The 144,179-nt window shown below is 38.8% G+C and overlaps 2 long non-coding RNA genes across 2 annotated transcripts; one reads left to right on the plus strand and one right to left on the minus strand.

Moving 5' to 3' along the window:
* The first annotated feature begins 18,798 nt into the window (after window positions 1-18,798).
* On the plus strand, window positions 18,799-120,950 carry LOC141922296 (uncharacterized). Its single transcript, XR_012622944.1, has 4 exons — window positions 18,799-18,943; window positions 76,849-76,938; window positions 84,408-84,719; window positions 120,262-120,950. It is a non-coding gene; the product is annotated as an uncharacterized LOC141922296 (long non-coding RNA).
* Window positions 49,588-51,193, minus strand: LOC141922294 (uncharacterized). The gene is made up of 3 exons (XR_012622942.1): window positions 51,050-51,193; window positions 50,197-50,270; window positions 49,588-49,889 (listed from the first exon to the last, which is right to left on the minus strand). It is a non-coding gene; the product is annotated as an uncharacterized LOC141922294 (long non-coding RNA).
* Window positions 120,951-144,179: the final 23,229 nt, after the last annotated feature.

Raw genomic sequence — 144,179 nt, forward strand, 5'->3', positions numbered from 1 at the left:
CGCTGCAGACAAAAAAACAGGGCAAAAAAAGGATAAGGAAAAGGGCAAGACTGTTTGAAAGGAATTTTCCCATTACTTTTACTTGTAGTTGCCTTGAGGGTTATTTGTAACAGTAGTACATAGAACATTTTTAGGAGATGTTAAGTCATCAGCAATTTCTTTAAATTGCTGCATTTGATCACACAACTCTGTGTGGAAGCCCTGTTCATGTGTTGTACATGCTCGTAAACTGCAGACCATCTTGCTGCAAAATAGAGTGATATAGGTAAGACAACCAACACTTTAACAGAGTACCTCCAGTGAAGTCCAAAGCCCTTGCTGGGTACCGTTTTTCTTCCAGAGAAGTCTCACTCAATTTTTCTATTGGCTGAAATGGCCAGTAGGTTTTTACATCATCTTTTCTGTAAGAAAATTTCACAAAGGTGGAATCAGAGACATGACAGGACATCCCTTCTCTTCAGTATTTGAATTTAAAGAAGTCCTTTTGTCTCTACTCAAGACCACTTATTTGAAATACAGATTTTCAGAAGTCATTTGTTTCATCTGGCTCACAGTCACTGAGATCCTATTTCTACTTGGTTTAAATAGCCAAAATAATGAGCGAATGCTGTTTAGGGACAGGGAAAAGCAATGGAGGCACTGGGGGGACACTATCCAATTTCATCCTCAAATCTCCTGGTCTTGTATTTGACCTCTGTGAGGTTGGACCTTTCAGTCTGCTTCACTGTGCCATCTCTCACTCAAAATAAGCCAAAATAAGTTAAACCAAGTCAGCTTTCCTTTACTTGCAACACTAAAACCTAAAGGTGCATCAGCCTGGATATGTCAGAAAATATTCTTCTGCTTTATAAAACCTACCTCACAGCGAAGAGTATGATGAGGTGGCTCTGCAGTCCCTGCTCTTCTGCTTTTTATTTAGCAAAGAGCCACACACCCCACAATGTCTACTTTGGGTCAAATAGTAGGGGGATCAAGCTTGCAAGGTATGCAGCTAGGGCCTGTAAAATTATCTGGGTAAACACTAGCAATCTACTCCTGTAAAAGTAAGATAAAGATAATTAAATAGGCTGAACAGTGAATGCTTTCCACTCCACCAGCACCACCAAGTACTTAAATCAGTTGGGATCCTGATGTGCTGCTAAAGAGCTTAGTCTGCCCAGTTTATGCTTTTTATTCATAACTTGCACCTTTATGCAGAATTGATAATTTCCTAATAAATAGTGAATTAAACCACATTATACCTGTCAGACAGTTGCACATACCTAGAGATACTATTGCATGAAAATGATTGTGTATTCTCCATTTTGGGAAGAAAATGGTGTGTGCCAGATTAATGAGGTTATGAGCAAGTGAGCAGAATAAACCAGTAAAATGTAATTAAGCCATTTAGCACTCCATAAAAACAGTAACACAGAAAAAAGTAATGCAAACCACAGGGTGCAGTTAGTTACCAGCCCCAGTATGTCAGTAGGGCTTAAAGGGGCACTCTTCTTTTTTTCCACTTTCAAGACAAAAAAATGTTCAAATCACTCAGCTTTCAAAGTTGTCTGTCTGTGTCCCATCCCCATCGTGTGTTGTTATCCCCCCTCCGCCCCACAGTGTCAATGTCTTCAGCAGGAGGAGGATGTTTTCAAAGAAATCATTGAGGTTTTTTCACTCTTTCCAGCTTCAGACACTCCCCCTTCTTTAGCAATTGTTACTGTGTTCTCCATTATATAGAAGGGGATGTAAACTCAACAGGATGCAAACACACCAACCAAAATTGCTATTCTGGGACCTACTTTGTTATTTTTGCTTCTCCAAAAGTCACTTCATCAAGGATGCCTGGACAACTGAGCCCTGGGAAGCACAGTACTGCATCTAGAGACAGCAAGAGGGAGTCAATATGTGTTCATTTTAGGACTGAAATAGACTCTCAGAGATAACCCACAGCAGCTGCAGTGCAGCAAAGATATTTTTATTGCAGAGAACAGACATTTCAAATAAAGTTGTTGTCTATCAAAGGTTGTAAAAGTAGATTTTCACTATGCATAAAGCCATTCTAAATGCCACCATGTAAGAGGAAAGGGATCAAAGGGAGAGAGCATAACATGCTTGCAGGATGTGTTAGATTCCCTCTAGTGGCTGATCTTCCAGAATTTAATGAATTGCTATTGCCGGGAGTTAATACAAATAGTCCCTCATTTAGCTGAAGTGGTAGATGTCCAGACCATCCAGATGATACCTGTGGGGAATCACAGTAAGGCACAGGAAGGAAAGAGGTGGAAGGGGGGAACTAGTGCATTAGTAGAGAACTGCATCCAGGAAGGGAATTTCTGGGAGAGGCATAGGATGCCATGTGCCAGTGGTGGCTTGATGTGACAGATCAATAACTTGTGTCCTACAGAAGACTGGATGCAGTGATGGTCTGAGGATTTACATGCATCATGATAATAGCAGTGAACTTCAGTAAACCCAGAAAATTGTTTGGCAAGTTCTCATAGGGAGGAATTCTTACACAATGGAGATTTGGAAATCAATAACATGACATTCAAAAAAGACCAGTGCAAAGTGCTATATTTAGGACCGAGAATCCTGTACACAAATGGGAACTGGGGACTAACAGTTGCATGGCAGTAGTATGACCTGGATTTTGTGTCCTGCATTCTGGGGATTATACACTGAATGTGTCACCAGGGCAATACTGCTAGCTTCACGGAAAGTTTGTGCTTTCTGTGAGGCTAGCTGTTTTTAAAGTTTTATCTCTCGGTGTTGAAGAAATGTGCAGGTCAGTAGGAGTTGTGAGTCAACTGTGCAGAGAAAGAGGATAGCAAGGAGCATGGTTGTCCTTTAAAGTCTCAAATCTTTAGTTAAGAAGCAGGTATGTTCCAAATTCTAGACTATGCTGACTTTTTGAATACATGGTCTCCCTTGGCCTCAACTTCTTACTCATAACTTATTTTTAGACTGTGAGAATTGAAAAGACTAATTTTAATCAAATAGCTTAATGTCGTATGCAATACAGACCTTTCCTGAGTTAATTCTTGTCTTAGTTAACTAAAGAAACTCTAATTTTAGAGTAACCTCCAAGCCTGTTAGCATTTCCAAATTTGAGTCTAGCACAGATCTTTTTAAATTGTTTCAATGATTAGCAGAAATGTCGACTTCATTTCTACTCTGAGTGTTTCTGACTTTTACTTCGAATATTTATGTTATTATCAAAGTTTTCTTTCCTATCACTTAAAGACTCTGATCAAGTTATCCCTTAACCTTTTTCATGAACTAACTACCTGGCTGTCCTGGAGTTTAAAGGCTTGCTTTCCAATCCTGTAATGATTCTCACTGATTTTCTCTGGACTCTTCAATTTATCAATATCCCTGATGAATCATGGACACCATATATCAGCATAAACTTCCAAACATGAAGTGCCAGTAGCAAATCCAGACTTAATATAATTTTCTTCTGCTTGTCTACAGACCGGTTGCCTAGAGAATTTCTCCTGTTTATTCTTCCAGGGACTGTATTGTCTCTTTTGGATGCAGCATCACAATAGGCACTCATGAACTGTTGATTATCCAGTATGCTTTTTCGAGTCTCTGAAGTAAACTACCCCTGTCCTATAAGTGTGTCTTACACATCGTGTTCCTGGATGTATTCCTTTACATGTAGCTGTGTTATAGCACTTAGTGTTTGCTCATTTGTCTAACTAGCAGGTGACTTTTTTTTATCAGCTATTTTTCTGGTTTAGCCCTTCTCCATTCTTAGGCATCATCAGTAGCAAAAATTATGATTTTCTCTGGTGTTCCAGATCATTGATAAAACTGCTAAACACATAAGGGCCAAAACCTGATCACTTTGGGGCTCTGATAAAAACTCAGCCATTGATGATTCTTTGATTTGAATCCATTAAAAATATGCTGTGTTGTTTATCCATTGCTCTAAATTCTTGATCAAAATCCCACACAAGCCATCAAGTCATCCTGACTAGATGCTGTATCTTGTTTGTGGCTTACTGAGAGGGTAGATGCCAGTCTTCATATTACATAGCTGTGCGACTGAGTGAAGTGGTGCTAAGGACTTTGTAGTCAAAAGCAAAAATCATACTGTACATGAGAATTACTGTCTGTTCGGGTAGGGTTCAATAACTGCATTTTAGTGTTCCAGTCCAGTGTTATGTAGTTCATCTTTGACTAGTTTCTGTGAAGATCAATGTGAGATTTGAGTGAATTAATGCAGGTAAGTGTTTGCAACTCAATAGCTGTAAAATTATGATAGATAACAATATTTATATTGCCTTTCTAGAACATCCTGCAGAGGGGTTTTTTGGGGGAGGTTGGGGTTTTTTTAATCAATTTGCTTACATTGGCAACACAGTTCTGAGTCGGGGTATGAATTTGCCTTATGTATTTCTTGTACCTTTTTATCTGCTAGAACTTCAGGTGTTATCCTCAAGTAGCAAATGTATTTTTAAATGGTCATCAAAATCTCACTAATATTTATGTAGTTTTCTGAAGAAATATTGTATTGTTTTCCTGGATCTCTTTTTAGAACTTGAAAATTCAAATATTTAATTATACTGGATCGGTCTATGTGTCCTGATTTTTTATTATATGTATAAAATATCACCATACACACAGTTATTACTGATCTAACAGAACTCTGAAAAGGGAAGAATCTCTAATATTCCCACTTTGCAGACTGACCCATTTTTCACTGATGTTTGAGGAGTTAAGGGCCACTAAGTTAACAAATATTTACTACTTTGAGCGTCAAAATGTAGACAATTACATTTATATTTGACTTTTACATTAAGTTCTGAGTTTTGGGAAAGTGATGAGCATTTTCAGTTTCTTCTGAGTGCTTGCAAGTGCCTGCAGAAGTGCATGCTGTCATCTTAAGGCGCTGATAAGGACAGTAAGAAGAGCATCGGCAGCGTCCCATTTTTATTCTATCGTATATAAATGCTTGTCACACAAAATACAGCATAGTAAGGTAATGACTGCACTGAGTGAGCAAGCTGCAGAGAAGGAGGCAGTGCCCCGGCTGCTATGTGACTGAAGCAGTTATACTGTTTCTAGGACCTGAGCCAGCAGCTCTCCATCGCTCCGCTTGTGCTGTGCTGTGAGAAGCCAAACTGGGGGTCTCTAACCATCACCGCACTGTGCCGTGCAGTCAAAGCCACAGACAGCATTTGCAGATTATTCTTTGACTGCTCGTGCATTATTCTGTATCTCTGCTAAACCGTGGCCCCTTGAGGCCCCGGGCAGTATGAGGGTACCTTTATCAGGTGCCATACGAGCAGGGAGACAGGGGTTTGCTACCCCCCGCCTAGCAGCAGTCTGTGTGTTTCTCCGGCCAGGCGCAGGCACATAATGGCACAGCTCATGTTCCGGATGGAGGCGATGGAAGAGCATGCTGAGAAAAATAATTGAAAACGAAGCCGCATTTAAAAGTAATCAAATTACTCCTTGGGATTAAATTTTTAGAGCCAAATTTTAGCCCTCCTTATTCTACAGCGATGCCTTGCCAGGACCACATAGCTTGGCCCAGCTCCATGCCTGGGGAGAGTTTACTACTTTTCTTAATAAATAGAACATATGAAGCCAGATTCTCATTGCTTTTATGCCTAAGTAAATGCACTGCCTTTTCAATTGAGTCCTCCCTGATTTATACATATGTCCATGAAAGAAAACAGAAAGAGAATGGCTCCACAGCTGCTAAACCCTTGCTGTTGTCTCTAACTCTGCTCTCAAGAGTGCTTGGAAAAGGCACTGGCAATGAAAGATAAGACGGCATGATTACCTGGGGCCTGATTACTTCCTCAGGGATCCTGGACCTGCTCTGTCAGCTACAAAGGGGACAGTGACCATTAGGATGAAGAGCATAATTCCACTGTGGTCCCTAAGAAATTTAAAATTCCACTGTTCGGGGACTCCACCCTTAAGAGCGTTGGGGGATTTATCCTAAACGGATTGCCTTGCTGCCTTTTGCCATCTTACCAGTGAGAGCAGATACTGAAACACAAGATGAGGAGGAAGCTTTATAGCTCCTGTAAAGGAGAAGCATGAAGAGGATGTTCAGAGGGCATGGCATGTCTCTGATCTTCCGATCCACTGCAACTCCTAAGAGTCTAGTCATGGAGCTGTCAGCTTTTGGTGCTCAGAAAAATTAAATCTGCCACTGAGCTGCACTGCCTAGGAGAAAAATCCAAAAGGAGCAAAATGCTGCAGGTGCCAACCATGAATGTGATTTTTTGTGGCTTATGTCTCTAACAGGCACTTCACTGACCCTGGACTCTTTCCTCTCTTCCTGGGGTGTGCACACACATGTGTGCAACATGCACAGGTATGTAGGAGTGGGACCTTCCTCCTTTGAGTGAGGAGACCTGATTTCCAGCTAACATCCCTGACACCTGCATGAGGAAGCACTTTGCTTGTACTCAGTACACCATGCACGCCCAGGCTACAGTTTTTAGACAGGAGCTAATGACATGATATGGGCTATTGCAGTGAGGTCTCTTGGCACATGAGCTTGGGTGTCTTCCATTGTCTCAGGGGGATGCTCTTAAAGAAAACATGTGGGTTTTATATATATATATATATATGTATGTATGTATATTTCTGTGAATGTTTAAGCAGAGCACAAATTAATAGTTTGAGTTAACCAAAGAGAAAGAAAACTGCTTAGGACAGTAGGAAGATTCGTTATACTGACTGTGACAAATACACCAGCCTAAGCTCTGTTGCACTGAGGTGTTGCATTATAACATATGTATCTGTCTCACTCGTTTCTTACACTGAGGCCATCAGCATGTTATGTGAAGACTTCTGTGTCATATATCCTACACTGTGCTCTGACAGTATCTAGGCACTACAGAGTGAGTTAAGAATGGACTGACACTTCCAACAGTCCCTTGCTGTTAGTTTAGCACTGTTTCAAGTGAAAAATATCTTCAGAATGGCTGTTTCTTTCTCAGATAACAGACCTGCCTACCCTCACAAGTGACAGCTCCATCCCTTCCACTTCAGAAAACAGAAGGTATCATTAAAATGTTGACATTCACCAAACATTTGTTAAATTTATCAGAGTATTTCCTGTTTTCCATATAGGAATACCACAAAAAGAAAACAATCAAGGTAAATACTAAGGTCTGGTAAATGTCAAAATGGTAAATGGAACACACACTGTCGAAGATCTCAGAACCAACTATTTGCTCAAGAAAAAATGTCATCACTTCTTTGGTGTTCTGGTTCTTGAGAACTGGTAGACAGGTTTTTCTAAAATTAGATTTGTAGTACCCCAAGGTGAGAGTCACCACATCTGTGGTCTCATTAGAGGACTTTTCTTCCTCCACAAACGCATCTATCAAAAGTAGTAGGAATGAATTCAGGTAATGAAATTAGATGTGCAGGCTTCTTTGGGAACTTGGTTCAATATTCACTGAAATCAATGGAATTTTTTTAATCAGGTTCTTGTGCTCATTTTTGGTTTTGCAACCTGGGTTCATGAGTGACAAGGTTATAAACTCTTTTCTCAAGATGTTTCCAGGATGCAAAAGAACTTTTAAGTAATAATGTGTCACTTTCAGATTGCCCTAAATCCATGGGTGATTTATGACTAAAAATAAGCATTTAGGGGTATAAGAATATCAAAGTTGCCAAATCAGATCAGGCCCACTCAGTCTCGGAAAATGGCCACATGCATGACAAGACATTATAGGAAATCATGTACTAGAAGAGTGCAACCATAGAGTAATTTTCTTCCTGGCCTTCTGTCAGATAGAAAGAGCTCTTTGCTTGAAGTATACATGCTTATTTCCTCCCAGGTTTTGTTGCTCTTCTAGTAGAACCATGAAAGGTCTTATTGTCCACAAATGAATAAATTACCTGAGGCCAAATTCTGGCCTTCTCCCAAAAAACGGATACAAAGCAGATACCGGGCCCAGCCTCTGTCTCATTAGTCTGATGGCAAAATTCCCATTATTTGTTCTACCACTGGAAGAATTTTTTCTGTTGAGACTTAATTCACCAAAAATGTCACAGAGTCAACCAAAAGGATTTGTGAAGCCCTTGTTTAATTTCTAAAATTATACCAGGCAAAAATGGGGAAAACCTACAAAGGCATGGCAAATTAAAAACCCCATGGTTTTGGTTTTCTTTTTCAAAATTGTCTTGCTACATCTTCATCAATTTGTTTTTTACACTGTTAAAAATCATTAAAAAACTACTTCATTTTTAGTTAACTGAAATATGCTTATTAGAAAATAAATCTTTAACACTTTTTTTTTTGTTTTGCCTCTAGATAGTATTTTTGGTCAGTCCAAATTTTCCTTTATACCAGATCTTTTGGCTAATAAAGAAAAATTATCAACTGGTCAAGTATACCTTTTGTCTTTAGCTGTGAAGGACTGGGATTAAGACTGAAGCATCCAAAATGCTAAAAATGCTTTCTGTTGCTGGTCACTAATTAAGTAGCCCCTTATCAAAGGACATCCATTCACAGAGGAAAGGAAATCCCATCATTTAAAGGGCCAGTAGTCATTACATATAAATGAGAAGATAACTGTAAGGCTATGTTCTCTTAGCATGCATCATATCCCATGGGGATTTTTTTTACTTATAAAACATTAAACTGATTGCATACTGTTTTGCTCTGTATCACTCACAAGGACTGTTCCTGGCTAATGAAGTGTAATTAAGAGGAACCGTATATATCTCTTCATTCAAAGCCAGTGATTTCCTTTCCCATTAGTTACACTCTGGAAATACAGTGCTTTACAGAGGTAATCTTTACCATTGATTTAATTGATCCAGCTCTCTTCAGATGTCAGAACTGGATACCAGTGGCTAGATCATTTAGGTGTGCTTCTGCTTCTCTCGGAATTTAAACAAATATAAACATATAATATTCCTTACCAATCATCAGGATGGGTTATTAGGCCCAATGCTAAGCAGCCATTTCTTCCTTTGAATAACACAAGGTATGCCCTTTTTTCTTTTTTATTTCTTCCTGGGAAGTTTCTTTGCATTTGAATTTGCCAAACTGAGTGCAAATCAGGTAATTTTGTTTACGTTTTTTCTTTCTTGTATTCAACTACTGTGCTTTAGAAGCTAATGAACTATTGGCAGGACTTGGGGATATGCAATACCTAACTGCTGGCTTTCTGAGAAGTGAAAATCGGCAGTACCAGTCTGTGATGTTGAGGTGAAGAGCACAGAAGGTGAAGGAAGGTTGGTGCACCCTCAGAAATGCAACAACTTACATGGGTGTGTTATTCTTTAGGGCTGACTGCTGGCATCTCACTAAGGGTAATAAAGACATCCTTTACACCTTGCTGGAAATTCACAGTCCTTTACTGTGAAATTCTGAAGCCCAGTAATGATATACAGGTGAAACTCAATAGAGTATAACCTAAAATTTTTTAAAAGTGAGCTTGTGGAATTGAACATGCTCTGATTTTCATTTAGATTTGATAATCCTTTATCTTGGTCTTCTATTAAGGAAAACATCTTTGAGTGAAAGAGTTAATTCACCTACTCTCAGAAACTAATATGGGCAAAATAAGTGACTAACTGCCACTAAAATAACTCAATTACTGGACAGCATTGGCTCAGCTTCTTTCATTTTCTTTACCAACAGTTAATTGTAATGCATTGCATCAGCAATATTGATACCTGCCTACAAGGAAGCATGAAGGGAATCATGGAGGCTAAGGAAACTGATCTGAAGGAGAAGGTGCTCTGGTTTACAAGTGAGTGAAACCAAAGAGAGTTTGTTCATTATACAAGTGTTTGTTTAGACTGCAGCTGGCTTTTCACAATGGGATATTAAAGCAAACCATCTGCTTTCCTGTATGGATGGGATAGGTTCATGGGATGATTCATTCTTCATTCCTTCCAGAAAATGATCTAGACTGAAATCGCCGTGTCCTTGCTCCATCTCTGCTCTGATGAACAAAGTAAGGTCAGGTTAGTGATGGAGGAGAGTAGTCATTAAAGATGTAATCCTCCCAGAAGACACACTCTCAATCCACACACAAATGTCCGAAGAGAGGTTTCTTCCCATGGGAGGCTGTGTTTTTGCACTGCACCATGCTCCGGCTTCTGTGAAAGTGCCTTCTTTAGTGTCTGGAAGCAAGTCCTGATAGTGTCCTCTGGCTAGGGTAAATGGAGAAGGACCCCATGAAAACTGGGGTCCAAAGCCTTCACTAATTTCCATTCTGCCAAAACACAGTCTGAACAGAGTTTGGCTGGTGGTAGTGATAGCCCAAATGATTTTGAAAGGAAATAATTTATTTTTTAAAAATTTTGTTTTCTTCCAGTCTAACTCAAGGGTAAATCTGCCTTTTTACTTCTTTTAGCTGACTAGAATGATCCAAGACCACTGCAAACCTCACTTCAGACCTGTAGTTTTCTTTCAGCACTGCCACCACTGTGTTAATGGTCATCAAATGTCAAGAGTCACTTTCACCTTGAAAAATCTTGGAACAAGAGAATAATGACTAAGTAAAGCTTGAAGCTTAGGGATAAATATGAGATTTACATTACACAACAGAAGGAAGGTTACCTGTATAGCACTTCCTGAGTATGTGTATGCACACATAAGAGGAGAATCTGTTCTCCTTCAGTCACAGTGCACATTTGTATATGTTAAAGACAGGAAACAGATGACTGTTTAACATGGCAAAGAACTATAAAAATGTTAGTGGCTCTCCTTTCATTTTCAGTAATTTAAAAAGTGTTTTAATTAACTATTGCAAACTAGATTCTGAAAAGTCTTATGGTATTTTAAATAACTACCAAGGAAAGAGATTACATTTAAATACTGTATCTCAGAGCTCACAGGAGACTTCAGACAGTTTGTTATTCATTTCATCCTAATGCAAGCATTAACAAGCTTACTGGATAAGGCGTCTACTTTCTGAAATGTCTTGACTCTCTAATGCTCATTATTAATTGTTCTAATATGTATAATTCAATGGATTTATCACATATGTCTGAACATTCTTTAGGAAATCAGGATAATGGTATCTCTGGCCATTAAAAATGCCCTGGACAATGTATTTTATTACTTCTCTGTTATCTCCTGTTTTGAAAATATAAATTCAAGGAACTCGTAGAAGAGAGGGATCATTAAGAGGGCAAAAATGTCAGAGTAGCAAAACAATGACATTCTTTAACTGCTCATAGTCTCCGAACTGCTAGAAACGCTTCATGCAGTCTGCATTTCAGAAACCAAAACAGTGCTAATGATATTTTGTATCCTCGGGATCATCAGTGGTGTCATTAGTACAAACTGGCTTTTGCACTATCCCCCTGTGCAATGTGGGTGCTGTGTTGGGAGCAGCAAGCTGGACACCCCAGTGCAAGCACCGAGGGACAGAGCTCAGACCAGGTGTCACAGTCGAGATGAGCCTCACCCAGGTACGTGGCACTGCCTGCTTCATGGCACGCCAACCCCAGTGGCTGTAGGTGGGGATGAGCTGAAGTCAACAGTCCTGTAGTCTAAGTATGCCCACCATTTTACACTACAGGAGAGGAGGCTTGATAGCTGCAGGTGCTAGCAATGCTAGCCAGTTTTATTTGTTGCATTAGGTGAGAGCAGCAATGTCAGTTGTGTTGTTCCTCCATACCAGAGCCTTCTTGTGTCCTGTTCTGCCCTATTTGTTCATACAGTGTCACATCCTGAAGTTACACAAAGGCCTGGCTGGGTGAAGGAAATAGTTGTAATCATTAGGGTTGACTGGAAAGCAATGTTACATGTTACAAAGTCTGTGGAAGATAGGAACCATCCTATCTATGAAATGTCTTCCTAATTGTGACAAATCAGAAAAGCATGTGGTTTGTTAACCATGCTGCTTTCTTGTGTCCAGCAGGTCTGTTTTTTCCTTTGAACAGTTCTTAGTGCAGCGCAGTCGTGATTCAGCACTTGAGCTCTCACAAGCCACAGTGACAGAAATAGAAATAAATAATAAATATAGCAGTACTCGCATCTCCCAAAATATTGATGCCTGCTGATGTTGGAAGCCTCAGTAAAAACACTACATTCCAAGCACAATAAAACATGTCATTTTTTGTAAAACTTAAGATGTAAAACCCCTTGTCGACCTTTGTCCTTCTGGCACTACTGAATTTAGTAAGCCTAATCTTGAGGCATCTGGCTGACATAAACCTCTCCTGTTTCATTCTTCAAATGCCACTGATTTACATGATAGTTTGCCTTAGACAGGGCAGTCAGGCTTTGATATTTGGTTCCCATGGGAGTGTTGATTAATAAGGGCTGAGAGGAAAAGTTATAACTGCAGAAAATGAGAGTAAATGAGAGTCCTTTGTAATGAGAGTCTTGGGATCTGCAGTGATTTCAAATTACATTTTTGTGTACATGCGTGTGTGTGTGCGTGTAGTCAGTCCTTTAGCATGCCAACAGCTCTTAGTGCACTTTAGAAAAGATGCTCTGAACGTTAATAATCTGTAGAGCTAAGCTATCTTGGTTCAGATAATTGTATAAAAATAGCACCATCAGGATGTCACAAATGAAAAAAAAATCAACCTGCAAAAACATACTGTAAAAGCAGGAGAGTAAAGAAAACAAAAGTGCTAGGCTGAAGGCATAATAGGAAAGAATTTATTCCTTCACAAAGCAAGATCCAAATTTGGGGCATGAAGAAACATGAGAAGTAAGCTATAGGCTTGACATTGGGGCAACCACCTGACCTCATTGCTTTGGGCTGTTCCTGAGCAAACAGAAGTTTCTGCATTTCCTATATTCCATTTTTGAAAGGGTCACTGTGTGATCTAATAGCCCTGACTGCACAAAGCATCTCACACTTTTTCATATGACCACACATGACCTTTCTTAATGTGGAAAAGGCTATGAATCTACCCATTACTGCTAAAAAATAATGATCAGTTGTGTTACATGCATGTAACAAAACCTCCACTAAAATTTATCGATAAATATTTGTGACATATACAACCAAAATTAAAAAAAGTCTTTGGAAACTAGAATTGCAATAGTCTCAAATTTTGCTGGTGACCTTCACTGAACTGATTGTAAATTGGGAATACTGTGAAATCCATAGAGGCAACATTTTGCAGCCAGCCAAATGTTGAATGCTGGTTTTCAAGGCATATGATTAACTTAATATTTTTATTTTATTTTACCTCTGATTAGTTGTACATGGAATATTAAAGCTGGCATTTTGCAGTCAGTATAGCTAGGGGTATTTAAATCAGAACATAGATCTCTCTTCTACGTACAAATGAGAAGGGCAGACACTTAGTAGTTTTGAAACATATGGTTAATAGGCCTATATTTTTAATTTATAGCTGTATGATTATATTTTATTTTTCAGTTTGTAGATATTGGGAAATGAATCTTCAGATGGTCCTTAATTATTTTGAATTTAGCTAATGAGATATGTTGCTGCAGTCCAAACTCTAGGCTCATTATAAACAAAGGCTAAAAGAAGGAAATATACCCATTCTTGTTTTCTTGCTAAATGTTATTTAGAAAAAAAAGTTTAGATTTCCTAACTACTGAGCAGATTTTTAAAAATTATTGCTCTATATCTCCAAAATTTCATTGCTGCGCTCTGTACTCTGTGCTGGGTTTGTGAGAGACCTCAGCTCTCATTTCCACCAGAGCAATTGGTATGATTTGGAGGGGCAAAAAAAGGTGAAATAGCTCAGCTATTATGAAAAGGCTGACCAGAAGTGGCCAGCTGTCAGAGCTGGCAGGAGCCAAGCACTCACACAGCCCCTCTGACTGGCCACTCAGCATCTGTACAGTATTTCCCCTCGCTGTCCTGGAAGCCAGGGAAACAGGTCCACCTAATATTTCAGGTTAGGAGCTAAGGACGGGAAAGGATCAGAGTGACTCTGTGTTTCAGGTTGAGCACCCATCCTGGGTTACATGGTGGGAGCAGCCCCTTTTCCCATGAGATGAGGCTGGCCATGTGCTAGAGCTGCAGTGGTCCCGGGACAAGGTGGGATGGAGTGCTGGCTTGGCAGATGCTAGGAGGAAGATGCAATACATCACTGCAGCCAGCATCATCTCTAGTGCCACCTCTGTGACTGGAGAATAGGGTATGGGACCGCAAGAGGCAGGTGATTTGGAGGAGAACAGGGATGATGCCTTTATCAGTGTTCCACTCCTCCTGCTCCCAGGAAATGCCCACCTGGCAAATAAACTAAGTATCTTGCCCACACTGCAGGGGAAGGCTGACAGAAACATAAGGTGACACCTGCTTAAGGCTGCTATCCTGGCCATTGAGCCATACATCTTCTGTACTCACAATGCTGTACTGGGAATAACTTTCCTTTTCCAGTCATTTAATGAAGATGGGATCTTATGGACCATGCTTTCCACTTGTGCTTAACAAACGCTGCATCCTCTCACAGATGCAAGGCATCCATTGTGACGGCAATCTGAGTATGCCTCTAGCAAAAAGCTGTCATTCGGAGATTAAAATAGACATCTGTTTACATACTGTAATACTTTCTTTCTATGTATGTTTTAAAGGGTACAAGGAAAATATGGAACCCAGGCAGCTTTGCAGCTAACTCCATTTCACTATAGCAGGTTTGCTTGTGCTTTGGCCACTGGTTGGACTTCCCTGGACAGTTTTCCACTGCTGTGAGGGGTTCCTGGCCTTTCTTGTGTGTTACTTGTGCTAATCCTGGGGATTCTGTGGAAAAACAGGTTGAGGGAGAAAATAGGAAAAAAGAGGTTGTTTTTTTAATTCCCTTTCATTCATTGTTGGTAGTCTCCAAAGGAAAACCAGCAAGAAAGGAAGAAAGGTAACACAGGACTTGGCAGAAAGCCAACACACAGGAATGCTACATCAGGTTGAACACTTTAAATCTTTTGTCCATTTCAAATATGCCTGTTTTATTCTGAGCTATACAAGCTGTACAAGCCCTTATTCGCATGAGTAAGCCACTTATGCAAGATGTCCCAGCAAAATTTCATGTTTTCTGTTGTTCACACCAGTCCTGATGAGCTCTTCACTTCAGGATCTCATCTTCTTCTCATCCTGTTATCCTTGTCACTGGAATTGCTCAGTGTATGTCAAAGTAGTTTCAGGACAACTGCTCAGCCTCACAGAAGACACCAAATGCTTGATGTGATAGCCACTGCTCAGGTGTTACTGAACTACTTTATACTGTCAACAGTGGTCTGATCCCCAAAGTCATCATTCTGTGTCATTTGTCCCATGTTTGGTGGCATTGCTGCAGATCATCACTCTAACCTTCTGCCACCAGTCCTCCTTGTCCCTGAGCACCCTATTTCTGTGTGCATGTCCTCTTTCCTTAATGACCCACAGCCTTCTGGATCCTTCGGCAGACACAGGGCAGATGCACGATTTTTGTTTGCCCAAATGGCTACCTTCTACCAGAGTGAGAACTTCAAGTTTTTGTTAACGGGCTCATTTACTATAGCATCTGACTTTTAAAGGAGTTATTGCATTCCCTCTGGGTTGAATGCAAGAGTAGTTCTCATCCAGGCAGGTAATATAAGTAATTCCTGGTGCTGGGTCTATTCAGGCATTTTGGGTTGAGCTGTGTTCCCTTTTCAACTCCTAAATAATGGGAAAGAAGGGTAATATATTGTTATGTATAAATTATCTTAGAAAGACATATGTTTTGACCTTGATTTAAACAAGTTTAACTAATAATATAGGAACGGGGAGAATGGGGGTTGACATGATTTCCAGCAATGTATTTATAGAATTGTTTGAACAGACTTTACAATAATTAAAACATAGTATAGGTTATGTTAAAGTAAATGAAGTCAATTTAGTTCATTAACATTTTTACAGTGTTGCAAATTAACATAACAATGACAACTATAGTTGTCACCGACTTGAGCAGAAGCAGTTAATCATTGCAATTAATCATTATTAATACATAATTCATAATGATCAATCATGCTTGACTCTAGGATCATAGTGGGCTTATATTAAATACTATATAAATATAAAAGGGCATTAATAACTGTCCAAAAGCTAGGAAAATCACGCCCCCATATTCTATTTTGATGTACCATTATGAGCTATTGCTGCAATGTGTCTGAGTTGGTTAGGACTTGTTTAGTTTGAATTAATCTTGACAGGTGAGAAGTAAGATTGCAGCACATATATGCAAATTCCATAAATGTCCCATATTTGTCTAAAAGATAGTTATTGTATGCCTCAGAGATCTGTTAAGTCTGACAGGCTCTTTTGCTCAGAATTGAACTGATGCTTTGGCCTGGCAAACTCTCTCCCCATGCCTAATATTATAAAAAGTAACTTTGGTTTTCGAGAATAGCTCTTAGTTCTCCTCAGTCACTATGCTCAAAGTTTGTTGAGCAAAGGCTGCTTCTGAGGTGGACACTGAGCTGTGCTTTACACCTATTGCAATAGGAGCACAAGAACCTCTGAAAAGTAATTTTGCAGGCTGCCTATATGGCTTTACAGGCTGCAACTATTCTGTTGCCTGTATTCTAGAAATGCATGCTCTAGACCATGTTTTGGTTTGTTTTTTTTAACAGTTTCTCTCTTTATGTGCTCATGTGCTGGTTTTGGCTGAGATAGAGTTAATTTTCTTCATAGTAGCTAGTAACCAGGCTATGTTTGGATTTGTGCTGGAAACAGTGTTGATGATTCAGGATGTTTTAGTTCCTGCTGAGCAGTGCTCACACAGAGTCAAGGCCTTTTCTGCTCCTCACACCACCCCATCAGCAAGTAGGCTGGGGGTGCACAAGAAGTTGTGAGGGGACACAGCTGGGACAGCTGACCCCAGCTGACAAAGGGATGTCCCAGACCATATGACATCATGCTCAGTGTATAAAGTTGGGGGAAGAAGAAGGAAGGGGGGATGTTCGGAGCGATGGTGTTTGTCTCTCCAAGTCACCATTACACATGACAGAGCCCTGCTTTCCTGGAGATGGCTGAACATCTGCCTGCCAATGGGAAGTGGTGAATGAATCCCTTATTTTACTTTGCTTGTGTGTGCGGCTTTTGCTTTACCTATTAAACTGTCTTTATCTCAACCCATGAGTTTTCTCACTTTTACTCTTCTGATTCTGTCCCCCACCCCACTGAGAGGGAGTGAATGAGTGGCTCTGTGGTGCTTAGTTGCCGGCTGGGGTTAAACCAAGGCAGCTTATCTACTTCTCTGGGGAGCAAAAGAGCAATGACATAAATTAAGTACTTTTTCAGAAAGTTTTGGAGTACTACTTTTCAAGTTAAATCTGCCTAGACATTTTAATGAGTCTTCTTTGCATGGAAAATCAACCATGGTTCAGAAACATATTGCACCCCAAAACAAATCAATTTATTTTTAATGGAAGACCATCTTAGAGGGCTTTTTTCCTTGAAGAATGAAAAGCAAATACATATTTCAATTTCAATTAATTTTAAGTATTTTGGTTTGCTTTAAGGAAAACAAGAGAGAACACAGTGTGCATATCCGTAATAAACTGCAGTAATGCTTAGATCAAAATGACTGTTGTTTCACCATAAAGCAGTGCTTAGAGAAGCCTAAAAATTCAATACAAACAAAACATAGCATTAAAGTTTGATAGCCACATGATTTCTGGGCAGAGGGTAAGGACCCACTGGAGAAGCTGCTAAGTGTCCTGGTACAGCAAAGGATGTTTAAAAGCAAGTGCTTTTTTCTTAATCAAACAAAATATTTCAAAAGCAGAAAACCCCTTTTAAATACCTCCATGAAATGAAAGTCTCTTCAAGGGTAGTTTGGCAGAATTAAACTGTTAATTCATCAGATTTCAGCAACATCTGATCTCTGAATAGCATGCATACCATTTTATGCTTGAAGGACAAGAAGAGTCATGTGACTCCTGCAAGTGGGTGTAGATGTCCTCGGAGCAAGCATAGAGCAGCAGGTAAAATGTGCTGTATCTGCCTCAAAAATGGCCAGGCAACAGGGAGCCATCCACTGTCACGTACCAAATTCAAAATTAGTCCTCCTACCACAGGTATAATTTCAATCTTGTTTTCTACCCAGAAAAGTTCCCCCTCTTTTTTTTTTTTTTTCATCTTCATCTTGCCAATATTTTTTTTAAGGATCCCTCATGAAACTGTTATTTTTATCATGCTGCAGTACCTGTCCTCTGGGAAATCACTCCTCGCACTGCGAAGGACACAAGTTTGCTTTTCAGCTTCAGTCCAGTTCTTGGCCATGTGTATCGCCTATCCTGTCAATGACACTCTCACTACTGCAACTGCCATGTTTAGAGCAGATGCTACCAGAGCAAATTTTTTCTCCATGTACTGTAACCATGCACAAACTCTGAAATATGAGACTACCAGTAATGTATAAGAGCTGGGAGCAAAAATCAGATGTGCACCTTGTTTCTGAGCCCTGGCAGGGAGCTATTATTTGATTAAAATAGGACTGTGCTGCTTTTCTCCCCCTGCATGTTCTCATTGTTTAACTGTGATAAAATGATTTATTACCTAAATTAAATTAAGAATGGATTCCATCTTTGTCCTTCTATTTTTTGCTCAGAATGACACATGGAGCTGGAGGGAGGTGAGCAGAAAAGACTTGAAAAATAATGTTGCTATTAAAAAAATATTTTAAGTGTCTCACTTCCTAAAAACTAATCACTCCAAAAGTTTTCAGTGAAAAAGTAGGCTCAAAATGACCTGAGATAAAAGAAGGTCATATTAGGAAGAAGATATTCATGAAAGATCATATTAGGAATTAGGAGATTGCATCGATCAGGGGGGTTTGTTTTAAGAATTAAAAAAAAGCTTGACTTGACTGTCAAATTTTCAACATTTAAATTTTCAGATCCTGGCTCCCAAGAGAGAGTTATATGCTGAGTGCCTCGACTCCCCGAAGAAAGTGTGGGAGGAGTGGGTCAGCTTGGGGTTGGATCCAAACCAGCTGAACTGCAAACAGGGAGAGCTGCTAGGGAGAGAATGAAGAAAAACCACTTCAATGGTGGGTAAGTAAGTACTCCTTCTGTCAGTTCGTAGCTTTACCTGGGATTGCAGAGAGGCACCTTTGTCCATCTGAGGCCCACAGCCTGAAGGAAATCACCAAACCCTTTCTTTTTTCCTTCTTCTTCTTTTGGTAATGAGGTACTGAGCAGGATTCACTGCTCTGTTTGAGGAGAGCGGCAGAAGCAGATGTATGCACATGCGACCCTCAGTGTTCAGGGGACTCAAGGTTAAGGAAAGCATAGGTCTCTTCGGGTTGGACTGGTAGCTGGTGTCTGGTTTTGAATTGCAGTTTTGGACTGAGAGGCAAATGCTTTCTGTAACCCCTCCTTGCAATGCTAAATCTTTTATTGTGTCCAGCTCTTTATCACTCAGTTCTCATAGATTCAAGATGAAGAGGACAGAAACTTTCTAGGCACAATTTTTTCTGTCTTGTTTATTTATATTAGTCAGTCTTCTGTTGATGAACTGTTACCACCCAGATGCAGAGTGAAGGACTCATCAAGATTGATGTTTTCAGGAATACTGGATTGTAAATACTAATGTATGTATGTGTTTACCTTGTCTGAAGTGGTTCGTTAGAAAACGAATTGGTTTCTGAAATGCAATGAACCTATACATTTTTCAGGATGCTACTGTAAAAAAGCAGTAAGTGGAGCTTTAAAAAGTCAACCAAATTATCTTCTCCTAAAGAATTTCTCTTTGTGTGAAGTCCTGAATATAATTGATTTCCCTTCTGCTGTGTGTTCCATTGCAGCCCTCTGAGTCATATAAGTAGAACTGTGATTCTTTTAGTGGCAGATTGAAAATATATAGATAAAAATATTTTTATATGAACATAATAAAACTCTGTAACATATGGTGGGTGGGTGTCCTAAATATAAATATGATAAAAATAAGAAACATGTATACAAATTAAAATTTTAGATATATATGAATTTTCAACTCCAGAAAGTCAGTACTTAATTTAGGAATATGCAAACCAATTAATGTGTGAGTGACATTGTCACATTGACATTTTGTTGCAGGCATGAGGAATGTGTTATGATATATTCTTCTGTTCCTCACTCCAATTAGGAGTGCACACAAATTATTGCAAATCCCAGCAATGCTAAATTAATTTGCATATTACTTGCATACGAAGCTGCAGGCATTTGTGTAGGTAATATGGATATATCTATACACACAACAGAATATGAATAGTTCTTTTTCAATCTTTCTTAAAATTTTGGTAAAAATCTTAACTCTTCAAAAATGAGAGTTCTTGATAGCCAAAGTTACGAATGAGAACTCTGAAAGTCCTGTGAATATCTGTGTATTTCCTGTGTGTTCCCTGTGTGGGTTACTGAAAGACAATTCTTCCCCGATGCCAGCTTGCTGTGGGTTTTTTCATACCTTGGACTGCACAGGTACCCTGTGTAATCTATGGATTTCATTGATGTTACATGGAGATTGAATTATCTGAAAATGTCCAAGGTCTGGTCTTCAAAAATACAGGTGCTTATTACCTACAGCCACTTATCGGTCAATACTGATAAATTTTTACTTGATAATGTTCAGGTGCTTGGAGGGAAAACAGTGTGGAGAGTAATCAGCAGGAAAACATTGTGTTTCAGTATTCATGTTGTATGCAAACTACCTATATCCTGAGGACCTATCTCCCTTCTCTTACCCACAACTTTAATTCAGTTACAACCCTAATGACGTCTACTCTGACACACATCAGTTTCAGGCTCTTGGTGGGGTCTTTTAGGGAGATATGGCAGTAGCTAGTGATCTTCCTCTTGCATTGTCTTTATCATTCTTAGTCACATGTCCAGGCGCCTGACAGACGTTGAGTGAGAGTGACCGACAACATCTAAATAAGCAGTACAGCTTGATCTAAGAGTTTTTTATTAGTATTATTTGTGCAAACAGCCTTCCTTGTTGTTGAGTCCCTGCTTTGGCAATGCAAGCTGAAAAACAGATATAGAGAGGGAATGCTAGATTCTTCACGTTACTGCAATAACGGCGAGGGATGAAGGTAGCATCTTTATTATTGAACCAAGGAGTAAAAATAGTGGTTTTCTGTGCTTGTTATGTTCCTGTCAGGAACCAGCTGCTGGGTTATCCCAGTGTCAGTGTGAGTTTGCGTCTACAGCCTCTTGAGAAATGACACTGCTGGACCACGGTTCAGTGAGGGCCCTCAGGAAACAGGCACCAGAACTCCTCAAGAACTTCCCTACATACTCCTGCAGCCCCCTCTGTTAGATGCACAGCGACTGCTGCTGAGACTTTGTATTCAGAAGTATGAGCTCACTCATTTGTTCCCTACCAGTGCCCACAAAGAGGTCACCATCGCTGTGCCTGGAGCTCTTTTCACACCCAAGCCCAGTTTAAATTGCCATTTTATTAGATTATTTAAAGAGCAAGATACTATCACAGCTCAAGACCCTACAAGTAATTACACCTTGTACACCGAGGTAACCTCACTTATCAGTCACCTGGGTTGATGAGGGTTAGTGATGAATGATGATTTCTAAATACTCCTTTATTTCAAGGAGGCTGACTGATTTTTGTTTATAGATGAATAGTAATAATGAAGGGTTTTTTTGGCATCTGCCATTGCTGTGGCATATGTTTCCAAGAACTTCTAGCTATACATGTTGTGAACACAACTTGTTATGGCAAAATGTATTTCCTCCATTCAAATGTGATTTGAGGGTACTTTTTAACTTCATTGAATTCTTCTTGTTATAAGAAGTCAAACAACAGCATAGAATTTACCTTCCATACCACACTGCATTTAAATTCCCTTACAGGATACCAGTTTAGGAGTAATTTTTCCATTTAACTCTTGTAATGTAATAATCTACAAAAAAAGCCCCTCCATTCTTTTTACAGCTAGGAACAGGTTTAAAAACTAAAAGAACAGGTCCACATAATATCTGTGAATTAATTCAATGAAATTTTGAGCTAGATGTCAGTTTAAGGTTGGTTTATTTTATATGCCTAAATTTATGCACATTAATAGTCATATTTTGTCACATAATTTATCATTCTCCATTACCACATTTTGCTTTTAGCCTAATTTATTATCCCTACTTTTAACACTGTGTGTTACTTTGCAAAAGATTTTCTGAACCAAATCATCTAACCCTACTCTTCAGGTAGCATGACACCCAGAGGGAAAAGGTAGTTGGTAAGGGTCTGGGTGAGATTATTTTTATACAGTCTAGAGAGGTTAAAAACATTTTGCTCAATTTCTGCTCAAGTAGACTTCTACTTTTTAAAGAATTTCAGAGCTGGCAGAATGTGCTATACTGATGTGTCTGAGGCTGCAGTCATCATCTACACAAGCAAGACTGCAGACGACAGCAGAGCAAATTTCGGGTGAAGGTTTGTCAGCTCCTATTTCATCTGAATGTGTCATGCAGTCCCATTAAAAACTATAAATATGGGCCAGAATCTGCACCTTTTTTCACATTACCACAACTGTTCTTCCAAAGTTATAGTCTTTACTCTGGTAAATCCTTTCTACTTCCAATATATATGAAGTGCTGCCCAGCATGGGAAACAGTGGCAGAACTTAGTTGCCTCATGCAAAAGACCAGATTTCTTAGATGTATTTGTGTACCAAATTATTCAGACAGAAACAGCTTAGACCTAAGCACTTGGACACTCACCATATTTCTGAGTCCAGATACATCCAAAATACTGCACTAAGGCCCTTCCTAGACTCATCACTAGTCATGCTGAACTTCATGGCTACTCATCTAAGCATGTTACCCCCTACATCATTTTCTTAGGATAATCTGAGGTTGCTGGCACAGATCTTCAGTTCCCCTTCCTTTTCTAAAACTTTTCAGTGATAATGAAACCAGTGAAATAAATCACAAGGAAAATAATAACGCAAATTTTCTCTTCTTCTTCTTAAACACACTTATCATTGCATTTTCTCCTACATGATAAGATCTCCCAGAGTAACTATACTTAAACAAATTAAAACAGAAGTGTGTAAATATTCTTCATACTATAGTGAGTTTTTAAATGGGGAACTTTTGCTATTCGTGTCCTCATTCCAAACTTTCTTTCTTCTAATCTGTTATGTATGTTGCTATACCACAGAAAACATTTAAGTAAATTTATATAATAAAAAAACTAATATGGTCCGTTTATGGGTCAAATAGTGTTTTCAGATGTTCATTTAAGTTCTTTAGAGTTTTTTCTGAATCATGTTATGAAAAGACATAGAATATTTGTAGCAGAGAGTTGAGTAAGATAGACTAAAGGAACATTTTTTCCTCATAGATGATTTATATACATCTTCCTTGGCAAAACATGTACATCACAGCTCAATTTTTTTTTTTTTTTCTTGGAACCCAATCCCATACACGTGCCATAGCCAGACTTAAATGTTAATTAAAATTAGTATGAAGAGAGGGCCTTATTTTTAGATCCAAAACAACAAAATCCTGATAGCCATCATTTCTCATTGAGTGCAACTGTAAGACTCTCAAGTCTCAGAGGTACTAAACAACAACTTGATAGAGGTCCACTTCATGTTATAGATACTGAATCATTGCGAAAATCAAGCTCTTAAATTTCATCTTTCATTTACTTTCCTTGTTTTTTAGTTATAGGATTTTGTGATTTTTGTTTCTAAATTCTAATTCTGAGGTTAGATGCAGCTTATTTTGCATTTCATAGTTTGGAAGTTCTTATGGATTATTTGTTTCCATAAAGATTGATCTAGCAAGAGAAAATGCTACTTTCTTATTGAGATTTGTACCCTATACATGTGAACTGATTATATAGTTGAACTCTATGACCTATTTATCTTCCTGAAAGAAACAGAAATGATTTTGTCACAAGCTGCAGAATATACGCAGGACTGCACAATGCTCAGTCCCTACTGCATTCTGAACAGTGATATATTTTAGCATCTAATATTTATGTTCATTTCAGCTTGTATTCTCATTTTTCATCTGCAGTGCCCTTGGTGATGATAGAAATTAGTTTTATCATGGCTTCCTTTAAAGGACATCCAGGCTTGGAGGAAAAACAAGGAGGGGAAAAGTCATCCCGAGGCATGGGCTCCAAATTGATATGTCAGGAAAGTATATCCATGAATTTCCTGTTGAAGTATAGTGATCCATAATCCTCTCTTGTATTATACACTTATAAATTACATTCTTTTATTATGGTATGTCATTTAACTATACAGGCCTTTGTATCAAGTACTGTTTCAAGCCCAGGAACCGTCAGTGTTGTGGAGGTCACCCTGGAAAAACAAAATGGATAGCAGTCTCGACAAGCAAAGACTTTCTTTCCATCAGACACAGACACGGATGTGGCTGCTACAAATCCATGGAAAGTCCTCGTGGCAGCATTTGTTCCTGTGATATGGGACGAGGCTGACACTGCTATCTGTCACTCACTGCATTGCACAGGTTTCGTGTTTATGCTGCGTCTCACTTTTTTTTTCGCCGAGATGGCCTCCCTCTAGACTGCTGCAGTTTAAATCTTAGCAGTCAGGTGCTATTTTTCCTGTGTCTAGCCTGTCAGCCTGGATCTTTATAAAACCTCCAGCAGGCCCTTTTCTCCTCCCCGCTTCCAGAAGGGAGACATTTTAAGTAAGCCAAGGTGTGGTATGTGACAGGAAACAGATGAAATAATAAAGCATCCTTCCACACCATAGGAAGTTGTGGTAAAGTTGTAGTGAAGGAAAGGGTAATTACAGCGGAAAAAAAATGTTCTGCATTGCCTAATCTTCTTCCACATTCAACTTGCTAAAAAGTCACTGAAGTTACACTATGGCTGCAACATTTTTGTACGACTGGCCCTAATTATCTGACACTTACTTGGTCAAATTGACAAAATCTATTAAATATATATGAAAACATTTTGCAATATACAGATAATAACCTTGCCCTTTAGACCTCTGGTTGCAGAGATAATGATTTGGGGCTTGCTAAACATTTCACTCATGTTTCAAACTTCTGCAAGCTGTTTTCCTTCTGAGAAGGAGCTTGCGAGTTTCAGTAGTGTCTCTACATCTCATTACAGGGAAGGAAAACAGGCAGGCAGGCACAAAGTATATAATCGAAAGCTGTTTAAAGAGAAGGTAAATGAACGAGTGAGCTGAGTGACTGATAGAAATTCCAGAACTTCCAAATAAATTGACAGAAATGCAGGCTTTTGGTCTGAAGACAAATGTGTTATTCAGAGTGTTCTGGAGTTCAAAACTTAAACCTGACACCACTTCCCGCTGTGGCCTTCAACGACTTGGTTAATTTCCTCTTTTATCCTGTGTGCAGATGGGGAAACTAATACTTATTTACAGAAGTCATGCTACTCTCAAGTCATTTAAAAAAAGCCTGTCTGCACAGAATGCAGGTTTCAAGGATAATCTTTAACTAACAGAATAATTACACAATAGCTATCTGGAGATCACAGAGAATTTTCCAGAAGAGTTGCATGTCATAACCTCTCAAAAAAAGTGGGTGCTAGATGAACAAAGTCATTAAATTAAATTTTTGCACCAGTTTTCCTGTGGCCTTCTTTTTTCCTCCTGAGGGTTTTTGTAACCTGGATGATTTCAGGTCATGCCCCTACAAGTTGCATTAGTTCTGTGAGGAGGATGCAGTCTAGATGCAATGTAGATGCAGGAACAAGCTACAAAGGTGATAAAACCAAGAATTTTTTAAGCCAGCTTTCCTGCTAAAGGACACTTTACACTAGAAGCTGTACACTAAATCTCCAGAGCCTTGGTTCAATCTATGTTGCAGGTTATTTTCTCTCTTTTTCCCTCCAGCTATGCTGGATATATAAGGGTCATTTTGGAAGCAAAAATTATCAGTATGTATAATGTAGTTGTTTTATTTGGGGAAGACTGGCACAAAATTCTTGCATTTTTGTATATAAAAGTAAGTCTTTTACCCCTTCCAGCACTGATTAGTAGTGAAGTCCACAGCTGACCCTGCTGGGTTTCCAGGACCATATGGTTTATTGTTGGCTCCTTCAGCTCTGTCTCGGTTTTCTATATCAGAGAGAACTGATGCAGGGCCTGTCAGTGGTTCTTCTTACAAACTGACTATTTGCAAAAGCACCACAATAGACATTCAAAGACTAAAAAGTAGGTAAGAAACTAGAAAAATGCTATTAGTAGCAATTCCCTGTGAGGGGATAGGCGGGAGTAGCACTGGGGAGGAACCCACACGGTCAAGTGTTTGATACAGTACTTGAATAGGACACAATTTATATTAGAATTGACAGCATTTTATCTGTTGTAGAGAAAAGCTCAGACTTACCCTGTCAGGCTGTCTGGCAGAAGCTGTGTAAGGGCAAGGGGGCTCTTTGTGGAAGCAACATGGGTTTCAGGGTGCTGATGAGTTACTGAGGTATGGAGGGAAATTAGGAATGCTGCCAGAAGGCCAGAGAGAGTCCCAGGCAGTTGCTTTCAGTACAAGGCCGGACATGATTGACTGCAGGCTTATTTTTCCAACTTCACAGCACACAGTGAAATACTTCTTTGTGTACACCTCAGCTATCACTGCTTCTGAAAAGGCCAGGCAGAAAGGAGGGTTGCAGTGCTTTGTGAGTTCTGTTGCTTCGCAGCTGCTGCACTGAGGAGAAAAAGCTCTCCAGCACTGCCCTGCCCTGCAGGCAGAGGCTCTGAGGAGGGGTGAGTTCAGCCAGGTGCCAGTGCCAGGGTCAGGCCTTGAAATTTCTGCACATACTGGTAAAATCCTATCTGCAGCAGACTCTCCTTGTGCATTGCAAATGGCTCAGCTGGAAGGAGTGCCTCCCAAACCCATGGGGAAGACTTGAGTGAAAGTTGCTGTCTTCTGCGAAGGTGTACCAGAGTGTAAGCTGCAAGCCAGATTTGAAAATACAAAATACAGTATTTTAGGGCATACCCTTCAGCAAAATGGAAATGAGATGTTCAAGAGATTCAGAGCACTTGTCCCTTTAGTGAGAGCTGTGATACCATGCATTGCATCTCTGATGGAAAAAAATGGAAGTCCAGGTGACATACCTGACCATCTTCATCTTCACATCATTCCTAAGTTTTTTCAAATAGCCTTCAGATTGTATTTTATTTTTGCATAATAGGGCCAACTAATTGTATTCTCTAAATTCAGCAAAAAAAGTTCTCACTTGATATTAAATCCTGATGCTGGGGGACTTTAGGTTATGGTTGTTATGCATGTGTTTAAGGGACTGTATTCTGAAATAAATAATCTAAATTAAGTACAGGAAAACCTTATATAGGAAGGATTCAAATATGTGGAGTCAGCCATCAGCTCTGAAGTAACATTTTACATTTGCCTTTCCCTGTCAGGGAGATTTTTTCCTTCAATATGCCATCTTTTTGTCTCTGTCCCCTTCTGTTTGACATAACCAGGAAGTTTTACCTCTAAAGTGAAAACTCTGGGACTTGTTGCTGCTTCCTGTCTTTTGCATTATGGAAATAATTAAGCATCGATGAATATTGGTCTTACAACACTTCCTGAAGTGATAGCATATTTTCCAAATAAATCTAGCTGTCCACATATCTGCAGTGGCATTTGGCAGGAAGGTTAAACTCGATAAAGTTCTCCTGAAACTTTCGCAAGGAAGCCCACTTTGTGATCAAATAAGCAAAAAAAATTTGCATTGATTTACTATGAAATCTCAGTCAGCCTTCAGCAACAGAGTGATATTACATGCTTGTACTGGCTATTATGTGAAGCAGCCCCAGCAATGCCAAATGCAGTGTAACCTGTTAATCTTGTAGAAATGTATTTGGCTTTGCACCTGGATCTCAATCTGTATTCTATTAAAATGTCAATGTAAATTATTCTGCTTGGTAGGAAGGTCTAACAATGATTATTATTATTATTAATAATAATAATAATAATGAGTTACAATAGGTAATGAGTTAGAAAATGATCAGATGTTGAACAAATCAATAAGGAAAAGTCCTTTGGGGCAAAGAGAGCAAGAAGGAGAATGGAGACTGGGAATAGAAATAAAAAGGAAGACAAAACAGATAAAGGAGACACTAGAAGGTGGCAAGTGTCATACAACTTTAGAGAGACATACGGCAAGGTGGAAGCAGAAAAACAGGGATGTTGAAAGAATAAAGAACAGGAAAGGTACAAGAAAAACTGATAATGCTAGTATGTCATAGGAAGGAGATAAAATGTAGGAAGGAGATAAAATAAAGTCCTGACAGATTGGAAACTGTCCAATGTGACGCCCATCTATAAGAAGGGTCGGAAGGATGATCCAGGAAATTACAGGCCTGTCAGCTTGACTTCGGTGCCCGGAAAGCTGATGGAGCAGCTCATCCTGAGGACCATCATACAACACATGCGGGACAACCAGATGATCAGGCCCAGTCAGCATGGGTTTATGAAAGGCAGGTCCTGCTTGTCAAACCTGATCTCCTTCTGCAACAGGGTGACCTGCTTATTGGATGAGGGAAAGGCTGTGGATGTTGTCTATCTTGACTTTAGTAAGGCCTTTAACACTGTTTCCCACAGCATTCTCCTGGCAAAACTGGGTGCTTGAGGCTTGGATGATCGCACACTTTGCTGGGTAAAAAACTGGCTCAATGGCCAGGCCCAAAGAGTTGTGGTGAATGGAGTTAAATCCAGTTGGCAGCTGGTCATGAATGGTGTCCCCCAGGGCTCGGTTTTGGGGCCACTCCTGTTTAACATCTTTATTGATGATCTGGACGAGGGGATCGAGTGCACCCTCAGTGAGTTTGCAGATGACACCAAGTTGGGTGGGAGTGTTGATCTGCTCGAGGGTAGGGAGGCTCTGCAGAGAGACCTGGACAGGCTGGAGCGATGGGCTAAGGCCAACTGTAGGAGTTTCAATAAGGCCAAATGCCGGGTGCTGCACTTGGGCCACAACAACCCCCAGCAGCGCTACAGGCTTGGGGAGGAGTGGCTGGAGAGCTGCCAGTCAGAGAGGGACCTGGGGGTGTTGATTGACAGCCAGCTGAACATGAGCCAGCAGTGTGCCTAGGTGGCCAAGAAGGCCAATGGTATCCTGGCTTGTATCAGAAATAGCGTGGCCAGCAGGGACAGGGAAGTGATCTTACCCCTGTACTCGGCACTGGTGAGGCCGCACCTCGATGACTGTGTTCAGTTTTGGGCCCCTCACTACAAAAAGGACATTGAATTACTCGAGCGTGTCCAGAGAAGGGCAACGAAGCTGGTGAAGGGTCTGGAGCACATGTCATACGAGGAGCAGCTGAGGGAACTGGGGGTGTTTAGTCTGGAGAAGAGGAGGCTGAGGGGAGACCTCATCGCCCTCTACAGCTACCTGAAAGGAGGTTGCAGAGAGTTGGGGATGAGTCTCTTTAACCAAGTAATAAGCGATAGGACAAGAGGGAATGGCCTCAAGTTGCGCCAGGGAAGGTTTAGACTGGATATTAGGAAGTATTTCTTTACAGAACGGGTTGTTAGGCGTTGGGATGGGCTGCCCAGGGCAGTGGTGGAGTCCCCATGCCTGGAGGTGTTTATCCCCCCATCCCAGGTCGACATAGCGCTTAGGGATATGGTGTAGTTGGGAACTGTCAGTGTTAGGTTAATGGTTGGACTAGATGATCTTCCAAGGTCTTTTCGAACCTAGATGATTCTGTGATTCTGTAAACAAGTCTAATACAAAATAAGGCCTAGAAGAAAGCCAGATATCTATGTGTATCAAAGTGATAACAAAGAATCATAAGAGAAATGAAAGATCGAAGAGAGCTGTAGGAAGTATGAGAATAAAGAAAACACAGAAACAGTATGGGGGTTTGAAAGATTTTTTATGTCTTCCTATTTATTAAGTCTCATCATTAACAGGAATAGTGTTTTATTTTATTTACAACATCAATATACTGCTGCTGTAAAATCTTCTCCAATACTGTATCAGCAACAACTACATGTAAATTTGAAAGCTTCAGCAGAGTAGTGCAAGGTAAAGCCACAATCAGCCATTGCTTTCTCTCATTTCCAATGATGCGGATCCGTTGGACTTTGGCAGTTCAGTGCTCCTCTGCTGAGAGGCTTTTGAGCCTCTTCAACGCCTTCATTGGACAAACGTGCAGAGCAGGCAATCAGAATGACAAAGCCTGTTATAGTAGTGACTGATTAGGAGGAGGAGGAGGGGAAACCAGACAACTAGGGGACCCACATTTGTGCTTCAGTGCTGAAAATAATGGGATTGATACTATAAATTAAAAAATAATAATGAAAGAGGGCTATGGCTAATACAGGAAAGAGGAAATGATAGAATGGGGGGGTGGGAACACTTTGAATAATGGGAATAAGGTATGAATGCAGAAAATAGATACCATATGTAAATGAGCCTTTTGAAATAAGAACCAGGAGTAAGATAAATACTGCCATACACTGATGTCAGTTTTGACAGTAATAGTGATTAGTGTGAGTTGATAACTGATGACAAGGAGCTAGAGCAGAAACTGCCTGCATGAAAGTCCTGTGACACTATTACTTAACTCAATTAGTTCAAATTACAGAGATGTAGCTGAATAAGCAATATTATGAACTGTGACTCTCATAAGCATTTCACTCTAGGAAGGTAATTCAGAATCTACTAACTAGAAGCTAATGGCCAGCAGGAGCACATGCACAATTTATGACTTTCATTTGAAGGGGACTGCTTACCACAAAATAGCTACTTTAAAAATGAGAGTACTTAAGTCTGTTTTAACACCTTCCTGGACACTAAAAAGAAAAATCTGTGTTAAATCAATCATCTTTCCAAGGTGTGAAACTCACTATTAATTTTGACAGAAATAGATGCAGCATCATTGACACAGATACTTCCTTATATCGGAAAGTTGTCATTAGTTTTACTTCAGTGTTTGAGCTGAGCTGTGGTTCAAAAGAGATACTATCAGAACCATAAACAGTATTTCTGAGTGCATGTGGTTTCATTTAACCACTCACATTGACTACCAGGTTCAACTTTCCTACTACATTGATCCAGGAGGGATTTCTTCTGACTCTCACAGCTGCTACCTAGAGCAGAGTCAGGTCAATTGATTCTAATGGTGAAAACATCGATATGTCAGTTAGAGCTTTCTCTGAAAAGGTCTTCAAAACTTACTCCAGAAGAAAAAAGATTAGACTTATTACCCACTAACAAGCTCAGTGCTTACAATTGCCACATGTGTTCACAAGCTATACCAACCACCTTTCTTAAACAGAATTAATTTTTCTCATCACCACATCATCATGTATATCCAATCTGAGAAAGTCATCACTTCTATGGTCATCAAGGAATGATGACCACAGTCTTCCAATTTTCTCTTCAAATTCTTGTCTCTACATTGCCAGGGCTTGGGGGATCTTAGGTGGGACAGACAGACTGTTGTTGAATTGTGGGTTTTTTTGCCTTGAGCTCTTTTCTCATTGATTGTTTCCTAAGCTTTGTCTCACAGTGCTTTTGTGCATGCCATGTGTAAAAACATGGTTTTGGGTTTAATATTCTAGTAGACTGAGCCTTGAGCTTTCATAAACAGATCTGTTGAGTGTTACACATTGCTGAGGAGAATCAGATTGTCCTCAGAACATCTGCCAGGCATCCTTTCATGCCCGGAGCATACCATCATGTTGATCCCATTGATTGACAGTGCAGCCTGTTGTGCTTTGGTTAGTCCAGGTAGACGGCATTAGAGTACATAGGATTTTCTGCAGCCCACTTTCTCCTTGATTTGCACTCATTCTTGTGCTTAAAAGTGTAATTCCTGTTTTAAATACATACCTGAAATGATGACAGCATAAGCTTTTTGTTTTCAAGGATGAAAGATTAATTTTTAAAGAAAAAAAAAACCAACAACACAAAAACCTGATGTCACAGCTGTGCTTCTTCTCATTTAATAACTTCTTTCCAAGGTCTCTTTCTTATAGCAATTGCAGCTGATGTGGCATTATCTCATTTTGAAGTACCTGCTCAAAACCCATTCTCATATAGCCTTCCTGCCATTCTGTTAGCTTAGCAAGAAAGACCAGTTTAAAAATGCCTAAAAATCTTTTGTGGAACATAACACAAGATGTGGCTCAAATCAGAAAAATGTCCAGAGCTGGGCATTTAAAAATACGTAATGATTCAGGCCTAAACTACTAATAATTTCCATTGTCAAAAATGACAGTAAAACAATTAAAAAATGAATTTTGAGACCAACACCTCAATTGCTATCCTGAGGTTTCTTTGCTCAGTTGATATCTGGAATGTTTGGGGGTCTAAGGAGGGGCTCACTTCTGCACTTTACATCTCAGCAGTCCCAACCAGGCTCTGACTCCCAGCACCAAGTTGTGTGGGCAAGCGAGTTGGTTTCTAGACACTGGGCTTTACCTATGTTCCTGCGGAGCTCATTCCAGTAGGTAGGGCCCAAGTGCACCTCCTGGATTGGTTTAGTTGGGTTAGTAGCCCTCAGAGGCTTCTGAAATGAGACTGCAGCTAGGGATCACCAAATCAGGAAGATGGAGATCCTGGTCCAACATGTTCCCTACACAAGGATTTTAGACACCCATATGTGTCACCTGCCAGGATACTGACCTTGACATTAAAATGCTCTAAATGGGTGTCAGTAAGACTGATGGATAAACTATGCTGTTGTGTAAAGGATGCAGAAAGGATGCAGAATCTCTGCAGAGAAAGAGCTCTGCTCACAGCCTCCTGCCACTATCCTGGGAGGGAGGGAGGAGATCTGGGATATGCGCTGCTGTGATCCACTGCTCCAGTGGCTCAAAAAACTCAGAAGAGCGCATGCATTTTTCAGTGTTGACTACCCTTGTTTTGCAGGTGATGAATTACAGATCCTTTTGCAGCTATGACACTCTCTCTAATCATGTTTTCTCAAATTAGCTCAGAGCTCTGAGAAACTCTGGCATGCAGCGAGACAACCCAGTGGGAGTGTGGGATTTTCCTGCCCTTGCAATAGTGCATAAATAAAGGCTCTTTTCTACAATGTTTATGAACAGATAGCCAGTTCCTCACCTAAAGCTAATCAGAATAGATTGACTGACTTCAGTGAGACTATGTGTGTTTACATCAGCTGAAGATCTGGCCTGAAGTATTATTAAATTATGTATTTCAGTTTTATAAACAACCATGTCCTGCTGAGATGATGTGCCTGATTCACATGGCCTGTTTTGCCATGGAGGGCAGTTGATGGGCAAGATAACTAGTAGTCAAATCATTAAAATACAATTAGACAGAAGGAAGCCAGAAATTCACATGCAATTCTCCCTCTCCATTTTGTGCTTCACCATACGCTGGTGATTCCCATGGACAGCTGCACACACACAAGGACGTTACCTCCTAGCTGCCTTGCCATACCTTCTCTGAGGAGAGCAGCAGTCAAAAAGCAGATTGTCTTCCTGAAAATGGGGCACCCTGTCAGCAGGAAAAGCCAAACCAAACAAAAGGTCTGTTTGAAAATAATGTGGTCATATTGCAGCACAATGTATATTCAGACCAATTTTTCATTAATTTTTTTTAGATTACTGGTCCAGAAAAAAAGCAAGCAATAAGTTAACTAGCAGGGTAAATGTGGATATTTATGGATTTCTAAATGTAAACCAAGGCTTTTCTTGCAAGTACTGTGATTGCCATGTTCAGAGTAGAAGCACTAAAGCTGTATTTGTAAAGAAGTAAGTCAAAACAATACCTGAATCTGAAAAGTGTATCATATCTGTTAGGTCCTGGAAAAGAAAAAAAAAATAGAAAAAAAAGAAAGAAGAATAACAAGTCTTCATGTGCAAAAAAAGAGAGATTTTATTTTGGCATAATACCTGAGGTCACAGAACCCTGCCCTGTAGGACCACAGAAGGAGCTCAGGAACAATCCTTCCCCTCTCCTCTTTGCAATAATGAGGAAGCCCCCAAGTCTGGTGTTTTTAGGCACATCTTTATTCAGCTTTTCACTGAAGTTTCTCAGGTGCTCAGTAAAAGGAAAAAAAATGAGGATTTTGGAACAAAATATGTTTGTTATAATGTCAAATATAGGTGTTCCTAATTTTCGTATGTGTTAGCTTGTGAAAAAGCCTTGAGGTGCTGTAGTTAATGATCCACTTTCAGTAGGCTTCAGGGTCTGAACCAGAGTGACTGGTCATGTTTCTGCCACTTGCCCAAGTATGCTGTCTGCGCTTAGCACTGTATTGGGAACCACATTCACATCCAAGTGATTCCTGCCTGTGATTTATTCAGCAGGGCTAGGCAGAATAGGAAGCATGCTGCAAGTTGCCTTGGGGCTTACAGGAGTTACCTGCCCAGATGAGGAGCTGTGAGCACCAGCAATCCAGGCCGGTCCAGCCAGGTGGCTTTTGGGGAAGATACCCAGCAGTAACAGCTTTCTTTGCAGACTTGGAGGGGGCACAGCTGGGCAGGAGGGAGTCCCCCTGCTTCATCAGCTCCTCCCAGCCGTGGCCCCCTCCCCAAGGTACCCTGTGGGTCGTGGCAGCACCCAGCACCACTGTGACCCGGTGTCACCCACCCTGACCTGATGGAGCAGCCGCTGCACAGCAGAGTAGAGGCAGAAGGTGCAAAGCAGGGTGCCCCTGCAGCTCTTTGCTGCAGCCCCTCTCCACCCTGCTGAGGCAGGTCAGCGGGGAGAGGGGCCCAGGTGCATTCCCAACCTTCCATTTCTAGCAGCTTGCCCCTACCAGCCCCGCTTGTGGCAGCCCAAGCAGGGCAGCTCCTGCCTTGGGGGGCCCTGAGATGCCCCTGCAAGTGCTGATGGCAGTGCTGGTGTCCTTTGCCAGCAAGGAATGCTCCCAATGCCAATGGTGGATGGTTTGGGTCCTTTGTCCTCCCACTAGAGGATCCTCTGATATTCCTGACCTGTATACCTATATTCCCCTGCTACTTCAACCATCCCCATTCCCGCCAGGCAACTCTCTGTAGTATTTCCCCACTTTTCCGCAAAGTGAGGCAGTGCTGCCCACACCACCCTGGTGTCACTCTGGTGTCTGGGTCGGGCCGGACCAGGGCACGCAGGTGCTGCTGCACCATAAACCTCCGTCCCCCTGTTAAACATGCATAAGCAACTCAGCAAGACACATAAGCAGTGGCTTAGTCTAGGAGCTGTGAAAGGAGTCTACGCAGTGAGAGTCATGCAGGTAGTGGCCAATAACAACAGGTCAGAGAGGAGTATAAAAGAGGGCAAATGTGTAACTTGGGGATTCCCTGAGCAAGAAGTTAGTATCTTTCTGTCATATCTTTCAATTGATTTTTTTATTATTATTAAAACAGCTCTTTAAACAAATGTGAATATGTTGCTTTTTGTTCCTGTGACACTCCATGGAAATACATGCCACTGCTTGGTTATATGGCATGCGAAGCAGCACCTGCCGCTGTCTGCTTACCTGCTAAATTCATCTTGGTGCCACCAGTTGTTGTATTAAATTTATTCATGAATTTCTGATCCCCGTGTATACATGTCATGATTCTCAGTGTATTTTACACCTTTATCACAAGATTCAGAGTCGAACTTTTCTAGGCTGAGGGGTTCTGTTAGATCCTTATACAGGTCTCTTACCATCCTTATTGTTCCTTTGGTTTGGTTTATTTCCTCTATATGTTTTAGTGGAGAGGGTAGATTGCAGCAGTAGCAAAGTAATCCAAGTCGGGTGAGCTATGAGCTGGTATCCAAGCATGCAGTGCTCTCTGATTCTTTTTCCTGTTGTAACAGCTCATAACTTTATTTTTTTCCCCAAGTGGTATATCCTAGAACTATCGAATGACAAGATCTCTTTCCTAGACAGTTAACTGTCAGGTCCGACCCCATTTTTGTGTATATAGAGTTAAAATTGTTTTTTCTCATGTACAGTACTATACCTTTATCTACATTAAATGTCTCCAGCCTTTTCATCTGCCAGTCAGTGCCAGAGGTCTTTCTGCACCTTTACACAGCTGCTTTCCTTTTTTACTACCTTGGGCAAACGAGTATCATCAGCTGCCTTTGTCACCTCAGTGTTCATGCTGTTTTCCAAATCGCCTATGAGTTATCCAGCATAACTTGCTTTTCTTCAGTAGAGTTATGCTAAAAAAGAATTTGATGCACTGGGTGAAACCCTTCTGCTCTGCTGTCAGTAGAGTTTTGTTACTGACTTAAATGGGGTTAGGGCTGGACACATCAGGCTTAGGTTTTTCCAGCACTTCCTTTATTTGATTTTTAAAAAGATAGAAATGAATGTAAATTTTAATTCTTTCTCCTCTTTCTTCTTTTTTCTCTTTCCCATGGCTAAAAAGACTTAAACAAGCATGAATTATTTTTAAGAGAATGTAACACACTAGGGGCCTTCATCCTGATTAATGGATATTAATTTTTTCTTGGGCTATTCTGCCTTGCACTATGTTATTATCAGTAGTTTGCAAAATATCATTATCTTTTTGCCTTTAAGATATCTAAGGTTTCATTTGTTGCAGTTAGATGGTGGCAAACACTAGTAAAAGTACTGGAGAATTATTTAGCAAAAATGTAAAGTCATTTCAACTATGTAAACTGAACTTACCAAGGTTTGAAAATTCCTCTTTGTAGTAATACTTAGCATTTATACAGTGTCTTACATCTTCAATGCAGAGTGCAAACATTCACTAATTAATCTCGACACCCTATAGGTAACCTGGAGTTGCTATTCTTATTTTACATGTGAGATCATAGAATCACAGAATGGTTTGGGTTGGAAGGCACCTGAAAGATGATCTATGTCCCATGGCAGGGACACCTTCCACTAGACCAGGTTGCTCAAAGCCCCGTCCAACCTGGCCTTGAACACTTCCAGGGAGGGGGCAGCCACAGCTTCTCTGGGCAACCTGTTCCAGTGCCTCACCACCCTCACAGTAAAGAATTCCTTCCCAATATCTAATCTAAACCTACCCTCTTTCGGTTTAAAACTCTTACCCCTCGTCCTATCCCTACACTCCCTGATGAAGAGTCCCTCCCCATCTTTCCTACAGGCCCCCTTGAAGGCCACTATAAGGTCTCCCTGCAGCCTTCCCTTCTCCAGGCTGAACAACCCCAACTCTCTCAGCCTGTCCTCACAGGGGAGGTGCTCCAGCCCCCTGATCATCTTCATGGCTCTCTTCTGGACTCAAGAAGGTCTATGTGTTTCTTACAGTGGAGGCCCTAGATGCTGATTTAATATCCTATCTCTGATCAGCTACAGGCTCTTTGCAGTTCTCTGAGAGAAAAGCTGAAGACTCTGAACTTTCTTTTTTTTTTTTTTTTCACACTACCGGTTTTCAAAATTGTCGAAGTCTAAATTCTGTTACTCCTTCTCACTTCATCACAAGCTGTAAATAAACACTTTACAAGTTTGGTCACTTTTGGAAACTTTAGTTTCTTTCTATTTCTTTTGACAAAATAGGAAGCATGAAACTGCATATGTAATTCAGAGAAGCTGCAGGAGCTTCAGCTATACAGCGTGTAACATTCTGTGAAAATGTTACTTTTTTTAAAAAATTCAGTAAGTGCATAATGACCCATTTTGAAATACAGCTGCATGTAGCTGATCACTTGATCCTTCCTTTATGCATTTTTTGGCGAGAACCATAATTTCCCAAATCTGCCTTTCCTTTCTAATAAGTAATAACTTTGATTAAAATGAGTTTCAAAGCTTTTCCAGATAAAGTTTCCCAATCTTGCTAACACTTAATCTAATATTAACTGTTTTTATATAACTTTCCTGCTCGTTTATGATTTAAAGTGCCCAAAGTCCACAAGTAGCTCTTCAGTATGCTGGAAGCCCTCTTAATATGAATCAATGTTGTATATGTTTTAAAGCTGCAATTTTAATGCTCCTTTAGACTTTCTAGATTCATGCTTTCTGGTGATGAGATGACATGTATTAGTGTGATGAAGAGGAAGACAAAGTAGGAATAATTAATAATTATTGCCGATGGACTCTGAATGTGGGGAGAAGGGTGTTGAGGAAAAAAATTTAACAGGGATGGTCATTTGTAATGTAATCTCTTTCTTTTCCAAATGGAAGAAGATCAGTGTCTTAAGTGCCGCACTATATATCATTTGAGGGTGAACAAGATTATTTTGCCAGGAGCAATAAACAGCTTACATGCTACCTGACTCACAAAATGTGCACTTGGGTTCAGATTTCCAGAAGTGATTTCTCAATCGGGGAGGCTGCTCAGAGGGTGCATAACCTTAGTCTTCAGGATCAGTTAGTGGACTCTGTCGATGCAAGCTGCTTTCATTATCATGCACTGCTTCAGACACCTGATTTATGAAGGGCAAGGATAGGTGTCCAAATAACCTCACTGCTCCATCTGTCCTGTCTGTTCTGCATCTTACCTAAGAACTTGCTTCTCATTTCTCCACAAAACTGAAGCATGTAGTTGTCAAAATTGTCATTTCCCTGTTACGCAAAATACGTCATGTGTTAGGATCTGATACTCAATTTTGCTTATACATGTGTTTCAAGCTGGTTTTTCTCTGTTTTATTTCTTGACATCCATTAGACCGTGATGGTTACAAATAGCTGCATATTCCTCATGGTGCTGCTACTGAGGTGGCCTGATGTGTTGCTCTTCATCCTTCTCATCGCAACAGGTAGCAAGGTTGTCTCCCATTCCGTGGCTGGTATTTGCCTTGTGGTGTTCAGCATTTGCACTTCAACCTTTATAAGAGCCAATGAGGTCTTCTCAGGTACCCAGCTTCTGATGAAAGCAGTGTGTTTGTGATGAGTGGCAGTGGCATGTAAAATTGTCCTCTTTGTCCTATGAGTGCTTCACAGACCCAGATATTTGCCTCTTAATAGGCACTGCTGGGTTGTTGCTGTTGTATGATGCAGGAGCTGTCAGGAGGAATTCCAGGCAGACATTTCTAACCAATCAATCAATTTGAAAATTTCACATTCGTTTTATTCATCAGTTTGTGTTGTCTTGGTCACACATACACACACACACACGCTCTCTCAAGGTATTTACTGTTACTGTCATCTTAAACTGCTCCTTGCCAAAGGCAGTATAAAAATATATATGCTTCAAATTTTGTATGGTAGGTGGTCTTGGTGTCCTGAACACTTGAAACATTTCAAAGGAATCTCATTTTAAGAATTGTAATTTAAATTTGCTACTTTTTATAGAGAGGAGACACCCCAATTTAAGGAGGTTTGTCCACAACGTTTTCCATATGGCTTTTATACTGTTGACTGTTGTAGCACTGACATGATTGTGAGAGTAGGATGTCACTCAAGATTATGCAATTTTTTAGGAACTGTTGCAATTCCAGACAAGCCAAGTCACCGCTCAGTGCTGTTGGACTGCTGCAGGTTGAGGACTCTTTAAAGCTCAGGCCAGATGTGCAGCTTAGGTAAAACAAAGTGGCTTTAGCTGCAGTTGAAGGGACCTGAAACCAACTTGCTAGTAGAAGGCTGGGCTATGATTTGAGACCTGCTAATGCAGTTCCACTGAGAAGATACTCATGATGTAAATGAAGTGATACTCAGACATGTAAATGAGATTGAGATTATTTGTAAGTAAGAAACTACATATCATGGGGAGTCTGAGACTAAACACATGCTCTGGGTGATGGACTCTGGTATTTGGGCATCTTCCTTCAAAGAAACAAACCTGGTGCATGTGCTCTGTAAACAGCATCTTATTACATACACCTAAATATATAGAAGTCAAATGTCCTTGAGTGTCTGATTCCTGCCAAACATAAAGCCAGGACTGACGGGATGTGTGGAAAGGGAAAACATTGTGATGGGAACTAAAAGATGATAAAGCTGCTGCTGGAAACTTAGGTTCTTCCTGAGAGCTTTTTAGAATTTGCGAGTCACAGAGAAGGAGCTAATTTTAGGTGTCTCTAAAGTTTCTTGAAAGTCACATAAGTCCTTTTACAGTACAGCTATTCTATCTTTAGGGCCAGGGATATAATGCTTCCTACTCTCCCTTGCACGTGTATTAAGCACCAAGATGGAAGGCATGTTTTGTAAAAGGTTGTCTATCCTTCATCTTTCATATACCTTGACTGGATTCTTGGTTGAGCCTGTGTGCATGTATATCTTTCTAAATTGTTGCTCAAAAACATACACAACCTTATGGAAAGTGGACTGAAAAGGACAAAAGAAAAAAACTTTTTTTTTCCCCCCATCGGCCTCTGCTTAAAAAGCCTTAAACGAATGCAGTACAGACTTTTTAGTGTCTGACAAGAAATCATCTGTGAATTCATTTCGGTAAAGTTTTAGTGATGAATTGCACTATTGGATAAAGCAATATTTAAAATCAGAAAACCATGTGTGCATTATTTGAATGTGAGAACTACTTTTGCTGTGCAAGCTACTGCCATCTGGAACTTCTGCACAATTTTTTAAAGTCAGATACACGAATAAAATGGCTAAATATCTTTAAAGTCTGGTCTCATACTTAGGAATCGAATATGAGTTCAGAATTGTCTTCCAATAATTTAGATTTGATAATGCATAATATAGAGTTGTAGATGTTCAAAAGACAGTTTTTAACGTGTCTTGTTTGCATGAAGAGAGAAACACTTTTTCTTCCTAGTCTTCTGAAATCTCTTCTACATTTCTAAAACAAACTGTTGTGCTTTTTATTCCTGAAGCATCCACAGACACTACAAATTCAACAATGTCTTTTCTGGCAAGACAGGAGCACATTAGTGAGAACAAGAGTTTAAAACCTTCAACCTATAGCTTTCAACCTGCAACCTGACAGCTCTCTTTTGCTGCAAAACCAGGGTATTTGATTCCCTCCCACTGACCATAAGAGCTGAAAGCTTGGTCCTGCTTCCTTTGTGTGACTTCAGATCCATGTCAGACTTCAAATCAAGCTTCACAGCCGGTACAGCCAAAGGAGGCTTTTCATCACAACACTGGAGAAAAAAATAGAGCTCTGATGAGATCAAAACTTTAAAAAGCCTCCCTGTGTGGTCTGGGCAGAGTAGCCAAGCAATCCTGACCAGATCTCTAGCATTACAGTCCATTATTCTCAGCAAATGTTTTCCTGCTGACAAGATGACCCTTTGCTTCTCTGTGTGTGGTAAACAATTGCTAGTTAATATAGAGATTAATTACCTCTTCATATTCGGAGACCCACGGGACTAAAAGAACTACTGCATACTTGCAGAAGATATTCTTGTTAGTGTCACCTTAGTCTTATTGATCATTCTGCCATCAGTCTTCTGTAACCTTTGATCCAACCTGTCTGGGCTATAACAGGTTGATAAACCTAAATTGAAAGCACCACCAGCACACAGTCTTATTTTTCCACATAAGCTTCTCATAGACTTGAGAGTGAAGAGTTCTTCATCCTCCCTAGCCTCCTACGAGATTGAGTCCCAAAAGACTTGCTTGACATTCACAAATGCAGTAGATTCACATATTCAAACATAATTTGAGCATTGCTAAAGATGGCTAAGTATTGGAAATAATTAAAAATCTCTAATGCAGTAGTGGCATCATTACCTTTTATTTCCATGGAAACTTTTTAATGGATAGGAATCCAGATTGACTGGCTGACAGTGGCAGCAGTCTGTTACTGTAATACATCAGCAGTCTCACTCTTGGCACTTGCACACATTATTTGGCTATTTACAATAGAATTATTTTAGCAAAACTGTAATCTGAGTCTGAAGAGTATAGCAGCTATGGGTGGCTGTAGACTAAATTTTTTTCCAAGGTTAACTGTGCTGTGCTCATAGGGCACCCGATTACTTTTCGCTTATTCAGCATGGACTTTGTTTTAAAAAAAAAATTAAAAATCAGGTAAATCAGTGGCCAGTCCCTGTTTGTTTGCAGAGAGGTAGAATGCAAGGAAAAGGAAATAATGGCCCATAAAAACTGCAGGTACATTACATGTACCACACGCATTCCCTGGCTTACATATTCTGTGAAAACTCAACAGCTGATATTGGCACTATGGATATAGAGGCAGTCTAAGTTTCATTTCTCTGAAAACTTTCATATCCAAAATTTGGACTTGTGTCCTATAATTTAGACTACACTGTTGTGTTTATTAGTAAGTCTTGAAAACATACACAGGGAGTGTTCACACTTTATGCATTGGCTCAACATTTATCATACCTTTATTCTCCTGATGTAATGTTCTGTATTTTTCTAAGAAAACTAGATTTATTTTTTTTTTTAAATTGTTTCCCATACATTATTTCTTTGACTCCCCTTTGTTCTTTTTCTTTACTAATGCACGGTTGCCATTTTCCAGAAGTCATCTCACTATCCTCTGAATGCTAAACTAAAATGATGGGCAGTGAAGGAGTTTGTGATAAAATTGAAATCTCATCCATGGTCTTTAAACTGGCACTCCACTGAGTTTAGTCAGATATATACGAGACTGGCTAAAAACCTGTGATACCAGCAGACATCATTTTTTTAGCTGGTTCAAGCAAGGAAAAGTTTTTTTATGACTGGGAGATTATACCCTTCCTCCACTCCTGCCACACAGTGGACACACAAGATGCAGGTCAAGCCCTAGGTTGGGTTTTTAACATCTGTGACACTTAAAAACTACATTTGTGAAACCATGTTCCTCTTCTGATGCGGACTAGCAGTGTGTTTGGTGGAAGTCATGAGGAGGAATTAAAGCAGGAGAGAGCTTTTGTTTGTGGAGCTTGAGGGGAAGGGTCTATGCCAGGTTTTCATCTGCAGCGTGGTGGCACAGTCTCCATGACGTCAATATGAGTGTGGCCTTTGATGACACTGTGTCCCCTGTGTTCCTACGGGGAGTATCACTTGTGGGGTGGCTGAGACATTGAACAGCACCTGGGAGGGGGGAGGAGGAGGGTTTGATTACATCCAGCATCCAATTTAAGATATTAATGCATTTTCCAATACAAAAGTAATTTTGTTATTTTACTTTAAATATGAGATTAAAAACCCTTTCCCATCAGTGGTTTGTGTGGCATGTACTTGACAGAGGTTAGACTACTCTGGGGAGCTGTTTCACCAGCACTCTGCATATTACAAGAGCTATCAGCCTTTGGATTATGCACTATGAACTATTATGTGTGCAGTATTATACTTGTATCATTTATATTGATTTTCACTATTCCTATCTGACAATCTTACTCGCTTTCCTTTATATACAAGTTTATATGTGTATATGTAGATACAAAAAGACATTGCCTTGACTTGATAGTTTAGGAATAGTTAATTCTCAGGCACAGAGATGCATTTAAAAAAAAAAAGATACCTACAGCAAGCACTGCTTGTTTTGCTCAAACACTGCAAGAGCTTGTTTAAAAGTAGATGTTTTTCTAAAATGTGAGATGGGGTATCTGAAGTTTAGATAAATAAGACTGTGCTAACATCAATAATCATTACCTAGTATCTGTTATAAAATGTATAAAATGTTGTAATCTGTATATTGCTTATAATCCATAATATGTTTTATGATCTTGTAAACATTTCTTTAAAAGTCAAAGAACAAACTACCTATTGGACGCTTCTTTCGTCTGACTGATGAGGTTTCTAGCATATAGAAGAGATTCTTCTACAGCCCCTTTGTAAGGACTGGATTTAGGATTATTCTGCCCTGGACATGTGCTGGTGCTTCCAGAGAGCGTCCATGTCCTGTCCTTGGGCTGCGTGAGACTCCCAGCAGGAGCAAGGCTCTTCGCTGTAGGGACTGCTCCTTTCTTTATTGGCATCTGACTTCATGGCCAGCAGGGGTTTTTGTGGAATATTCAATTCAAGGAAAATGCCTTTTAAAAAGGCAGATAAATCACAGGCTGGATAATTTTTACCCTGGGTTCCTCAGAACTCCGAAGTGCTGGATATCCCTGCTCTACTTTTGATCTGCTCCTCTGCCTTCCCAATGAGATGACTCTGCCTCCTCAGAAGCAGATCCCCAGCTGTATACTACTATACCCAATATGTCACAACATAAACCAATTGGAGAATTCCCCAATATCTCCTCAATGCCTCAATATCTCCTTCTTCCTGCGTAGCTGTTGGGGAATCATCATGCCCCAGGTAGCTATGCAAGCATTACAGATGGGTTCTAGTTATAGAACTAATTAACAATTATATATATGTATGTATTTACATTTTATAACCAATGCCATTTGGATGATTGCCTGTTTGTGTATCATTGCAGTAAGGAGGAAAAACAAATGGAAGGGGAAAGGGAACAAGGGACTCGAGGGTCCTGTATATCAAATATTGCACTAATTACTAGCAAAATAACATCACTAAGTGGTGAGTTCTCTAGCAGGCCCTCAGTATCCAGTACAGCAGAGATTTCACTGTTAGTAAGTTATTAATTTCTTAGCATTTTTTAAACTTGTAAATTCTTGTTGGTGACTTTTAATTTAAAGTACACCTACAGTCAGAATACTAGATGTTGTGGTTTTATTTAATCCTTTTTTTTCTACATAGAGTTTATCTACTTGAAGCATGTTTTTATATTTTTCTAGCTTCAGAATCAATATAAGGATGGCAGAGCAAGCTGTATTCCTTTGTCTAATGCATAATAGAGCTGGCTGGAGGACAGCAGTCCCTTTTCACAACAGACTTTGAGATTTTAAAACTCGTTTTCCTAACTAAAATTACTTTTGAAGTTTTGGAGAAAAAATGAATTGCTTTAAAGGTCAGTTTGTATGCTTTCCTAATAGTTATGAAAGTTATATGAGAAAAAAAGAAAATAAGTCAGCCCACGATTGATTTACTTCTGCAATACTTTACCAGTGGTAAGCAACTCTCCTCAGATCACAGGCTGTGGTTCATCCAATATATTTTATAACTCAAAGGTCTGTAAGGACCCAAATGGATTTAATCTGTAAACCTATTCTACAACATGCCATATTATTTCCTCCAATGAATTGCAACTCATTTCTCACAAAATAATCAAAAGAAACTCATGGTTTTCAGTACTGATAAGTGATCCAGTCAAACTGTGCATTGTTTTCAAAAGATACAAGTTTTTTAAAAAAAGGAAAAAACAACCTGTCTGGGAGGCATAATGGACTAACATTTGAGTAGGAAGATATTTTAACCTTTTAATTTCACCTTTTTCCCTTTCGTTTGATTTGGTTTGCTTCACAATAGCATATTCTCAAATATGGCAAGTGGTCCTCTTGAAGACAAAAGGGGTTTGGCTATTTAAAAATTTGGTTACAGACCTTCAAATAGACTTTTAGTGGGGGAGAAAATAGTAACTGTATCCTATGACCTCTCACCTGAGCCATTCAGACCCTTGGCAATAGTGATTTTTGGGTAAGAATTTGCAGAGCAGCATGTTGACTGGTTTTATCTCCAGCTACCTGCACTCATCTTTTGTTGTTGCATTGGCCCTCATGCTTGCTGTTGCAACACCAGGAAGGAAAGCTTACTGTGCTACATGCAGGCAACACCTTTGCAGCCATCACTACTGACATGTAATATGTGAGCTCCCAGCATGCAACTGAGATCTGTGGCTCTGGCACAGCAGCACAGCCCTGAATTCTGTACATCCATGCAGCTATTCCAAGGAGTCCAGAAATTGCAATATGTTGATGTACTTTTAATACTGTTATGTGTGAATTTAGAAGGTTAACACATCTGCTGTTTCTTCACATCCTTTGCAAAGGAAGAAAGTAAGAGAATTGTTGGTTCCTGGGAGAGGAGGAGGAGGGCTGATGGCTGACTGTACAGGTCTGTGCAGCCAGAGTGAATTATCCTTAGCTTTTTTAGCAGATTATTGAAATGTCTTATTCAGAAATCATTGTCAGTGATTGCTGATGGACTTTTTTGACGAGTCATGAATATATTCTAAATTCAATGCCATGCTGAGATCTTCTTGGTGCAAAACCATGAAAATTGTTCCCTTGGCTCTTCACAAGGGATGTATTTGCAATAGCTGCACAGTAACAGTAGTACTGCCTCTTTCTGAACAAAAGAAAAGCCTCCATTGAGCTCCCACTTCTCCTTGCCTTCTCACCTCTGCAAAGCAGAGACATTTGCATGAGTAAATCCATCAGCATATATTATCTGAGGGAATGAAGGACCCAGGCCTTGTATGTTTAATATTTAAAAAAAGGGCCTATTTGGTTTCTACCTCAGCCTACAGGCTGTAGGTACAAGCCTTTAAGAGCTGTATGTTTTTAATCCCCTGAGCCTCCATCAGTCTGGTGCTGTAGAATGCAGAGAGGAAATATAGATTTCTTTTTTTAAATTATGTACTTAATGCTTGATTGGAAGAGCACAGTATAAAGAAACATGGCTAAACACCTTGTTATAGGATGTTTTGTCTCTTCTCGGAGGAAGAGTGTGGGCAGTGGAGTGTCTTACAGGAAGGTTTAAGGACTTTTAATACTTTGTGGGGGATATATGTATGCAATGTTATTATATATTGATTGTAGATAAAGATCAAGATATAATGATTCACAGTTTTATAGCCTGCCATAAGCAGAAGACAAGCTTGATGTGCTTGAAGTAGTTTGTGTTGCTAAGGATATATTGTATGGTTGTAGTCCAACTGAGTGATGATCAAGGAATGAATAACTGAAGCCATGTTATTATTCATCAGATAGGAGTCCCTTGCCAACTGGAGATAGAAATCATAATTCACAAAGGTTGCCATGTGAGAATTTAGATTCACGAATCTAAATAGGCATAAACTGAATTAATAAGCGGTTGGTATTCACTGTCTATGAAGAGACACCTTAAATCCAAATTCTTTGAAATATTTTCTTATGCCCAGCAATAAGATTTTTCTCTTATCTGGGGTCAATTTTATCTGCTGTCCATTGCCCACCTTTCAGCTCAGTTGTGATGATTATGGAGTTGAAGCTTTGTAGTGAAAAATAATAGAAACTTGAGGTCTACAGCAAAAGCTAAGATTAAACCTGTCAAATGAAAAACTAATTTGAACTTTAGAAGGTTTAATATGGCTGACTTTCATCCTTCTTGCCATTAGACACCAAACTGGTTGCCTAAGGCCTTGATGCCCTCTGATCCCTTCATAGTTAGGAGAGAGGGGTAAGGTAGTTGCCTCCACAAAGTAACTGAGAGCTTGGGTAAGGCAAATTGCCACAAAGGTCTCTCTGTCTTACTCTCTGCCTCTCCCAGCTTGGATGCCTCAGGTAGCGAGGAGGGCGGAAGGACTGTGGTTACCCATGTGACCGAGTCCTGTGTGTCACCAATGGCTAAGGAAGCAAGCTACTGCCACACTACTACATATTACTATTTCTTAACAAAATGACATGTTCTGCTCTCAGGTTTAATAGATTATTTCTTACTTTCTTCTATAATATTATCTGGGGACTTAGGATAAGCAGAGGGATGTGCTATTAGCTGCAGGGATGTTGTGTGCCAAGGGCAAAAAAGTATTTGCAGAGGAGCTCCTGGAGTGGAAGGGCCAAAGGTTGAGGGAAGTGGAGTGGGCACAACTCAAAATATCCAGGAAAAGAAAAGGATAGAACAGGCATATTTTAGAATTTTCCTCTTCTAACAAGCATGCTTATCTGTGTAGACTAAAAAAGGTTGGACTGGTGAGATCGCTTGGTGCTTTACAGAAGCTTATCACGATAAACCAGGGTCAAGTTTAGCTCATTCTGTGGTTTTAATTTGGTTACCTGAATGCCAATAAGGAAAAAAAGATCCAAGCATTGTAAGTAAGTCTGACCTGCACCTCTGTAGTTGCATGTCTTTGCAGCAGTCTAGTGCTAGTCTACTGAAGCAGATCTGCATCTTCGGCTGCCAGCCTTGTGCTGGGGATGGCATGAACAGGTGTAAGCCCAGGGATGTGGCCTGCTCCCCTCAATCTGTTGTACTGGTTCCTACACCAGTTCAACCATCCAGTGCTGCTGGGTCTGATTCTCCATTGCTGTGTATCTTTTGCAGTCACTTACTGCTGTGCAGTAACTGTGAATGCTAACCTTTTTGTTTATTATGTGGGTGTAAGAGACTTTTAAATAAGCAAGCATAATTTCTTTTACTCTTTCCCCAAGTATAGTTTCTCCTGTTCTCTTGTACTTTACCTTCTGTTGACCAAGAGTAAGAAGAGGCATAGGGGTGGGGGGTTGTTGCAAGCCTACATCTCACTTGCTGTCTTGCTGTAACCAAGCACTCATAGCATCTCAGGGACAAGTTGTGCTTTGCATTTATACTTTCTGTGACTTTACTGAATCTAAAGTGTAAGTGGCATTGAAAATAAGCTGCTTCTGGTTAGTTTAGCAATTGCCTTTCAAAGTGAAAACAGATTGTGGAGTTTTATTCTCCAGACCGTACCGAAGACTGTTTTTTTCTCTCTTTTTGCCACTGCTGCCAATCAGACAATGATAACTTGCAGGAGAGTTAAGGAAGATCTCGATTTTAGACTATGGGATTTTGCTATTCACCTGAATTAATCTGCCAAAGATGGATAGGCCTGATCCTCTTTTACTTGTGTGTGTCTATGCTTTGAAATAAGCTGACTTCCATCGAGGATGAGTTCAGTCCTGCTGGTTTCCTTCCCTGTGTGAATGTTCATGTGTGAGAGAATATATATTTATAATTATGCTCATGTCTGTAATAAAAACACTTATTTAAATAAGAGAAAGGGGAATGAGTGACAGTAGGTGTTAAGCCCGTAGAGTGAGTGACTAGACAAAGGCAAGCAGTTCAGAAGCCCTGCTGAGCCTGCGCCTGCAGAGTGCATGCTGCCAAGCAGTGCCGTCTGCGGCTGCTTGCTGTGGACCACTGATCCATTGGATGAACAAGGCTCGAATCAAAGAATGGGAGACAAGCCATGACCTTTCCCTTTCCACCCCTTTGCTACCCATTACCCCCCCAGCTCTCCTCTAACATACATGCAGACAGACACACACACATGATCATCTGTTCTTCTCACTGTATTCCATTTCCAACAAGACTGACGAGGGAAAGAAACCTCTTCCCAGATGTTCACTGCTAATGTATCAGATGTTCGTATAGAAACAAAACAAAAATAAAATAACTGTATACATTTCAGGAATTAAATTTTTCTGTAATAGGTGGTCTTTCATGTCTTGAAACACAGTAACAAAGAAATATCCAGGTACTTTAGCTACAATGCTAACTGTGAGTGACTTTCAGTGCAAGAACATTTTGGAACTTGAATTGGTAATTGCTGTTTCAGAGGCAGGTAAGTCTGATGGATTATGGCGTAACAGAGCTATGCAACACTTTGAACACAAGTGAGCAAAGACACGTATATTGGTCTGTATTTGCTCAATGATAAAGAAAATATACTGCTCATAGTTAATGTACTTTTCAACCATACATCTGAAAGTGTTAACAAAGAAAACCATTGTGTAAATGGCCTAATAGCATCTCTGTTTAGGTTTTTGAGCTGTGTGGTGCTGCTGGTGGTGAATGTTATCCTTAGTGCTGTGCACGAGGTAGAATGCCTAGATCCAATGCAGCTCAGTGTTTTCACAGAGTTTCAGAGGTGTTTTAACCTGGAAGTGTCCCTTAAAATCAATTTTAAATGTTACTAGATTTTTTTCTGATCAATATTATCAGGATTATGACTAAACACAGGAGTGAGGTTAAGTAACTTGATTTTTCTATCATCATGTCAATTAGAGCGGACTGTTCTACAGTGGTGCTACTTATGCCTATTTCAAAAAAAAAAAAAAAAAAAAAAAACCAAATGCTGTTTTTAAAAATTTTACTTGTAGGACAGAAATTCAGCACATCTAACGGCAGGGTGAGATTGCACTTGCTGTTTACATTGAAATCCTGTGAAGGAGGACAATGAAAACTAAGACAGGCAAGCAGTTAAGGTTAAAGATTATTCAGAATATGTTATGTTGTTTATTGTTGTTCTTGGACTTCATGTGGCATGAGTCCTGTGAAGGTTAGGTTTCAGGGTCATGTTTCTCCAAAGAGTTTTGTCATACTTCAGACTGTGACTCAAAGCCAGGCTCCTCTTGCCACAGACCTGATTTAGAAAGCCCTGGGAGCATGTGCAAGGGGTTGCATCTGTGCTTCTGTCCTGTGGTGCTCAACTTTTCATACTGAAATGGAGAAAAAGGGGGGGAAAAAAACCTTAAGTGTTCCTTATCAGCAGAAAAACAAGTACTGTGTAACATATGGTTCTGTGGGAGACAGTCCCTTAATAACAATCCACATTTCAAAATTGATATTTCCTTCTGGCAAGAAGTACAAAAACTGCACTCTAGTGTCTCCAAATTACTTGTAATAATGGTTTTGGACATGACTTTCAAGGGCTTTGAAGGACTTTCTAACACGTGTCAGCATCCCAAAAAGGAACAAAAAATAATTTAATTAGTTTATAATCTTCAAACTAAGCCACTTCCTTACATTCAAAGATTTCCTTCAGCTTGGAAGAGTGTGATCATGGGGAAGTTGCTATCTTTAAGTTTCTCAGGGATTTCCTGCCGAGTGAGAGAGAGAGAGAGAGAGATCATTGCCTTCCATGCTAAAGTGCTTTGAGGTAGTTGAGCAAAAGTAGTTATATCATAGGGAACTTATTATTTTGATAAACATTTACAATTTTTAGAAAATTTGAATCAGTGACTAAATTGATAGCACTACGTATCTTAAGAGAAATGCAAATTATATTCACTTGTAATATGATGCCTAATTACACGGCTTATCTTCCTTGAAACATTTCACAGTACTGTACGTATAAAATGCAGTGTCCACTAGAAAGGAAGATTGATCCAGGGAATACTAATGATATCCAGTTTAATCAACTATTAAATACTACTGAAACATGTCACATTAAGGAGCCACTTGCTCAGTGTGCCCCATCCCAGCACAGGCTGCTCCTGATTAACTGGCATGACCTTGCGAGCACCACAAATGGTCTGTCAGCTCACATCCCCTACATCGTTAAGAACACAAAGGTAATTGTACGTTGCTGTGCAAAGTGTTTGTGGCCACCTCTAGCGGCACAACTGGGGAGGAATAGATCACTTCAGGCTGGTTTCCAAAGTTGCACTTGAGTGACAGCATGCATTTTCATTTTTAGGACATTGTTACTTAAGTATTATTTAGATAACAAATTGACTTAACTCAATTACCTTTAATGAGTTCCAGTGCATGTAAGTCATACTTGCATGGAAAAAAAAAAATGCAATAGTTCTCTATTTGTGAGACCTGAGGAGGGATTGATTTCTTTGTCCTATTCAGTGACCTTCTGGCCTCTTACCTTTGCCTTTCTCGATAACACTTCTTGACTGGGGCAACGGTGATGGAGAGGCCTGTGTGAGATAGCCCAGGGGTGAAAGAGCACCATCCTTCTCTCTGAGGCTCAGCACCTGGTTAGTTGATGACTCTGGACAAATCATGTCACCTCTTGGAGCCCCACAATTTCTCCCTGCAAATTAAAGGCAATAATACTTTTCTACACTGACTGGTAGACAACAAATCATTAGCAAGGAGCACTTAATGGCTTGCTTCATGCAATAAGCAAGGACCATCTGTATACAATGGAGTGTATTCTCCCCTCAACATCCATCCGTGGCTGCTCCTCATGGTACAGAAGAAAATACATATGAAATGTCTGGATGAAATAGAGGCTAAACCTAATGTGTTTATAGAGAAGTGTTAGAAGAAAGGAGGCTGCCTCATTTTTTTCCCAGCACTGTGCAGACTATTTGATAATGGTTTAGACTGAGAAAAATAAAGTTTGCAGTAACTGTATTATTCAGTTAAATGTACATCCTGTATCTCCCTCGGAGAAGAGAGGCACTCCTTTATGTCATTCATGTCTCTTTAACATGCATACAAATTATACTGTAGGTTTTTCTTTTTCATTTCATCCTTGTACTTCAGCAGTGAGTTGGAAGTACTTTTCTTCTTTGAGAAAAATGTAAGCTCATTTCACTAGAAGGCCCTGTACATTATTGACAGGTGTCAAAAGTGCAATTCACCCACCAAATAGGCTTCTGCATATATCTAGTGAAGACTTTTTACAGTTGTCTGACTCAGAAGCGATTCTGGTTTGTATCCTTTTGTCCACTACACTGGGACAAAGTTGACAACAGATTTAGTGTGTAAAGCATTGGTTTTCCACCTCTGAGATTATGGCTTACATCCAACTTGACCCTCTTAAGTGCAATCACTGAAACAGATGGAGATGAGGTTTGGGTGGACATAAATCTGAACAGTTATAGGATGGCTTGTAGCAGTTTCAGCTCACTAGACATAGAAGACAAAATATACAAAAGTAATGGGAACCATGTTGACCACATTTTTCTGGGGAACACCAGTATGTGCACAGGAAAGAGGAAGGAGTAAAAAGGTCTTCAGAAAACTCACAAATAAGGCTGGCACATGTTTTCAGAGGAACATGAAGTGATGGGTAGGTAACAGGGCTTCCTGTCCTGCATTACAACATCCAAAATCAAAAGGGATTGTACTGAGCCTACGTGCCTTGCTGTGTGTCACTTCTGATGATGACAGTGCAGAATTCTGATTAATAAAACTTAAAGGTACTTTAAAAAGAGAAAAAGGATTTCAGAACTGAGATACTGAGTGTAGGGAGCAAAAAAAGACATCTTTGATATATTTGGGGCTCTTGGGGCAGCTGCTGTTTTTCTCCCTGAAAATTTCTGGGGAATGTTCAAAGTCTGAACACTAATGGCTTTGATAAAGAGTTATCCTTGGATATGTAGAATTATTGCTATTTACTCCACAACTCATCTACCAGTTCCTTATGATGTTTCATGGGTTTTAGTCAAAAGTAAAGCAGTCCAATCTGTGTAGTTAATTTTTTTTTTCCTAGTATATTTATTTAGGTCCAGTAGAGAGACTTCTGCAAGTCATCTTTAAAACTGCAAGATCATGTTCTGTGAGCTTTAAGAAGTGCAGCTGAGCTTATAAAGGGAGGGGAGAGGGTTTAATTTTGTTTGTTTTAAATACCTTCAAATACCTGCTACCTGCCCCAGATAGCATTTTAGGTTTTGTTTAGTTTTTCTGCTTTTTTTTTTTATTTGCCACAGAAAGCTTTTTTATTTCCTACACCCCTCCCCCCACCCCCCACCCCCCACCCCCAGCTCAAAACTACCTCAACTGACTTACTCAGTTTTCAGACTTTAATTGCTGGTGTTAGCAATTCACTTTGTTTTGGATCCCATATCTGTGCTTTTCTCTTAATTTTTAAATTGTGTTTTGAATCGGGGCATAATTAGATCAATAGATACCAGGTGAGATAAGTTGAAACAACCATTCAGTCAAGCTGAAAAATAACTAGCTTGGAGGGTTATGTGTGTGTGTTGGGTTTTTTCTTTTTTTTTTTTTTTCTTTTCCTTCCAGATATTTTTCAGATGTACCCTAAGGATAGTGTTTTGCTTTTTAATGGTAGCTCCTGAGCCTTCTCATGCAGCTGCGGAGCTGGCAGTCTGGCAAAGGTCTCTCGTGTGAGGATGTGGTTGAATTCTTGGACTGGCCAACCCAGACAGCTGTGCAGGATGATGCAGATCTATAGGCACAGTTATATGCCCTTACTAGCAGCTTGCCGTTGGTGATGAGAAGGCGCTTTGGAAACAGATGGGGAACAAGGACTGGGGATATCACTGATGGAAAAGAAAAAACAAAAAAAAAGCCTTCTTTTTGAAGCACTGTGACAGCTATTAGTCCACAAATTGTGGGTTTTTTGAGTTATAAAATATATGTGAGAACAAGTTATTAGACATTAACCTTCAAGACAGTAACTATCAAGTAAGATAAACAGAAAAAAAAATACATGAATGAACTTTAAATTAATTTTTTTAACATAAGATAGTAACCTTACTTAGAGCAGAATTTTGAGACAACTAATTCACCAAAGCATATAAAGACTCAAATTTCAGAAGAGCCTGATGCAGTCAGGTACTTAAAAAATAATTTAATTGACTTAAAAGAATCCCTTAAGTGCCTTTTGTTAACCCCAGTTTAAAATGTGTTGTCACCTATTTGAAACTGTCAGTTTTCCTTAATTCTTATACATAAATTAAAAACACCCATCTAAACAGCTGAAAATTCCAAAATTGGAATAGATTTTGGTAGATCTATAGAAAAAAATTGTTTATTCTATTTATTTGTGTACAGCCAGATTTTCCTATCTGTTGGTTTATATGGCTTTACATCTGTAGGGCCACTTTGAGAAATTCATGAGCACTATCCCAAAGAGCACTAGTATGATCATTAAAATTAATAGCCTACAATTTAAAATCTTTTAAGACACATTTTGTTTCCCTCTGACCCCACTTGTATCTGAAGGGAAGGAAAGTTTTCTGAAAGTCGTTCAAATCTTTCTTAGTTAAGAGAAAACAAACAAACAAATGAGCACACTGCAGGCAATCTGGTGCAATTAATATGAGAGCTGTCAGGGGGGTATATTATAATAAGATGAACTGACAGTGCTGTTCAAGGGCTAAACCTAAAGTTTTCACTCCAAGGAGGAAAATGACATTTGCGCTGATTATAACTTCCTTTTCAATGACAGCCATCTTTTATGAAAGATGAATTTATTTTGTTTTGTGGGTAGTTGAGGAAAAAAACCTGTTCTTCTCCTTGAAGGAGCCAGCTTAGGACTTTAAATTACAGTGGCTGAAACATTAGGGAAAAATAGAGAGCTCACAACAAACACCAACCAGCTGCTTCTGCTGTATATTTAATATGTACAGCTCTATTAGATTGGTTTATTAATACATCTGCAGGTATCCTGCAACAGGGGCCAGATGGCTCAGGAGATGGATAATGGCATAAAAAGGTTTGCAAGTAGCAATCTATTGGAGGTCAGAAATAGCTAAATGATGTTGCCTTCTGAGTCAATTCAGTAACCAGCATGAATGACTCTGGAGGAAGGGTCTCACTCCAGTGCCTGGTCCTGTACCACCAAAACACCCACAAGTATTTCTCCCATATGGGCAGAAAAAATAAAACATGTAGAAGTGGTGACAGGTAATTAGGCAAGTGCTGTCTACACGTTAGCGATGATGCTCCTTTGTACGATGCTGCAGGACATTTGTTTTATTTTGGGGAGTAACAAGAGAGAAAGCCAAGCAGGTGACTCTGTAGGTGGGAGTGGACCCATGTCCACAGCTGGCTCCTGGATTCTGAAACATGCACTTACGGAGGGTTTCCAAAAGCTGGCATCACGGGCTATGCTGGAAACCTGCCAAGGGACTGCAGCCTACACTAATTCGTACACAGAGTAATATAGTAGGCTACGTTTTTAAACTTGCATGACTGACTCCATGGTCCTGAATTGTAAATTGAAGTGCATTTTTAAGGAAACCCTTTTATCTGGGTTTTCTGAAAACCTAGGCAACAAATATTAGGAAAAAATAAGTGCCAAGCTTTGTGCTTGTTTCTCTACTTTTATCTTCTAAAAGTTTAAAAGTAGTTTGTTGTTCTGAATTTATGAGCGATGGAAACTGGTATTATTAGGTGACAGCAGGCAAAAAATTGAGAAGTTATGGTACTGCAGTCTTAATAAAGCTGGTATAAAATGAGTTATTCAGATGCAATACAAACATGATCCTGCTTTCTCTGTTTGATGGGGCCATAAAGAATCACGGTGAGATTCATCATATGACCAAAAGTGCAAAAACTCAGTTTAATGGCCAGATCATGCTGTAGGTATATTGTCCAGAAACCCCACCCATGTGTGGATATTATCTTGTCACTCAGGGCAACATGACATAGTCGTAATACAATATATGCCTTGTGTCAGATGCCTCGCATCACTTCTGGTTTCAAGCATCAAAAGCAAAATTAATGGGTCCTGCCTCTCAGGCCCCAGGAAGGCAATCCTTTGCCTTTAATCCTTTGAACTGCTTTTGAAATTAAAGGAGTGATACTACCTGTATTGTAGGGTTGCACTTGAAGACCTTTTCTGATGTTAGCTAGCCCAGGTGTACCACATAACTCAGGGGACAAATGATGCATCTGTGTGTGTGTGTGCAAAGGGTATTAACTGCAATATGAATACAGACTATGCACGACTTCACACCCAGACAAAGGGGAATGTCGCTGCCCAACACTGCCCCATTGTAAGTCTGGGAGTGTGCTTGAAAAGCTGTTGAGGGTGGTCTAGCAAGGTATCCGTGACACCAAGATAAGTGTTTCTCTAGTATCTCTCTCTCTTGTAACACTCTAAGGTTATTTGTACCTTGCAGCTCAGTTTGTAATAAATCACTCCAATGGCCATTTAGTACAACACTGGCCTGTTGCTGTACTTCAAATTCAAATAATCCCTTAGTCTCCCTGCTTTTCAGGGCATCTGTTGAAAGTTAAACTCCTCATTCCCAAATGGTAATGGATATGGCTGTCAAAATAAACACAGAGTCCCTTTCAATTAACTATTGTTTTGGGATTTGTGCACATGCTGGTTCTTGGTGTATTTTTTAATTATTATCTGTTTGTTTGTTAAGCTCTTCCTCATGCTTTGTTGTTGCTAGTCCTGTAGATTATACCGAAGATAGAAAATCCTGAGATTTCAAATGGGAGCAGAGACAGGGTTGGATTCTGCGTAAATTCAAAATCCAAAGGAAAAAAAAGGAACAGCCACAGCTACATGTGTGTAATTCTTGAGAATGATTCTGTAAAAGCACATCAGCCTTACACTGTAAAAGCATAGGAAGCATTTGTTTTTGTGTTTGTGTGTCAGCTGATGTACACTTGTGAAGTCAGTTATGGTGAAACACAGAAATAAGTAGATGCACCAGACCCATAGCTTCCTTGGACCCATAGCAGTTTACATTTGTTGAGGATTTGATTCAATATAAGAAGTCCAAATATCTATAAAAATAAAACATGTAGAAACAGTAAATAAAAATGAAGACCCAGTTACATAATGAATTTAAAATCCTCATTATGCCATGGAATAAAATAATTTGATGTGAAAATACAACTTTATTACTATAGATGAAAAGGGTGGTTATTAAACTTATTGTTAATATGATCAGACAGTAAGAACAATTCAGTAAAACATGAGCTGAAGGACTTGGGGAAGTAAAAGCAGTTATTTCAAGTCTAAAATTACATCCTGTAAGAATTCAGGTGGAAGAATCAGATTTGCAGTGTTAAATCTGAATCCAATAAGGACTTGTTTCTACTATCCAGTGACTTCTAACGTGATCTGCTCAAGTAGCTAAGTAATTATCATATCTAAAAATAAATAACGATTTTATTTATTTAGCATGCTTTCAGGCTGTCAGAAGTGTTAGCTAGATGTGAAACAACATCTGCCATAGATAAAATAAGAGAAAGTAGAGCAAGAAGGTCCTTGGCTAAAATTGAGTATATTTGCCTTCACAAGGTAAGGATCTAATCAAATGCTTTACTAGTGGAAGAATATATATAGCTTTATAAATCAATCATAAATTCATTTTATAATTGCTACAGCTATCCTTCATTCATGCTAGGTTTCATCCTACCTATAGAGAGTTCTGTGGGTGCCTGTTTAATGTCCCCTGGCTGCTTGTAGATGGTAATTTTTTTCTCATCTGTTAGCTCCTTTGGTCATGTACTTCAGTTTCCTTTGACTGTTTTTAAGGAAATTCTATTATGTCCTTTAACTTTCCACCTCTCTCTTCTCTCTTGGCATCACTTATCTTCATCACAGATCTCTTTTAATCTGCCCCAAAATTCACTTTTGCTTTTTGCTATGTATCTCCTCAATGTTAACACATGGTAATGCTTCTTTCTTCCACTTATGTTACTCAGTCACTTTTAATGCATGGGAGGAAAAAAAGCTTTTCGCACTGCCCACTGTCAAGTGCATTTAAGGGACTGTATTCATGGCAGAGGGTAAAAACTATGTCTGGGGACAATTAAAGGCACTAGTGAAGCAGAGGAGTTTCCTGACTGCAGGGTCCACATGACCATAATCCTTCCAAGAGCTGAGAAATTCTCACCCTTTGCTGGAGCCACGGGGAGCTAAAAGGCTCTGAACGCTTTGCAGGAGCACATCATAAAATTTATGGAGAAGCCAAAGAATATTTCATAAGGATGACTTTATGAAACATTACTCTTGCCTTGTAGGGGTCTGCAGGTTTTATGGTGCTGCCTCGTTCAATGCAACACCATTGCCAACATAGGAAGAGCCTCGGCAAAGCATTAATTAAGAGATAAAAATAGAAAACATTCTAGTGAGACCTAGATTTTGCTGATTTCTCTGATGCCATGCTACAGCAATGGCACTGCTCTATTCTTCAGTCATGAATAACCAAACCAAACAACACATAAACATGGCAGTAGGAGTGCTATAAATGTAGACAGATGTGCTAATAATCTTGCCCCTTCTTTTGGTACATGAATTGAGGTGATTAGTTGTTATGCAAATAGCTGGAATCACATCTCAAAGTGTGATTTTGTAGTCTGAATTTGTTAATAAGCTAATTGGTGTGCATATTAAAGAGGATTCTTCAGGTATTTACACATGTAAAATAGATGATTTTCAATCTTTTATCAACTTGACTACAGTAAACAAAATCAATTAAATGAAATAAAATGCTATGTACTAGGGATTAGTGCTTGCAGAGATTTCATTGCAAAAAAAAATTTCTAAGAAAAGCCTAAACTGATAGATTTAGGGGATTTTTTTTTTTGTCTTAACTAACTGGCTTACATATTTTCACATGTGTTTCAGTTAATTTAAATGTTCCACTGGTGTGTTCCTCTCCCCATCTACTACTATGTTCACCATGCAAGAAATTCATGTGCTAACCCAGAACAAGATTGTAATCCTTTAAATTACATAGAAATCTTGAAAATGTAGAGGCAAATATAAGAGAGGTTTCAAAGATATGCAGCATACTTCTAGTGAATGTGCATCAAGTGCAGTAGAATTGGTTAAAAATCAGCTAGCTCCAAACCAGCAAAATCCTGCTCTGCCTTCCTTCCAAAAACTTGCTTAGGTTATTCCACATGAATGAAAAGAAGCTGAAACACCACCTTCATCAAAAAATAACCCCATTCTGCTTTCTTCATCCCTCTCTCCCTCAATAATCTCGCTGACTAACAGTGGACAAATATAGTGTCCAGTGTATTTCTGTGCTCAGAATGTTAAATCTCATGATACATTCAACAGTATTAATGGTGCTCGTTGTTCCCATCTGAGGAGATAGGAGTTGGAGGAGCCCAAAGGTGCTGTGCCATTGTATTTTTTCTGGTGGTCAGAAAAAGAGTTTCTTAGCATAGTCCCTCTATTCCCACTCATTTGGCCATCCACACCAAACAGAAAGATATCCTGTATTGGTATCCTTTGTACATGCAGGGAAGGTTCACACCTAACGTGCACAGACACAGATTTCAGAGCTGTCTTCTCATTTTAGCACCAAGTTTGACCTACAACTGCAAAAAATGTTGAAACAAGATGGTCCTCAAAGATACTTCAGAAGACTGCAAAATTTGTGCTGAATGGGCACGTAGCTGATACTTAAAAATAAATATTTGGTAATTAAATTTGCTTATAGATGTTCCCAGATGACCTTACATACTGATTTAGTTCTCCAGTTGAGCCTCACTGAAATTTATAGCAGTATTTCTGTTTCTTGCAACAGGTTTTTTGTTAAAAGTGTGAGTGTATGGACCTGCATGGCCACCTTCAGTGAATGTCCATTAAACGTTTTTTTTCTTTAGTGAAATGGTGCAGGTGCCTGAAGGAACATGTAGGTGCAGGTCCAAGCTGGAGCAGCCTACTAATATTTTCCTCTTGGTAAGTTTGGGTCAACAGTTTTGAGAGTGGTTTAAGATGCTCTGTTGATTTAGCGTGCAAAATCTTGTCTATGTTAAAATATTCAACCAAGGTAAGCTAAGAACAATATTAAACTCTCAAAAGAGTCAGCATTCTTTTAAAATGACATGAGGACATAAGAGCTAATCTCCACTGGAGGCAGTAGGAGTTCTACTACTGATTTCTCTGGATTTTGGATTAAAAGACATATATGTTATTGTATTATATTAAATTATAGTAAAACACATTATATATATACATTCAGTAGCCACAGAATGAGGCTGGATTAACCATCCTAGCCAACCAAACAGTTGCAGTTCTAAGACATTATTCCATGCCTGATGGATTCCTATTCATTACAGTTTATATGTATAATATTTAGATTAGAATTATACTGGAGAAAAGAATAGTGAAACATCATGACTATATTGAGGTTGAACAATTATAATACAACTAACTACACTATTTAAATATTCATTTTTATGAAAGACGTTCATTATGCTCTTCATCTGGTAAGTTAGTCTCACTTAAGACTCATTCCAGTGTTCAATCTCTGATAGAACACTGGAAAAAATCATAAAATATTTAAATGCTCTCATTATGTTTTGGACAGCTTGTATTGACAGTGTATCCCACGCTTCATTTACAACAAAGCTTACAATTTTTGCCACTTAGAGATAGCTGCAGCTCCTCTGAGGCAGAAAGTATTTGCTACTAAGAGTTAAAATGAGAATTATTGGGAGAACACAGATTGAAAACTAAAAGGCCCTTGTCTAGCCTAACATTTTTGAAACTATTAAGTTATAGGGTAGATAACATTTAGACACACTGCATGGAATCCAGCATAACATACAACACCATCCAGCATAATATGTAACACCAGCATAAAAATGGCATGAAATGGGATCCTTGTACATTAAGACTTTTAAAACTCTTAGCCTGTGTTTTGTTCTATCTCATTCAGTGCAGCTTCTTACAGGCTTGGGGAGGAGTGGCTGGAGAGCTGCCAGTCAGAGAGGGACCTGGGAGTGTTGATTGACAGCCGGCTGAACATGAGCCAGCAGTGTGCCCAGGTGGCCAAGAAGGCCAATGGTATCCTGGCTTGTATCAGCAATAGTGTGGCCAGCAGGGACAGGGAAGTGATCTTACCCCTGTACTTGGCACTGGTGAGGCCGCACCTCGATGACTGTGTTCAGTTTTAGGCCCCTCACTACAAAAAGGACATTGAATTACTCGAGCGTGTCCAGAGAAGGGCAACGAAGCTGGTGAAGGGTCTGGAGCGCATGTCATACGAGGAGCGGCTGAGGGAACTGGGGTTGTTTAGTCTGGAGAAGAGGAGGCTGAGGGGAGACCTCATCGCCCTCTACAACTACCTGAAAGGAGGTTGCAGAGAGCTGGGGATGAGTCTCTTTAACCAAGTAACAAGCGATAGGACAAGAGGTAATGGCCTCAAGTTGCGCCAGGGAAGGTTTAGACTGGATATTAGGAAGCATTTCTTTACAGAACGGGTTGTTAGGTGTTGGAATGGGCTGCCCAGGGAGGTGGTGGAGTCCCCATCCCTGGAGGTGTTATAGAGTAGAGTCGACATAGCGCTGAGGGATATGGTGTAGTTGGGAACTGTCAGTGTTAGGTCAATGGTTGGACTGGATGATCTTCAAGGTCTTTTCCAACCTTGATGATTCTGTGATTCTGTGAATCTGTGATTCTGCCAATTACTGTACAAACTTAACAGGTACATCTGTAATTTCATGCACTTGCTAAACTATCTATTGTTAAATGTGTGACCACATCTTAGACTGAATTGCAGTGCTAGCATTATTTTTGCTATGTACCTTAGATATCCTCCTCCCTTTCAGAAGGGAGAGTATCAGACTGTGATATGTGGATCACTTTTGTCTTTGTGCTGAAATCCTTTCTGTAAGAACAACACGTTATCTGAAGACAAACTGGAAAAAATATATTATTGGGCAGAGGCTAGCCACAGGAGCTCTGAGGCTTCCTTTTGGATAAATTCTTCAAATCTGAATTCTTATCTGAATATTTTGAGGAAGGCTGAGCTTTTTGTGGTGGTTTAGCCCCTGCCGGGGTCTGAGACCACGCGGCCGCTGCCCCTCCCCCACAAAGGGAGTGAAATACAAAGCCCCAAGACTGAAATAAGGAAAGGTTTAATACAACAATGCAATAGCAACACAACAAACAACAACAATAACAATAACAGTAATAGTGATAGCAATGAACAGAGCAAAATAGCTACCAAATACAGCAGTGAGAAGCACGATGTACAAAACCACGAGTGCACCGCGAAAAATGTGACCTCCAGGATGTGATGTCCGCATGGTATCTGAATAACCCGGCTAGAGCTCCCCCGCTCTGCTGGGGAAACTTAACGCTATCCTGGTTAAACCAGGACATTTTCCAGGCCACATCTGCCTCCATATTGTCTATAAAGTCTGCCAGGAATATTCTGAATGCAGAGGACAACTGCAATCACCAGCCACACTTCGTAGCTGCTGGAGACATTGGTCTTGACTAAAACCCTCCAGCACAGCCTTTAAGATGGTATTGTTTTGGACATGATGCCAAGAGCTAGCAGGCCTGCAGCAACTGGAGAGGGGCCTGTGGCTTGGCCCCCACCACCCTGCAGTGCCCAAGGCTGCAAGCAGTGCTGGCTCCCCATCAAGCCCTATGCTGCAGGAGGGCCCTTTGGCTTCCACCTGACACAAGCTCCCTCCTCCAAGCATCTCATACACACAGCTCCTGACCATTCATGCCTCTCACAGCTCCTCCAGCCTGCAATGTCTCTGCAGTTCTCACTGCAATCTCATCTTCCGGATGCATCCTCAGGCCCTGTCTAATATCTTAAGGCACAGATGGGGAGTTTCAACACTTTTTCTGTGGATTTATAATGAGCAGAAAAGTTGTGAGTATAAGATGTATAATAAATTTGACTTCAGCCTTCTCTGCCCTCCTTCTGCATGTCACATGTCCTAGGATATAGGCTTTTCAGGGTGGGCATTGGATTTTTGCCAGTGTTTGCATAGATCTTTGGCCAACAGTGCCTTACTGATCTGAAGGTCTAGGTTTGGCTGTAATGCAATATAAATAATAACATAGGCATCTGAGAAGGTAAGAAGTTGTTTGCTCCTTTCTAAGGTGAAGAGAGCAAGAAATGGTCACAGCTGCTTTAGCTGCATGAACTATTTATGCACAGTGTCAGATAAATAGAGATGAAGAGCTACTCAGCTTTTGGTGGCCATGGGGATTTTAGTGATAGGAAAAACTTCTTTGTTGACCAAAGCTTTCTACTCAGAAATTCTCAATGATGCTTTAGGAGCCATTTTAACATATGTGAACTTAAAATCTTCTCTGTCACTAACCAAATGACAGACAGGTGCTCATTCTGTAGTGGTGGAAATGCTCAAGGGATATTCGTGGAGTACCAAATGCAACATGATGTTGGATCCTTTCTGGGTCTTGAAAGAACTATGGCCATACAAATAACAGGAATACTATGCTGAACTTCATTGTGTGAGGTGATATTGACTGATAATTTCCCAGAAAGAGCTGTTGCAGATAACTTCACAGCGTGGAAGTTAAGCAGAGTAAAGTATAATGGGACTCAACTACCTGACATACCTATAGCAGGGTGAGGGAACAGAGTGGGACCAAGCGCTGGAGGGACTCCTGCATTTTGGGATCATGCTGTCCACTGAAACTAAAACATGGCAGGATTTTCTGAAAGGGAGGAAGGATCAGCACAGTGGTGAGGGAATATTTGATTATTGGATGCTTGCACTGGAGTGTGATGAACAAATGTATCTCATTAGTTTGTTCTGAAACAAAGGGTTGCTTTTTTTTCTTTCAGAGATGTATTGTCAAGTGTTTTTACCAAGCTGCCCTGGTCAATTTTTTCCCCTCCACTAAGGTTTTTTTCTTTATACACATTACTCATAAACAGGAGAGTATTGATTATTAAAGAGTACTTTAAAAGCTAACTAGTGAACCCCCCAAATTCTAGATCGATGCACATGGTATCATTTTAATAGGGAGTCTTAGTTGTTTTTACCCAGCCTTTGTGCCAACAACTACATCTGACAGAATGGTTATAATAATAATGCATTCCCTGCTTGATGCTTTTGCAACACTGACTTATTCAGTAGTAATCATGAAGGAATATTCAGAGCACAGACCATTGGGCAGGATGAAGAACAATGCCTTCACAAATGCAGGGTAATCAATGATTTCTATTTTCTGAGCAAGAATACTTTCAATTGTACTGCAGACAGAATTCCCTCTGGTTGAATAAGTTGCTGAAGTGGAAAATTTTACTTAGCAGCATTTGGTAAGAGTCTTGCAAGTCCCCGCTGAGCCATTAGGCGTGGTACAAAAAGTCCGCTTTAGCTGAGAGTTAAATTCTGGCTCCTTCCTGGGTGAATATTGTTGTGAGAGGTGGCAGTAACCCCGCAGGTATTCTCTAACACCCTTCCTCCCTATCCACACAGAGCAGCCACATGAGCACTTGGTCAAGGACTTCTGAGGAAAATTTCCCAGGTTCCTAAAATTCCCCCCCAGCTGTAGCTCCAAACTAAACAACCAGAATGCTTAAATATGACAGAACTTGTTTTTATTCTGTTACATCAGTGTTTACCAGAAGCCCCTAGACTTACTTCACTGATTATCAGCAAAATCAAATTTATGCCTTAAACATAGTTTGATAAGGGCCAGGTTGACCAGAGATCCAGGAAGCTACAGAGGGCTAATGTCAATTTTACCTATACTTCATTTATTTCTCCAGTACCATGAATCTTATACATGTATATCAAGAGCAAAAGGTTGCTGGATGATATTCTATCATGTTTCCTATAGCTTCACTGAGGTACTTCCTAACATGCTAATTATTGTCAGAAAATGACAACTGATCAGTGTGCCCCAAATTTGACCTCATCCAACCCAAACAGGTGCACAGGACAAGTATTTCCTTGGGAAATGGGAAACCAATTTTAAATTATCTTACTACTTGATTGAGCTTAAGCTTTCAAGGCCATCCTCCTGTCTGAATGCTCTCTGTGAAGGGGACAGGTTTCTACTTATGGGGATGTTCTGCCCTGTATAAAATAGCTTTTATTTATCTGCCTTGGTGCAAATGTGCTGATCCAAACCACTGGCCCATACTGAAGTTACTAGTTGCTAGCCAGTCTGTCCTTCTCTCCGATTCTTCTTTCACTTACATTTGTGGGGGGGGGGCGGGGGGCGGAGTGGGAAGAGAAAGATATTACTGTGAAATGTTTTTATCTGTGACTAACCTGTTGCTAACATTTTATAACATTTCTGGAGATACAGTATCATTGGAAAGATGAGTAAATACATCTAATGACTTTTACATCAACCCAACTGTATGGCCCCTTTCTGGAATCCAGCTGGAGTCTGGCACAGTGAGAGCAGCAAGACAACTCTGCCCTTTCTTCTCTTCCCTCAATGTCACACTCTGCATTAGCTGACACAGGTTGGGTCCACAGCCCCCAGCCCGCTCTCCCTTGAGACAGCACTGCACTTGCGCTAGCCCGCAGGGCCAGAAGACAAACAACAGACAGCACCTCAGGAGGAACCTGACTGAGTAATAGCGGTGCCAGATGGAAAGGTTAAAGGCCACCCACCATTTGTACTGCAGTAGGTTAGCATCACTGGCCTCCCTCAGAACACAGCCACCAAAAAAAAAAAAGCAAACACTGCCACTTTTAGCCTATTATTTGGAGTTACCAGAATGATTTAACTGAAGCAGAGCAAGCAAAGTCAATTCAAAATTTTATTAACTGTTTGTCTGCATGGGGGACATCTGGACAGCACACTATCCTCTTGTGAAGGGATACCCATGCTAGCTCTCTCTGAGCTAGTTCAAGTACTGCAAGTAATATAACCAGACTAGCGTGGCACTCTGCCCAGACTAATTTATCTGTCTTTTCAAAGGCAGAATGTCTGACAGGTCTGCTTTATTCAGTGCCTCAGTTGTCACTAATGAGTGCTGTGTAACTAGAGCCTCTGAACAGCACAATAATCAATTTAAAACAGCTCTTGCAAGAACTCCTTGAAGTTGAGTTCTCAGCCCTGTTAATGATACAAGATGAGAGTCCATCTATGTAGACTGGCTGTCTAGAGTAAGCTTGCATGAAAATTACAGAAGCACAACACGAGGTAGAAAACACATGTCCGTGACTGGAAACATACACCCCAGCTTCAGCTTCTGAGAGTCGTTTCAGAAATACCAGGGTTGGCCCACCAGTGCACCTACTAAAAGTCAAAGCTAAGACATCAAGGACTGAGGACAGTGCTCAACTTGTGCTTAAAAAGTCCTACCTGCAGTCTGTAATGACCCTGTTTCAGCTATTACTGCATTTTAAATTCTTCAGCGTGCTGTTAAGTCAGGCCATCAGTGAGAGGGCAGTAGAGATGTTAAGCCTCACTGTCTGGTCCTGGCTCTTTGCTTTGACATTTTTATCAGTTTTTCACTTCTTTTGTGTGTTTAATCTATTTCATTTTCCAAAGCCATCAGCTGTCTACTAAAGTTATTTTCTTTCCAGGCGTTATTACTTTTTTTTTTATTTTAAGATGTTATTGACAGGTATGATGGGGGCACACTGATACCTAATGCAATAATAAATTAGATACAGCTGAATCCCAGTTTCCCGATATAATCATATTAGAAGAAAGTATTCTGTTATACACATGAGACCCTAATGAAGTCAACACAGCTGCTCATGTGTAAAAACAGCAGAATTTGATCCACTGAGTTCAGCTGGATCTGGCAGCTTTCCAGATTTTCTGAACTGAACTATTCTTGTTTCAGACATCACGGTCGCCAGTAGGAGCCAGTAACATTCAACATCAGAGAGGCATTTCCCAGAGATAGTCCTCTCCAGAGCTGATTAAAATAACATAACCTCCAGAAATATAATATCAACAACTGTATTTACATTCATTGCTTGAGGGGATATTAGTTTACTGTGCATTATATTGTAACATTCAAAATAATAATATTTATCATAGCCTGAACCAACTCTTTGCTCAGAGCCATTTGTAAAAGTCAATGAAAATGCGAATTAATCTAGCAACTCTATTCTAATGGTTTAGAGACCTGTACTTCTGTTCTTGAGATGTCTTTCCTCTAAACTGCAATTTTAGTTTGTCCCTCTGACCCCACTTTTTTCTAGTTTTCATCTTAAACTCAGAAAGAACAAACTAGAATATCTAATCTTTTTCTTCAAGCTCTGCTATGCCCTTTCCAGAAGATGGTGACTGATACCTCCCTCCTGCCTCCCATGCTCTTTTCCACTCTGGCATCTCCATGCACAGCATCCAGGCTATGTCTGCTTCAGAGAAGGGTTTAGGATTTTTTTGTCCCTAAACCATGATAGCACCTCAAAGATACAATCTTTTTTGCTTCTCTAAATGTCTAATGGAATCATCTGCTCTGATCACTTCACATCTCAAGTGCTACAGCATTCTTTTCACAGGTTTTGATAAAGAATGTCTTACTTGGGCAGCATCTTCCTGAAAATAAAAATAACATCTCTCTTACCTAAGGCTACTCATTAACTTCTTTTACATCTAACCTCAGATGTGAAAATATACACTTATTTTTCCATGATGCTACAAAATTGTGTAGTCTGTGGCATGATTCTTGTCATCATTTTGGCCATGCATTCTTTGCAAGTTCCTACCAGTTTATATTATCTGTACGTTGTATCTTGAAATTTATTTTGACTCAATTCAATAGGATAGAGTGTTTTCGTGATGCACTCATACAGTCCCTAGCCTGAAGGGTTTCTAATAACAAGGATTTATAAGCACTGCACAAGTATAAATTACAATGTCAACAGTATCTTTAATTTATTTGGAAGGAATAGCAACTATAATTTCAGTGGGTTTTTTTACTGCATATATATTCTCATGCTTGCCACTGCTAAAATAGATATCTAGAACATGGAGCTTCTGAATACTGTAAGATGCTGGAAATGCAGGATAATGAAATAAACTGTAGAAATTATTTTTTTTTTAAAACAAACAAAAACAAAACAAAGAATAATCAATATACTATGACTTAAGCAAAACCAAATTGCTAGTGATGTGAGAAACTTCCACTATTTTATTCCACATTTTCATAGTGCTTGGCAGCCAAAAAGGATGAAACCAATGATAAATTCCACTAACTTTAGATACTTTGTCCTGTGACAGATAAGGGAATGGGAGGAAGTGGTTTTGTCCAAGGTATGCATTGAGTCTGAATTATACAGTAAATTCAACACTAGTATAAGGTGGGAAAATGTATCACCACTACTACTATTTGCTGAAACACACATGGATTCAGTACTTCAAAACATGTATCTCATCCCCACTACCTCTAAAAGACATGCCATCAGATAACTGCTTTGGAACTAGTACTTTGGCCTTAGAGGAGACCATATTAAAACATTATTTTGTAGGTCTTTCTCAGAATCCTTTTCCTGCCAATATGTAAATAAGATGCTAATCAAGAGGTGTGCAGGGGAAACATATTCTGACACGTTGGCGCATAGCATTTTCAAGCAATACACAGCACATTTATCATTATGTTAATGTGAGATCCCAAAGGCAGCATTGCCTTTAAGGCATATTTGAGCATGCCAAAGTTTTCCCTTCCGTAGGAGGCAAAGCAGAAGATAGATTTGTCATTCATGAAAATGTGAAGATTCCCTGAGTTATGCACAGCAGTCAGAAACCCTAAAATAAAATAATATTTTGCTTTTGTGCAGTGATATTTTTTTATTTGCAAACCATGACCAGTTTATTATCCACATTATTTTCCCCCTTTTACAGATGGCATTACTGAGGCACAGGGTTTAATGCAGCATTTTTAAATAACGCTAGTGGGGGTCCCATGCAGTTGGGCTGCTAATGGTGTTAAACACCAATGGTTTCCTTTTCCCTTCCTTTCCTAACATATACCTGAAAAGAAGATTGTCTAGATAAACAAGCAAACAAACAACAGTCAAAGAACACAAGATCAGAGAGAGCTCCTAAAGTGTTTGCCCGAGCCACTTGCTCAAGGTCACACAGCAAGCCAGTGCAAGGGCTGGGAGAAGATTTGTGACTCCTATTTTTCAGCTCATTCCAACACTCATGTCAGATAATACTCCAAAAGCGTAAAAGATATTCCAAATGTCATATGAATCTTCTTTGAAAGAGATGCAAATCTCAAGGATATGGCTTATGGTAAGGTTCTGAGAATAGCTTTTTCCTGGGAGCTTTAGGTGCTGAGATTTAGCTATATTCCTGTATCAGTAAATGTCCCCAAACTTTCAGGTATCCCAAGTTTAATTTGAAGATGTAATTGATAATGATTTAGCCTGTAGCTCCTTATGTTTCTCCTTCTACTTCCTGTCAAAAAGCAACGCACAGAAAACAATGAAAATATACAAAATTTAAGGGAAAGGAAACATTCCAATACAGAACTCAGTGATTTAGTGGTTGAATCCAGGTCCCTACTGCACAATTAAATATATGTAGCATGCATAAATGCATCAAGAATCATTTTAACATTGGTTAGATGTCTTAGATTTCTTCTCTCTTTACTAGAAGGCTGCTCCAGAAAATTAGTTGTCACTCATAAAACCTAGATCCCAGACATTTGCAAACTATTAGCTATCCTCAAACCACTCAGCAAAAGGCAAACAAATTCTGTCAAAGAACAAACATTTTGTTCCCTCACCTCCAGGGAGAAATTGCACATGACGAGTTCAGAGGACATACTGGACAAAAGTGCGTGTTCTGTTTCTCTTTTAAGCAAAGCACCCCGTACTTCTTCGGTGTCAGGTTGTAGTTTGCTACTGTTATGAACCACTGCTCTGCCTTCTATTATTTGCAATGGGTTTGAGTATCAGGAAGATGTTCTGGATGATCATGGATGATTACGTACCCATCTGGGCCTACTTATGCATTTATGTGATTTTGCTGAGAACATACATGGTGGCAAAAACATGCCCATTAAGGGTTTCCGATGCCCTAAAAGACAATCAAATTCAAAGTCAGTAAAAACATAAAAAACGTAAGAGCAGCCATATCTTTGTGGCTGTTCATACCTTTAATACCTTAATCATGATGCAAATGTTTAAGGTAGGCTTAATCATGGATCATTTAAGTGCACAGGGTTTGAGTAGGCAGTTTTTCCCACAGTGCAGTAAAACTGCACAAACCCAAATACTTGTGGTCATCAGTGCTAAAATCTGGAAATGTTGCTAGTTTTCATATGGGCAGGAAAGCATTTTTGCTTCATCTTATGTTACTTTACTTTGTTTTAATCTTTCCTATTTGTGCATTAAGGTAGACAGTGATGGTTTAGAAGGGCAAACTCATCACAGTTAACCAAGCAAGCAAAATCTGCATCTGAAGAATGCAACATTGATCAAGGACTTTGTCTTGGGTTTCTCTGTGTTGCCAGGAACCTTCAATAAAATGAGATGTATTTATGAAACAGAGGAAAAAGTGTAATTGACATTCAACCCTGTTAAATCCAAACAGAAAAGGGCACTCTGTTTTAAGAGGTTTATGAGGAATAATATAAGCATTGAGCAGTGGGAGACCTTAAAAGAGTACAAATAGCCTGGCTAAGGAAGACAGGAATATCTACGAAAAAAAAGAAAACCGCAAGTTAACAAGATAATTGAAAGCAGAAAATAAATGAAGAATTGTTAGCTGGATAGAAGGCTCACTAACGAAAACAACACAGTAACTGTGAATAACTTTTATTACTTGTGCTCTTTACTAAAATGAGGTAATTTATATCAGCACTGCTGCCCCAGAGCTGGTTTTGAGCCTTCACTTGCTATTGGCATTAATGGGCATAAGCTGAAAACTCAGAATCTGTATTTCAGGTGCTTCATAGTCTGTGTGTTCAGTTCATTTCCCTTCATGGCAATCACGTGAAGTAAACAATTATTTTCCCATTATCCATAATCCTCTTATTTAGCAGCCTTTAAGCCAGTGAATTTTTATAAAATTAATCAAAATATAATATAATAAATCAAAGTAAGGTTCTTGGGAAGGCAAAACATTAGGAATAGTTTTCCTAGACAGTGCTTTATTTGGAAGCATTGCAGCAGCCATTTTAAAGGACTGGATGAGGCTTTGCCATGCACATCAGTAAACAGAGGCGGCTGAACATCTGCTCCTCTCTCTGACAGTGCTCAAGTTGCTGTTGTGACAACAAAGAAACCTCTCCTTACTGTCCCTAGACCTTGCCACCACATTCAAACTAAACTTGAGGAGAGTACATGTTGTCCTTCACAAACATTTAGTTGCAGTTCCCTTAAATGCCTGCTTCCCAAGTTGTAAAACTAACAAGCAAAGGCTTTTAATGAATTATTGAACAATGTACCTCTCCTTATCTAACTGCATGGGTAACTGCCCAACTTCGCCAGCACTAGCTGGAAGCCCAGTCTGATGGAGCAAAGATTAACTGAGCTTCAGGTGTCAGTGAACAATTCATGCTTCTTTCTTGATTGCATTGTATTGTAAGATGTTCCCATATTTACGGATGTATAACTAAATGTAAATAATTCAGGAGATTAAAGCATAGTTCAGAAAAGGGTGTCATGAGTTCTCCCTTCATATTACATTACCAGCTGCAGGTCCTGACAAGGAAGGAAGCAAGTACAGTAGTATAGTACAGTGGCATACCTGCCGGTACAGCAACATGAGCAAACCCACTGTCTAAATGGGAAAGGCGGACACAGGTGGGAAAAGCAGGGGCAGTTCCGGGAGCTGAACTGCCTGGCTGAAAGGTTGTGCTGCAGGTTAACAACAGAGCCAGCATCCTGAGCCCTGACCACCACGATGTCCAGACTCAGGCACCACCTCCAAAGTCCTTGGCAGAAGTAGCTTTAGGGCTGGTGGTGATGTCTCTGTGTCACCCACTGTGAGGCTCTGTCTCAGGGCACAGGGGTTAATTGCAGGGAATGTCAGATGAGGAGGGCTAATGATGAGCTCAAAGAAATTTCAGCATTGCTACCAAACCAACTTGGGTAACACTGTGAGAGAAAAACACTCTAATTCAATCATCATCTCTTCCAGGGGGTTAATTGTTTTATATATATTTATATTTATATATTTTTATGTACAAAAACATGCACACAGATACATTTTCTTATTATAGCAAAGCTGGGACATGAAATAAGAAGCCTACTACTTTTCGTCAGTGCTAACCTGCCAAGATGCCACATCAACAGCACTAGGAGAAGTGAAGGGACCCCTGAATGTTAGTGCTAACTCAATACTCATCTCCCTTCCTATTATCCAAAGTTATATACATTTATAACATGGCTGATACTTCTAGGTCATGTATGACTAGACATTTCCTGAATTTTTAGCACTTTTAAGGATTACTTTATGACATGTTCTTATAACTAATATTTTTTCTTACAACTGCAGCTCTGGTGCCTCCTCTTCATCTGCAACTGTTATCTGACTGCTAATGAGATAACTGGGTGTACCAACAATTGCAAGTATTCCTACAGAAATTTTTGAGCGAGTAGTGATTCAGTCTTTCAACATTATTGCTTTAAATATGACTAAAGAAATAAAACATTTTTCAAGGAAACATCAGCTTTAACTTATTGCCATGTAATTGCCTAATATTTAAAAATAGAATGGCATTCAGTCCCAGAACGTATTACAGAGGAGTCTTAGCCAGCAGGAGATATCTATTTAATCACTACTTTGAATTGTTACAGCTACAGCAGGAGAACTATAGAAAGATTTGCTTTAAAAATTAAACCGTGGAGAATGTTAAGACTGCCAAAGATTGGCTCTCTAAAGAAAAAAGAAAATTCTGACACTCACAAATAAATCTGTGAATCTGTTCTGTATGTTTGTAATGGTAATGCTTTCCCACGATCATACAGAGAAAATTTAGGGATTTCATTAAACCCATGACAGCCTGATCATGGAGACTCAGATAATTTGCTAGTGACTTAAGACAGATGTTCAACTTACCTACAGTGCACTCAGGATGCAGCACAGTGTTGCAATGCCCTGAACACATACTGTCCTTACGGTCATGATCCACCTTACACCGCTCTGTAACAGAGACTGGAAAACATTGGAAATGGCTACACCAGTAAAGTCTTCTCCTGCAGCAAAAGTGAATCCCTTTGTAGTCAATGTGGCATTCCTAGTCCAACAGCAGTTCTAAATGTATGACCAAAGAACAGGTTCACATTATAAAAACACCTGTATTTTAAAACAAAACAGTATTATTGTGGAAGGTGTCCCTGCCCATGGTGGGGGAGTTGGAGCTAGATGATCTTTAAGGTCCCTTCTAACTCAAACCATTCTATGATTCTATATGACTATTCAGTAACCTGTGGTGGCTACCCTCTATCTTAAGTAATACATATTCCTAAAGCTGCTCAGATGCTCTAAGCATCTACTCAAGAGGTCCCAATGACTGAAAAAGCCGCAAATAATGTGCTTGCTGCCAGACTTCATTTTTCAGTTAATTCTGAAAACGTTTTGTATCTGAAGGTCTTTAGGTACAGCAAAGAATCTTTTTCTTCTGTATTATACCCCTGTCAGGACTGTGATAACTATTGGCTTCCTTATCAGAGAAAGAGACCACCTGAAAACCTATATAAGCTTGTCAGGATTTACCAGGGGCGCTTTGCATAGTTTCTCAAAGATCCAGCAGAACACGCAGCATAAAGCTCATTCCCCTGGGAAATCTTTGCACTGCATGCTGATTTTGTCTTTTTCTTTGTTAAAGTGGCATTAATTTCATTACTAGAAAGTCACCAAGTAGCACAGTTATTATTTACACTGTTTATTAGCACATGGGTGTTATCCCTGGGAGAACTTGTGTGTGGTTACTATCTCAAAACTTCATAGTCCAGGATCAAGTAGAGCAGGCAGCAGAGCTATCAACATAAAGCAGCAGCCCTGCTTGCACACTACCAGAACCAGAAGTGATTATTCCCAATAACAAAATTGAAGATACATGATCCATGATGTTGTACTGGGGCTTTTGCTTAGAAGAGACTACATCAACCTTTACACCCTCATTGATCACCAGGGAATTGTACTTTTGTCTATGCAATGGGTATCCCTGCACAGCACAGTGAAGGATAGACATGTTAAAACAGAGACATGGTGAAGCTACCCCGTTGCAGTAAGAACTTGTATACTGTTTGAAGTGTATGAGTTAGTTCACTCATAATATAAGTTAATAAACTATTCTTAATAATAATGAAATCTGAAGTATTTCTGCATGCCATTATGTTACCCTGTCTAGCCAAGAATGCAAAATATTGCTACAATTGAACCAGAATGCTGTAAAGATGGGTGAAAAGCCATCTGCACCTCCCAATCTGCATAAAGATGATGATCTGATGTTGTATTAGCATTTAATTCTCTTGTGAAAATCATGCATCATTTTTTTCATACATGAAAACAGTACTTTTTTTGATTTAGTCCTAAAGCTGGCATTGCCTTCCCCGCCCCCCCACACTATCCCCTTCACTAGCACCAGTTCTGGCCAACCCTGAACATACATTATTGCCTCTGGCATGAAATCAGAGAATATAGCTGTATGCACAACCACATATGTATAATCTAACAGAAAGCTGCAAACAAAAAGGTCCTGTGGTTTATAGTTAATGATCTTTTGCTGTGACAGCATCTATTTAAACAAAGGTTTTCTTGCTTTAGCTGTAATTCCACTGGTTAATTGGAGGACTTGCCCTTTCTTTTCTTTAAGCATTCACCTATTCCTTTGCAGTGGCTGGAAACTTTTTGTTGGAACAATTTCTGTGAGAAATGCCATTGGACTAAAGCCATTTTCTTAAATAGATAATACCATTTTTTATACCATTGTTTTAGGAAAAAAAAAAAAAAAGTATTTGCAATATTTCCAGACATTCATTTGTTCAGCTCTTTTGGAGTATGTATTTTAAACATTTAGGAGTAGGGCGCCAGTATGTAGATTGTAAGGGTACAATAAAAGAAAAATGTTTACTAGAAATTTTCCCACTGTCAGTAGATGGATTGTGGCAGTTATACCTTATTTCAGAAGTTCTTGCCTTTATGAGGAAATATAAATCTATGTGCTCTCTTTGTTTTTAGGAAATACGATTAATGGATTTCTTATAATAGAGGTGAAAAGGTATGCAATGATGCACAGATCTAATTCCTATCTACTTGTATTCAGGAGAATTTTCTGCAGCATTTGTTGCTTCTTAGAAATCTCCTGTAGCATATCCGTGCATTCAAGCCACCGAAGGCTTGGCTTGGATCTCGTTTTTGCTATAAAATCCCAATTGTACACCATGACTTTTAAGTCTTTGAGACTGTGCCTGCAAAACAGCTGGGCAGTCTTAAGGAGGTTTAAGGGCTTTAGATTTAATACTGGACTATATGCCCCGGTGGATTTGGGAATGACAAATGCTGAGCCCAGGCAGTCCCATGGAGCCTTCTGCTGGCACTTGCTCTGAAGCCCCACACTCCAGGCTTTCTCTTATCACCCACGCTATGGCCAGTAAGGTACATGAGAAACGGAATTTTTGGCATTGGAAAGAACTTGGAAATATCATTTTACCTCCTGACACCTTCTGAAAAAAAGGATTTCTTTCCTAAATTTGACACAAAGCCAAAGCCTTAGCCTTCTTGATGCTGTCAGTGAGTGGAGAGGCAAGGAAAAAGCTTGTATTGATTACAGAAGGTTAACCCCAAAGGGACTGTGAAAATGTGTTTTTTCACACAGCTTTAAGAAATATTGTGTGGGCTTCAGAGATGCTAAAATGTTGGTTTGAAGTTTTAAGCCGTGTCTAACGGCTTTAGTAACATTGCTATGTAAAGTCGGAGCTGCAGAAGTTATCCAATGTGTATGAACTTGGTGTACATAGGAAAGTATATTCTGTGTGTATAAAGTGTGCCCTACACTATTCAAAAGACTACCTGCTTTTTTCAGTTGGTTAGATACAAGTAATCAAAAAAAAACAAACCCTCTTATAAAAATGTGGACAGTCTCCTTGTGAAAACAAAGTGGTATGATATACTGCTTTTGTTCACACACACACTTTTTATCTACAATATGTTTGCAGTATGTATTTTGCCACTCAGAGTGTGCACACACAGCTTTTTATCTAATAGTGTCTGGAAAAGTTACATTAAAAGTACCTCAAGTTTCTGAAGTTCTATTCAATGTTTTCCAATATCATGTGTAAAAAATGTTCTTGTCTGATACTGGAAGTGATCCCTATCAGTTCTACTTCATAAAACTCCTAGAGCTTTCATTTTCACGCACCTTCACATTCTTCACAACCAGTGGTATTGATATGCCATATAACAGCCTACCTTTAGGATGACTGCAGTAAATAAGTACTACTAAAAATATCACAAAGATTGATCCCTTTTTTCCTGCCCAGTTATCTATGCTCAAATGATTAGATAGTTCCCCTGGGCATAAACACAAATAGGGAAAAAATGCCTTTGAGAAGCAACGTAGAATGTTCTGGATGAGCACCAAATTTGGGGGAGAGTTGGGCAAACTTTGACCCAAATTTCTACCCATTAAATCACTCTCTCCTATGTGAAAAGAGTGCAAGATCAGAACATCTATGGTCATCTAGTCTACCCAGAGTTTTCCCTGGCCGATTTGCAACAAACTCGGTTTATCGCTACATGAGCAGGCAAGCAGTGGATTCTGACACAGACTCCACTGGCACTGCTACGGATGTGTTTGCAAGATTACCCTTCAATATAATGCAGTTTCATTATGCTTCAGATGAGCTGGTCTAATCTGTAATAACAGATCAATAGGCCTATGTGCAGTAGCCTTGATGTGGCAGTTTACATGAGCTGCTGTACCTGTGCACTCCGTGTGGCTCTGACACCCTCTTCTCACTGCCCACACATGGAAATAATTCCCAGAAGCATCCAGGACTTTTAAAAAGGCTAGTTACAAGCCCCCAGTGCCTAGTAAGCTATGAAGAATAACTTCTGCAGTAATACCATTACTCCTGTTGAGTATAACCTGCTGTGTGAAAAAGACATTCAGTCTTGGTGTATAGATTTCAAGTGACTGCATGAATGGTATGGATGTGATAGCATTTACCAGGTATGCATATTTACAATATACGTATATATAAACATCACCAAGAAAAAATACATGCACCCCTTGTGAAGACTTCTACAAGTTTGTGACTGAACTAAGAGAATTATGAGCATTTCTGTTTCATTCTCTTGATGGATCTTTTCAGATGTGCAGATAAGTGGCTACCCCAGTTGAACATCCCTGTGTCTGAAAGATGGCGGAGGAGAAAAGAGTGAGCCTGGAGAGGTGCTCAGAGGTGAGTTACTTCCAACAGTCCTTCAGCAACATTGAACACTGCCTTGTTTCTCACAGCAGTTTTACTTATTTACATGCACCAACAACAGATACCACCCCCTGAAAAAGCAAAAGGATCACACTGAGTACCTGACTACTACCCCCCAAGAAAAATACTTGCTCTTTCCATTCAACCAAGTGCCCCCAAACCCAAGGCAACCTAATGCCTTTTTCCTTTTTACCATAGGTCTTAGTAGCAGAGGCAACAGACATCTTACCGTGCAACTTCTTCAAGAAGAGAAGAAACTTCCATTACAAACTTGAGGTGGAGGAACACGGGGTCTAGAGGATCAGGGTGCCAGAGGTGGCAGGGACAGAGGGGTGAGTGGCTTCCCAGGGAGCAGTGTAGGGCTTCTGGGTTTTTTTCTCTGAAGAAGGCAAAACCAGCAGCAATGCTTTGAGGAAAGAAGAGCATAGAATCAGTGGGTTTAGGGCAAACCAACAGAAGCAAAACTTGTAGAGATGGACCTTTGCTTAAAATATTGGCAGCGTCTTGCTTTGGCTTCACTCCCTTTATTAAGTATTGGCTTTCAGAAAGGAGATGCAGCAGTTTGATAACTTTGGTTTGGTAATAGATCATACAGCACCAATAAAAGGAAGTGGTGGGGGGGAAACCCATTCCTCCCAAAGCTAAAGCATTCCCAGCTAATGAAAACTGTGACAGAGTCATTAGCACCACAGGGGTTCTGATTACATCTGTTGATACAAGATTGATTTTTCTTGGCCCACACTCAACTGCCATCTCTGCAAACAGTTCACAGCAATACAGCCCGTGGGGGGCTATTTCAGAGCCGCTGACCTAGGCGGCACTGTTTGGTTTACTGTTTTCTCGTGAATGCTCCCAGACATTTTGGTGCCTGCGTAAGTACAGGGCTCGCCAACAGCAGCCAATGCAGGTCATAAAACACTGTAATAGAGGATTTCCATTTCAGCTGTGACTCTGTCCTGAATTCAGGGCGGCTGCCTCTGAAGCACTATACGTAAGAGTGTCTAAGAAGAGATTTCCAGCCCATACAGTAGTTGCAGCTTTTATCTCTTTGGCTTTGATCTCTGTATTCTCTTAAATATAATTAAACCCATCACATCATTTCCCCTCTTCTCTCTTTCTCTCTGAAACAAACATTTATGCACAAATTAGAAACTTTAAACAAAGACAGTTCCAAGGAGTAATAAAATAAATTTGGGACATTTCGGCTCCACCTCGTATATCACTTCCCTGCAAACATGGTGCATTCCATCCTGGCTAACTTCTGAACCAGAACTTTTCATTTCATTTTTCCTAGCACAGTATATTTTACTTTAATTTCTCTTAATGTCTGCCACTGTTAACCTAGAATTGGAAGTGTGAACGTTAATATCCTTCTTATAACAGAGCATTAAATGAATTTGACAATGCTGGCATCCAACCAAAGCACAAGTCTCACTGAAAAACTGCACAAACTCCATCTTGTGGTTTGACCCATTGATTGAACTCATGAAAAAAATTTGTAAGGAAACTTTACATTCATTGAAAATTTCAACAAAGCTGTGCTTTCCTCAAAGTTTTAACACAGGCTGAGGAGAGTAGAGCTGAGCTTGCCCTCTTAAACAACTTCACCCAAGCTCAGTGTCTAAAGAGACATGAAGTGCACAATATCGCTGTGACCCATTCATTTTATTCCTTGTTCTGTGTGCAGTTTTGCAGAGCACAAAGAAACAAAAAACAAGCTACTTTTCAAAGCTGTTTTGCATTGTCCTGTTAAAATCTGAATTCATACCTCAGAACTTTTGTATCTCCAGCAAGGATTCTCCATTTGTTATTACTAAGATCTTTCCTAGCATCTCTAACTGCAATATCCCATTACGTTCCAAGTACTTATGGGTTTATCCTCACAATGCTCCCTCCCATCCCGTAGCAGCAAAAGTATTACCATCTAACAGATGAATACCCGAGGCACAAAATGATTGCATGATTTGCTCACTGTTGCAACAGAATTTTGAAGTGCAGAGAAATTTTACCCCACACTGAAGGACTGCTTTTACACTGATACTAGAATCCTATGCAATAAGAAGAAAAATTAAAAATAACATGTTAGGAGAGACACCTGGTATGATAAGCTCAACTGAACCTAATGGATTACATGAAAGACTAATGCATTACATGAAGGACTGATGAAACTACTGAATGTACTGTGCTGAGTTTCATTAAAAGTGTGCTTGCTTTATAGTAAGTGACGGCTCACTCAGAAAGAGAGAAGCTAGGCTGCTTGTGGTGAACACCATAACAGATGAATCACAAAATGGGATACTTGTTGGGCTGTACTTGATGTTGCCAGATCACGTGAAGAGTTTCTCTAAAATCTACCTGCCCAAGTGACCTGAGCCAGGTGAGGGCAGCCAGGATGTGTTAGACTTGCTGTGCCTGTGCAGTTTGGGTGTGATTGCATTAGTTCTTGTTCTTCCTGGGACCACTGAGGCAATTGCACACACGCAAGAGATTTGCAGTGATTCTGAATGAAGCTATTGCTTAACATCGGTTAAGTGACAAGTCTAGAAATCAGAGATCCTTGATTTAATTAGTTTGTCCATGAGAATATTACAGATTGATCTAGTCAGCTTTACAAATACTTATGAGGGAAAAAAATAGGACACCAGACACTTCTTAAAGCTAATAAAAGAATATATTGCAAAGATATTGCCAGTGGATGGGAACAGAAGCTACATAAATTTCAGTGATTTTAATTGACATTATTTTTTTTCACCTTTAATGCAAGTCTCATGATTTAGGGATTTTTCATAAAGCCTCCAACTGCTGTAATTACTTCATTCCTAGCATCTCTGTTTCCACTAAAAAAAAATAAAATTGATTTCTATGCCTCAATGGCTGCACACAAAGCACATTTAAACTATAAACACTGAAGTCTTAAGTACCAGAAGAAGAACGAAAAGATGCCCACACCTTTTTTATGTGTGACGTTGGCAATGGGGAAATTAAGCTGGGAATGAAATGCCTAACAGTTTTAAGTGAACATGGGAGATACACAGATTGTATGGATGGGTTGCCCTATATTTTGGAGACTTTAACTTGCATTAATATCTGGAAAAGTTAACTCAAACTTTTGGACATGCAAATATTAAAGGTGCTTTGGTCTGTGTTGTGCAAAAAGTGGAATTAAGTACCTGTCATGGTTCTTCCTCGGCTTTAAAAAAACCCCACAGAATATGAGTGCCAGCCTCGAGTCCCACTTGCAGTGCATCCTGGAAGAGATACTCTGTCAGCCTGATGCTGCAAATACCCCACAATACCCATCTGGTACATTCTCAGAGGATTTGTCATCTTTCAGCCACAGATTTTTGATACTGCTACTTAATAAAGGCTTTAAAAAGAAGAAAGAAAATGAAACAAAACTAAATGCTCAGAATGAAAGGATAAATAAACAAAACCAAAGCCCAGCATCCTTGAGAATATGTGACTACTGAGTCAGTGTTTTATAGATAAATGAATGTTAGATAAGTGAGCACACATCCGTCTTAAAGATAGAACATTCTCTTTTTGGGAAAAAAAAAAAAAAAAAAGAAAAAAGGCACATAATCCAGTCCTGTTAGCATGTTGTGTAAGGTGTTTTTTCGGTCATATCAGACATTATCTGATGTAACAAGTTTTGTCAGCAGCTTGATGTGACAGCACAACACAGCTCAACAGAACCTCAAAGGAAGTGACTGTTTCAGGTGTGTTTTGTTTAGAAACACAATCTTTTCCTGGGTCCCAGCCTTTGAAATAGTGCCAGACTGGAGCAGACTCACATTGCTGGAAGACGCAGATATTTTTGCTGTGCTGACAAGAAGATGTTCCTTCTAGACACGCTCTGTAAAGCATGTGGGACTGTCACATGTGTCTCATTAAATGAACTGACATGCTGAGGTAGCAGCATAGGTTATTATTTATAGAACCCTACTATTTCAGGTGTATACATAAGGTAGTGCCAGATGCTATGCAGGACTATCCATACTTTTCACAACTGTAAATTTGGGCAATGAATATATTAATTCCAGGGAGAGAACTGAAAAGGTGAAGCACAATGAATGGAGTAAAAAGGAGGTGAACTACTTGTGAATGCCACCTTAAGGCTCTTTTTTGCAGACCACTGACCATCCATCACATCAATAAATTGTCCTATTTATCCCATCTGAACTGAAGTTTTCTTGCCCAATGTCCTTGTACTACACTTGGCCCATTGCTGCCATCTTGCTCTAGACCAGCAAAACTGATCCAGTAATTAACAATGACTCATTTGAAGAGAAGAAGCAAAAGCCATGCATAGTTCCTCATTCCACAGAAAAGCTTTCAGGCCATGCCGCAGAAATAGTGGATAAGGTAAAAAGGATAAAGAGAAATGTTATTACTTATTACCTGTGATTTATTTGGGTAAAAGATAATGCCAATTCTTCAGCTGTCCAAAGTGGGCCAATGTATGTCTCATTGTTGTACAAAACAAGGGAGATATCACATAGGACCTAGGTGGGAGGATATGACTGTCAGTGTCAAATGATACAGTTCTGGGAGATTTACTATCATTTATTAGGGCAGAAAGAATTAGAATAATTGAGATTTATCCCTTCAATCAAATAAGGTGTAGCCCTTTTTCTTCACTACCTCAGTATGACTTAGGAGACAAAAAGTCCCCTGCAGTGACTGAGGTATGATGTAGACCTATACGTTGACAGAAATACCAGTTAAGTTTCACAACCTAGTTCTGTTCACACAAAAAATGAGATGAAATTCTATCTTTACAGAAATATGTTCAAAAGCTGTATAGCTTGACCGTTTCCTAGTGACTTATAGATACAAAACACCTTCAAAAGATTGTGAGCAACTGAGAATATGATATGAAAAATCAGATTGAGAGCCATGTTATACCTGCGGTAAGGGAAAGAAGAAAATGGAACAAAAATTGCAAAATTGAACATATAATATAAATTGAATAATGGTGGCAGTCAATAATATCTGCAACTGTGGCATTACCTAATAGCTGTGCAGACTTGAATGACATAATGAATTGAGAAAAAAAAAAAGAAGAAGAAAACCTACAATTAGGAGAGCTATAGCAACCAAATTTTGTCTGAAAACTCCCATCTCCATTTACGACCTCTAAAGGTGGCTGAAGAACTTTGGCTATTTTTATAGCTGCCCAAAAGCTGCCCAAAATTTGGTAGGAAAATTTCACTCATTTTACTTCAATATTTTTATCTTCACAGCCTTTGAACAGTTTTGGGGACTTATCCACTTCTTATGAATCAGTGCAGTTGGGATAACAGTCAGTGTGTGACGCTGAAGCGTAACAATAAAGCAGCATAAAAATGGGTGTGACGGAAAGGGTCTTAGAAAGCCACTGGTATGTGTACAATATGGAGTGTTCAAAAATAGGTAAGAGAGAAGGCCAAGGACCTAAAACAATACATAACACTATATGCTTCAGCTCAGTTCTTCCATCTTTGTATGTTTGCCTCTTGACTCTGGTATGGTTTATTCTATGATGTCCTTATTTCTAAATAAAGAAATATCTAAATCAAATTAATCTTTTGTTTCCTATTGACCTCTGAAGTCCTCAGCATCCTCAACACTCACTGGAGCTAAGAAGCCTTTCAAGAGCCACTCTGTGTACAGTAACAGTTATTGACATAACTTGAGTTGATAATACAGAGAAAGTCTTCTTTGTGCAGCCAGCACTGTACCACACACAGTATAAAGGCAGCCATGCCAGATCCTTAATTACATTTGGTGGCTTTTTCTCAAAGGCCTTGAGAAACAACTGTACGTCTTATTTGTCAAGAGAGCTCCAGTTGTTAGCAAGTCAAATGCATAATTTTTTTATGAGCTTGATGTGTTGTTTCTGCTTTTACTGATTAATGAGATAGTGCCCCTTACAGTAGGTCACAAATTGGATTCTGTAAAAGAGGACATTACAGGTTTACAGCTTTTGGGAGAAAAGAAAGAAAAAGCAAAAGCAAGCAAGTGAAGCCACAGTAGGTATTGACCAGCTCTTCCTTTGGGACTCTATCACTATAGCACCAGGGAACAAATTATCATTTCTCAGAGACTACTGATCTACAAGGCAGACACATTCAGGGTATTTTCATCAGGGAGCATTTATCCTCACTGAATCCTGCATGTAAACCTAGTAAGTTCTTGGTATGTGTCCCACTATATGTAGTGTCCTTGGGAACCATAAAGAGCTTCCCAGCAGCAGGCTGGCTTTAGGTGCCTCTTCATCACTTCTGAGAAAGGATCACTTCAGTGCACTAGTAGCAGCATAACAAGATAAAGAACCTCTTGAAACCACCTCCATTACACAGTATACCACAGCTACTGACAAGGCATATTACCTATGTGATATCCAGCTGATCTTTCACTACAGTGATTGCACTTTTGTGAGCTGTTAGGGTAGGAATTGCTCTTTTGATCTGCCATAGTCCAGCAATTCTACAGAAACATTTGGTCTTAATTGTATGATATGATAGTCAAATATGCTTTCTTTTTAATCACTGTTTGGATGATTTATTTTGTGTACATTCAATCTAATGGGCAAGTACTTTCAGAAGTAAACAGATTAACCAGCTCTTGAAAAACATATACAAAACATGATTCTAAATCTGCTTGTGGTGCATTAATCAAGTGGCAGAGTAAGCAAATATTGATATGTAATTTAATCTTACAAATTGTCCACAAATAAAGACATATGGTTTCAGACAGAGGGTTTCTGTATCTGGCCTTGGTCCATGATCAAGTATAAAACCCACTGCCTTGTAAGGCAGGGAAACATGAGTTTAAGTGTGTGCTGCTTAATCATCTGAACTACAGAGTTGAAAAAATACATCAATAATGGTTGTAATTAAAGGTGGCATAACAGAGGATGGAGCAGTGCTTTGGGGTAAAGTGACTCAAGAGGTAAAGTGACACAAAAAAAGGAAGTGGAAAAAAAGCAGATGCTAACTCCAAAAGCAGCCTCCTAAGCAGTGCACTGGGTTTGTGCATCCCAGCTGAACACATTTTTAGACAGACAGGTAATGCTTGCAGTGGGCTTTAGGGCAAGACTGTTAATGTTAGGGTGTTCAACATAACCCCACAAGCTGATCTGAAAACAGCTCAACAATGTTAGAAAAATTAACTGCAATAAGAAACTGCAAAGAATGTGCTGTAGGCAGAGAAACATCAACCTGTACTGTGGCAGGAATAAAATGCTTAAAATATCCTATTCCTGCCTAAAGGGAGCCAGTGCTTTAATGATACACCTTGTCTCTGAGTGACCCTGAAATACATCTGTTCTTTCTGCATCTGAGCTCCCGCTGCTCTGCTGTGCCAACCCCTGCACAGGTACAGTGACTCCTTCCAAATGGCTTGTGTGAAAGCCTGTTTAGAAGTGCAACTCCCAACAACATAAATCTCTGTTGCAGAGACTCCCCTGCAGCCCCTTCAGAGACCACACTGGAGCAGATAGCCACGCTGCTGCCCAAGGAGGACCCATGCTGCAGCAGGTGGATATTCCCTGAATAAAGAGCCCACACTGGAGCAGGTTTATCCTGAAGGTCTGCTGCCCATGGAGGACCCACACCAGAGCAGGGGAGCAGTGTGAGGAGAAAGGAGCAGCAAAGAGGAGCTAACATGGACTGTCTGCAACTGCCCATTCCCCATCCCCCCTGCACTGTTGGGCAGGGGGTGGTGGAAGAGTGGGGATGAAGGAGTGAAGTTGAGCCTGGGAAAAAGCGGTAAGGGGATAAGGTGTTATTTTAATTTTATCTTTATTTCTCACTATGCAAGTCTATTTCAATTAGCAATAAATTAAATTCATTTTCTGTAAGTCAAGTCTGTTTTGCCCATGATGGTAACTGATAACTGTCTTTTTCATCACATTTTGAGGAGGGGGAGTAACAGAACAGCTGGGTGGGTGTCTGGCTGCTGGCCAAGGTTAACTCACCATACATGCATATCAAAATCACTGTATCGAAGAAAGAACAAGGCTTAAGTTAGCACCTAGAAATCCAGCTGATGCTACCAGCAGCTCCAAGTGCACTAGGACTGTTAAGTTTCTCAATAAACCTTAAGACAGTTACACAGTTGGGAAAGCAGTTCTGACTGGGATTTTGGGTAAAGAGATTACAGTCAAACTAGTCATATCTCCCTTTTGCCTCCCAAGAAATGTAACTGTAAACTGAGTTGAAACTTATTTCCTGAAAGAAACAATGATTTTTGGAGAAGCCTAGTTTTTGCTTTGGCTAAACACACCCCTTGAACTGTAACACATAGGACAGGCACGCTCTTCTCCTGTCTGGTCAGGGCACTCGTCTGATATTCACTAGATGAACCACTCATGTAGGATATGATCTGTTACTTTATTGCAGGCTTAAACACAATTTACAACCCTCTGAATTCCTGTTTTATCTGACTCCCAATCGATAAAGGGCACACAGTGACTTCCGATATTTACGTAAAATAATTTTATTTAAATACCTGTTAAACTATTGTGAAGGTCAAGACCAAGGTGCATAAATCTCCTAGGGACAGCAAGGGCATGTGCAAAACACTAAGAAGCAATGGAGCTATAGGAAATAAATTCACAATGCAACAATGAGAGATTATGCAGTTGAGACCAGTGTGATTGATGAGCTTTATCATAGAAAAATTGCAAAAGCTCTCTGATTTCTTTTAGAAAGGATTATGGGTATCAAAACCTCAGAATTCATTATTCTGATAGATATCATATGGGAGGTATTTCAAGCATCTTTTAGCATGAAGAGACTTCATATTAGGATGCTATGCATTCTAAAGAGTCAATATGCATTTGGTTTCCTTCATTAGAAGAAAGCTGGATATACACAAATATAAAATATTGGAACAGCAGTACTGGATGTGAGTACAAATTAAAGACACTCTCCCTTTTCATATGCCACATCCAGGTGAGGACAAAAATCCTTCACTCAGACTAATTTTGATATTTCTATACTATGAAGTCCCAAATCCAAGAATGATTTTTCATAGAACCCTTAGTTTCTGCAGGAAATACTATATATGGTTGTCTTGCTAAATAATGCATTTTCTGTCAAGTGTATCCACCAGGCCATAAAAGGAATTGTCTCTATAGTCTACACCAGAAGGATGGTGTTCTCTACCAGGCTCCTCTGCAAACTAAAACTTTCCCGTGTCTTACTTCAGAGCTGTTGCATTCCCTCATTGCTGTGATTGCTGCTGGCACACACTCTGTCCTACCACACTCTGTAGTGCTGCTTACCAGTGCTGCTTTGGCAATTGTGTGCATGTGCAAGGCCAAAGAGTCACCTTCTACATACTAAGCTTTTAATCATTTCAGGAACTGTGGGTTCCCAAGCATATAGAAGGGGTGCAAGAAGGCAAAGCTGGCTGCACAAACTCTTGAATAAATTAGAAAAGCCTTAGGGCTCCTAGAGGCAGTTCAAGCACCAGGAGCTACCTACACTCTGCCCCTTGCACTGGTACCCCGTAAAAGTCAGAACTCAGAATGTCATACTATCTGGAGTGCAAAGTCTTACAATGTCACTGCCCACAACACAAGACACACGTTTCAAAACTGTTCCCTAATTGCACCGTGTCTGGCTCCTGCCTGCTTTTCTTACACTTCTCAGACAAACAGTGGTTTACTTTGAAAAAGCATGCAAAAGGCATGCCTCATTAGAGGCTGAATTCGGCAGCGTGCTCAGGGTCTCCGTGCCTCAGAGCGGGTGCTCAGCCGCCTGCAGAACGACGCTCTGTGATGCTATGCGCTAGTCAAAGATGTTAGTGTCATTATGCTCTGTACAAAGTGTGTTTGTTGTAATCAAATATGAACCAAAGTTCTGTGCTGCAAATTGGCAATTTTTTCACCTGCAAACTGTAAACAGAGCTTGTACAATTTGTGAGCCATGGATGAAGGCTTCCTGAAGTCCTTGGAAAAAACCCCACTTGTTCCAAAAATAACACAAGATGCAAAACAGCTCTGGCAGAAACAAGGAGAGTGAAAATGAAAAATCAGGTTCCTGAGAATGTCAAGACATCTTCCCCATCGGTGGTGAATTTGTGTATTTTACAGTGTTGAAATTCACTGTGAATAGCTGAATTTCCTGATTCTCCTTCATGATTTATTTCTAACCATGCATTCTTGTAAGGATTTCTGATCATCAATTTACGCTGTCGGTTTTGTTTGAAGTTAATAAGGTATGTTGTGTGGGAACTGTACCTATCCAATCTACTATGCTTCTTTATCCTGTAAAATACAATACACTGGATTATTACCCATTAAAAGGGATCACCATGCAGTGACAGAGAAAATGGCAAAGCAGCAGAAATCAAGAAAGGATTTAAAGTAGGTAGATCTGAAGGGTGAAAGGTTGCACCTGCTCTCCAGTATTTCCAGACTGTTCTTTTAAAATGTGTGTAGCTTGTTCATAATTGGAAGTGTGAGATGTCAGTTTTGATTCTGGCTTGTTTTGATGATTTCCAACTATACCAAATATGTTTTTTAAATGGAAAACAAAAGCGAGTGATCATTAGTGGCTCTTTCCCTGGTGCTGGATGTCATTAAATTATTAGCATTTTCCAGTCTGCAGAGTGCAGCATTGACATCTCTGTTACTCTAGGTACGGTAAGAGAATCTCAGCAATGTGTGGTTTGTATAATATGTAACGAGTTTGTAGCAAAGCCTTTTCTAGCTCCACTCTACTGGTAACATGCACCTTAGATAATACAACTGCATCATGCTACACTGCAAAATAGCATCAGTTCTTTAACTGGCAGTACCTTCCAAACACTTGAATCTTGTTCTACAGGTTGGTTGGTCCTCTGTAACAGAGAGTTATAAGCTAGAGTGAAATAAAAATTGAGCTAAATTTTTGCCCCAGATCTGAATTGGTATTTTTCTTTTTTTTAATGACAGAACATAATGAATTTTCTAATTTTGTTTTTCTGATATTATTTATTATTCTGTGATCTTTACATTATTTAAGGATGATATAATAATATATTAATAATTTGGGCCTCTATTTTCCATGTATTTTTATCTACAGTGAGTCTAATCTGATTCCTAAAGAACTATGTTGTTATTTTCACTGTATTAGAAATGAAACTGAAATTTCTAAAAGCAACGGATGTTATTTGGTTTCTGCATGCTACAGATGTTAATTGGGATCCAGCCTATGTTGGGTTTTTTGTTTGTTTGTTGGGTTTGGGGGATTTTTTTCCCCAGCATCTAGGACTTTATGGCAAGACTGTTAACTGCCTTTAATTAGTAAATTGACTTTACATTCACTGACATTTTCTTCACCTGTTTGTTTCACACTTAATTAAATGGAAATTACTTTGCAAGTGATAGAAGATAAGGTGTCATTTTCCGGTTGCATCTGATTGTGACTCTTCTCTTTTTAAAGAAGGAAATATTAACTGCCTGTCTCTATACATGCATCTCTTATCTTGACCAAATCAGAAGGACCAGATCTGCCATTGCCTTTCTCCACAGCTGCCTGGTCACCTCCGCACGCAGCTTCGTGGGAAGGGAACGCTCCCCTTCCCGTCTTGTGCAAGGAAGCCCACAGCAGTTCTCACCGGCTGCAGTAGGCTGACAAACAGCGCAAGCATTAATTGCTGTCTACATCCATTTGTGTGCTAAATCTGGCTGTTTTCTGTCTTTGGAGAAAATTGCATACGAAATCAATAAGCTCAGGGAAAATGGCTATAAAAATACAATTCTTTAAGTGGAAGGGAAGTAAATTGCCCATGCTGCTCAGGTAGTTTTGGATTTGTTGCCTGTTTCCATATGAGAGATTTCCTTCCCAATAACTTAAGTGTCAGAAATTATTGTTAGTCGGTGTAAGCCTAAAAGTCTGATGCATTAATCTTTATATATGTTCCCTTCTACTGCCTCTTGCTTTATTTATGGAAATCATTTTGCTGGAGTAATACCATAAGCTATACAACTTGTTTTCATGAGAAACTGAAGTTTTAAAAAATAACTCAAAATAAAACTAGACATGAAATATCATTTGAAAAGCACCACATAACAATTACAAATATTTACTACTTTCAGTAAATATTGCCCTGGTTTCTATGTAGGTGAAGCTTTTTAATACCGGTACAAGCCACTATTTATACCTCTTCTTTATCATTCAGGAGTTTAAAACCTCTCAAGTGCCACCTCCTTACTTTGAGGATTCACAGGCCACCTGTATCTTTTAACACATCCCCAACCTAAACAATAGATTTACATCTCTGAAAATAAACTCAGACTACATGTGAGAGCTTTGCCCATAGCATAGCTAGCAGCATTGGTTTTGGATAGAACAGAAAAATCTCAAGTTTGTTTGTTGCAAAAGTAAAGTAACTAAATCTCACCTGAAAGACAGCAAAATATAATATGAAAGGTCATTATTTACCTACAGTACTTCATCAGTGATTCTCAAACTGGTTTGATTCTTTAAGACTCACAGTGTGCTCCAAGCTCATGTACCAGGGAGACAGAGATTCAGCTTGGAAGAAAACTATCAGAGGAATAAGTACTGTAGACGTCATAGTGTTTACAGAGCCTGGTCCATGAACTAAATAAGGAAGATTATGAAATATGTGCAAATAAACTGATCTTGATTTGCATTTGTATCTCTGGAGCTGGGTATGCAAATAGCCATCTTTATGCACTAATGTTGCACCTGCAGGTATAATCAGAAGCACTGTTTCAGGTGTGTAATACCTTTGCCTTTGTATGAATGTGTCATTTTAAATTTTAAAAAAACCTTCTAAAATCTATGAAGAGCTTGTTGGTGGGGTACTGGGAAGAAGGGGAGATAGTTAAACTGTGATTTAGTTGTCATCTGGAAACCTCCCTCTAAACTTTTCTCATTATCTGTCATCCTGTGAAGCATCTCCAAGCGTATTATTCTGTTCTTATCCATGTTGCTAACAATCACACCAGGTAACTATTACAGTAACAGTGCAAGATGGACACCATTTCTACCTCTAAGTGGTGTTGTATGCTCATGATGTATGAAGTCAAAAATGTACCAGGATATTCTGCAGATATTTCAGGATTGTAATACTTTAATAGTAAGATAATATTTTGATCCATTGGATTTATAGATGCTGAAGGATTTGTGCACCTGCTTGACTTAGGCACACAGACACGACCATCATCAATCTTTTATGCTCACACTCAGCACCATATGTAAATCCTTGAAAGATCTGTGGTGTAAACGATATTCCCTTATCCCTCACCCCTGCCTATCTACACTAAAAGGGCAGATGCTATTCCCAGAATCAGTTCACTAGACTGCTAATTAAAATATCAATTCCATTAGTGAAACACTGCAAAACCTGCATTTTCTGATTTTGTTTTGAAAATAATGCAAAAAAGTGAGAAATGAATAAAGCACATAAGTTGTTGTAAAAGTGACTTAAATCTGATCCATACCCAGTGTTTATGATTAGGTTTATAAACAACCTCAATTCATATTTTTCACAAACAAGTTTAAGCTTTGCTGTGATTGATCAGAAACATGTTTCACTGGCTCCAATCCCTATCCAAACATGCTCATTTCAGTGTTAGCAACATCAACAGCCAAATTAGTTGGCAAAACACCTGGTAAACAGCTCAGAATACTTTTAAACCTCTTTGCAAATTGGTTTATAATTTCAGTACCAATAAAATAATAAGGCTTTTTACTCTTCAGTAACCTTGCCAAATATTTTATAATAGCTTGTTTGTTCTTCAGTTAGAAGTTTAGCAATTATTGTCCTGTGTATTACATGAGCCTACTAGTCCCAGTTTATATCATGAAATGGTAGCTAAATACCAGACAGGTCCCCCAGAGAAGATGTGGAAGGTCCATTTTTGCAGGATTTTAAGAACAGGTTAGACAGCACCAGGCAGGGATGGCTAACATGCTGCCTTTGCAAAAGCTGAACAGCTGAACTCAGTATTGCTGCTCCCCTGTTAGCCTGCTAGCTCCCCCTTACCCTGCTAATGTCCTGTGATCATTAGAAGCTGTTTATAAAATAGTCAGAAGAATAAAAAGACACAACCAATCGAATAAACGATTCCTACTTCCAAAAGCAGCAAATACTTTAAACAGAGGAAAATGAAAGTAAGAAATGTATGCTCCCAGGCCAGTTAGCATTCCAGATGAGCTTGTAGAAGCTCTCCAGATGAAACTGTGAGTTTAAACTGAGGTTAAACCAGCAGTTCCCATAACCCTATATGAGAACTAGGAGCATTAAGCACACCAGTCCAGCTAATATGAACAAATATCTTTCAACGGCCAATGCTGGAATATACATCAGATTTGTAGGGGTAGGAGTTCACATTTTAGAAAGCTGGAGAAAGAAAGAGTGCTAAATATTTCCCAACGCAGTGGCTGCTCGCACATGCTCACCTTGCCAGAGGCACCTGAAAAAAACTCAATGAACAAACCACCTGGGCTGGACAAATGCACATTTTCTAATGTGAGGCATTTAAATGTAAATCTCCGAACAACAAATGCAATTCTGCAGTTGGGTTAATCCTCTTCTGTACCTTGTTTGCTACCCACCATGACTCCCCCAAAACCGGACACATTCCCTCTCCTGACCCATCACCTCTGCTCCCTTTCTCTGTGCTCAGTATCCAGCAGACCCTGTCTACCACTTCAGTGTCCAAGGAAGGAAACCAGCCGGTTTTCTCCAAGTGCTCTGTGCACATGTCCGGGAATATAATATACGACAGTTGCAAGCTACCTAACAAAGGGTATGCATGTCTTCATGCGATTCTGAACAGGTGGCATTTTACCATGATCTCATATAAATACAAACAGAGGCTTTGATGTTTAAAATTTTTTACTGAATACTTGTTTTGTTCGTTATTCAGTATTGCCTGCTATCAAATTTGAAACAATTCTGGTTTGGTTTGTAGAGCTCCTTGCATGATAGGGCTCTGTTGTATGATGAGGATCAACTCCTACATACTACAGTCATGTAAACAGTAATTAATTACTCAAACAGTTTGTGCTCATCTTTGCAGTGCATTTGGGCTGTACAAACATTTTTACAAATGCTGGCAGCTGGCAAAATACTGGTAAACAATGAATAATACAACTTAGTTAATAACAGAAAACCAAACACATTGGTTTTATTACAAATCAGCTGTTGGTACTTGCAGAAAGCAGTATCTTTCCCCATATTGCTAATTACTTCAAAACATAAAAGGCTTTGAGCACTCTAAATTTCATAGCTTAATTACTCAAATGGAGAGAGATTTGCATTTCAGGTAGACAGACCCACTGGAATTGTTAGATTCCTGTTATCACTTTATTTTTTGACACCTAATTACAAATAAGTACTTTAGGCCAGATGACTGGTTGCATCCAAGATCTGCTGACACAGCAAACAGGCAGTAAAATAAGGGCAAAGTCAGCTTAAAGCCATCTTTGAAAGCTTGCACATCTTGGCATAGTTTAGAGTTTTAGATACACCTGTAATAATCTTCAGGAAGCAATTATTCTAAACAAAGATTTGGGCATTTCAGCAGCACCCAAGCCACTCCATCTTCTCACCATGTATTTCTACACTCTCTGAATCAGGGCTTGTCCCACTGCCACACTGCCCTGCCCAGCTGCAGGCATGTACGAGAGCTCTGCAAGCACAGGGTTCTGCTTGATAATAAGGAAACAAGTATGGGGCAAGAAATGTGTTTCTGGGACATTTTGATCAGGAAATCACAGGTCAACAGCGAGCTGTGTTAAAGTATCTATCCACCTTATGTTTTCTGTTTTTAACATGGGGAGTTGGCATAGTCTCCTAGCTAAGGAAAAAAAAAAGGTGGTTCCAAATTACAGCCAAACTGCATTTAAAAATTGAGCCCACCCACTGCGTTTAGAGGCACTGCCTTTTAAGGATTAGGTACAATTTCATTTGCATGCTGCAAATCGACAGCCGGCATCCACAGCATGCAAAGTTGCTTCATCTTCCTCTTTAGACGGCAATAACTAGAGCCAGTGGTTAAGCAATGGAAGTTCATTCAAAAGCAACATCTGTTTGCACTTCAGACTTCAAATCACACTGTTGTGTTTGCTTTTCATCAACACTTTAGCTGTGAAGAGCAGTGGCATTTTGCATAATATTTAAGAATTTGCTTATGTAAAACACTGAATTACTTATCAGATTTTGAAGAAAAATCTCATATCAAGTCATATTTTCTACATTCTTATTCTTATCTAGATTTAAAATGTGTATGTCTAATGTTCTTCCACTCCTTGTCACTGAGTTTTTGTTAGACAACATGTGCTGCTTTGCACATGAAAAGTGTTATTTCTGCAAAACTAGCCTTCTTCAGTTCTTTCAGTTCTTTTGGTTTGTGCTGATCCATGGTACACTGGCATCATTGACTACTACTACATGGCGGTACAGCATTGATCAAATTATCTGTACTCATGTGATAATTAGATCCTACAGATTCTGCTTGCTGACTGTTGAGAGTATCACTGGATAACTCACTCGCAAGTCCTTACAGCCCAAACAACGTAGGCTGATATAGTGACGGTGAGTTTAATCGAGCTGTGAACATTATATCAGCTGGGGGTCAGGATAGCAACTTCTGGTTTTCACCAAGAATACTGAGATTAGAGCAGTGGAGATGCACAAAGTACAGTGGATGTGAAGGTGGTTCAGAGGAAATTTATACCTGTAACCTCCAGTGGTGATCTGCATGATCCCTCATGCAGCTTTGCTGATGTTCTTTGAAGTCCTTCTTAAGGGAAATGCTGAAGTAAGTAAGAACAAAACTATAAAAGAAGAAAATTAATTTTGAATTATAACCATTTTTAAAAGTCCTTCAGGCTTCAACTAAGATGTCCAAAGGTGACCAGTCAATTTATGTTTCTCACTGGCAACACAGCAGAAGGCCCTGATCTTCAGAAAAGTGCTGAACCACCCAGAATATTTAATATACTACTGTACAATCTTAGAAAGCCAGGACACTCTTTACATAAAGGTGAAAAACTTAAAAATAAAAATTTTATTTGAGTTATACACTCTTCTTTTTCCCGTTGAGAGTTTTTATTTGTTTGTTTTATGAGACCATGACAGGCTACAGAGAAGGTGGGTAGTATGGAACTTCCTTTGTTCACAGTTGTGGGGACATTCCAGCTGCCTGTAGGACTATGACATGTTACAGACTGGGACTATGTGTGTTTTCCTATCCTTAGGTCAACGTCCTTGTACAAAGCTGCAACACTTTCTGGCTGAGAGATGGAGGAGAGTGAGGACAGGAGTATGCCATGGTCTGGTCGCGTTCCTGTCCAGAGCTGAGGCTGTCAAAACCCTCCATCACCGTGAGCAGCCCCTGCTTTCCTGCACAGGACTCTCCCACCCTTAGGCCAAGACTGTCCATCCCACATCTCCCTGACAGTCAGGACATATCTGTTCTGGGCCAGCTATGTCACCAGCCCCTGTGACACAACCACCATGTTCTGCCCGCTGTGAGACAGCCACAAGATCACTAGGGCTAGGGCCAGAAACTGGTGGCAGCCCTCTGTAACAAGGCCATGATATCACCAGGGCTGTCAGTGCTGCATCAGTGTGACACATCTACCATCTTCTACTACTCAAGTGAGAAGAAACAAAAAAGAAGAAGGAAAAAAAAGAAGAAATAAAAAATTTAAAAAGGGAAAATAACACCCAACAAGGGGTAATGCTGAGCTGGGAAGTTAAGTGCTAGAGCAGCAATTTAAAGAACAGCAGCTCAGCAATGGTTAGAAGGGAATTAAAAGCAACAGGTCCTACCCACTGCCCAATTTTAAAGATTTGTGTGGTGCTTGCTGCTGAGATTTGTGGGTTTGAAGGCTAAATTCCAGAAGAAAAATGCTTTTTGAGTTGACTGAAGGTAATATTTCACATCTTTGGAATGAAAGACATGTTCAGTGACAAACTGCATCCACAAGTGGCTGATAGTGCTGAGGATGCTTCATCATGGACTGCCAGACTCACATCTGTCTTTCCCTTAAATGAACCAAAGATATTGCCAGGGACGGTCTTGTGCTACACAATTCTGTTTGTCACTAGAACAAAATACAAAAACTGGCTTCCATCTGCTTGGTTCACTGTAGACTATTACATTCTCTTGAATTGACAGAACAAGAGGCAGTTGGGCACAAAATTAAACACGGGATGTTTGAATGTTTCCAGGGATGGGGTATCCTCCACCTCTCAGAGGTTCTCTCTGAAGATCAGGAAACACTTTTTCACTGTGAGGGTGACCTGGCACAGGTTGCCCATGGAAGTTGTGAAGTCTCCATCTTTGGAGATATTCAAAAGCCATCTGGACAATGGCTAGTCCTGAGCAGCCAGCTCCAGGTGGCTCTAGGTGGCCCTTCTTTAGCAGAAGGGTAAGACCAGATGACCACCAGAGGTCCCCTCTAGCCTCAACCATTCAGTTATTCCTGGAGGAAAAAAAAAAAAGGAAAAACAAAACCAAAAAAACCAACAACAACAGAAAAAGAGGGATCTACAGAGTGCATTTTCCTTATATTTTCTTTTATATTGGGGGTGAGTTGTGGCTTTGGGGTATTAGGGGTTTTTTAGTTTTCTTTCTGAGACCACATCATCAAGAAGTGGCTAATGAGAACTCAGGAACTATAGAAAACATCTCTCCTCTCAGAGAATTATGCAAGGTTCATGAAACTATCCTTTCTTTTTGAAAATCTTGTGTCAAACTCTGCCTTGCTCAGAAGAATGCAGAGCAAGATAAACTTGGTTAGATAAACTGCTGAGCCTCCTTTTCTCTTCCTAAGTGAAAAAAATAAAAAGATTACAGTTCATACTCACTGCAATTAAAAAAAAAAAAAAAAAAAAAAAAAAAACAAACCAAAACAAAACAACCCAAGAAGACTATTTATATTGTTGAATGATGACCTGTTAGGGAAGCAGACAGAGCCCAAGAAAGGTCCATGGATATAAAAATAAATTTTCAAATAAGGGTCTTATCGTATTTTTCTCTTCTGACTGTCCCACAGTGCTTTTTCAAAGGAAGAGCTCAGCACAGAAACTGGTGCTTAATTAGGTTCAATTTTTGCTTTGCTCTTGCAGTTCACCTTTAAAAGTTGAGAGCCATTGCTTTTCATCAGGTATGCCAGAAGGTGCTGGAAACAACACTCTGTGCAGTCTGTTTCAGATCCTTCCTCAGAGTCAGCAATTGTGCAGCTATCTCTCCACTCCCATGTCCCTGGAGATTTCTCAAGGACAGGCAGTCTATTCTTCTCTTTACAGTGTCCATATCCATCCTAATTAGTTTGAACCAGCCTATATGGATTAACGAGATCCCCTCAGTAAGAGGCTTTGCAGAAAGGGTGACCTCCCACCCTCCCAAGTTGTATGTGTGTGAGCTCAGTTGCAGATATCTGGAGCAGTGTACATGGTAGACCTGCATTCAGAAATGGCACAGGAGACTACTGTAATATTTTCCCTTTAATCTCTAGAAACCAGACCCTGAATTTTTCCCTTACACAATTTTAAACCAGTATGAATGCCACCAAAGTTGACAAAAAAGATTTCCGATGTCTACAGGCCTGACAGGATAAAATGGGTCCCTGAATGTACCCTCTCTGGACTTCAAGGACTTGATATGCTGCTTGTAATACTCAAATTATCTGGCCTTCTCATTTCCCTATCTAGGTTACCGTATTTAATGTGGTGCTATTAATCATATAAACACTACTGACTTTTTTCTGTTGTAATCATTGATTTCAGCCTATCTTCTGGAAGTTTTGACTGCTTTTATGAGGTTTCTGCTGTGGCAGAAACTAGGTTTGTTTTAATAGGATACCAAAACATGAATGCAGACAAATTGGAAGCTGTAGGTCTGCAACGATTTCCAATGACAAAGCTTTGGGAAACTTGATAAACCTGCATGTGAAGTAGTGTTGGAAGCTGATAAGGACTAAATGCAAAGACAAAAAAGCACAAAACGGGATTGTTAAACAGAACATATGCAAAGTTCACTAAAAAGGTGAGGTTTGATAGGACATCAAAATCATGGTCCTGAAGTGAGTTCAGACTTTTGACTTAGTGCTAAGATCAATGGGATTTTACCTCAGCTGTTTTAGAAGTTTCCCGTAACAAAAATGCTGAGTTCTCACTATGCAGCTGGTTTTACTGTCCTGGCTATTCTGCAGAATAAGTCTCCTGAGGACAGATTTTGCTTCCCATTACCAGTCAGGGTAACTCCGGGCTTCAACAAAATGATCCTAGATTGACACCAGTGCCAACCAGATCACAGTATCTTGCCTGAAATCACTGTCTTCAGGAAATTTTCTTCTGTTTGTAACAATTTCTATTTTGAATTGCCATTCAGTTTCACCAATTATTAAAAAAAAAAAAAAAAGAACCACCCACAATCTTTCCCCTTTCCTTTATTGTTCTTGAAGCTTCTACTCCTAATTCTGCCACCATTATTAACCAAGTCCTCCTTATGCTTTTTAGTAAAGATAATTATGTTATAGGGGTATGGTTCTTGCCCCCTTGTGATTAAATAATGCTTGAGTCAAAGCCTACAGAAGACAGAAAAGCTCTCTCTGAAAAAGTGCAGAAAAATTTTATTACCACAAAATACTACATATATTATGTAAGTTTTCACTGTTTTTCCCAGCCCTCTTCTTTTACCCTCACCACAGTGAACTGTAACCACATCTGTTTGTTATTCCAGACATAATTGCACATTAGTTTATCTGCATTTTAACTGTCCTGTTCTAAATCTCATCTAATCTGTTAATTTCAGTTTTGTGTTGAGAAGGTCCAAACCACATACATTTCTGACTGGACTCTTACTGAGGCTGCCAAAAAGCTGTTACTCAGAGAGAAGAAAAAGTGATTTATTTCAGTCACTCATTCTTATCCTTAGCAGGCCAGGCTAAGCTGCACTAGGGACATTTACTTGTGTAGAAGGCTTAGCCAAATGTGGAAACTCATATACCGTATTACATCTGTATCATAGATATTACTCCCTAATACACTAAGGATGACAGAGTTAGAGAAACGTTATTTCTTTATAAGACAACTCATTCTTTTTTATATCTATCTTTGTGTTATTTTTGCAACATAACTGTAGAGTCTTTTAACCCTTTCACTCAGTATACCTCTCATTAATACACCACACTGCCATCATCTGCTAGTATTTCTTCTAAACCAACGAAGCTGAAGGAATGAGTGACACAGATAATTCAACTGTTAAATACTCATTCTCTTTAAGCAGTCTAAACCAGCAAGTCACCCATGGTCACTTCCAACAGATTACATCTATCTGATGCTGCACTCCATCCTTGCAACCTCCCGCTTGGTTGTTGCCACACAAACATGCCAGCTTGAAGGTGATCAAGGTATATTTGTCCCATTTTTCAGAGCCAGTGTTAAGAAAGCAGGAAACAATGCTGACTGACTACCCCATCAAGTACCAGTGCTGGGATCTGTGGGACACACCTCAGCCAAATTTTGCCATGAATGAGAGGAAAAAAGCACTCTGGAGTGAGTAATGATATTGTAATAATACCTGTTTTGGATGAGATAATGCCTTTCATCCAAGTGATCTATAGCATTTTACAAGCTAAGTACAAGCACTACATCAGATCAACCAGAACACTCAAGTCATTTAGTAGCGTAAAGTAATATTGTCAGCAGTTCCTGACAGGAGGTTTTGGGAACTAACTGAAACTGCCTATTAAAATAGGGTGCAATTAGAACAAAATATATCAAGAGATATTTGACCAGAACCTGAGCAAAATAGCCTTAATTTTAAAGAATTGGAAACTAATATCCCCTCTTCTCTCCCAGAAGATGTTACAATGCAGGACAAGAACTCCAAGTAATATATCCATTGACAGCAGACTACAGCATTGATGGGGAGATGATATACAAAAATAGTGTGAAATCTGAGTCACACACTTTTTTTGCTCCTTCAGAAATACCATCCATTTCAGAAGAAGCTGGGAAAAAAATGCCCTCTTGCAATGATGCTTAATTCACAGAATGTGCTAGGAACCATGCCTGGAGGTACCACTGAAGAAAAATTCAGTTTTTTCCTCTGAATAAAAAAACAACCAAGCTGTAATCACAGTTGTCTTAGTTAATACATTCCAAGATATTTCTAATACATTGACAACATGGTGGCTCCAATACTGTTAAGCTGGTGGGGATCTCAACAAGAAATTTTTGTAGTAGGTGCATGTTTGTACATGCATACAGGTGTACCTGTCTACTCATATAAGACAAAAGAGGGGTTTAAGGGAAGGGTATTAAGGAACATGTATGCTTGTTTTTATATTACTAAGATATTAAAAGACAATAATATAGAGTTGTTATACTCTGAACAATAGAAAAAACTATCATTGCTTTGAGAAGGTCATTGTAAATCCCTGCTTCGAGCTGCTGCTTGCACTCAACTGCCCCATTCCTGTCTCTGCGAGCCTGGGGATAGCCAGCAAACCCCACACTGAGCGCTCTGGCACAGCTGCCTGACAGCATGAGAACTTTGCAATAACGTTGACCACTACTTAAAAATATATAGTTATGTCCTGGCAGCTTCTTACATGCTGCAAGAAGCTTTTACATGTTGTAACTTGAGTGTTGCAACAAGTTTGCAGGAGGTTTGCAGTTACCTCTCTCATGAGATGCTGCCACTGCATGTCATCAAGACAAGATAACAATGAAAGACTCTGTGAAGGTCTTTGAAATTCTGGTGAAAATGGGCCATGCTATCTCTGAGGTAAAAGCCACCCCGGAGTTAATAACCCTGGATTTCACCTTTAGCTAAAAAAAAAAAAAAAAAAAAAAAAAAAAAAATCATAACTCTGCCTATCATTCCTATTGCTTGATTTTAGATTTTATTTTATTTTAAATGTATGCCTATAATTTGTAGTCTAAGTATAAACTACCATATTGCATATATACTTATTTATGCTGCAATGTAATACAGAGCTGTTGTTTGACACAGCTGATTGAAATCGAATACACCATAAATTTAAAGTGTCTGTATTTATTGTGACAGTTAAGGTGTTTGCATCATGCAGAAGAAATAACAGAAATCATAAACTGCATTTTAAAAGCCATGATACTTTTAACCATGGAAAGTGTCTGATCCATAAAAGAATAAGACTCCACTATTTAAACATAAAAGTGCAAATGGTCTTGTTTCTTAAAAACCTAGTATTGGTTTCAGTGAAGTCAGGTGTCTATTGGCTTTAATAACTACAGACTTCCTTGAGTATTTCAAAAAATAAAAAATATAAACACAAGCACTTCAAAGGCTGAAAAACAGGTCAAGTCCCCCCACTTATTTTCTGCTGTATGTCACATCCATATAATTTTTTCCAATTATTATGGAAAAGATTTCAAATATGCATCCGACAGTTATAAGATTCATACATTATGCAATGCAAAGTGGATTCCTTCCTATCACAGACCTAATGCTAAATAAATATCAGGGGGGGCGGGGGGAAATCAAACCAAACCTAACCAAACCAAACCAAACCAAAAGCAAAATGACAAGAAAACTTACTAGTCCTGAAATTTGGTATAACTTTTTGTGTTAAAAGATTTCTTGAGAAGATGCTCTATACAGAAGATTTCCTAACCACCACAAATGTAACTCTAAAATTAGTTAATTTCAATCCATGGACCGTCAAAGGGGAAAGACAAGACAGCCACCAAGTCATGCAAAATCTAACAACATTTATTTTCCTGAAGCTAGGAGTTGTTCAAGCTAACCCTGGCCTTCCAGATACCTGAGAACCATACCAAAACCTGAGAAAACACATTCACCTCTTGTGATACCAGGCTGCAAGTTCAAGGGTCTGCACAACTCAATATGACTTTGTGCTCTTGAACCTTAGTCTCCCTGTTCAATGAAATAATTGAAATATCAAATTTAGAAGCTATTGTGTGTTTCCCATCTGAAAGACTAACTCTCATTCACCCATACAATTTCACAGTAACCAAGATGACACTCCAAACTCCAATGAGAGACATGTATCCCAGTAGAAACCTTCTTTCTGTCACCATTCCAGAACCAACCTTAATAACCCCAAACATTTTCAGCTTACTGGCATATTCATTACAAGAATTATATAAGACCAGCACCCTGACCACAGTTAAAGTGGTTGATGCAGGCTTATAAGAAGTAGTGAAAAGTGAAGCCATGGGAAGAAGTATCTCTCCTTTTTTAATTACATGAAAATGAAAGATGTAAAACAACTTGGTACATTTCCAGGTCTTTGGGGGCTTGATTGGAAGGCCACCCACCTTTAGTGATTTCCTGCTGTAATTGCACAAAAAGGAGTTTCCTCCTTATTCATTTGCATCTCTTTCTTGTCCCACTTTTTTCAGTGAGATGATTTAGCACCAGTGTCCACTGAATAAAAAAAAGCCTGATTAATGTGCAGCAGCTGACATTATAGCATATACATTCATGTTAGTGATGGAAGAGCTCATGTAATTGGATCAGAAATTGAATAAAATACTGAAAAATTTAACACAGCCTTTGTCTTTATACCTTACAGTGGGATGGCTGGGAGGTCAGTGTGTGGGAAACAACTAGGGGCATTTTATATTCTTTTCTGGTAAAAATTTGTTTAATGCAGGCCCATGATTAAAAAGAATGTGGTATCCCACTGCGACACAGAGGTACAAGAGAGGGAATAATAAATTGGTGGCATTGACAAGGTGTCATTTGTTATCTGCTTTAAAATGTCAGGTCATGTCATTGCACTGAAATATTTTCTCTCTTGATGTATGTCTTACAAAGCAAGTTCAATGTTTGGCACTTCGATTTCAATAAAAGAAAACAGCTTTTAATCTGGAAAGCACAGTAACCAACAGGAAAATAAGGTCAATTCAAGGCTCCTATTACAACATTTTTTCACAAGTCTCTTGAAAAAGCCTATTCTAAGTGGCCTAGTTCATCATGGAGCCCTGTTCTTCCTCATGGGGCCCTGGCTGGTGCTCTGCTTGTTTCTTTTTCCTCTTTTTTAAAAATTAAGTATGTTTCTGTGATTTCAGTAGCAAAAAGTAAAAAAGAGAGAAATGTTAATTTCTGTAGAACTTGAGTGTTGTGATAAATAAATCAACTTTTCAATCATGGAAACTGTTAAGGGAATATTTCCCAGGCTGACATTAACTACATGCTGGAAATACATCTGGGGAATTACAAGAAGTTATGAAATTATATCGATGACAAAATCCATTAAATAAACCAGACATCTTATAGAAGAATGGAGTGGTTATTATGTTCGTATTTTTTGCATTAGTGGAGAATAAACAGAGAGGAGTGAAATCCTCATTGCAAAAGCCTTTTTTTCCCATAAATCTATCAGAAACACAGAAACTGGAAAAGTGGGGGAATGGACTGATAATGACAGAGCACAATAGAATTTCAAATTAAGTCATAAATTTTACCCACAGGATGCTTTTGTGAAAAATAAAATTGAGACAAAAAATGCTAGTCAAGAGTTATGGAAAAAACTGAAGCTTGCTCCTACAAAGGTTTCACAAACACACTTTCTAATGAATCTGAGCATTAGTTACTTCTTGAACCTACTCTCCAAGGAGTACTTTGTTATTGTTTGGGAAACACACCATGAATAAAAGCAATATGACAGGGCTGAGAGTCAGCAGCAGCAGATTAAAACCTAACTCATTTGATGCTTTTATGGGTAGGTCTAGACCAAAATACCATGGCTCCTGACTTGCCTGGTCCTTGAGACACAAAATAGCTGAGGGTAGGAGTGGAAAAGGAGAGAATGCACTGTACGTACTTATGGGTAGATTTGGAGTAGCAGATGACTCTCTTTTGCTGGGGCTGTTGGAGGGCTGACTGTGACCAGAGCAGTATTAACTGAGTAAGCACCCAGAAAGTGCTGTTGCATTTGAATCTATGGGCAAGTCTGCCTTTTGCAGTGTTTTTCTCTCCTCCATTTGTTTGAACAGCCCTCAACTTCAGGGCAGCATTGTTGCACAAGGCTTTAAACCTGCCTTTACAGACTCAGCAGTAACATTTGCACTGGTACAAGGGTGTGTTTCCTGAAAACAAAAGGGACAGACTATGAAGATCCCTGGCTTGGCAGGACGGTGAAGAAAGAAGGTGAAGAAATGAAGGATGAAAGGGTTTTGCTAGTTCCTTCCCCTGCCCAGTTTTTACTGGATCCTGCTTCTCTAAACTTTCTTTGAGGGTTTTTTTCTCCATCGGTGAGATACATTCAGCACATCAGTCCTCAAGTGGCTCTGAACCACTTTATCTCCACCGGTCATTGTATATTTATCCAGAGGAAAATCTGGAAATACAACAAGTAGTACCATAGGAACGAAGATCCTAGGGGTGTGACTAATCTTTATTCTTCTTCCTCTGTACATCAGTGAAAGCAGAATAGCTCCACCAAAATCAGCAGCTACTCCTTTTTCCTGTCATCCTAACAAAGATCAGATCCTGGTCCAGCAAACCTGTGTTTCTCCAGTTCAACCACATCTCAGCATTGGTAATTTTCAGACAGTCTCTCCTTACCACAACTCCTCTGGATTTATCCCCAGAGTTTCAGGAGGAAAACATAGTGGTAAGAGGTGTGGGGAGGAAAAACGAATTTTTAAGGATCAGGATGAAATTTCATACCCCCAAAAAAATTCTATACCAAGTGTGTATTAAAAAATAATAATAAACCAATTTGGCCTAGCTTCCGGGACAATAACTGCTTTCTGTGTTAATGGCTACTTTATACAACATAATACTGTGAAGTCTAATTTATGATCAGCACCTCACAGAGCACGCAGCAAGTGCTCTTACGTTTTTCATATTTCTGTAGTCCAGCTAGAATTTTTTTACATCACCTTGAGCTGAATGCCTTGAAGACACTAGAGAAAGCAAGCATCTTGAGTTATGTGGCAATGTTTCGCTTCAGCTATTACAGTACAATTGTTTAGACTAGTAGAGTAATAAATGGCCAAATTGTTCGCAAGGGACTAGGGATTGTCGAGCAGGGGGGATTATTACTGTTGTCTGTGGTTTAGTAGCTAGCATTTTGATTTGATGCCTGATACAGACTCATAATTAAAATTTAATTTGTATATGAGCTTGTAAGAGACAGACAGAGAAACTATGCATGCATTGTACAGATGATGGGGAGAGAGATATTTTCCTCTGCGTATGGACTGGTGCCAGTGAAGGATTTGGGAGGTTTCTAGTGAGGTGACACAACAGAGAAGCTCAAGACTGAAAAAAACCCTGATTTCTAGGGTTAAGAATCTGTTACAGTGCATGAAAGATCACCCAAAATATGTGCATAGAAGACAGGCAGTTACCTAGAACTAGCTACCAGGAAATACTAACCATACAGGTACTCAAGAAATTTCACCTCTCCAGAGCTTAGGTACCTGCTTTAAGGATGTTAGAGAAATGCCTTCATTCCCTTTAGGATGCCAATCTGGGAATCAATTCCTAAAGGTATTAACCTACTCCTTGAAGAAACCTACTCTGCTCACTCCTTTTTTATACTCCTGGAGGAAAAGGAGTTGCTTCTATCACTCAGTTTTATTGTAGTAATTGAACAAATTGTAGAAATTGAAGCTATATGCTTTTCTTTTTAAAAAATAAAAATCTGTTGTGATATTTATATAAGACTTTTGTCATTTAAGTGCTGGGATGCTAATACTAAGTTTTATCACAGGTTATATTTCAACAGTCTTATCCCACTTATTGAAATAAGTGCAAGTTTTACCATGAGCAGTGTTAGCAAGATCTTACTGCTCCTAAATGCAGTGCACCAGGAAACATCCTTTACACTAAATAAACTGACAGAAAGGCAGATGACCTGTCCTCATTTTAGCAGCAGGAAATAAGTATATGGCATCTATCGCCTGCGAGGAAGCTGTGACAGAGGGAGCTGCTGCCATAGATGTGCATGTTCCACAACTTCCAAAACACACAGAGACACACACTCAGACTATCATGGCTAATAGCTCCTTCAGCATTAGAAGCAGTAAGATACTGATTCTCCACTGCTGTAATCATCTGTTGCATATCCATAAACTCTTTACTTAATAGAAGTTTACTTATAAATTAGAGATCATTCAGACTTCCCTGCAATATTTTCTGACAGACAACTCGTAAAAACTAAAACAATTACAATTTACTGATGTGCAGCTATAGCATTGGACATTATTACCTTCTCTTAGATTTATTAGGAGACAAATAAAGGAATGCCAAGCTGCAAACTGAACTGAAGCAGCAGGCTTCACAGCATACATGTCTTATCCCTTTCCCCATTGCTGACCAGATTATGTCCTAGGGGATGTTCTCAGTGATTCTTTAAGTTCTCAAAAAGATACATGACTGATATAATGAAGGGGCTTGGGTTTGGTTTTAATGATAATGGTGATATACACAGCTCTTTTCCCTCCTAACTGATTTCAGCTGAATAATTTAATTTAGTTTCTTAACATTTCAAACTACTTTCTAATTTATTTATTTTTTAAGCTTAACAAGCTTTCCAAGATGGAGAATTAAACAGTCATCTATGCATCTAGTGGATGACACCTGCCTGCTTCTACCATTTGCTCAAAGTATTTTTTAAAAGAATTAATAAGAATGAAAACAAATAGCTATGAATATTGGCAAAAAGGAATAAAAAGGAGTTGCAAACAGAACTGTTGAACCAGTGGCCAAAAATGCAATTTTTTTTAATATGGATTTCAATTAAATACTTTGTTCAGTCTGAACCCAAATATTCGGTTTCATATTCAGGCTTTTAACACTACTGAAGTTACATTTTGGCACTTAAAAAGTGATTTTGAAACATCTTAGACATATCATTCCAAAATGGCCAAAATTATGCACTTTGCCTTTTCTAAATTTGTGTTTTCTGCAGAAGTCATTTGCAAATCTAGGTTAAATTCCCCCCCAAATTCTATTCCCCTGGAATCCTAAATCTTGGTATATAAAACTGTGCCTGACTGGTTGCAAATAATTTTTTAAGCTTTTCTTCAATTCTAACAATAAGGTATTTCAAATACTATTGAAAAACTAGGAGGAAAACTTGGATTTGAAAACAAATACAACTAACTCCATAATCTTACTAGAATAACTCCCAAAAGCAACAAAACCATAATATTTGAACAAACCTGAGATATCTGCTTTCTCAAACTTGTACTGTCAAAATTCAGGAAAAAAATTACCTGAATATGTTATTAGAAACTGGTTATAAAACAATAACTCTATCAGGTGGAAGTAAACAATCTTTTTTTTCCTCCATAAATAATTTCTGCACCTTTCCTCTTTTAGTCTAGGTTTCACAAACAGTAATGTATCTTGTGGTCATTAAAACACATATTCTTTTAAAAGAAGACACCAAACCTTTGCAGGTGATAATCATATACACAACATTCTAAGTGTTTTAAGAAGCATTTTATACAAATAATTGTTCAAGCTACAACGCACACAAGGGAAAATTGTTGTAATAAGCTTCTAGCATCATACTTGACAGTTTCAGTCCTAAAGTATGTGAAAGGTACATTAGTTGCATTGACAATGCTGAAATGTGCTTTTATTTTGTAGTACCATGTCTTGACAAAACAAATTCTCTTAAAATACTACATTTTTTATCCAGATACTGAAATTGAGGCAGATAATAATTTACACATTTTCTCATTATTAATGGCTGTGTCCAGTAGATGAATATACTGACCCCACTATTTCCATGTTTGCATCTATTTCAAATAGAAAACTTGGATCTGGGGGTTTGCTGGCCCTCGTTTTCCCTCCTGACAGAGCTCACCACAGAGGAGGTGGCAGGGAGATCCCCCTTCTGAACCAAAGTGGGACATGGCAGTGACATGGGAGTACTCAGGGGAGCCAGTTCTCAGGGAGCAAAACTCAGTGTATTGGGAATGTGAGATCCCAACAGAGAACAGAGGTCATGACAGAATGAAATGCCATAAAAAGTCTCCTTTTATTGGATCCAGAGCAAGTACCAAATGATACCGATAAACATTCATGTCTAACTTGGCAAGATCCAAATACAGCCTGGTGAAAATGAAGAGGAGTTATTTTATAATTTTCCTCACCTTCTTCTTTTGAGTTACCGATAATAAAGACCAAAAGCAGCTATATTCTGTAATTTCATTTTTCAAAACAGAAGCCTACTCTTGAGAAATTTTGGTATTTTCCAAGAATAAAATTCACTTCTGTTAGGCACTGTAAGGCAAAATAATCATTTAGGAATAATATAATAAACAGCCCTTGAGCTGTACAGCATGGGAAAGCTCTTCTTAGGTACATGTTAATTATTTTTTTTATAATTACACCTCTTATTAAAATAAACTACAGGTCTTGGGTTTTGGTTTTGTCTATTTTTATACTAAGAGAAATGACAGAGCTACTACCAACTAGAGCAGAATCCCACCAACTGCAAGATCACAGTCTAAAGGAAAAAAGTTTCACATTTTTGGAACAGATCCAGAAGAACTGGTCTGAGATGAATTCTTTTCTCTTTCATCAGAGCCTAACTGAAGGGCACAGATTATACCTGTCCATAAATTCCTCAAACTTTTTATGAAGGACTGACTTAGATCTCGTATTAAAACAAATATTCATGAATAATAGTGCTGAATCTAGTGAAGAATAACTTGGTCCCAATGACACTCTTGGAAATCCAACATCACTCAATTAATTTCAATAAAGTTGTTTCAGTTTAACATTAACACCAAAAAGCTGACAACTGGGACCACTGGACCATACCTGCTTAAAAGGTGTCTCACAATTCAGTGATTAAAGTCTCACAAACACTGGTTTTCCTCCAGAATAATTCCACAGGGTGACATTAAAAAAATCTTATATTGTACCAGTCTTTGTATAAAAGTCTGATGGCAGCAAGTAAATCACAGCAGGAGGACGGTAATTTAAAGGGGAATTGCAGGGGATTGTCGGCAGAAGTGGTTGCACTTCAGTGGAACTCCAAGTGGCTATTGCTGCTGTTTTAATAGCACAAAGGCAACACAAAGCAAACTTGCCAGTGAGTGACACGTACACTAGAGACTTGAAAAACATCGAAACAAAATGGTAGCAGGGTTTCTTTCCCTACATACCAAGTGGTGCACGCCCAGCACCTGGCCTGCTGAGTGGTCATCTGTAACCAAAAGTGGTGTGTTTCAGCAGATCCCTTAGCCCACAATCTCAACAAGCACTGCCTTGTTGGAAAAAGCAATGAAAACCCATCCGACATTCACTGCAGCTGGACTGGGTAACAAATATGAGCAGCTATTAAGGAAGGTCGATGAGATGGAAACCCATGCAACCAGAACTGGGGCATGCTGCAAAGAGCCTATAAAAGAACTGAAGCAGCAAGCAGCAATCCCAGGAAGCATGGCACAGGAGATGAAAGCCATTCTGGGTAGCGCTAAACTGCTGGAGAACGATATCCAAGGGGGATAAGCTTTAATGAATCGTTAGACATGGAGAAGTCCAACTGAAAGCTAACTGAATACATGCTCCCTGCTGACAGCAATATCCTACAAATCCCACCACCATAATGAAAACTGTTAGTGTGAGGCTTAAAGAAAATTTTCTGCTCAAAGCAGTAAAATCTTAAGTACAGCAGTTCGAGTCCCCAGATTGATAATAAGGTCTAACTGTACCAAAAGAACTTGCAGAAAACACTGGGCACCTGTGTTTCGTGCTGTTGAACTGGTGGTCTACCAGGCAGGAACACTCTTCATCTGGTTCTGAATATCCTTACTCCTTGCCTTTCAATGACATACATAAAACCATGTATAAAACACTACAAAATGAAACGACCTTACAATCTATCACTTTACATAAAAACTAACAAACATCCTGGGGAAATTTGTATTTCTGGTGAGCAAAAGTAAGGAAGAATGATACTGCAGAGGTCCACAACCCCTCCAGACATTGCCCCCAAACTCATCAGTTGTCAAGTGTTCAAACAGCTCAGATCAAAGTGTAAGAATAAGTGAACTGAAACTAATTCTTGTGCAAAGGTACAGGTCAAGACAGATGCAACACTACTGTGTCCTGTCGCCCTAGCTCTCGTGCTAGTCTGACATAGGCAGGTACAATTTAAACTGAGTGCTGATACCTACAGTCCACTCACATGGACACCACATCATTTTGTTACCCAGATACTTACAAGGTGAGAAAATGCCCATTTGTGTATACAGTCATCCAGAAATTGATTTGTGTATATAGAATATGGCAGATGGCACATATATGTATTTCCTGAGCAAGATATACAAAATAATACAAAACAAAATAACTCAGGAAATGTTATCAGTCAGATCACAGTGGTCTGAAATTTTAAATGACATTTCAAATTTAGCACTCAATTTTCTGCAAGAAGCAGCTTATTTTTTCTTTTAAAAATACTTATAAAATTCAAATCAGTTGTAAGAGCGGTGTCTATTTATTCAAGAGAGAATTCACTTCATATATGACTAGCATGAAGACCTTTCACAATTATGCAAGCTATCTTATAAGATTTCATGTTTCAGTTTATAAACCAGCCCTGAACTCTCTGAGATTAGAAATAAAAGTGTGACAGGAAGAGGTTCTCTGCTAATGATACCCATTACGGAAGGCTGCCCTCCAAAAAATCTGAGAAAATACTCATCTGGAATGTCAATCCTGTATTTTCAGTTTGCTTCACAAAGGTATCGCTGCTTCCAAAGGCTGACTGGGTAAGGCAAGATATAGCAGCAACAGAGGTAACAGAAATACTTCTTATTTTCTGACAATCATTAGTATGGTGTTTTCCGTTCAAGTATTATAATATTTTGATTTTAGATATCTTTACATAAAATCTTTTACTGACTATGTGAAATAACACTTTAGAATTGTTTGGGCAACCATAGCTTTCCTCTCCCACTTTTTTTTTTTATTAAACTGTTTCTGATTTTTTTTTTTTATTGGTCCCACATTGGAAAGAAAACTAAACCTTTACGATATTAGAAAGCAGAACCATGATATCTCCTCTCTGTTTCTATTGGTTGTCATAGTCCTTTGGTTCAGGGCTTCCCTCTCTCACTTTTTGTCATGTATCTAGGGAATGGCCAGAAACCAACAAAGAGGAAACTAAAGCAAACAGAGACTAAACAATTCTCCAGATATCTCTAGGAAAGTCAGCTGTGCAGCCAGGAGAAAGAATGGATTTCTTAATTAACACTATGTTGCTTTAGTCATTAACCAGTGATGTTCATCCCAAAACCCACACAAAGCAAAAAATGTGACAACAAAATCTAGCTGAGATATTGTCCATATTTCCATGACAAAGCACCTGTAAAGTGCAAAGCCAAACAAACTGAAACTGTTTTCATGCAGGGATATGTAAAGTTTGATTTATCATTACTTAACATTTGTTTCTAAGCAAAAAATTAGACTTTGTAAAATGTTTACTTTCATAAGTAACTCATAGTAAAAGAAATGAGCAAAATAATGTTAATAACAGTGCAGTTTTAACTAATAGAACATGCTAAAGGGTACTAAAGGGAACAAATTATAACAAAACTTTCGTGTAATTTTACCCAATGGATAGGAAGAACAATGGTCTTTTCTACTTAATGTTTTCTTTTGGAAGAAAAATTGTGTAATCCAAGCCTAGCTTATTTTTGCCTATGTATCCTTAACTTCAACTTCAGTCTAAAGAAAATAAAGGTTTGTTTAGGCTACAGCCTAGTCTGTTTATACTTTTCTCTATTGAAAGTTTTATTTGAAAAATATTTAACTGTTGTGACTGTACAACAAATCCATGACTCTGACTAGGAGTTACAGATCCTGGAGCAGAAACCCAGCAAAACTTTCCTGAAAGTCCCTGACATGGAACATTCTGGTATATACCAGTATTTCTACTTTATGCCATTTTTTTGTCTTTTTGTCCAAAATCCATGAAATCAGAGAGGAGCTGTAGTGGCTGCACATAGTAAAACTTGTCAGCTTGAGATTTATTTCATTTCATTGGAAGGGGTGGGGCAGAGGAAATTCATTTGAAACTAGAATTCAGGGGAAAAGTTGCAAATTAGCTCCTGGCTGTCAAAATGCTGCCCTCTTTAAAGCTGAAATAAACAAACAGTTTCGGGGTAAAAAAATAAAAATCATAAGAAAATCTGCCATTTTACTTTCATATTTTTTTTTCCCTCTTCAGTCATTCATATACAGTTCTTCTTATTATCTTCCTTTCCAGCAAGGACAGATTGTCCTATTAAAAAGGACACTTCCCCCTACACTACCAACAGGAAAATAATAATATTGCATAGACTCATCCTGAAAGGAAGGAGGTTTTTTTAGGAGCTCAAAATAAACCAAAGAGATGAAGAAATGAAATTAGGTTCTGTTCAGCTTTTCTTTGTTTTTTGGTTTTTTTTAATTCACTTCCTAAATTTTTTTCTAGATTTTTCACTGCAAGCAGCAGTTTAAAGATAAAGGAAAAGCAAGCAGATTTCTCTAACATCAAGAGAAGGTCAAATAAAGGGCACCGTGCACCTTTCCAGAGGCACCTGTGCTCAGCAGCCTGAACACAAAATGAGCCAACATCACTTGGCAAATTGTTTCTTTACTGGCTTTAGCAAAAATTCCTTGGCTCTCACTGCTGCCCTAGCTGTTGTGAATCAGCAATAATGCTGTACTCCTTCTTCTGCAAGTTTTAGTTGTTTATCTTCTGTCATAGTGAATGAGGCACTTTTGAAACAAAAGACACAATCTCTCATCATGTGTTTGCTGCAGCACTATGGAAAAGGTTAGCCAATTCTAAGAGAAGTGGTCACCCTTTCAATGGGTTTTTCTAACAGAAACAGATTATTTTTTTTTTTTGTAACATTTGGAAAACCTGGGAAAAAAGAAGAAAAAAAAAAAAAAGACCCCACATTTGAACAATTTGGACAGAGAGCAAAAGCTAAAACTAGGAGTTTGTCATCAAAGTCTCAATCTCATAGCCATCCAAACAAAATCAAAGAAAACATAGAGATTTATTTTCCTTAGATAAACCCACCTGTGCACTTCTAAAAACATTTAAAATAGAAGAAAACAACTGTTCCACTGTACCATCATGGCCCTGCCAACTGGATTAATCTTTGCACATTAAGACACGCTAGCATACATATCATATAAATCCCTCCCTTTTTCCTCCTTAGTATAAGCTAATGAAACTTAAGCAGAGTCATCCAACAAACTGCTGGCCAGCACAGCAGCTGGCTATACTTACACAACTGTTTCAATTTGGCACATGATACTCAGAGTAGGCAACATGGAGTCTCTACATTAATAATGCAACACAATCTTGCAATGGCTGGACTAGCTTTTTTCCTCCTCATTGTTTTTTAGCATCTCAAATTCTGCTGCTTCTTTCAGATGTCTCTACTGCTTAAACCTGACCTTCACTCAAATTTTTTGGTTGAGCACTGACAAAATGTACCCCCAAAACAGCTGAAGTATATAGCTTCTTTTTTTATGCTAATTTCTTTCCCTCCAGACAAGCTTAACTTACCTACCCTACAATTCCTTATATTAGTGCTGCATCTCTAACTCTTACCCTTCCTGATTTCACAGAGACACAGTGCAAATGTTGTTGCCATTGCCTTCACGGGGAGTCAAAGGTGTTCCCCTGCCTGCAGGATCCCCTGCACACTGCTGACAGGGAACTGACTGTGGGCAAAAGCAGTTTCTTCCACCTTTCTCTCTGTTTGTTCCTGAGAAGCAGAAGGAGAATCACCATGGGCTGTGGTTTGAGCCCAAAAAACTGTTTCTGCCCTTTCTGAGGCATTAAAGTAGGATCCTCAAAAAAAAAAAAAAAAAAAGGAAATATCTGTAAAACCAGGTAAAACCAGTAGTATTTTCTTTCTCTATTAACAAAAGCAGAAATTTGCTGCCCTAAGTACTACCATTTCCTCAGGCTACTTTGTCACATTTTTTAAAGATGCTTGAGAAGTTACCTCAGTCAAAAAGGTGCACTTCAAAGCAGCTACAACTCTGCCCAAGCATCCCAAGTGCTCTCGGCCCCCTCTTGTTGAGGTGATACAAACAGGGAACATTTCTGAGTGGAGGGAAAAGATGAGGGGTCTCTGTCAACGGTGCTGATGCCCAGTAAGAGGAGACAAAATGGTGGAGTCCATGAAGATTCCTTCATTCACGCTTGTGTGACAAACTCATGCCTTATCTACATAAACTCACAAGAACTACAACTGAGTTCTAAAAAAACAAACAGGAAGTAAGGTCTCCAGATATAAGAAAAGGATCAAATTCCATCCCAGCTGGCAGGCGATTACTGAAAAAGGGTATTTTTTTAAAGCAGCTGCAATCCTAAGCGGGATTTACCTGGTAATACAAATGTATCAGAGTTTACTGAGAAAACCGAAGGTAAGTACAGTCTGCTAAGAATATTATCACCTCCACAATATGCCAGCACTACTTGCTATCCACAGACCAACAGTTTCTTTCCTCTTTTCTTCTCAGCACTCATTTTTTAAATTCTGAACCAAGGTTAACATACACATTTTTTCATCCAAATATAAGGATGAAGTTTATTAATAACTGCACACCAAGATCTTGAATTAGGACATGCTTCTTGGGCGGAAGAACTCCTGAATATTATTTCTTCACCATTTGTAACAGGTGTTGCTATGCTGTGTATTTTCAAGTTAGAATATGAAACCCTATCAAGATTTCTGGATCTTTAAATTTATCAATAAGATTTTACATTAATGCCACCGTTGTTTTCAGTAAAAGCTGAATTTTACTCCCTCCCAGTTATATACAAGAGTATCTCAGCTATCACAGAAGTTCTTATTTATTTTTCCTTTTTTTAAAAAAAAATTTTCATTAGCCTACTTTATCATAAAACAGAAGTCATTGACAGGCCAAAGATCATCTATAATAGAGCTATTTCAACCAGGACTGCAAGAACCCCTAATGACAGACTGTCAAAAAGCAGCAAGCCACCCAGTGATCAAGAACTGCACCATGACCTACAAGCAGAAAGGTCATTATTTTGAGCTATCCTCTCCCCATGTAAAACTTCAACTCTCAGCTTCCCAGCTAGATGCCTGCTTTTCTACTCTGGTTAGGTTTCTTCCATTATAAAATTAAATTGAACTGAGTCAGCGTCCATCGTTCTCAAGGCATAATCTAGACGGCCCCCTCCTGTTCTGGCACTGAGACCTATAGAGATCCATTTTCATTGTGTACATTTCCCTGACTGAGAACCCAGGAAAGTAAGTTTTGCAAAAGTTCAAAATACTGTTATTACTTTGTGGGCTGTATCATAATTGCTTGAAAGAAATGACATATTCTACCACTTCATATTTACTATTACATTTTTTCAGTCAAAATGATTAAATTCTGCATGGAGACACATAAAAGTTTCTTCACAGATATTCCCCAGATAGAAATAATTTCAGGAGGAAAATAACATTGCCCACCTTTTCTTCTGGCACTCAATTTCACTTTTGTAGAAGATTCTGAAGGAAGAAGTCACCAAATGTTTTCAGTAATATTTGTTTCATTTACAGTGAGACATATAGCAACATAACGGAAAGACAGAAAAGTAGGAAAAGACCAACATTTGCATCCAATGTTCTCTGCTCCAACTGAACAAATCATTTGGTGTTGCCTCTGATACTTTGTACAGAATCCAAATTAGACAACTCTGTTTATTGACTGCTTGACTCTCTGAATGAAGCCAGAGAACAATCTGCAAGCTATAATGCTTATTTTCCTGTATGTGTGGATTAATCAGTACCGAAATAGCTGAATTACTTTTACCATTATATTTGCTTACTGAATTTATCTAAGGGAAATATCATTTTCCTCCATTATATACTTCATTCATCATAAATCAAGAATACTCACATGTTTTATGCTGAAATTATTTCAATTTACAACAGTAAAACAACAGCAGAATTTAGCTGACTAATCGCTGCACGGGTTTACTACTGCATTTGAACAATATTGCAAGCTTGATGGTGAAGAGTGTTCCTAATGAAAGTTATATGAGTTACACTTTGCACAGAATGTAAAGGCAATGTCTTTCACGTGCAGATGCTGCCACTTCCTCAGGTCTGCCTCCAATCTGAATACAGTCATATTCATAGCTGCTGGACAACCAGAGGTCGTCAACAGTGGCTGTTTACTGTGGCATAATCTTACTCAGCATAATAATGGATAGCTTGAAAGGCCTTCAAATATGCTGTGTGATAATTTTATTAGCTTTATGCATAAAGCCTCAGAAATTTAATTACTCGTCTGGAAAAATATAAATACAAATTATAAAACTCAGGGGGTTTATATATCCAAGCAGCTAGAATAAGCTGCTAGTTTCACTAACCATGTACTAACCTTTTTTCATTTTAAGAAACTTTTGATCTCTTATTTCACAGAGCTTTCATTATTTCTTTAATTGAGTCGGCAGCTACTCACTGTTGCTATCTACTATTTAAGATTGAATGTCTCGTATTACAAGTGCTCAACTGAAACAAGTTGAAATAAGACCTCTGAGCTGCCAAACCCTCTTGAGGCCCACAAAATAGTGAGATGCACATCACATGAAGCTATCCAGTAAGTCAGCTTTTAAGTAAATAAAAGTAAATACAGTAGTGGTAGAAGAAATAGTAGTAAAAGAGACAAAGTAGATGGCTCTTAAAGAGACTACTATTATTCTACCTACATAAAACCTTGCATAGTCTTTTCAGAACATCTTCAGAACGTTTTGAAAGATTCTGCTTTTTAAAAGGTCACCAATTCAATAATAAATACATTCAGGTACACACACACATATATATAGGTATTTAATATACACAGTTTTAGAACATTGCTTGGATCTGTAAAGCCTGTTTAGTGTGAAATTGATTCAGATTGCTTATACATGGAAGAAAACTTTCCAGTTTGCTAATGAGAATAAAAAACTAGGCAAGAAAACAATATATTTCCTCCTCCTCTCCACCAAACTGAAGGTAGGAGGTAATCCTTTAAATTCAGATATTTTCAATCAGATTTATTTCTTTAAGAGAAAGCACATATCACAAGCATACCTGGAAACATAGAGCTTCCAGTTTTACACATGATTCTTTCTGGTATGCATTAAAAAGTACTAGCATGATTTTAGCCAACCCATCCATTTTGTAGGACTCTTGCCACCTACCACCTGTAATTTACATAACAGAGCATGTAATCTGAGATGTGCACTTGCTCCTCCCCACATTCATTTTCAGTATGGCACAGTTCACCTGTTAAGAGCAATTCATCACTCTCTGACAAATAGCACAATAAAACTGCTCACTGTGTCTTGTGATGGGTTCCAGATCAAACCAAGAGAAAAAGTCTTACACTCAACGTTTTGCACTAACACAGACCCATGTAATACCATCACAAATTCAATTACTTTGCACTGTGATTATTAATGACAGAACAATGTAATGAGTCTGAGTGAAGATAAAATTCCTGTGGTTAAGTGAGTCCTTGATGATGAAATTTCTTTACCAAATTAAAGCACTTTTTCCCCAGGCATTTGGGAGTCTCATTAAAAGCCCATTTAAGCCAGTGAGAATCTTCCCATTGACAGACATAAGTTTGAATTAGGTCCTCACTGCATTAAAATTGAAATATGTGGGGGTCAATTTTTAAGAAAAACAATTTCCTGGTACTGGCTTGGAATTGTTTCTGTACCTGCTCATGCATCCAGCAAAAATTTGTGTGTTCATATCAGACAACTACACACAAATGCATATAAAGAAATCTCACTACATATATACATGTAATAATCCAGTCTGCAGATATAAATTGTGACAGTAGATAATTCTAAATAGGTCTCAGAGTTCTTTCAAAGCCTCTTAGCTCGTAGGTATGCCCTGAAACATGCCTTATTCCTTCCTCTCTTTTATTACTAACAATCACAAGAATTTTGCACTTAAATTCCCCACCCATAGCTATATAACTTTATTCAGAAAGAGCCTACAGCTACATTAAGGAGACAGTTGCATAAATCCAACCTAATGCCCACTGTGGTGCCCTAATTCTAAAACTGTTTCTCAGATTCCCCTATCACTGATCATCTAAGCCTGTAAAATCCCTAGACATCTTTGGTTTTGATGTTAAAATTTTTCAGGTGCTAGAGGAATTGTGGCTTCCCCAATGAATATTTCTCAATGAATACATTTCTCAGGAGGCTGGACAAGATGCAGTCACCTCCTCTTCCTGAAACCTCTCAACCCTTTCTTAAAAACATATATAAATATATATGTGTGCACATGCATTTGTGTGTATCTATTATACGTATATTTTATACATATATATAAAAAAATATAATCAAGTTAGGAGACTTGAGTGAGAGCAAGACTGAATAGGACTATGCAGACTAAATTAAACTTTAATGTGGAGGCTCCTCAATTCCAGTTCATCCTCTGACACTTGCTACCTATTATTACACAGCATGGGACAAAACCAAAAAATCACTCAGATGTTAGAACAGGAATAGAAGTCCTTTTATCCCAAGCCTCAACGGTTACAGACCATGGTTACCCAGCAGATTGTAGACATTGCTCTTCTTTGGCCTAATGAACCTTGAATTACATTCAACAGAAGGGAGAAGCTTCAAACCAAAAGTCTGAGTCATTCCCATTCCTACCTGCATCCCAGTACCCTACTGGAAATTATGCACAGGCTTTTATTGAGAGAGGATCAACCACTGAAACAAATTACCAGAGGAAGCGATGACAAAAATGACAAATTCAGATCAAGATCTGATACCTTTCTGGAAGACAATCTTTAGCAAAATACCAATACATTTTAGACACTCAAGGTAGCTGCATGAAAAACATAACTGGCTACCTGAACAAACTCAAATTGACCCACACAGCCTCACGGGTCCCTTTTGCTCTTAAACTCTATGAACTTTAGCATGTGGCATGTGCAGTTAGCTAGATGCAGTCAAATCCATTGTTTGTAAGACCACTTTCTATCTTTATTGCAAAACTGTTTCAAAAGTCCAAATTACTGCATGAGTTTTTCTGGACGGTATCAAGCAGATAATCAAACAGATGATCTCATAGGTCACATTTGGTTTAAAATTTCATGCACCAGCTCTTACTTTTATCTGCCAAAGACATTTTTATATTCTGTGCATTTATCTAAAGAAATATGAAAGCTGAACATTTGTAATCTATCTGTTTCTTTACAAATGGCACAGTCAACTTCTCCCTTCCATGTGTGACATTACAAATGGAAATATCAACTGATCAGAGAAAGGCATCTGAAAAAAGTGACATATTTTCAATATTCTGAGATTATTTTCAGAAGTATATTCAAACTCGAGGTGCTTTTGGTTTAGTTATATATCTCCTCCTAATGGCAAGTGAACAGCTAAAACCTCTTGCCTCAAGCTGACAATATGCTCTTGCTTTCCGAGATATAAGATCACTATTTGATTGAAGCTAGTAGACTGTAGTCTGTTATTGAAGTTATAGTCAAAGACAGATCAGCACTGGCATTGTCTCATAAGAGAGATTTTTTACAGCTCCCTTGGAGCCAACTCCATTACATATAATTCACATTTGCACTAAAATTCATAGCCCTTGGAAGAGTTTGGATTCACTCGCTGTCCTAAGCATTTGGATCTGAATTGGAATAGCTGAAAGAGGATGTGTTGGCACTCGCTTTGGTGCTGCAAATAAAAATTCAAGAGAAAAAGCACCTTTTCCTCTTTTTCCTATCTTTCTGAAAGTATTCTCTAACCTCACAGTACAATGTACATCTTACTTGAATATTATTGTAGATAACTGAAACTTGAAAAATGTTGGCAAATTCTACTCAAGTTATGCATAAATCTTCAGAGAATTTAGAAAAAAATCCACGTAGTAACTAGTTGATTCATTTTGTCTATCAGTTACAGAAAACAGGGAAGAGAGAGGAAACCAGTAGAAACTTCAGCATGCCAAATCATATTTGCTGGGTTATTTACAAATAATGTAGTGCTCTCAGTAAAGCAATTCTGACATAGCAATACCAAGACAGAGAAAAAAGTAAGATATATCATTTCAAACAAGAGACCAAGGTGATTCAAAGTTCTGTTACCCAAGGTTAATAACAGTTAAATTCTGCCTGCCAGAAAAATCAGCAGCAAAAAGTGCTCTCTGACAGATCCTGCAAGCCCAAGAAAATATGTCAGGAATGTGGACATACCTTTTTTTCAGTCCACTTATATTGTGAACAAGTCAAATGTAATCTGGTAAATAACTGGTTGAAATCTTGCCCAGAACAAGATCTACTTGAATTATAAATTTTTCTGCATGTATAATATGGGTTGAATAATTTTCCTGTCTCAAGCAATTTGTTAGTTTACATGTAAGAGCAAATGCATGACTTTCTGGTTTGGGTTAGGACTACAGAAACACCATAAGACCAGAATCTTTTAAATCTAAACGCTACAGTTTAAAGTATAGCTTTGGAAGTCAAAGCGGTATTATTTTACCTCAGGGGTTGTTGCCGCATTAACTTTCTTTATCTGATCAGAAACAGAAAACCTTCAGATATATAAAAAGCTTCCAGCCTGTTCTTGGAAGATTTCTAACTCAATTTTGTAGGTCTACTACATCAGAAGATTATACTCAACTCTGCACAGCAGACAAGAGGAAACCTGTAGTCCATTTAAGACCTCAAATGACTGGGGGTGGAGAGGGATGTCTTGGTAACACTAAAGTATATATTTTCTAGCTTTTAAGAGTATTTCAAAGGCATATTTGGTGATCAAGAAAAGGCTCCTAAATCTAGTTTAATATTAGATAATATTCCGAACACTTAAGTGCTTAGCTAAAAACAAACTGGCATAATAGCCATTACTATCTAATTGTTTTCTTCTTGTGAAGGATTTAGGCTTTTGATAGCATCAGACATTAATGCAGTCTAAACTAATACAAATATTAAAAAATGATGTTTAACTGCAGACTACAAGTCTGTGCTTTAATTCTGAGTTTTCAAATAAATCAGTAGAGAACCAGCATATACACAACGCATAGAAAAGTTGTTCGAATTAGTTGCTACCTACCCTCTATGATGTGCACCTATAATAAAAAACTTAACAGATGTAATAGTAAAAGAAAAATCATGGTGCTAGAACATAAATAACACTGTCAGAAGTGTGAGTTTACTTAACTGTCATTGATGAGCCAGAACCACATAGAAGCTGGACAACCAGAATCAAACCCAATCTATAGCCATCAAAGGGAGCTTTTTGTCTGTTTCTGATTATAAGGTGATCTATCCTCTAGGACTGCAAATGCTGCGATACCTCTCCTGGCCTATATCTTCCTGGATCAGCCCTTCTCCTCTGGTCCTTGGACATCCCATGTGAAAATGCTGCAAGGAGTGTGATAGAGCACTCTGAACATGTCTCTCACGCGTTACCTCTACACCTCTTGGGACTCTCTCAGCAAATACAGAACTCTGATTTCCAAATGTCTCCAAAACCAAGAAATGCAGCCTGACTTTTACTTGAACCAGGCAAGTAAAATAGAAACAAGACACCCACAGTGTTATAAAAAAAGTGTGGGCCTTTTCAAATAATTCCTTACAAATCATTTATATATTAAATAATTAATAAATATTTAATTGCACCTTTTTCTTTTCTTTTTTGTTTTCTTTTTTTTTTTTTCTCTTTTTTTTTTTTCCCTTTTTTTTTTTTTAAGAATTTAACAGGAAAGTAACAGAAATTACAATGGTCTACCTAGAAGCAAGAATGTGTTAATTTTCTTAGCAGGTATATCCTGCTAATGGAATATATTCACAGCATTAGCATATCAGCATGTTAATACCATTTGCAGAACTCAATAAGAGTTAATGAGAACAATAATTATTTGAGAGTGAATGTTGCTTTGGGATTTATTACTCCTTTCTTATAATTTTGAGTTCTTTGTTTTGGACTCTGTAGAATGGTAAACTGACTACATCGCCGAATAATTGAATTTCTCTCATTACACATACACACACCATAAAGAGCATGCCATGCAGCCAGGACTTACACAATGCTTTCCTCCTCCTTGCTGGATCATTCAAACTCTTTTTGTGGGAATGAGTCATATCCTGATTCAAGTACACTATTGAAACTCAGCGCCAGGTCCACAAATATTAGTAGATATTTTTTATTTTCAAGGAGACTTATAATCAAGATAATTTGCCCCATCGACTGCATATTCAAGCAGACTGAAGGCTTGTAGCAGCCTTGAATTAATTAGTAAAAGTAATCACATTAAGGCTTGAACTTAATAATAAACTGGTACAGCATTAACATTTTGGTCATTAAACCTGTTTAATTAAATTTAATTGAGCTCTCACATTATTATGGCTACAGTAAACTAACTAACTACATTGTCTTGTCCCTCTTCCCAACCCCCACCAGGAAGCAAGAAGAGAAAGAGGAAGAAGAGGAGAATAAAGAACAAGGGGGAAAAAAGTAAAAAGAAAAAAAATTCAGTCAGATTTCAACAGAGGTAGACTGATTCAAAAAGTGGTTCAAAAGCACCTCATATCAGAGCTGAGCTTCATGACATTAGAGAATGAGATCTTTACAATCAAAGAAGGAAAATATATTAGGTCAATTTCCCTAACCTCTCAAATCCTTTGTGAGTGCTATATCATAACTTCTGTTATATATAACTAATATGGAATTATTTGTGTTTATGGCACTTTCACACTCCTATTGGAAAACAAATAATTTAATATTAAATCGTAAGAAAGAGTAAAGAAACTGCCATTTAAATACTTGTTGGGCAAATGTATAAAACATGACTCAGCTGCTTTGTTTTAAAGTTTCCCTCCTCTGTATTTGAAAAGTGCCTAATTTTGTCTTTTGAAAATTCTGCAACACACTTAGAAATTTCATTCTCTTTCAGGAACACTGAATTAAAAGTGCAAAAGTCAGTCATTTCTGAAATACAATTTCATTATATAGTATTGCTAAGTCCGTATTCACTTTCACCAACACTGTATAGATTCCCTAATGAAGGCAGAGAACTTACATAACATAGTGCTGAGTTATGACTCTCAATTTTAGTGGTATTTCCATTGAACTAAGCAGACAAGAAAAACTCTATGTTAGTAGCTTCACCTCTACCCTCACAGGAAGATGAGCCAGGCTTCATTTCCTTTGTGAGTTAATTCTTCATGGAAAATTATCATTTACTACCACTAGAAACGCAGTCTGAGACTCCCCTTTTCCAACCAGGAGCTTAGCAGGGATGTTGCAAGCAGCAGTACCTATGTGCTTTTCCACAAAAACAAACTGTTTGAAAGGAAATTGTCAGTTCCACTAAATTTAAGTGTCTGCTTTGCACATTTTTCTGTCAAAACAATATCTGGGAAATTAAAATATTTTGATTCAGACATGTCACATGTCACAGCAGTTAGAGATAAATTACCCCATACCTTCAGTCTTCAGTAGGTGCTAGATGCTTTAAGAAAAGACTGTGATGCCTTCTGGAACATGTAAATTGGCTGGGGAGGCATAAACAATATAGATAAATGGAGGCATGAGACACTAAAATAAGAATCCTCTGAGATATTGTGACAGCAGTCCTGAATACAAATACTAACAATTAATACCAAAAAATGGGGTTTGATTTTTCACAAGAAGTTCAGACTTTTGCAAGGAGAGAAAAGTCCAATTTTCAAACAGTTTAAATCATTAAGATTTACAATGTTTAGAATGGATCCTGACAGATCTCTGTGCAACAAGCTCCAGTAGACTTTTCACCTTGACTGAGTGTTTTAAGGATCTCTGGAGATGTCTTCCAAAGGCTTTGTACTAAGATGCTCATTCAAACCTCAGATTTTTTGTTGTGGTTCATTTGAAGCTGATAAATAGCGTACGTTCTGCTACATCAAACTTCATTGAATCACTTCTGATGTTCTTAAAGAAGTTTAAGATTTAGTGTAAAAATTTTTTGAGAGTAAATTCTTTGTATAAAATAAAAATGTGGCTACAATTTCTGTCCATTTCAAGCTATTATGAAATACCAGACCCTAAATAGTAAAGGATATTTAGCAATTAAGAAAGATTTAGAACTGGGGAAAACAAAAGAATAAAAAAATAGTTTGCACAGCTTGAATCTCTCATTTACACTGGAAAAATTACCATAACATTTTGTTGGCTGCTAAGTATCATTGTCAAAAATGTCAGAGAGGTGTGGATTGAAAGGCTGTCACCCTAGTGAAAATAACATGATTGAAAGCCTTGTCATTTTAGTTAAAAGATAAAGAAAGACTATAATTTTTGCAATCAGTAAATCAAATTTTTTACAGAAAAGAGGACAAAGGCTTTTGTTGCAGATATACTGCACCTTTTGAAAAAAACCCCAGAACCTATAATGGTCAACAACTAATTCAAACATTTTAATTATCTGTAGAAAACTGCATATTTTGACAGAGTTCGTTTTATGGAAGCCAAGGACCATAACAAGATAACCTACAATCGATATATACATGCCATCAGATTTACTGAAGCTCACTAATTCCTCTCATAACAGTAGCAACAAACTTGCATTATGAGTGAAAAGTCTTGGTTTCAAACTGCTAAATATCCTGTTCTACTGCACAAGCAAGTGTAAATCTTTTCCTAACTGAAATCAGCTTTTATATTAGATATTTATATGACTGACTCCTTTCCAGTCTACCTTTCTTTTTAGGATACCAGTATGACTAAGATGGGAAAAAACAATGGAGAATCTCAGAAGTGTTACTTGAAATCAATTTATATAATGAACCAAAATGTCACCCTCATAAATATTTATAACAGAGGATCTCACATTATATGTTCAGCATTGAATGGTGCATGTTATTAATGTTTCATAAACATTTGTACAAAAAACAATATGCTTTACTTTGCTTCTAAGTATTAAGTAGAATTATAGCAGCATCTGCTTCCAACAGTTGAGTGCACAAGCTATTCATGCCCTGTCGTAAATTCCATGATGCATTAAGATGCCATTAAATGTACCTTCTGTGGTTGTCTCCTCATTTACATACCTTGTAAATCATCAGGTAAAAATCAACTGAACTGGGGAGTAATCTCCTGCACTCTTCCCTTCTGCCACAGAATCCAGTGCCATCCACATCTTCCTCCATCACAAGCATCACCATCAAAACATGAAGTCCATGATGTCTATGATAAGGAACTTAATTGCTAAAGGTAATTTGATTTATATTTTTTTAACAAGTCCATTTTCTTAAAGAAACAAAATTTGAAAGCCAAGAGGTATAGGCAAGCCAGAAGACACGAGCATGGTGGTGTGCCCTTTTTTCCTCAAGGATCCTCATTTGGGAGTCTTAAACGAAATTTTTTCAAAAATTAACTAAAGTAATGAAAATTAGTTAAAACAAAAGGCTCTTTCTCTTTGTGGGGTTTCTCACACACACAGAGGCTCATTAGCATACTTTCCATACTGCCTCTGTACCTGAGAAAAAAATTGATGGAGAATATCTCAGCTTTTGCAGAACTAGAACATACCTGGAGGAACATGTCTTTTTTTCTTTATTTCAGTAACCTTCCCTTACTTTTTAATTTCTTCTAACTACCGATTTAGTTCCTTCAATCCACCTTTTAAGGAGATAGCTGAAAAAAGTTTCTTGTTATGAAAATGTCCAGACAGTTTCCTGCATTAGCTGGCAGGATAGTTTTGTCAGTGTTACAGCTGTAACTCCACTGTCTGCAGATTATATCTCTCACCACTCTGGTAATTCAGCCTCTAATGGTCAGGAGCTTGGAAAGAGGCACCTGCACCTGGGTACCAGAGTTGGCAAAGCAGTGTGCTGCTGGCAGAAAATCCTGTTTGTTTGATTGATTCCCCTCCAATATTCAAACATTTCAGGCCCTGTAAATTAGTCAGATCAGCTTTCTCTGAACTTAACAATTGTTTCTATGCATTTCTTATGAGCTTTGCTCTTCCATAAAAATATATGCCCTATAGAAACATTGCTCAATATCTTTATTGTGTTGCAGTGTCCTTGAAAGGGAACACGGCTGGTGAACTGCAAGGCCTGAAGTCAACAACAAAGGAAGGCTGGAGAGGAGGGAGAGAGGGAGGGAGAAAGGGAGGGAGGGAGAGAGGGAGGGCAGGAGAGAAAATGATAAGCAAGACTGAGTGCACATATGTATCCAAGGTGAACTGCAAGACTGCCAGAGGTAACATTTATTTCATTTTGAATCTGTAGACTTCCACTGGAAAAATACTTTTTAAACTTAAGAAAATGAAATTGCCCTTTATTTTAGGGTCAGACTTTCACCTAGCACATGCTACTCCCTTGCTATGAGAATATAGCCCATGGGAGTTTTCTTAGCATCCTTTCCAAAAGCAACAGCTTCTTAAAATTATCAGATCATAGTATTTTCCCTCAGAAAGAGAAGACAAAAAGGGAGGAGGGAAGCTAATAAATAATATGAAGTTTCTTACATTCAGTGACAATATGAAAAACCCCACAGCCCTTTGTAACTGATGCTTTCTCCTTGCCTGTCATCTGTGTTTATACCATACCTATCAGTCTTTGCAACCCTTGGTCCTTGAACTCCTTCTGAAAGGAATAAAGAGAAGCATCTAACATGTGCTCTATTACCAAACGCCAAGACTCTTCTCTTCCTTTAGGCTTTCAAGAAATAGTGAGGGAGAAGGACTGGAAATCTTCTGAAGATTAGAGGAAACAGATGCTGAATTGGGGTTCATAGGTCTGCAATAAACTTGTGGGTACAGAGAAGATTTCCCACAGGTGAAATGGGGACAGTTCTGCAAACTGAGGCAACCCATGTGACAGAGCTTCTGGCGGAGAGCCTGTTTCAAACCAGCTCTTCAAACAGGAGGTCAGGTTTGAGTGGATCAGGCACCCTAAAGAGCCCAGGTAGACAATGGAAAACCCATTTTTACAGATATCTCCTAGCAAATCAGTCATTTAAGAGATGGCTATAATTATTCAGCACTATTAGTAAAAATACTAACTTGAAAGACAGATGAAGACTTTGTCAGCCTTACACAAGAACAATGTGAGTACAGGTAGCAGTGACAAGACAACGACTTTGGGTGCCATCACAGTTGCAGCAATAGCAACTGCTATTCCCTCTGAGCTGCCACATAGTTCCAGGTGGACAAGCCAGATGGAGAAGCTTGTTCTCCCACAGGTTATGTTGGGAGAACACTGTCTCCATGAGTGCAAACCCTGTTTCGGTCAGTTGACTGCCTCTGTGCCACTGCTAACCCTCATTCCCCATTACTTATCATCTAGAAGGAAAGGCTGTCTTTGTGCTGCATTCTCACTTAGTAAAAGCTGTTGTCATTATAAATACTTAAGCCCTTTTTACATCTTATTCCATTTTCACCAACCTCTCTAAACAGTTTACAGATCAGCCAGAACTGCCAAAACTTTTCTGCTTTTCCAATGATTGTTGTTACTGCACTATTTTATTTTGTCATTTAGGAAAACAGTGAGGTTGTCTGTTGACCCCCTTGCTTTTTAACTCTGGAACCAGTGTTTGCATTGGGAGAAACTCTTCGTGATGCTGACTGAAAGTGGAGCACTGAGGGCACTGAAAAATTAAACCATACATTTGCTGTTTAGAGACTGCGCAGTCACTTCAGCCCCTCCTGCATTACAGCATCTCCGCATACTTAGTGTTATAGTCTCTTACTGCATGCTCACAGCTCTGAATGTTTAAAAATAGATTTGCATCCTAATCTAAATTCAGAGTGCTAGTCTATCCACATTTGGAAAGTCTTCAGTTTTACTGTCCCATGAAACAATTCCCCCTTTCTATTGCTGTAGGTATCTCTAAATATTCATTCATAAGTAGATTAACAATAATCTCTGTATCATTCAGACTAGGTATTTTTAGTTCTAACTGCAAAAGCCAGATCCTGCAATTGCTTACACCTGTGCAGAGTTCAGTCCAATTCAGTCAAAGGCTACAAAGACACAGCAATCTGCCCATGTGGCTTTGTTTCCAGTCAACTGATCCCAGAAATTACCACATTACAGTTCTGACTCTCTAAGAAAACCACCAATGTGTATAAATAATTAAAAAATCTGTCTAAGAAAAGTGGTTGAGTCATCTTTTTTTTCTACCTATATTTAACCCAGCACAGTCTGACCATGGTCCATGACTCATGCTCCCGTGCACTACCACTGCGTAAATAAGTTATGATTCCTTTAAGCAGCTGGAAAACATAACTGAATGCAGAAGCACAGCCTAATGCTTAACATCTAAAATCTGTTACTTCTTATTACCAAATGCAAGTATATATACATATCTATATATATAATCTATATATCTCTTGGTCATCCTGACTTCAGAGATCCTTTTGGTTACTGCCTACATGGGTAATTAATAATTTAATTGTTCCTTACTCCTGTTTTTTCCTTCAAGAACACTACTACATGTTTTGTGACAGGCATACTATATCCAGTAAAAGAAAAACTCGCTATGATTTTTTTTTTCCTAGAGAAGTAAGCTGAAAAGATTTACTCAAAGAAAGACTGAAAAAAACTAGTACAAATTTGAAACCAAACCAAAAATTTTTAACTAAACCAAAACTTATTTTCACTCGTATTTTTCCGTGGAGGATTTTGAGTAAACAAAACATTTCCATTGCTTTTGGGTTTGTTTTTTCCTTTTTCCCTACTCCCGTTCAGTTTGATATTCAAATAGGAGAGGGAAAAAACTCCTAGAAACAAGAGAGTTTTTGTGTACTTCTAAAGTTATATTCTTGAGGGAAATGAAACTTTTTCATGAACATTTCCACCTCTTCAAAAGGAAAAATGTTTTGTCAAGAAAAAAGAAAAAGCAGACAAATGTTATAAAAGGTACTTTAAGCATATCTCAGTCATATCTATGACTGAAATGTGTGCTCTCAGTACTCCCTGCTCTGTTAGATTATTCAGCTGCCAACTGTCCCGAATGTCATATCCTTTACAGGCATTTAACACAAAGTACACTTCATTCTGGCATTGAATCTTACTTTTTTCCTTCAGATTCCCATATCATCTCTATTTCTTGCCTATTTATCTAGGTATTTGTCTAACACAAGTTACTACAACATTTAGGAGTGGATCTCTATATATCTGCCACTTTATTTTGCCCATCATTGGATTCATTGAATACCACAGTTTTGCACATTTTCCATGGGAAGTCCCTACTAGACATTATGTAAAATCAGTAGATATTCCAAATAACGCTTCTCCTCAGCTGTTTTTTTTTATTATTTTTTAAATTTGGTTTCCTGTCTTTCCCTCTATTGTTTTCAGGTTTCTTCCTACCATTTCCAGCTCTCTCCTTCATAACACTTACAGTCCCCATGCCAACATGGCTTGACAGGACTGACATGTGAACCCGGGGAAGAGCCATCCACTTCTACAGGTAGCCAAAGCCAAGCTGGCTACATTCAGGGAGCCTATCTTGGTCTGTCTCAACATCTTAGAATGGCTTCCTGTTCCTCCGTCCTTTCTTTTTATACCACCGAAATCAGAAATAATTCTTGTTACAGAATATGCAGAGCTACTCCCACAATGTTAAACTACACTTGAGTTTGACTAGACAAATAATGTTTTCTGTATCAGACTTGCTTTGTTTATGGCATAAACACAGAGGGTCAAATCTGTCATTTTAATATGGAAAGCCATTTTGCACAGCATACAGACACACAAACACTTACTGTATGAAATAAATGTTGTAGCCATATGCAGCTTTACTCTCAAAGCAAAAGCATCTCCCAAAAGATTACATTCTCAAGTAGCGCACTGCTGTGATCTGAAATAAAACAGTGTACATATTGTATAATAGAAGCCTGATAGCATTCACTTCAGAAGTAACTAACATCAGAATAATAATAATAATAATTTGCAAAGTGCTGGCTGCCATTCAAAACTCTCCTGAAACCACTCAAACTGCTTGATTGAATAAACTAACAAACAGCTCCTTTCTTCCCTCTGCTTCCCTCTCTGCCAAAAATAAAAAAAGACAGAGTATGGCTCATGCCTGCATTTCTAATTGATTTCATTCTGACATAACCATTTGAATTTTACCAAGTCCAGGGCCTGTTTCAGAAAATCTGAATGTTCTTTTAAATAAATACCATTTATTATGGTATGGTTTGTGCTAAACTCTTGCCCTACTGGAACCTGGGCTGAACATTAGTACCAGATTCTTATTGTAGTCTGGATACAAGCAATGTGATTTATGATTCCTCCAGAAATTCAAAGTGGATAAAACCTTGGTTTAAGTTATATTCTTCATTGATTTCAAATACAGTTCTTGAATCTGATGACTGTGTGAGTTGCCTTTCTGTACCTGCTCCAAAATCTTTTAGGAAAATTCTGTTGTTAAACCCTATACTACTGCCTTTTTAGTTAGATGTACTGAAAGCAAACCTTTAATAGTATAGGAGAGATAACTTGGAAATAATAAATAGAGCAAAAAGAGAGTTCATATCTCACCTAATCAGAGCACAAACCTTGGGTTGCCAGTAACTGAGATAGCGAGCAACCACAGTATAGTCTCAAATCTACCAGGAAAATGCCTTTCACTATACCTAGTCCTAAATCCTGTACAAAAAAAAAAGGGAGAGATGAAAAACAGCCAGAAAACCTACTGGTGCTGAACACATCTGCTACTTGTTGAATTTTCAAGAAACATGTGTTTCTATTTTCCAATTTATATATCTAACACAGAGCTGGCTTCCACCTCCTGCCAGCTAGTGGATTTTATATATTTATTTATTTTAAATTGAGAGGTGGCATGTGGGAGAGAGAATGACATTTTACTGGAGCACCAAGATTCTGAAGCTTTACTTAAATTTCGATCACCTCTGTTATTTTCAGTCCTAACTGGCCAGATAAACCCTGATCCTAAGAGAAAGCTGTTAGAATACTACTAGCTTGGCCACCAATGATGGCTTCATACATCAACATACAAACAACAAAGCTGCAATAAATTACAAAATTCTAAGTTGCTGAAGTCAAATATTTGCAAATACCCTATTGAGGACAACTCAACTGTGTTACCAGACTACTGAGGTGTGCAACAGTAATAGGTACAACAGTGACAGTTTGATCCATTCAGCCCAAATATTCCTGTAAGCACTCATGTCTAGAACTGTGATCCACCAAACCCTGCTCAGTTGTCACCTGCTGAGAGTGACACTTGAGCCCATGAGATGTCCCCACCAATACGCCAACAATCTTGCTCCCCTCTATGCCCCACACAGCTTCAACAGATTCAAAGAGACTTAAAAGTAGACTTAAAAGTTTTGGTCTTTTCTTCATAGAGTTTTTAAAATTTTGGTTATCTGGCTTTTGTAATAACAAAACAGAAATAAGTCCAAGGATAAGGGACCAAAATTTTGATGACCTAGGGCTTATGTTAAGTTTGGTTTGTTTGCAGACATTGAGTTTTCCCAATTAAATGCTGGCTTTAATCATGCCATCCATCCTCAGTTGGCAGACACTAGTAATTTATCAAGATATTTCACTAGATGATGTATTCTGTAGGATATCATAGTCATCTACATGTAGAAATGGTGCAACTTACAGATAGTAATGATTTAAATAAAAAATTAATTTAATCAAATTTAATATAAATAAATACCTATTTATAAAATGTGCTGTTCTTTTGCCCCTCTTGATTAACCTACATTAATGTAAGCTGCATCTTAGGTCTATTTCATAACCCCATATTCTCCTCTGTTTCAATTTGGAGAAATTTAAAAAGAAAACAAAGAAAAGTCTCTACCTACATGTTCGAGATGGAGTGAAATTTAGTATTTCCCAACATTTGCTGAAATTCTAGAAAAAGGACACATGGTTTAGAAGGAAAAAAGCAAAACAAGCCAGTCACAATAAAAGGTTGTGAGAAATTACATAGGCTATTCCCTATTGTCATCACAATGGAATATTTCCTAAACTGTGTATTCAGACAGAGCAATTAAGAATGTAATGGTACCTCCCAAAGAAAATAGAAATATCGCATTTTTACAGCTTCTTACACTCCAGAGTCCTGAACCCCATTTTATTGACATTCTGGTTGAAGTCTGTAACAGCTCTGAAGGCGGATTTCGTTAACGTGATCTTCATTGCTTCACTTCTCTTTCTAAGTCCTCCCTACTCATTAGCTCTGAAGAGAGCCAGTGCTTGCTAATGGTAGAGCAGTCATATGGTAGATCAATAACCTAATAAGGGCAAAACTGTAAGTGCAGGGGGAAAGCAGAGGAAGGAGGAGAAAAATATTTCACATTCTACATTTGTTCCTCCCCTGGTAACAGATGTGAATCGAAGTCTACCAATGTGAACAGGGAGTTCTGGATCAGCTCCTAAAGCCTACCCAAAAATCCAGTTGGATTACATGGTTATTTCCGTTCTAAGTCCTGATGTTCATTTTAACCTTACTCAGCAGCTGGCAGCAATACTGGTAGTTTCTAAGTTTGGATAAATGCAAGTTCCAGTGAAAATCTGTTTTAAGGCCATGATCAATCGTGAACGGTTGTATACTACAAAACCCTAGTTTACTACCAACTGTTTTCACAAAGAATCAGCCTTGCTGAGGAACTTGGATGAATGGTCTTATTTTGTTTCGGTGGAACTTTGATGCCCAAAATGATCTGAGAGCCTGCATCACAGTGCCTGATAAGCTGCATGGTAATACTATGGTTATGACGATAATGGTCCACAACAATGTACACTTGTATATTTTTTCTGATCTGATAGGCATGCAACAAGCAGTTATCAGCCAGGAAAATGGGGCAGAGTTAAATCCTTAAATATGTCTTAGGTCAAGAATCTCCATCTTTCCTGCAACACAGAAAACTTTGCACCCAACCAGCCTCATGAACTCAACAGCAGCACGTTAGTGATATCTTTCAACTCACCGGGTTAGGCAATGTAAGTGTGATTTGGGCACATTTGTTGACCTTTTCAGCCACAAAAAACAGAAGGGGTATCAGAAGAAACCCTACGAGCCTCTAAGTAAAGGCAGGGAACTCTCCTGCAGCAGCCAGCTTTAATGAGGTATTGCAACACAAACCAGTTGCATTTCAAAGGCAAAAGATCCCATGGCTTTCTGAAAAACAACACACCCACACCCCGTTCTCACCAGTGCTACAGTCTAACTTGCATCAATTGACTTTTACGTTTTTGTGTAAGGATACAACTTTTTCCTAAGCCGCCAGAGGTAAATGATTATATGATTTAACAGGCACTAATGCTTGTTAAAAGCTTTGCCTGAGCAGCCAATTTTACACCCACAGCAAACACTTCCTGCGTCACTCTAAATACTAATCTTTCCAGGTATCACTTACTACAAGTTCCCTGTTGTTTTTGAGTTAATTACCTTTCTGTGAGCATCATGCAGTGTTGAAAAAAAGACATTAGAGTTAGATCATCCTGCTAGTGCAGGATTTTTCTCTTACTACAGCTTTACTGAATCCAGCATACAGGCTGGTGGGCTTCTCGTTGACCCCTGTGCATAGAGGCTGCTCCTGTCAAAGGAAACTTTTCTCTAATAATCCACATTATTCTATCCTCTTCAGCTTCCTCCTCTGAACTTCACTTTATTACACCTACAGATTCACCTAAGGGCAGCAGCTCACACTCTGCTTAAGTAATTTATTTTTCTTCTAATAGATCTAGATTTTCATGGGATTGTTAAAGCCAGTTTGGTTTTAATTGTGACTAAAAACCTCCAAGTATTATTTTTTTTAAAAAGTGCATCTACTGAATCATTAAAACCATGTATAATTAGAAATATCTCTATTTTCAATATATATAAGATTTTTTATTATTCTCTTATTCATGCACATTAATTCATAATTTTAAAATAAAATTAGGATTATTCTGCTATAAATAATTTTACAAATAAATGTTGGATTCTTGTTTATGAAATATGTTTTCAGTATTGATATTCTATTCGCTTTCCTCGCTTGGTGGCAGTTGGATGCATGCAGCTGATAAAAATATATTCTGTTTTTAATATCCATATAGTTTTACACTTTAAATTTATGACATATTAACAAACCCAAGTATATGAAGCAAATAAAGAATTCCATAAGACAAGACAAAATCTAATTGCACAGAAAAGGAAGTGGTAACATAAGCCAATAAGAAATCATTCAAATGATACTAATTCTTCAAATGATTATATTTTAAAAAATGAATACCACAGGGCTATTCTACACTACGTGCTTCCATTCAAATGAAATTACATGCCACAGAACAGAGTAACATTGCAATGAATGAGCATCTCTGTATTTTGGGACAAAGAAACTGACTTCTTGCTTTGTTTTGAAGAGTCTTCAGAAATCTACTTCTTAAAATTCATATCCTCTGCAATTCCCAGTGAGAATGGTTAATCTCCCATATCAAGTTCAGGCATGCAAAAAAAATGATCCCCATAAGAAGCACTTAACTTAATTCACTTTGCTTTGTTCCTCTAGCTTCAAGTCACTGCAGAATAGTCTCACATTGTGTGGATCAGATCATTTTAAAATAACATGCTTTCTGCTGCACTGATACAGAGTTTTCCAAGACTCATGTTCCACTGAGCACTTAACTTTGCCCGTCTATAAAAATGGCATATTAAAGATTAAATGAAATACTGAAATCTGGGAGAGCAAAGACCTGTAAATTGACAAACAGAATTGTCATATGAAACAGAAAAGGTCATTTATTATCTCTCTGCCACAGCTGACCCATCTGCACAATGAGGACACCAAACTACCTCAGTGCAGCACTGCAAGGCTTTCCATTTATAAGCTTTTTCAAGGTCCCTAAGTATACATGTGGAAAACATCACTACAAAGTCTTATTAAATGCCAGTCTCTGAATGTACTAAGCAATAACGAAGCGATTGTTAATACCACTATGTTTCTTAATAAAGAAAGAAAGCTTTCACCAAAGTGTAACTGTTTATGATTTATCACTCATCTTTAGAAACTGCTTGTGTCGCCCAAGAATTCAGTTTATGAAGCAATACTTTAAAAGCTAGCCATGGGAGAAGCAAGGGGGCTTTAAATTGACAAAACATTTATTTTCTTGGAAGTCATTAGAGTTGACGTTTATCTTCCTTTCACATGCTTAACTGACAATTCCTTTTGTTACTTTTCTAAGGAGCATTGTTCAGTTACAGATTTTCTAAGACTGGATTATAAGAGCAGATGTGGAATTGCAGGATGGGGCCTGCCCTGATGGCCCAGAAGGAGAAAAGTGTTATAGGCTGGCAGGCATGGTCCAGCACTGAGGAAAGTGGTGACTGGAATAAAAGGGAGTGGGACCAGCTTATGCAAGACTCCTCTTTAACTGTGTTCCTCTCAGGAAAGGAAGTAATTTGAAAAGCAGGACAATACCCAGCAGTGACACAGGTGGCCAAATAAGTTTAAAATTTGTCCAAAAGTTTAATGAATGTAGACTTTAGGAGTTATTAGAGCTTGCCTTAAATCACCCTTTGCCTTTTAAATCTGACCCTTGGCTCAAGTTAAGCACATCTAACTTGTCACCTCCCAAAATCCCTCCTCAAAAGTATTTTAATAACTCTCAGGAAGAACTCAGATGGCACACACTTCAGGAGAGAATCTGCAATTTACCAGTGAACTACGGACACACACTTGTCTGTGCACTGCAAAACAGAAGCAGCAGGGGGATGAGGATAAAAAAAACAGAATTAGATTTGTATTCTCTTCTCTCATCTTGCTCTTACTGAATGGAAATTGGAAGAATGGGGCTTCATCCAGATCTACTTTAAATACCTTTTTCCCTCCAGAGGGGGCATCTGAAAGCTGAATTTTGTTTTCCAAAATTCCCATCTCTGTACAAAAAAAGCACCAAGTTGTTTTTTCTTTTTTTTTTTAATACATTGTTCTTAGTGTAAAAAAAAAAAAACAAACAACCACAAAACAAACAAGCAACCAAAACCCAGACCAACTCCTCCACTAATTACATGTCATTTGTTTAATTCTGGAGACAGAGGGGATTATAATAGAAGCTGAAATAAGAAGGGTACAGAAAACATGAGAGATGAGTTAACATTCAGAAGCCAGGCTGATTAAAACCCTGGACAAAACACTGAATTTAGAATTTGCTATTTTTGCCCTTATTCAGGGGCAGCAGAGTTATGCCCGCACTCCAAGAAGCTTCAGAAGATCGTTTTGTTTAATAAGCTCAAAGATCCGAGAAAAACATTTGCCAGGAAAAATACCAGAGGAGCTTGGCTTTCAAAGTGATTCAAACACAGCTTTTTACTACAAAGTGTCTTTTCAATTAGGATGCTAGGAATCAGAGGAGGCTAAGATGTAAGGTAATGAGGGCAGGCATGACATGGCAGCCTTAGGGCTCCGTGGGATTTTCCTTCAGCATTTGATTCAGCCCCTTGGAGGAACCTGCAGTGAATCTGATCGCAGGTGCTTGTTTCTCTCCCCCCATGTCTCAGCTTTCAGGTCTTGTGTGCTTGTCATACCCCCACATCTATTGTGCACACACCACCACAATTACAGAGCTTTTGTTTCCAGGAGTTCACCAGTTTATTCCTTAAGAAAATAAAATAACTTTAATACCATGAGGCCAAGACTGTTTCTAGTCACTGGGAGATTAAATGAGGGAGGGAGGGATCATCTGAGAGTCTCTGTGTGTTGGAAACATCAAGTAACGACCTTTATTACTAATGACCTAGGCCCTCCAGCAATGAACCTAGACAACACTGATTAAGAGAGAGGCCTGCTGCTTTTTACAGGCATGTAAAATAAAAAGAGTCTTTGTGTTAATAGAGAAGGGTATGACACAGAAGGAAATGTAAAAATGAATGAGCTATAAAAAGAAGGGATTTTTCCTCCTCTGTAGAAGACAATAAGAAATTAATCCAGAGATATAAAAGCTTGAATCATTGTTTCATAAACCATTGCAGAAGCAGATCTTTACAAGGTAATCTTACCTAAATCTCACACTGCAGATTTGCAGGAAAAAAGACAGTAGCTTCCTTCCAGGTACGGTATAGAACAGAAACTTATGCTTAACAAAATATCAACTGCCAGCTTTAGAATAAATAATTCATCCTAAATTTTTTTGCATCATTTTCTTATTTAAAAAACATTTTAAAAAGTGCAATGGAAATCTTACCTATTTCTCCTAATATTGTAGCTAAAGCTTCCAAAAGGCCCATCTCACTTTTGTTATGTGACTGCCAAGTCCTTAGGCTGGAACAAAGTCATGAAAGAGTCACAGGACACAACTGGTTGTTACAAGACACCTGTTCTGGGAATACAACTTCAATGGAAAATGTTCTCATTTAATCTATGCCATTCCCAGCACCACACTATAAGAGCGCTAATAACACATAAAGCTTTTTATTATTAAATAGTTACAGCCCAAAGCCATCATTAAGAGCCTGAGCATTCATGTTCACATTTATGACAGGCACAAGATGCAGCAAGAGCATGTTACAGAAACAGTTCTGTGGGAAAAGATGTCAGAAGAAAATAAAAGCTGCAAACAACAGGGAAACTCCAGAAAGATAAGATAAATGGATAACAAATGACAGCTAACATCAGAAGGCAAGAGTACTTGCTCGTCCACTACAAGACAGTTTCGGGTTCACCAAGTGATGAGGAAGAGCAACACAAACTCGCAGTAGTATCATCTGACTATTTCTGATATGGATATATGAAATTTGGTAGAGTTCAGATGATGGTAAATTATGCCCGCTGCTACCTTTGTTGTATTTGCAAGGCAATCAAAGTATTGTTTTTCCCATTGAAAAAAGAGGGGATCCCCACTCTTACCACAGGTAAAGGGGTTTCAGCCTGGAAGTTCAGCTTAAATTATCCCAAATTACGGGAAGTAAAGCCTGAGTCTCAGAAACCTAACTAAGTGGCAGGAAATTTAAAAAGAGTGAGAGAAAGTGTCTGTTCAGTATATTACTTCTGTTGCCTCAAATTTGAGGAGTAACAAACAGAAATCAGAATGGAAAGATGGACAAGTACAGGCCTTTGTAAAAGAGGATACATATTTCTGTTGAGCTTTGTACATATTAATGCCCCCGGTTGTCTTTCAGTTTTGGCCTCACCACAACCTCAACTCTGCTTCACACCTTGAAATTGTCCTCTTCATATGGTGGTGATACCTGGAACATCTCCTCGTTATGTGCATGTGCATACATGTAGTGATGTCTGTTCTTAGACTGATGCCATATGACCTTATACCTGACTGATTTAAAACTAAAGACAAGTTTATCTGTTTATGCCATTAACCTATTCATTCAAATCCAGCACTTTGACATCTTCTGTTGACATAGAGCCTGTAAAGTTAGCTATCATGGGCTAAATTAGGGTTTAAAATAGCTTTTATCAGGACAGATTAAAGAACATAAAACATTCCTGTGCTCTTCTATAGTTCAGTGCATGCACAGAGTTATCAGTCCATATACATAATTACCCAGCAAAATGAGCAGATAGATTTTTTCAGGTGCTAGGCTCCCACCTGGGACATCCTAGGATTGTTTCCAGTAGCGGGGGTAGGACACCTCTCTCCTCATGACCTCTCTGGTGTGCTCAGGACCAGGGCATGACTTCCAGCAAGTCTCCTAAGTGGCCCGACAGTCAGGATCTCCTCCTCTTGACACACAAGAGCAATCACATGCTGGTTTTTATCCATCAGACCACTCTTCAGTGCACACAGGCTCATCAGGTACCCATCGTATCATTCTGTGACATTACTTGGCCACTTTCTCCTTGGACCACTTTTTGGTCTGCAGTGTTTCCCCAGGTGACAGAATGAAGTCTTCAGCAGGTAACCCATCTTCTCCTGACACCCCAACAGCTTTCATGCTGATCCTTCTAGGACTTTCTCATTGTCAGTGTTGGCTTGCCAGCTGACCTCAGAGCTGTACATCAAAACGTCACAGATTCCTGTAGTTTCACCTAAAATGCCAGCAGAATTCACAGACCAACCTTCCTGAAGGTCTATGCCAGAGTGGGATTGAAAGCACACTCCATGTCAAAATTCAGCACAACACCAGTAAGTCTTTCTCCAAGATATTTGTGGATGACATGAACATGAGCAGCGCTAGTCTCCAAGACTTTGATACTACCTTTTCTAGGGATAATCCTAATCTTTCAGCACTGAGCTGTGATATCAATCACCCAGTGAGATTTTGATCCTTAAGAAACACAAATTTCATACATGCTTTATGAATAATCCTGTCCAGAACATGACACTGCATTAAATGTATTTTCCAGACCCACACAGATGATAACTATCTGTATGTCCTCTGCATTATGTCTACAATTTTTGTAAGTATTTTCTTAGCCAGATTAGTCAAGAAATATTCAGCCTTTGGGGACATATGCTGGTTCAGTCTTTATATTTGTCTAAACGACTGATGGCTGCTTAAAAAATTAATTTCTACACTATCTATACCACTGAGCTCTGAGACTTATGCTCCAAGTTTTTGTAATTCTGCCGAAGAATACCATGTAGAGCAGGCAAGTGCCAGCCTGCATGCAGAGTTGTGACAAAAGGGGCCAGGAAATCTCAAGGAGCTCCCAGCAACTGTGGCAGAAAACACCAAAGTTCCAAAAGGAGAAATGAATTCAAGTACAAAGTCCCTGCAAGTTTAAACTCTCAAGAGAGAAGATAAAGAAGTAAGGGCAGAGCAAGCTGTCTGTTGAAATGCTCATACTGGAGCTCAGCCTTTCCTTGTCAGGCTGCTGCTTTAAACAAACACCACCCAGGTTAGAAATCATTGTCATTGCTCAGCTCTCATTATCATCCCAAGCACAGCTGTGCCTCTGCATTTTCTGTATGGGATCATCTTTGTCAAATATAGTGATGTTACTTGGCAGCTGGGCAATGTGTCCGCCTTCCAGTCAAGGTAAAACCACTAGTTTACAAACAGACCCCTGCAAGTTTTGCCTCCATTAGAGAGTCAATCCAGACTCTCATGCAGCTATAAATATCCTACTCCCTTCAACCACCTCCTCATTATGTAGAAACATCTGCTGAGCTTAACGGTAACCTGAACTCAAACTGTCTGGTTCAGCTGGGTGCATAGGACAGGGCTTGGGGTATGCATTCATTCAACTGATAACCTACTCATTTTACAAGGTATTCATAGTGGGGGTGGGCTTCCAGTGGCTTCCCATATTTCTACTGAATATTCAGGACAGACAACTTCTTAAAAATATACAACTTCTTGCAAGACAAAGAAGGTTAAGATGGCCCAAGTAACCGGACCAATGTAGCACCAAAGGGGATACTTCAGACTGGCTGCACAACTTTGGGCTGAACTAATTTTTGTGATTAAACTAGTTTGCTTTTCACCTGGGTTAACTATAACAAGCTTGAGAATAACTTTTAAAGAAAAAAAATTCCTTTTAGAGAGCTTAAACACTTAATTTCCTTTGAAAACAATTATTTGAACTGGCCTACTGAAGTCAATGCAATTTGCTGATAATCACTAACACCCATAGTTGTAAAAGTCTAATTACATGGTTATTTTAAAGGATTGTTTTTCAAATGATTAAGCCAGATTGATGTACACAAACCACAAATTTGACTGTAAAAGCCTTTATTTCAAAAAATGGCATCTAAGACTGGATTAAAGAGTAGAAATTTCTAGAGCAATAAAATATTATAGCTCAATTTAAATAAGGTTTCTACTCAGCTTTTACCCATGTCCACAAAACACTGGAAGAGAACACATTTTCTTCTTTATTTTGCAATTGTAAATTCTATGAGTGCCTAAGTCATGTTAACCTCTATCTCTTCAAAACCAATAGGACTGGGAACAATTCTACTTTTTGTATACATTAAAAAAATTAGAAGTATGCATGGCTGGTTACACAGATGTCTTTGTACCTGAGAAATGTAGGAAAATGTAAACATGCCAAGAAATAGAGATCAAACTCCTAAAAATCTCATTGTACATCTGAGGTGGTTTTAGTGTACTAGGTAACATTCCGGGTCATGACAATTTCTGATAAAAATGTAAAAGTTTCAGTACAGGGTACCATTTAGGCTGGGTTAATAGCAGAATTACAAACCCCTACATTGTGCTCAAAAAAACCCCCAAACCATAAAACCAGAGTATGTGATTCAGCCTCCCCACAGCTCCTGTGCTGTTACACAGGTGCATTTCTTTCAAGACATTGTTAATAAAAAAATGGGAATTCCCTATTTTTATTAACAAAGAATTTAAAAAGAGCTACTGGAAGCGTAATATCTTCTAGAATTTATTTCTGCTATTTTATCCTAATGAATATTTCTCCTAAAACCAAAAGGACCCTGTTGATTTTCTCTGGGATAAATTAAGATCTCTGCCCACTCTTTCCCCAAAGTACACCAAATTTTTTCCTATGATGACTGCTGCAATGTTATTGGGTGCAGATCCCATTAATCATTTGAAATTTTCTGGTTTGTGATGCATGCGATTTAGGATGAACTATCATATATCCTTCTGTAGATATATGCAGTACACTGTAAGACTATTACTGACTAGCAGCCTAACTTGAAAACATCTGTTAAGTTTATTTAAGTCATTTTAGCCTAGTCTTTACTACAGGCAGGAGGGAAGCATGTTACACAAGTTTACAACTGTCATAATTCAACAGTGATAATACCACTCAAATTACAGTTTATAACCAAGAAACTATAGTGCTGGACCAGCACCCCCTGCAAGCTATATTACAGACACACAGAAACTGTGCTGCTTGTCCCAAGCAGTTTGACACAAGGGTAAGAAGAGACTCAGAGAGTATAACGGGTAAGAGGGCATGGGGAAACAGCTCATAGCAACAGACAGAGGCCACAGCATACCAGCTACCTAACCTTAGTTTAACTAAATTGCAATTTTTATTAAATGTAGACAGCTCTTCAAATGCTGCTGCTAGTAAAAATGAAATCCTTTCCTAGGTACATCTTTTATAAGCAAGTTGTTGATTCTCAGCATTGCAGTATCTAAGCATGCTATTCATTCTGCTTTGTTTCTTGCAAACTGGCAATTTTGCAAACATATCACAGCTGCAAGTATATCAGTATATAAGTACATGGTAAGAAAAAACCCATCCTTTTATAAATGAAAAAGCTATTTTCTCTTTGTTGTCTTTGTTACATTTCATAATCATTAACAAAACCCAAAATTAGCAGTATGCAGCTGGTCTAGCTGCCGGCGGGATCTTTTTTTTTCCCATGGGATGGAAGATTCATGTTTCCTGTTTCTAAAAAGACAAAGTTCACTTTCACTGGATGAGTGAAAAGAATAGTGATGTTTTTGGCAATGGTTTCATATGCAATCGTAATTTCATTTCTTTTACAGATAATCTGAGTAGCCCTTACCAACACCTATCATTTTTCTCCACCTATCACCTTCCTAAAGGCTGACAGTTTGGAATGTGCATTAAAATCAAGCTTGATAACAATGCTCAATACTTCACCTCCCAGTTGAACTCAATGTAGTCAAGTACTACTATCACAGGTGAAGAACCCTTGCTGTAATTCTAATTAATTGTGACTAAGTCCAACTGTGCTTCGTTCTTGAGGCACAAATACAAGGTTTGATGGCTGCAGGCACTACCACCAGGTAAGATTACTGCTTTTGCTTCAGTGATGTTGCATTACTCAAGCAGTTACCACACACTGATACAGAAGAACAGGGGATGCCACACATGAAGACAGAAGCCCCCAGTGTGCACAAACTGAGCTTCTTCAAACCTGCCCCAAACACAGGCATTTGGTCACACAGCAGTTTCCCAGCTGTACTACCACATTTCCAGGGAGGCTGCCTCCCACTTCAAGAGGGAACACAATATTTCACAACACTCCCTCATCCTCATACAGCCACTGGTATGGTTTTGGGAAGGCAGGTGTTTTTTCTTTGGGGGGCCAATGATGATGCCGGAGTAGCAGGCAGGAGACCCTGGCAGTTTCATAATTAGTGTGAAAGCACTAACAGGCTCCCAGGTGAGCAGTCCAAGAGCAGATAGAGAAAGATTTCTGCCCAGTAATGTTGAGAAAAGGTCATTTCACATCAGAAAAAGCTTATGAGTTGAAAAATTCTTTGCTGCCACCCAACACAACACTATCCACAGGTAGGCAATCTTCAAATCTCACTAATCAAATCTGCAGTTTCTCCCCTGAGTACAGATTAGCAAGACTCTGCTCTGCCATGTTATTCATTTATTTGGGAGATGTAACAGTGCCTAGGAAACAAGAACTACTGTAATTTGATTCTTTTTCCATAGACTGTATTGTGTGCTGTATACAATACTGCATAAATCCTCCATGGAAAACACTAAAATAATAATAAATTGATTTTCTTTCTCAGCAAAACCATATTAACCAAGAAGAATATACAGAAGGAAGCAAGAACTAAAAGTCCGATAAGAATCAGACCATGCAGGTAATAGGTTGTGTATCTTACAGTGCAAATGATTCAGGGTTCAGACCTACTGAAATTTAAATAAACACCCACTTCTTTTATTAAAGAACTTCAAGGATATAAACAATATATATTTAAAACAGTGGCTTTACATGTCAAAACAGATCATTCTAGAACAAGTTCCTTCCTCTGATAGTAGAAATTCATATCACCTTCACCAGTTCAGAGGGTATACTTTAGGTTACACCCCTCATTAGTGGCATAGGAACTTGGCCCTGGGTCCTGTCTTAGAGCCATGCCAGATTCTTAAGTCAAGTCAATAAGAGCAGGTGGAAGCAAAAGTACTATTTATTGGACAGAACACTCCAAAATATTTGCTTTCTCTTCTTTCAGTTGAAAATGTTCTTCTCTTCCTCCCACACCCCCATCGGTGGTCTCATCAAACATTAGTTTTCTGTAGACAAACTAACACTCCTTAGATCTGCAAAACTGGATGGGAATTGTAAGGAAAAGCAGCATATGTTACTGTATTATCAACACCTCTTAATCAAATCCCAGTAGAAACCACAAGTATAACAACAGCTACAAAAAGTTTGAGTCTAAGTTTTCAGCGGAGATTCAGGAACAGCCTGTCTGTCCTTAAGGCTTCCAGTTTCTTTCAACCGCTTCACACATCATTATCCAAACTTCTTATTTGAACTGCTTGATAATTTTCTTCTGAAACACTTCTCTTTTCATGAGATTGATAAACCAAATGTTCTCAGTAAAGGTCTGCTTTGCTTTTTCATTTTGCTCATTAGAAAAATGAGAGGCAACATTTCAACTTTTTTTAGACTTTTTTTGCTTTTAACACAAAGTAATTGGCTTTCCAGTACCAAAAATGCAAATAGAACTCAGCTTTCTCTTTTCTGATGAAAAGTTAATTTTACCATTTATCACTTCAAAAGAAATGTTTGCTTTGTCATGAGTATCACAGGAAAATAAACAATGTCATTACTTTCCAGTACATTTCACTTCTTGTTCTTCAGAAGGAACTGAACTATTTCTACAGACAACCTTGAATAACTGCCAGAGATGCCTCATCAGCTCACTCTTGTTATCAAGCTTTTAAGGTAAAATAGACCTAACAGTTATATTTTCAATACATTTTTGGCTAATGCTATTCCCTCATTGACTTCATTTTTATTAAACGTAAACCCTGGTACAGCAACTACTACTTCCATATCTATTTTGTTATAGAAAAGAGGAAACCATGAATATTCATGTTTTTTTCAGCTAATGAACAACTGAAATATGGATTGCATCATACCTTTTTAATCTCTGTGCCAGGATGAAACAGAGGGAATAGCTAGTTTGTTGAAGAGTAATAACAAATGGGAGAAGAATATCATATCTATTTCATGCCCTAGATGTAAGAGAAAATATATCGTAAAATAGCTCATTAATAACACTGTCACAGCTTTAGATTCAGATTTTGCTGTTTCCATGTCACAGATATTATATTCACATCTTTTTCAATTCCAAGTATTAAATATTATTTTACTGAGATGAAACAAGACAATCCCAATCCTGCATTTCAGAAGTTACCAAAAGTTTTTAATGTTTCAAATTATGTAAAAAAGAAAACAAAATAAGTACATCTTAGAAGGACAATTAAGAAAGGCTGAACAGTGGCAAAAAAGCACCTACAAAGCAGTCGAGCATCTTCCTGTTAAGGGAATTCCAAGTGAGATAAACTTACAGGTATGAATCCCACTAAAAACTAAACTCTTTAAAAAAATAACCACACAATGATTCATCCAG

This window comes from Strix aluco, chromosome 4 (assembly GCF_031877795.1).
Source record: "Strix aluco isolate bStrAlu1 chromosome 4, bStrAlu1.hap1, whole genome shotgun sequence".
In the NCBI taxonomy this organism is placed as follows: Eukaryota; Metazoa; Chordata; class Aves; order Strigiformes; family Strigidae; genus Strix; species Strix aluco.